Source organism: Polistes fuscatus, unplaced genomic scaffold (assembly GCF_010416935.1).
Source record: "Polistes fuscatus isolate 324 unplaced genomic scaffold, CU_Pfus_HIC Scaffold12, whole genome shotgun sequence".
Classification (NCBI taxonomy): Eukaryota; Metazoa; Arthropoda; class Insecta; order Hymenoptera; family Vespidae; genus Polistes; species Polistes fuscatus.
Window position 1 is genome coordinate 1,770,503 of NW_025113020.1, and position 114,392 is coordinate 1,884,894.

Consider the following 114,392-nt stretch of genomic DNA (forward strand, 5'->3'; position numbering starts at 1 on the left):
TACTTTACTGAATGCAAAGATGGTTTCGTTTAATCTGTAAAATTGGTTTCAGTGGAGTGTTTTTCGTGCTTGAAAGGGGGAAATCAGATGTTATTATAATTAAACAAACAGGAATAACTTGAGATTTCTATCTTTCTGCTCTCAGTAATACATCGACAGGTATATGCAATTAATTGCATTAAACCCATTCGTTACTGGCGACTAACATATAGAACGCTCATTTAAAGGCTCGCATATATAACCGATCGAACTATAGTGACTCACGGAAGTATCTTGATATATAATACTTTATTAATTATAATAAATATATAGTACAACACTTACTAACATATTATTAACATTTAACGTAAGTATGACACTCTAGATTATATAGGTATTGTTTCAAGCAAATCGAAAAACATATTTGCCCATAATTATGAAAGTGGTCTAAGTCATATATTTCTTGTTTCGAGATATTTAAAGGATTACATTTGAACATTAAATGAATTCCTTTATAATATTGAAATAACAGACACTATCTAATGGTTCATTTTTGACAATATCGTGAAAATTACATTGAATTAATTTAGTTTAAAATAATGTGGTGTGAAATAACAAATAAACTTATTTTTTTTTAATTTTGACTAGGACCACTTTCATAATTATGGGCACATATGTACAATAGTTATGTTTTAAAAATATTTTAAGAAATGTAATTTTTATATAGTATTTACGAAGATTTTTACTTTCAACAAGATAATGATCCTATACATACTACAGAAATTGTTAAGAAATAAATTATATACAATACAGTTCACACTTTGTCTTCTTTGTCTTTTGATCTTTGTCACTTTATCTTTTCCTTAGACTACTATAATTTACTTTGCCGAATATTTATCACAAAAACTAAAAGTAGGCCTATTTTGCTATTTGTGTTAATTACTGTAAATAGTTTTGAGTTGTTTTATATTACTGATTAAATGCTACTCGTTGTTAAGTTGTACTACTGCGAAAAAATTTGAATAGAAAGTTTTGTCGAGTCGTCACAATATTCTAGAATTTTTGAATATCTTATGAAACGATACTTCTATTTAGAATTAATATAAACATTCTATTATTAATATAAATTAATTATTATAAAGTTAATATAAATTAATTAATATAAATATTCTATTATAATAATATAATTATATATATAATATAAATATTTATTATATTATATATTATATAAATATTAGACTGTGCCAAATAAATCGACTATTTTTTTTTTCGGTCCCATATCAAAATTTCGTTGAGAATGACGAAAAAAAATTGTGTCAAAATTTGAGCCCTCTATCTTCATTTTTCAGTTAGCGCTCGCTAAAATAAGAATTTTCGCCAAAAAAGTTTTTTTTCACTTATTTTTTGGTTATAGACAATTCAATATACCAAATATTAAAAAACCCTTGGTATGGTTTTGTAGGAAATTAAATTCTCTACAAAGATGATTTTTTATCGAACTTAAAAAGTCAACAGCTTTTTTTTATAGCTGATTAAATTACATTTCGTTCTATAATTTTCATTTTTAATTATTGATGACACTTATTAAACTACTTCCTAACGAAAAGAACATACTAATGCAATTTTTCTAGGAATATTTATGATCTAAAAAAATAGTTTTTATGCCGTAATGAATGTAAATACTGTTGAGTAATTTATATTCTTTACTTTTAAAATAATGAATTACATGTCAATTCTATTTTTTTTTGTTTTTCACCTTATTGATTCACACACACAAAATTCGGTGAAATTTTTCTGTTTACAGTGAGAATTGCACAAACCTATGATTGTATAAAAAATCATTAGTATTTTAATAGAAATAGATAATTACTAAAAACGAAATATCTTAAAAAATTTTAATAAATTAAAAAAATGATATGCTAATCTTTATTATTGTCTTTATTCATATGTTTTACTAGTTTTAAAGAGCTTACATTTTTTAAATAAACATTAATATAATTATGATAGACACACTTTTAATCTTGTTATATATAAATGAAACTAATAAGATCTTTACTTGAATTATTATAAATCAGTTATGAGATTCGAGTAAACATATTACTCACATAAATTTCGTTTGTTACAATTGGGATATTTTTTGCGATGCTCAGCAACAACTTGTAATAAAAACTGTTTTTGTTCTTCATCACAAGTGAGACTATCATTATATTTATCAATTAACGCTACAGCTCTTTCGGCAATATCATTTACAACTTTTATCGATCGAACAATTTTTAAAGAAGCCTGGTACTCGTCATCGAATTCCCATTGATCTACAGGTAAATCAAGAAAACTTGTAGATAAACCGAACTTCTCGAATAAAACCATCGACTTTTGAGTAACAAAATCACTTATATCTTTTGAGCCGAATGATTTTAAATCTTCTTGTTTTGTGTCTATCATAATTATATTAATGTTTATTTAAAAATGTAAGCTCTTTAAAACTAGTAAAACATATGAATAAAGACAATAATAAAGATTAGCATATCATTTTTTTAATTTATTAAAATTTTTTAAGATATTTCGTTTTTAGTAATTATCTATTTCTATTAAAATACTAATGATTTTTTATACAATCATAGGTTTGTGCAATTCTCACTGTAAACAGAAAAATTTCACCGAATTTTGAATCAATAAGGTGAAAAACAAAAAAAAAATAGAATTGACATGTAATTCATTATTTTAAAAGTAAAGAATATAAATTACTCAACAGTATTTACATTCATTACGGCATAAAAACTATTTTTTTAGATCATAAATATTCCTAGAAAAATTGCATTAGTATGTTCTTTTCGTTAGGAAGTAGTTTAATAAGTGTTCATCAATAATTAAAAATGAAAATTATAGAACGAAATGTAATTTAATCAGCTATAAAAAAAAAGCTGTTGACTTTTTAAGTTCGATAAAAAATCATCTTTGTAGAGAATTTAATTTCCTACAAAACCATACCAAGGGTTTTTTAATATTTGGTATATTGAATTGTCTATAACCAAAAAATAAGTGAAAAAAAACTTTTTTTGGCGAAAATTCTTATTTTAGCGAGCGCTAACTGAAAAATGAAGATAGAGGGCTCAAATTTTGACACAATTTTTTTTTCGTCACTCTCAACGAAATTTTGATATGGGACCGAAAAAAAAAAAATAGTCGATTTATTTGGCACAGTCTAATAAATATTCTATTATTAATATAAACAAACAATTAATATAAAAATCAGGTTTCTGTGTCAACGAACTAATAATTTAGATATCTTTTTTGCTCCATCTGAATTTGAACAGGTAGATAGATCTTCAAAGATTTAGATTAGCTGTATGAATATGGTAATATACATTTTATAATTATTGTAGGATTCGTAAAAAAATTGGGCCGTTGAACTGACTGGACCGGGATTCGAACCCGGATCTTCCACATTCCGGGCGACTGCTCTTTAACCATTCAGCTATCCAAGCCCCACCGTCCAATCTCCTCACGAAAGCCTATTTAAGTGTTTGGCTTGGAGGCGCTCGCATCCCAAATTATGAAAATAAATTGCGATACATACTCGTAGTAATTTCAAATGTAATTCATTAATAATATTGTCTTTTATATTAAAAATAAATCAATGCAAATTATAAATTACTGATCATTTCATAGCGTTTCATTTCTCCCCTACAACTTGTTCAGAAGGTCCATCTATTGTAAGAGTGGAATGATTGCAAAACATTCTATCATTCGTAAAAAAATAAGCAAAAAGAGAAGACCGAGAATAGGCCATGATATGTATAACATTAATCTTCTTTCTTTCTCGCATTTAAATTCTACCTTGCCTCTCTTTTCCCGTCCTACTTACGCAACACAGTAACCAGAAAAAACCGTCTGTTCGACCTTTCTTTTTTACTCCTGTGCACGTGGAGAAGTTTCACTTCAAACATTTTATATTCATTTCAGAATTATTGATTTATAAAACTGCGCATTTACATTTGTTAGTTTTTCTCGTCGCAAAATAATGAATATTCCTTTTTAAACTACATAAACTGATAATTATGATAATAAACCATCGATCGATTGAATCATCTAACTATTTTTATTAAAAACGCAGCGGTTAGTCGGAGTACCAATTTTTAATCATTTTCACATTCGCACACGTATACAGTGTTTCAAGAAAGTATTTTAAAACTTACAAAAAATGGAATACTTTATTAATTATTTTAAATAATAATTAAGTTAAGAGTGTAAATTTGGTTTCCTTAGAAAATATGTAAATAACAATTAAATAAATACGAACTTAGATTTGTTCTCAATACTTATTTATGCTTTTGTTGGTTCTTCATTATGTATTATACAGTACCGTACTATATTTGAAGGCGCCGTAATTAATAATAATTTAAGAAAAATACGTACTGTATTTTATTTTTTACGGTATTTTAAATATAGTACAATTAAATTTTAAATACACAAATTATTATTTTAAAAAAGATTTAGGTGATAATAATGTATCAAAATAAACTTAATTAAATATTGTGGATTTAAATATTGTTTTACAACGATAATAAATTTTTTGTTCAAAAGTTAATTCTTCTTCTTCTTCATTCTTTAATTTAGGCAAGTTGCCTGTTTCGTAACGACGTTTTTCTGCCTATTGCACTGTTAAATTGTCGCACCATCGTTTTCGTGAGCGCCCCGCACTTCTGCGGCCAATCGGTGATTTATCCCGTGCAATTCTGCTGATTCTTGTTGTCCATTCTGCTAATAGACAGAGTGTCGTTTCTATGAGCCGCAAATTTTTGTTTACGTTGGGTAGGGAGCTAACCTGATCCAACAACCTTCCTCCTTTTCCCGGGCTTAGGACCGGCAACATGATCGCTGACCTTGATCCGTCCAGCGATCATGCAGGCGGAGTTCAAAAGTTAATGAAATGTTAATTTATTGATTATATAGCTTTTTTTCTTAATTTTTTGATCTCCTCATAATCCATCATGGTGGATTGTATTTTCAAATAAAATGCTGGAAATCCATTCTTCAAATCTCACAAAAATTTCTTACATACAGGGTGTCCTACATAACACTAGTCACGATTTTTCAAGTACTTGCGATAACCTGACAAAAGAATACTTTCAACAAAAGTTGATCTATTTTTGATTGATTATACATTGCGATAAAAAAAAGTTGGAAAAAAATTTTTTTTTAATGCTTTTTAAGGCTACCTTTATTTTTTTAAATGGCACTTTTAGTATTTTTTACTTTACAATATTATAACCCATATTAATACGAATTCAACGATATAATATACTAAGGCCTTTGGATGACCTAGAAAACTAAACTTGGTAAGAATTTTGACTTAGATGACATGCGTTGTCTCTCTTTCTCGCATTTAAATTCTATCTTGCCTCCCTTTTCCCGTTCTACTTACGTAACACAGTAACTAGAAAAAACCGTCTGTTCGACCTTTCATTTTTACTCCAGTGCACGTGGAGAAGTTTCACTTCAAACATTTTTTATTCATTTCAGAATTATTGATTTAAAAAACTGCGCATTTACGTTTGTTATTTTTCCTCATCGCAAGATAATGAATATTCCTTTTTAAATTACATACACTGGTAATCATATACTTAATACAAAGTATTATGTTTTCTAAACTTCGATCGATTGAATGATTTAACTATTTCCACATTCGCTCACATATACGGTGTTTCAAAAAGTATATTAAAGAGAGAACTTACAAGAAAATATTTTATTAATTATTTTAAGTAATAATTAATTTTAGAGTTTAAATTAGGATCTTTTGGAAAATTATGAAGAAAGAAAATTAAATAAACACAAACTTATAGTTGATTTCAATACCTATTTATACTTTTGTTGATTATCTATTCTACATTATACAAAATATTTCGCCATACTCGACCACCTAAAATATCTCATTTATTTCGTACGATAAAAAAAAATATCAGAGAAAAAAAATATTCTATTCGAAAGCGCCGAATTAGTGAAAGGCCGAATTTGTTGTCTCTTGTACATGAGAAGATGTTTTGCTTGTATGAGTTGCACGTTGATTTGCATTTGTTTCTTCATTTACCGTCCTTCGAGCGCGTACTGAAATGCCTGACAAACATTTCACAATTTTCTCCGTAAACGTAACCTGATCGTCAACATGTTATAAATCATTGGGTTCGTTTTTTTATAAGCTATAATAATATTCTAGTATATATATGTAGTCCCATTTAAGAAAAATACGATGACTTTGATATTTCGACATAAATGACCTTGGAAAAAAAATTCGGCCTTTCACTATATCGGAGCCTTCGAATAGAATATTTTTTCTTCCGATATTATTTTCTATCGTACGAAACAAATGGGATATTTTAGATGGTCAAGTTAGACGAAAGACCCAGTATAGTACGATATTTTATTTAAAAGCGCTGTAGTGTATGATTATTTAAGAGGAATTTCTACTGTATTTTATTTTTTTACGATATTTTTAATGTAGTAAGTAATAAAACTTTAAATACACAAATTAATCTTTTAAAAAAGATTTAGGTTATAATAAAGTATCAAAATTAATTTAATTAAATATTGTTGATTTAAATATTGTTTTACGACGAGTATAAGTTTTTTGTTTAAAAGTTAAGTTATCAAATAATTGAATTTTGACATTTATAGTTAAAAAAATGTTCATTTTATGATTTCGTAGCTTTTCTCTTAACTTTTCGATCTCTTCTTAATCCATCATGGTAGATTGTATTTTTAAATAAAATGCTTTAAATCTATTCTCCAAATCTCCAAAAAATTTCTTACATAAAATCAAGAATGATCTTCAAATGGTGTGCAACCTTTAATTCAGAATTTTGCACGTATAATCTCAAATTACGGAAATATTTTAAGTTAGATAACGTTTATTTGGTACACTCTATATATATATATTCATAGACGTATGATCATAGAGATTATACATATACATTCATAGACGGATGATTAACGATGTATCTCTCGATAAATCTTACTTTTTATCCACGTGTAGCGTAATAAGAGCGACGTAACGATTGCTTGGTCGAGTATATATATAAATTATCTTAACACTCTTCTCTCAAGCCTTCTCTGCTTCCCTTCTTTTTTCTATTACTAGTAATATTTCTATTTCTTTTGCATCCTGACTTAGTGTTTTTTCAATTCTTTCTTGACTCCTCGTTATTTCACATGTCTTCAATACGTGCATATGATCTTATTCTTCTTCTTTGCATAATCTTTTCTCCTCTTATTCCTTCCAATATTCTTTGCTTTTACATTCATTTCCGCATCTGAACCTTGCTACTATTTTCCTATCCTTCGTTGGCATATCCTTTTTCAAATACTCTGGTTCTTCCTCTTTTTTTATATATTTGTATACTGTCTTATACTTCGAGTTCTCTATCTTTTCTATTCTCTTTTCTTTGTTTTTTCTTTCCTTGTTCAATAGTATTTTTTCTCTCACCTCTTCTTTAAATTCCATACCTTTCATATATCTTGTTTCTTTTATTTTCTCTCATCTTATTATTTCGACTCTCATTTTTGATACCTTCCCTATTTTCTCTCTTTCTCTGTCTTTATCCCTTTCTCTTATACATTCTTTCACCAGTTTTATATCTAAATCCCTACTTTTCTCTTCGAATTTTAACGCTCTTCTTAACGCTTTTATTCTCATTTTTTCATATTTGCATTCTTCTTCCACTATATAATTTGGCGTGTTACTATCTAATCCTAAAATCCATTTCATATATCTTCTTTCTACACCTTCCAACCTTTCATCTTCCTCCCATCCCCATACTTCCGCTTCAAATAACGCTACGCTTTCCACTAACACTGTAAATAATTTCCTTCTTCTTCTGTAACTTTTCTTAAATATCCTTTCTTCTATGCTCCATGCATTTTTTGTATCAATTACTGCTTTTATTTTCCTCTCCTCCATGTGCCTATCATTTCTTCCATTCTTCTGTAGTATGTATCCTAAATATCTTATTTCATCCGCTTCTTCTAATCCTTTGTCCCCCCCCCAATTCTACTTTCTATCTTTTCTTTTTCTTTTTTCAAATACCAAAATTTTTCTTTTCGCCTAACTTAAAATCATTTTCTTACTTTCATGATACTTTTTAAATCTTCTTAACATTTCTTTCAACTCTTCTTCTCTGTCTGCTACTAGGACAATATCATCGGCATAAGATACACTCAATACCTTCTCATTCCCCATTCTGCACCCTCCTATTTGCCCTTTTTTCATCTCCTCCTCTAGGTCCGCCAGATATATTAGGTTGGGAAAAAAGAAATCCATTATTTCTACGTTAACTTTAAGACTTTCTTTAACGTAATTTGGATAGTCCGATTTGGGTCAAATGTGGACCGTTTTGTTTTATAATTTGTTGCCATTTTAAAGATAGTTTGCAAATACGAAGATAAACCTTTGAACATTTTTTATGTATTTTTCAATTCTCCACAACTTTTGTTTGAAACTTTTTTCGATTAAATGCCTAAATTCTAAGATAAGGCTATTTTTCCCTTTTTTTCCCTTTTTTACCCTTTATCTCAAAAATTTGGGATCCTATTGCAAAAACATTAGCACCAATCGATTCAGCGTCGTCGACTTACCCTTAGATCAAAGAATCAAGATGTTGGCTGAAATTCAGAAGTTGACCCCTAATTGATCACACTATTATATTTCTTAAATAATTCCAAACCCCACATATAAATATAAAAATAAATATAAATAAAAATAAATAAATAAAATGATAAATAAAAATAAAATATAAATATAAAGATAATATAATGTTTAGAGTCATGGTGGTTTTTTCGTTCAATATTATTCACCCTTAACGGAATTTTCGTGTACTTGTAAGTCTTGCCAGATTTGTATCGATTATGTAATACTGCAGAGACCGAAACAGATAGTGTTTGGAAGGAATTATTTATATGCTGTATACCGTTTTCGGGAGAAGTTTTAAGCCTTAACGCAAAGATATGTTCCTTATTCGCTTTTGCAACTTATGTTCCGGTATTGTCATGCTAAAAAGTTTACAAATAAATTTATTTGTAAATTGTAGCCTCTATGAATTATTCAAAACAGTCAAATGTATTCTACAATTTATTTACTAGAGTTGCAATATTGTTTATGTTATAATTTACTTTTAGCAGAATTCGTTTTTACTCTAACGGTAGTTTAACGTGCTTTTACAGTTGTACATTTTTTTGAATTTTTTTGATGAAGATTTTACTATACATGATGGTAAAAAAAGAATCCTATATTCTAACGAGTTTTAATACTTATCAGGAGGAGTACGAATTTTCCAGTAATCTTCTTGTTCCGACAAAGGACGGAACACAGCGAAAAAAACAAATACAAGGACATTTTAATTACTGTTGACAATTCTTTCAAATGTTTGAACTTGAAAAGGTGCAACCTTTTCTGGCAAAAAATGTAAAAGATAAATGATTTTATTAATGTCATTTTTTACAAGATTATTGTAGAACATAAGAAAATGTTTTTAATCAGCTTCCTCATTATACCATTTAGATTATTTATTCACAATTTATTCCGATCAATTGAAGCACTTGTAATCTATCAACTTAATTCATTATAACAAAAGAATATTTTCTTTTTATTGGTAATATTATATTCGTTATACCAATGAAACCATCAAAAATAATATAAACAACGAATAATAAATGAAATTCAAATGACTTTTGTAAATAATAAAGTGCAAATTTAATATTTCTTTTGGATGAGGTCTTTAGGTCGAAATTAAAAACCGAGTTTCTAAATTACAATATAAATTTCTTTCAAATAATTAACAAAATAATTTGAGGTATATACTCTGTTAACATTTAGGATTGTTTAAAATAAAATACATTCCTTTAACGTTTCTGCTATAACAAGTTTTATTACAAGAAATATTCTTTAATTGAAGAAACTATGAGACCTTGATATAAAAAACTAATCAGAATGGAAAACAATAATGTTACAAGAAGATTAATTGAATTAGATAAGATAAAAAATTTTATGACATCACAAATATTAATATTATTTATTCAAATCGAAGAGGCAGTTATTACTGGAAGGATGAATTATAAAAAAGAAACATCCTCTGATATGCAATCAAACAGTTGTTGTCTTTCGCTCGGAATTTTATAAGGATATGAATTCAACCGATATTCGTGTAATTTTTTAAGGGGTTATACGCAGTTGCGAGGCTCGAAAAAGACGTATTTTCATGAATTTTTTCTAGAAACAGTTTTTATTTCTCAAAAAAAATTGTTGGTAATTCAAATAGAGTGAACTTTTGAGAATACAATAGCGCGTCGATTCTGTAAAAATATTAATCTGCACTGCTCCTGTAGATGATTTCCTGAACGTCCTCTAAAAAAAGACGTTTGGCGGTGATCTCCATTTTGGCGGTTTGGATTATCCGAAATTAAAAAATATGGTGGATTCTTTTAAAGGATAGATTAATGCAGGTATTAAAACCAAGGAATAATAAAAATTTTGATTTTTGACAAAATGGCGTCTATTTGAAAAAAAGTTGTTGTTTTTGACTAAAATTTTCGCTCTAAATTGTTACAAAAAAATAGTAATAAATTTTTTTAAAAATTATTCCTTATACTTAATACCTGAGGAATATATCTGAGAAGATTGTGTAAAAATTTGAAACCGATCGGTTAAGCCGTTTTTGCAAAATCGAGATCACCGACTTTGAAAATACCGTTTTGAGAAAAACGCGTTTAAAGTTTCAAAGAGACGTTTACACATAGTTAAAAATTTTTGTTTGCAGCTTACATGAAGTGAAGAATATTTGTCGGATCGATTTGAAATTTTCAGAGAATATACTTAAATATATGTACATTCCGAAAATGCAAAAAAAAAAATCGATTTTTTGAAAATCCTAACTGCGTATAACCCCTTAATATGAGTATAAACTTGGTAATAATGCTGCAAAATTTGCACGCAATATAAACCAGGCGTTTGGGAAGAATACTTGTAAAGATCGAAAAGTGAATCGTTGGTTTGAAAAACTTCGGTTTCGTGAATTTTCCCTTCAAAACGAACCGCGTCTAAGACCCAAAACGTCCGTGAAAAATGATATTTAAAAACGAATTCGACTTTATCTACAAGGAAACTTCCTACCAGAATGAAAATTGATCATACAACGATATTGCGACACCTTTCTGAAATTGGCAAGATGAAAAAAATGGATAAGTGGATACCGCACTAACTAACCAAGCGAAATAAGCTTGATCGATTAAACGTATTCTCATCATTACTAACCCAATTTTTTCAAATGAATGAAAATATGAAATTTGGCCGCACCTATCTTATTCATCGGATCTTTCGCTAATTAACTTTCATTTTTTTAAACCTTTACAACAATTTTTACGTACTAAACAATCTAAAAATGAAAACAGTCTGAAAAAGTCCATATCAGAATTTATTAATTCTAAAGATCAGAATTTCTTTAAGACCGACATCTGTGCATTATAATCTCGTTGGGAAAATTATATTGAAGCGAATGGAGCATATTTTGATTAAATAAACAGCTTTTGAAAAAAGAGAAATATGCAGTTTTAAATATTCACTTAAAAATCCGACATTTCGTACGCACCAACCTAATATATCGAATGGAACTCGTCGTATGTTGGTTCCTTAAAAAAAGAAAGGAATAGGGTGGGGGAGGAGGAGCTCTGACACGATCATGTCGTATTTGATCTCCCCTTTTCGTGATCGTTTCGTTAAAGTATACAACTGGGACCGGTTTCTGTATCTTTAATAATCCTAAACGTAATTATAAATTTAAAATTCTAATTGTGACCTTCGTAGATTGTTCGGCTTCGAGTAACACAACTTGAAGTCGCGAAAAGGAATGTCGAAGTGTTCGTCAAATTTTCAAGAATAATATCTAATGGATGATTTATTGTTTCCCTATATGTTTTAAGAGTGAAATTCCTATTGGTAGTTCAATTTTATATTGAGAATAAGTATTATTCGGTTTTCGATAATAGCAATGAGTGTAATTGGTTAATCTTTTATCTGTACTACTTCTGCAATTGTTTCCATTGACTTTTATATTTACTAATAAAAGAGGTTTCTATTGTCTTTTATGCAAACTATTCAAATCATGTCTCTCGTAATTTGTTTTATTCTATTATACAAAAATTTCAGAGTGAAAACGTGTAGCGGGACGTCATATATTGAAGATAAATGAATTTTAAAATTAGTATAATACAATTATTACACGGACTCGAATTATTTTATTGTTGTTGATCGAAGCAGAGACGGAGGCCTTCTCTGCCAGCTACAAAGAAAGATAAGCATATTATTTTAATTCTTAATAATTAAGAATTATTATTATTATTATTATTATTATTATTATAATAATTATTATTAAGAATTATTATTAGTATTACCGTACTATCGTATCCTTGTTTCAGCTGATCAATCAAAAATATCAATTTTTCATAAATACATTTTTGTATAATCTTTTAACGACTTTCGATGCTTTTCTTATTTACTTGATAATTTTTAATTTCTAATTTTTATGAAATATGTAAAAGGCACTCAAAAAAACGAGTTCACGCGTTTATATTTTAAATGATTTTTATTTATCTTTTTCTTCAAAATCTTGTCAATGTTGTTCAAATATTTGGATGAAACATAGCAAAGCTGGCATTTTAATTTTTTATAGGTTACTAATGCAAAAACAAAATATCCAGAGTTATTTGTCGTTGGAGTAACTTCGTCAACAAAAACAATGGGAAGTATTTCAACAAGTAATTACATGCTTCAGATTGCCACTTCAAATAGTACTCGATAACGAACTGAAATATTTCTACATTAGTATTATTTTGTTAGTTCTCTTTCTATATTTCTATATAAGTTTTATTCAGTACTCCGGTACCGAAGCTATAACATTTAAAAAAAAAAATGATAGTGCGATATGAGTAAAAATAGTGTTATCACGTGCAAAATAATCAATTGATTCGTATATACGTTACCGATAAAGTGCAAAAATCGGTTATTGTGCAGATTATCTAGTTAACGGACAGATTAATTCAACTGATGATTATAAATAATATTTTGATTGTAGGAATTTGAAGTAGGATATGGGATAAATATCTGCAACTTTAAGATTATTAATTCTACATACATTCATTTTCATAGATTCAACTTTTGATTTTTTGACTATTTTAAATCATTCGAGGTATAATGATGAATAATATTATATATAACAAAATTGATAAAAAGATTTATTCAATATTTCAACAAGCGATATATGAAAATTTGATATAACTATGATCTCTCTCATGAGATTTGTGAATGTATTCAAAAAGCAGCGCACGACCAGAATTATTTGAATACAATTTCTTCAGTAATAAATCAAGTTTTTCTTTAGTCATTATCTAAAGTTCTAATTAACTACTAACATAAGCGCGATTTATAAATTTGATTGAAGATTATAAAAGATGATTACAAGATATGTTAATTACAAAAAATTCGAAACTAGACTAAAATAAACGGTTATCAACTTGCGTTTGTTTATTATCCTTTCAACGCAACCTCTCGTTTATAAATTTATGTCATTGTCATATTTAGAAACATTTCTTTTACAATTCGTCAGTATCTTGTAAAGTTCTTTAGTACCAGAATCGCAATTTCTGTCAACTAATAGACCTGAACAGGATTTCCCTATCGATCAGTCCCTAAATAAATTTCAAATTTAAATTATCTTTTCGTTAAGGAAAAAATTTAAATTAATAACTTAATTGTTTTAAATAACAATTACAATTTTTTGTATTCCTCTTTGGAACTTTTGATTAGAATAGCAAAATTTTATATTTTCGGTACAAGTATTATTTCCTGAAAGTATAACATCCAGATCTAAATCTTCGAACGATTTCAATAACGTGCAGAATTACTGTCTACAAATAGAAAAACAACTTTTTTCTTTCGCTACTTCTTCTATTAACCATTATTAACCTATTTTTTTTTAAGCAGTTAATTGGCTTTGAAATCGTCCATATAACAATTTCACACGTTTTTAATACTTTTTATCCATGCTAGATATATCATCATAATATTTTGATTAATTATCTATCATCACGTAATTTCAATGACTAAAAAATGCATTGATTTAAAATTTGACTATCCTGTATTATTTGTTTCTTGTCTGTCAGACTGTTGTTCATTTAATCCCTTATTTTGCCATAGTTTCTGCAATTCTGCGGCCTTTATTACCGCTTCATTGAAATGTAAGGAATTAGTAGGCATATTTTCTAAAGAAATACCTATGTCTTGATTGCATAATCCGCGTAAAAACTGTTTGATTAATTTTTTATTAAATGCGTCAAGGTAAAAACACTCAAAGTATAGTTTTTTTAAACTTACAGCATATTTTTCTATCGTTTCGTGTTCATATTGTACTCGATGCTCAAAACGATCTCTGGCTATTTGTATTTTATTTAGTAGTCCATAATGAGTAAGAAACTTAGATATTACATCTTGGTATGAATTATTGAAAGAGAACCGAGTAAGATCATCTTTCGTGATCTTTAAATTTTCTGGAGATTCCAACATTGAATATAAGAATTCACCCATTTTGTAATAAGGTACTCCAATATAATCTGCTACAGACTCAAATTTATTTATCCATGAATAAATAGGAACTTTCTCTGGATGAAATTTTTCTAGCATTAAACTAGCTTTAGATATATAAGGATCTATAGGAACATCATAGCTACACATTTTGAAAACAAATAGAAGGCTTTAATAACGGCACGTAAATAAGTAGTCCGTTAGAAATACTTTGTTTAAACTTTTGTTTCAATTTCACTAGTAAACACTGCACTGTTCGCAATATATGTTAAAAGAATTTTTTTTAATAACGTCAAAGTATTGTATTTTGTACAATATTTTTTGTATACTAATTAAAAATTATTTTTCTCAATGTCGTTATGGAGGTTAATAGTTTGTACAATAGAAGGATGAAGTCGACAAGAATAAAAATACAAAAGTTCTACTGATATTCACAGTGTCTAACGGACGCAGATCGAATTTGACTTCAAACTCAACTGTTAAACGAAATAAGGCTCGAGTGACACATGTTCAGCTTCTATTATGAATCCTTGCTCGAATAATATAACCGATGAATATAAATAATTTGTTGATTGAAAGGAATTTAAATTTCGACCTAAGTCAACGGTTTACGATTTTTTCTAGTTTATTATCCTGCAGAAAATATCAGGATTTTGTAAATACTAGAAATCTCCTCAATTGGAATTCTCTTAAAGCATTTAATGTAAATTTGCTCAAGAGCAAATCTGTTTCTACTTTAGACATAGAAAATATATAATCAATGCTCACAGCTATCTTAATCTTCACATAAATATACTAACTAAATTCTTTTTTTATTCAGAAAGATAAAACAACAACAATATTGTTCGGAAGAATAAATAACAATTACAGTTTTTATTTAACAAATATGTATAGTCAATAACCAATTTTTCAACTTCACATATAACACAGTACCTTAAACAGAGAAAATCAAAAACAAAAACTTGGACTTTTATAATAACATTATTAATTAATTTGTGACTGAAACAGAAGCATGTGGTTTAAAATAACCTATATTATAATTTTTCCTAATTAAGAAAACTTTTTGTGATCGTAGTGACAGGACAATCCGTCAAAAGATTCCCCTCATCGTCACACGGCTCGACATTATAAAATATAATTATGAGATCACTAACTATGTACCCATTTTGTCTTAAATATTTCCTGTTCGTAGCCCCTAGACAACGACAAACTCGACAACCGACGACAAGGAGAGGCTAATAAAATCAAAACTAGAAAATAAGAGCAAGCGATTCGTGAATCAGTGGTCAATGTTTTTTGCATCAGTCATGTAAGTTACCTCCTTCAGTCTTTGTTATCTCTATTTGATTGAAATTTCGCAATATATTGGGTAACCCAACGAAACCCGCCTGTCTATCTCAGTAGTTTAATTAAAAAATAATCAATACAAATCTCACAATAGTTTAAAGAAACTATTGAAAAACGTACCAGTAATAAAATAAAATATAAATGGAGTTTTATTACGTAATTGCAACTTAAAAATCTGGATGTATCACATATTTATCTTCCATAATTCTAGATGTATTTTTCTTACCCCAATCGATATAATAAAAACCTTAAAAACAGAAAGTTACCACCTAATAAACGAGCCATTTATATCTGAATGTATTGATAATTGCTTTCCTCTCCTCGATGTATGCACTTTAAACTTTTAAATGTATATATTTCGATTTTCAGAGATACAGATGACTCCCAGATGTAAAAAATAAACAAGGCAGACCTACGTGACAGCGTCCATGTCCAATCATTGCATTTTATTATACAAACACCCCATTGTAGAGATATTCGCCGAAGAAATATATTATAATTATATATATTATAATTTTAATTGCGATAAAAAAGAAGAAAGAATTGAAAAAAAAGACAAAAGATAGTTTTTATGATTTTTCTAATTCTTATACAAACTAATGTAAGATGTATATTATGTATATATGTATATATGTTATTTTTATATACTTATAAAAAAAATAATTCCCCCACAAAGAATCGAACGTTAAATACCCAGCGCGAGAAGCGAAGACGTTACTACTTACGCTAACGCACCACTTGATAATATCTCAATTTATTTCGTACAATTCTTAAGACTTCGAAGATGAATCAGAATGCATTACTATTTTCTTATAACATAATAAAAATAAATTAAAATTATGTCTACACAAAAAATAAATTCCACGTTTTTAGAATATCCTTTCCTGTATATCTTGAATTAATTTTATATGTAGATATAAAATTCTTCTTTTTCAAATATGTATTCAATTTGATAAACTAATAAATTTTTACGAGACAAAAGGTCAATAATTTAAAATTTTATAAAATACATAATTTAATAGGAAAAATATTTAAATTTTAAATTTCGTCTTAAAGAGAATACTTATTCAATTTGATATACAAATAAATTTTTGTGAGGCAAAGAATTTATATCAATTAATTATTCTAATTAATTTTATTGCGAGACACAAAATTAATTCATTATTTTTACTCTCAACTAAATAATAATAGTTTCTGTTAAAATGAATTATTTTTTTTTTAGTCATGGTTCATTATTTTTGACACTAAATAAAGAAACGGCGTGCTATAAGCATCAAGATTCGATTTAAAAATGCCGCGCTTATACGCCGATATATATAGATATACAAAACGCTCGACGCTCGATGGCCAAGACGTAAAATTCTTGCTACCGAAAGAAAAAATATAAAAAGAGAAATATCAGAACGCTCAACAATCGATTCTCATACTTAATAATACCATTAAAATATTCACAAATTTCTAAAAAAACAATATGTGAATATAAATTAATTTCTATTAAATAAATTGTAAATATCATATGTAGAATCGTATGCCATAAAATCATATGTTACACATTATTTTGCCTGTTTTAATATCTTATAAAGTAAATTACCTGTTTGCTCCATATTTTTTCATTTATTGTCAATAATATATATAAAAATATATTTATAATTTTATTATTAATTTTTTAGCATAAATTATAGCCATCAAAAAAACATGTTTTAACATATGATTTGATTGCAGTGCCTCATAGTGTTGCTTTCAAGAAGCTTAAAAACAGCTTTTTGAATCTGTCGCTAGGATATCTACATTACAGTATGTACTTGTTAGCCCACGTGTGTTTTATATATTGTTGTTTAGCCCACGTATGTTTATATATGATTAATATTGTTGTAATTACACTAATATATTCGTTAACATATAGTGAAAGAAAAACGCAACAAACAAAATGGTTGTGATAGGGAAGAAGAAAGTAAGAATTAATTTGTACATTTATGTAATTGACATTAAAAATATTTTAGGTTATAATGTTATCTTCTTAACAAAATAATATAACATATATAGTTTTAAATAATTTAAATAACATGTATTTTGCGTATTTTACAGTATCAATCAGGAGAAGGAGCACAGTTTATGACCAGAAAATCTGCATTGAAAAAATTGCAACTTTCTTTAAATGAATTTCGCAAACTATGTATATTGAAAGGAATTTATCCAAGGGAGCCTCGTAATCGTAAAAGAGCACAAAAAGGTGAAGCTGGAATAAAAACCTTGTATCATAAAAAGGATATTCAATTCTTAATGCACGAACCGATAATATGGAAATTAAGGGATTACAAAGTGAGTTAATATCTATCACTCTAATATTTTGTTTTGAAACATTATCTATGTATGTCTAATTTCTTCCTAGGTATTCAATAGAAAAGTTGGAAGGGCAAGGGCACTTAGAGATTTTGCTGAAATGAAAAGATATTTAAGTAATCATCCAACTTTGAAATTGGATCATATCGTCAAAGAACGCTATCCGACATTTGTAGACGCTTTGAGAGATTTAGATGATTGTTTAACTTTATGTTTCTTGTTCAGTACATTCCCATCATTAGCTCATATACCACGCGATCAATCAGCTCTGTGCAGAAGATTAACTATTGAATTTTTACATTTCGTCATAGCGGCTAAAGCCTTAAGAAAAGTTTTTATATCCATAAAAGGTTATTACTATCAAGCGGAAATCAAAGGCCAAATAATAAATTGGATCGTACCACATCATTTCTCTTTTGAACCGCAAGAGAAAAGAGAAGTTGATTTCAAAGTTATGTCCATATTTGTGGAATTTTATGTCGTAATGCTTGGATTTGTTAATTATAGACTTTATCATTCTCTTAATTTGTTTTATCCTCCACAATTTAATAATACTGGTAAGATGATTTTATTCATTTTCTTTCTATATTTTATTAAGCGAAAAGAAAAGAGGTAATGAATGATATTTTAATAAGTAATACATTTTTAGGCCAATGCGAAAAGAATCTTGTAGATGAGGAAGCGTTTGTATCGGAAAGAATAAGTGCATTGAATGTACCACTTAAGGCATTAGATCCTACCATACAAAGCATAGATGATGAAGAAATAGAAATAGATCAATTTTCTAAGGTAAAAGAATATAATTATTGAATAATATGCATCTTCGAAAATATGAATAAACGTTAGTAATTATTTGTCTAGGATGTTGATGCTCAACAATTGGAAGCAGCTAAATTAGAAGCTGATAAAATAAAAAAATTAAAGACGTTATTTAAAGGTTTGAAGTTCTTTTTGAACAGAGAAGTACCGAGAGAACCATTAGTTTTTGTTTTACGTTGCTTTGGCGGAGAAGTTTCTTGGGATAAGCTAATGTTCGTTGGTGCTACTTTTAATGAAAATGACGAAACAATCACACATCAGATTGTGGACAGACCTAGTATGGACAAACAATTCTTATCTAGGTAGTTAATTTATTTTTAAAGATATATAATTATAAATATATTTCTCATTGTACTTTTGTTTTCTGTCTAATTATTGCTGTGTGAATATTTTCTTTATTTTACTTATATAATTCGTTAAATAATATAGAAATTACGTACAACCACAATGGGTGTTCGATTCAGTGAATGCAAGAGAATTGTTGCCTATACAGAAGTATTTAATGGGTGCTGTTCTTCCACCACATTTGTCTCCATTTAATGAGAGTCGATTAGATCAAACATACATTCCACCAGAGGAACGCGCATTGATGAATCCTGAATATAAACTCAGAGATGGTAAATAATATAATTTTAAATTGATACAATATCTTTCAATATTAATAATTTAATTCAATAATGTGCAGTTGAAGATGAAGAATTATCTTCTGAGAATGAAGAAGATAAACAGGAAAATGAAACAGCAGACATGGAAGAAGGTAGCGAAGAAGAAGAAGAAGAAGAAGATGATGAAGAAGATAACGAAGAGGAAGATGATGATAAGGATGAAATTGAGGTATCAGATGAAGAAAAAGAAAAAGAAAAGAAACGCGAACGAATGCGAAAGGTGATTAAGCAACTGTTTTATATATTCAAATATGAATTATTTTTCCTTTTCTTATTGCTTATAATGTATTTTATAAATTTTAGAAAAAAGCGATGCAGGTGAAGGCCGGTGAAATAAGGAAGGAAGATCCTTACGAAAAGGAACGTCAAAATAAACAGGAATATCGGTTGAGAGAAAAAATGATTAAGAAGAAACATCGTAATTTGTACAAGAGCATGATGGAAGGTCGTAAAGAGAGAGCTAAAGAAATCTGGTTACTGCGAAAAAAGAGGCGAATTCACGACAATGCTGAGAAAGAAAAACATAAGGAAGCTCGTAAATTGCGAAAGCGCAATCTTATTGAATAAGTAGAAAAACCGAAGAGAGAGACGAAATAATTATAATTTTAATTGCGATAAAAAAGAAGAAAGAATTGAAAAAAAAGACAAAAGATAGTTTTTATGATTTTCCTAATTCTTATACAAACTAATGTAAGATGTATATATGTATATATGTATATATGTTATTTCCTAATTCTTATACAAACTAATGTAAGATGTATATTATGTATATATGTATATATGTTATTTTTATATACTTATAAAAAAAATAATTCCCCCACAAAGAATCGAACGTTAAATACCCAGCGCGAGAAGCGAAGACGTTACTACTTACGCTAACGCACCACTTGATAATATCTCAATTTATTTCGTACAATTCTTAAGACTTCGAAGATGAATCAGAATGCATTACTATTTTCTTATAACATAATAAAAATGAATTAAAATTATGTCTACACAAAAAATAAATTCCACGTTTTTAGAATATCCTTTCCTGTATATCTTGAATTAATTTTATATGTAGATATAAAATTCTTCTTTTTCAAATATGTATTCAATTTGATAAACTAATAAATTTTTACGAGACAAAAAGTCAGTAATTTAAAATTTTATAAAATACATAATTTAATAGGAAAAATATTTAAATTTTAAATTTCGTCTTAAAGAGAATACGTATTCAATTTGATATACAAATAAATTTTTGTGAGGCAAAGAATTTATATCAATTAATTATTCTAATTAATTTTATTGCGAGACACAAAATTAATTCATTATTTTTACTCTCAACTAAATAATAATAGTTTCTGTTAAAATGAATTATTTTTTTTTTAGTCATGGTTCATTATTTTTGACACTAAATAAAGAAACGGCGTGCTATAAGCATCAAGATTCGATTTAAAAATGCCGCGCTTATACGCCGATATATATAGATATACAAAACGCTCGACGCTCGATGGCCAAGACGTAAAATTCTTGCTACCGAAAGAAAAAATATAAAAAGAGAAATATCAGAACGCTCAACAATCGATTCTCATACTTAATAATACCATTAAAATATTCACAAATTTCTAAAAAAACAATATGTGAATATAAATTAATTTCTATTAAATAAATTGTAAATATCATATGTAGAATCGTATGCCATAAAATCATATGTTACACATTATTTTGCCTGTTTTAATATCTTATAAAGTAAATTACCTGTTTGCTCCATATTTTTTCATTTATTGTCAATATATATAAAAATATATTTATAATTTTATTATTAATTTTTTAGCATAAATTATAGCCATCAAAAAAACATGTTTTAACATATGATTTGATTGCAGTGCCTCATAGTGTTGCTTTCAAGAAGCTTAAAAACAGCTTTTTGAATCTGTCGCTAGGATATCTACATTACAGTATGTACTTGTTAGCCCACGTGTGTTTTATATATTGTTGTTTAGCCCACGTATGTTTATATATGATTAATATTGTTGTAATTACACTAATATATTCGTTAACATATAGTGAAAGAAAAACGCAACAAACAAAATGGTTGTGATAGGGAAGAAGAAAGTAAGAATTAATTTGTACATTTATGTAATTGACATTAAAAATATTTTAGGTTATAATGTTATCTTCTTAACAAAATAATATAACATATATAGTTTTAAATAATTTAAATAACATGTATTTTGCGTATTTTACAGTATCAATCAGGAGAAGGAGCACAGTTTATGACCAGAAAATCTGCATTGAAAAAATTGCAACTTTCTTTAAATGAATTTCGCAAACTATGTATATTGAAAGGAATTTATCCAAGGGAGCCTCGTAATCGTAAAAGAGCACAAAAAGGTGAAGCTGGAATAAAAACCTTGTATCATAAAAAGGATATTCAATTCTTAATGCACGAACCGATAATATGGAAATTAAGGGATTACAAAGTGAGTTAATATCTATCACTCTAATATTTTGTTTTGAAACATTATCTATGTATGTCTAATTTCTTCCTAGGTATTCAATAGAAAAGTTGGAAGGGCAAGGGCACTTAGAGATTTTGCTGAAATGAAAAGATATTTAAGTAATCATCCAACTTTGAAATTGGATCATATCGTCAAAGAACGCTATCCGACATTTGTAGACGCTTTGAGAGATTTAGATGATTGTTTAACTTTATGTTTCTTGTTCAGTACATTCCCATCATTAGCTCATATACCACGCGATCAATCAGCTCTGTGCAGAAGATTAACTATTGAATTTTTACATTTCGTCATAGCGGCTAAAGCCTTAAGAAAAGTTTTTATATCCATAAAAGGTTATTACTATCAAGCGGAAATCAAAGGCCAAATAGTAAATTGGATCGTACCACATCATTTCTCTTTTGAACCGCAAGAGAAAAGAGAAGTTGATTTCAAAGTTATGTCCATATTTGTGGAATTTTATGTCGTAATGCTTGGATTTGTTAATTATAGACTTTATCATTCACTTAATTTGTTTTATCCTCCACAATTTAATAATACTGGTAAGATGATCTTGATGATAATACTGGTAAGATGAAGTCTGTGCCACTTATATATAAGTAATCGTGGATAACTTCTACCACTTGCGAGAAACGATGATTGAAGCGTGGTCACCTAGCGTCTGATGCCGGAACTAGCGTGAGCGGCGTGCTACGCTGTGGCGAGGCAGGCGCGAGTTGCAACAATTACTGCCGAGTATAAGGAGATGTCTATCTTAAGGGGTTATACGCAGTTGCGAGGCTCGAAAAAGACGTATTTTCATGAATTATTTCTAGAAACAGTTTTTATTTCTCAAAAAAAATTGTTGGTAATTCAAATAGAGTGAACTTTTGAGAATACAATAGCGCGTCGATTCTGTAAAAATATTAATCTGCACTGCTCCTGTAGATGATTTCCTGAACGTCCTCTAAAAAAAGACGTTTGGCGGTGATCTCCATTTTGACGGTTTGGATTATCCGAAATTAAAAAATATGGTGGATTCTTTTAAAGGATAGATTAATGCAGGTATTAAAACCAAGGAATAATAAAAATTTTGATTTTTGACAAAATGGCGTCTATTTGAAAAAAAGTTGTTGTTTTCGACTAAAATTTTCGCTCTAAATTGTAAAAAAAAATAGTAATAATTTTTTTAAATCTTATTCCTCTCGCCAATACCCGAGGAATATATCTAAGAATATTGTGAAAAAATATAAATCAAATCGGTTGAGTTATTTCTGAGAAATCGAGATCACCGACTTTGAAAATACCGTTTTGAGAAAAACGCGTTTAAAGTTTCAAAGAGACGTTTACACATAGTTAAAAATTTTTGTTTGCAGCTCACATGAAGTGAAGAATATTTGTCGGATCGATTTGAAATTTTCAGAGAATATACTTAAATATATTTACATTCCGATAATGCAAAAAAAAAAAAAAATCGATTTTTTGAAAATCCTAACTGCGTATAACCCCTTAATGTACAATGTTTATTGAAATAAATAATTATTAATATAAATTGAGATAGAAAATTTCTTGTTTTGAAAGACTACAAAAAATTTTTCCCTTTACTTGGCGGGACTTGGATCAAGTCCAGAGCTCTGGGTTCAGAGACGTTAATAAAATGTATTATTTTAATCTGTTGAAATATTAAGTTTATTTTGTCAAATGAGAGAGTTAATAGTGTTTGTATATATAAAAAAAGCTGTTAGCAAAACTAAATAGTCTTTTGTTTAGGTACGATTTCGTTTTGTTCGTCAGGTGACACGCTTGAAATAATCAGCTGATGTGTGGTCGTACCGAAACCTCCCGAATATTCTCGATCTGGAAGTAATCTAGAATTTTTATGATTAGGAATTGTGGGGAAACTTCGATTAAGGGGAGAAATACGTGTAGAGGCTTCAAAAATTTAATTTTTTTTTTTTATAAATCGCTTGTAAAATTATTAAAAAATATAGTCATCAAATGTTAAGTCAGAAATCCAAGTCGTTCAAAAGTTATAAACAATTAAGTGAGCGCCCGTCGTTAAAATGTCGGAACGCGTGGCATGTAATACGGAACGGTCGAGCTTTTTTCTAACGCATTTTTCTCAAAACGATTTTTTTTGGATTTGTGTACACTCTAGTTTACAAAGTTTTTAACCAATCATTTTGAAATTTGGAATATAGTTTCTTTATATAATTACACTACATTTGAACCTGAATCATAAGCGATATCTTTGTTTAAAGTTTTTTTTTTATAATGAACAATATATGAAAAAATAGTAAAAAATCATGCTTTATGTTAACACCCCTCTAAAAAATACAAATTTTCATTTTTTCTAGGAAAATGAGGTTCAAATAGAAGATACACATATAAAAAAAGTAATTTTTCTTTGTAATTGATTTCTGATAAAAATTGTGGCTTCCACTTCCAATGCATCCACTTCGACCTGAAATGACGTCTACTGCTGACCGGATATTGGCCCGCACGATTGACCGGGCTGTGCCAACGTCTTCTGCTCCAAGTCCTGCGGCGAGCTAGTTTCCTTACTCTCCTGCTCCTCCTTGGGTGGGTTGGATGCTGTACTCCGGGTTTCTCTTCCATGGGGTATATGGATCAGGGTGTGATGCCTGCCATTGCAGATAGAACAGCAGACTTTAGACTGCCAGGAACGCACGGAATGTGCTCCGAAACAATTGAAACACACTCTCAAGTTCTTGATCGCTTGAATCCGTTCCGGGAGAGGCTTTGCCCTCTGAGACTATTACAATTCCACAGGGGATGCGAATCAGAACACAATCGACATGACGTAGAACTTCTGACTACCGCAGTCTTCGCACCCTCCGACTTCGCGTGGAAAACCTTGCGAGGATGGCCTGATTTCAAAGGAGGGGCCTCCCGTTTTTTCTCTCGTTTTTCCGACGATAACACGAAACTCCGCTTCCTGCCTTCGAGAAATTCAATCAACTCCGCAAGCGTGGGCATGAAGCAAGGCCCAGGAGCGGTTCTCGTTCCCGAATCTGAACCCGACGCTTGGTATAACCTCTCCCTCGAGACGAGTTCAGTATTCCATGCGTTGGCCGTGTCCGTATCCTACCGAGAAACCACCAGGACGTACAGAATGCTATCCCAATTCTCCACCGGCCAGCCCGCATTCTTCAAGGACCTAACAATGCCCTGTGTCCTGTCAATAAGTGACCGTAACTCTGCAGTCGACTCCCTCTTTAGACATGGAAAATCCACCAGCGTCAGGATTTTCTTTGACATGAGAAGTCTCGGATTATTGTATCGTGTCTGAAACGCCTTCCACGTACTGGCATAATTAGTCGAACTAGTTGACATGTTCCTTATCCACACCGCGGCCTCACCATCTAAGCACGATCTCAAGTATCTTAATTTCGTAGCATCATCGATTTGAGGCACGTCATGAACCATAGACTTAAAACTGTCAAAAAAGTTCTCCCAATCCTCCTCATCTCCCGAAAACTTGGGAAGAGACATCTTAGGGAGTTCCGCGCAACTTAAGTCCAACCCGGCCACCGTGGGGACAGAAGACTCCCCTGTGGGGGTGGGAGCCTCTGACTGCTGAAGTTGCCGACGCAACAACGCTAACGCGCAGAGAGCCTCCTCGTAGGCTCCATGGATGTTTCCTATCTCATCCTCCACTATATACGGATCGCTAGCGGCCTCAGGTCTAAGTATGATCTCCTCATGGGTCTGTCGCACCGCCTCAAGTATTCTATCTAGCGCGTCGGTTCTACGCTGGATCACGTTGTCATCAAGGGACAAATTTAAAATTTAAATATTATTTCTATTAAATTATGTATGTAGGAGTATTATTTATAACCCTACTTTTACACTTTCTTACTCTGATACTCTTTACTCTTTTCTTTGATATTCTTCACTCTTCACTCTTACACTCTGATACTCTCATACTCTTTATTCCTCTTACTCTGCGATTTCTCCGCTACCGCTGATTCTGATCTCTTTTACTCTTCTCTGCAACTCTTCTTCTACGACTCACTCTTTATTTATTACTCTTTACTCTTTACACTGATCCTCTGATCATCTCTTACCCCTCTTACACGACTCTCTCATCTTATATATTCTTCTCTTCTCGTATCCCCCCGCATCCACGCTAAATACACGCATGTACTCACACTCTCTCATTTCTTTCACACCATAACAATAAAGTACAACATTTCTTATAACTCTACCTAACCGAAAAACACCTTTACTTATACTCGAAATACTAACGTAAATATTTAACAACGATCGTTCTCGAACATCCATATATTAACGTTTCTTGCTTTGATATTTATTCCAATCTCACATGTATTTTAAAAAATTTTATATAACTGATTTTTTGTCTTGTAAAAATTTATTTGTGTATCAAATTGAATACTTACTTGAAAAAGAAGAATTTTATATCTACACATAAAATTAATTCAAGATATACAGAAAAGGATATTATAAAAACGTGGAATTTATTTTTTGTCTAGACATAATTTTAAAATAATAATTGTCAATGTTCTCTCTCATTATGCGCATAATTTAAATATTTCAATTAAAATTTAGTACATCATTTTAATTCCGTCAAAATTTTGTTTAGAAATATAAATTAAATTCTCAATTTAAATTCTCGTATTATAATTCGAGGCATTCAATCATATACATAATTTTAATTCGAGTATTAATTTTCCTTTGTCAATTTTATAAGATTATGTATAAATTGTTATTACTGTTGTTATTGTTACAATAATTTTTTCTTTTTTGTAGAATTTAATGAAGGCGGTGTAAATGGCAATTAATTTTGGTATTTCTGAAATTGTAAAGAAATTAAATGGTCTTATTTTTCCAAGTGTACTAAGTGATTGTTTTTTAAAATAAAAACTATGTTTCACTCAAGAATGGGTCGAACATTTAACAAAAATACCATGAGACGGACTCTTTATGAAACACTAATTCTATATATTTATCTACAACAATTCAAAAGGATATTCTATATTTATATCGATATCTTGCTCATTTTCGTGAAACACCTCGTAATTATAAGCCCTGGGGGGGTCGTCTATTTCTGCGGCAATATCGAAGAATTCATTTCTTGCCATATCTTCGACATCCTCGTCTCTTTCTTCTGCTCGAATCTCAGCTGAGTTCTCGACTGTGCTGGTGGAAAAATTGGAGGAGGATTGTCCTCCACAGTATTGGCACAGTTGAGTGCAAAGTAGACCAGTTTTTCGGCAGCTGCAACGTATAGCTTTGCTGTTTCCCGGACACGAACATTGTACCTAAAACATAAACATGTAGAGAAAATGATTAAGAATTTGCGTGCGCAAAGAATGTGTATATCATTTTTAATAAAATTCGTTCCGAATTCGCGAAACATTAGACCTTACAAATTCATTACAACATTTAGACTTTAAAAATTCGTGAATTTTTTAAAAAATCATTGAGTCGTGCAAATTTTTGCAAATTTTCAAATATCGTACTAATTTTTGTTTTCTTCTTCGAATCAAGTATAACAAAGGTAACGTTGGTGTTCAATTTAAAAGAGAAACGTTAGATGGTTAACATTTTACAAAATTATAAAATTTTTAATTTTCAAGAAATAACTAACTCGACTTGTTTCTCCATTCAATTATTTAGTCTATTCAAATTTTTTTAAGAACTTACCATTCTTAAGAAATTTTCAGGCGCTGAATCTTTACTATTCATGATAGGAATCATCATCGTGGTGGTTCGCTTCCAGCCCCAATCCCGCGCATCCAAATTGTTCCCCAACCACGATTGCACCTGATAAAATGTGCGTTTGACGTGTTCTCGCAGGACGGGTTGCGTTGGAGGTAAAGTCGCCAATCGAATTTCCACGGTGGTGTCCGTGGGCAGCGATGCAAATTTTTCGTATCGAGCATCACTGACCGACTGATTCGGATTTTTGAAGTTGTATAAATGTGCAATTATTTGTTCTGCACATTCACACAGACTCTCTACTGTACTCGTTACGTTGTAGAATATTTTTACAGCATTCTGCAGATTGTCATTCTTTTGCAGAATGGAGATGACGTTCTTCTTTTCTTTGCCGTACATGGCACTCGTCGTGTCACATCCTGCGAATGCGTGGGCAAATAAAATATACGACTTCAGATGTGCGTGGTCCTCTGTATAATACAAAGTATTTATTTTACCACCTGGCATAATATTGTAAAAAAACAGAGAATTGGAATTTGATAAACCTATCAATAAAATCAGCAGGTCGATGTCATTGCTGACAACTGCCACTTCGCGGCCCGTATTTTGCCTTAGCTCTATCGCTGTCCTTGTTATAAGCGCGTCCACATTTTCTTGAGCGAGTTTCACGTTGAAACCATGTGCACGTAAAAATACCACAAGCATCTGCACCAGTTTCATTTTGTTTTTCACATTCGACAAAAATTTTTTTTGGCTCAAAGTAAGGAATGTGCTTTCGTTGAACTCGATATCCGGTGCCATATTTTCTTCACGTCGGCGGTATCTCTCGTACGACTTTATTCCAGTATACTCGTCGGTGTATCCATCAAAGACGACCAAAGAATTTTCTCCGTATTTGTTGATGATGTGCCAATGGTACAATTCACAAATTTCTTGAAACGATGCTCCATTCGGCCAGCTGATATTGTGCAGAAGGAATCCGCCATCAATGACAAAGGTTATGTTTCGGATCGAAGTTTGTAATTGTAAAACGTACGGCTTAAATAGTTTGTTCAGTTCGGACTTCGATGTCTTCCTCATGAGACCAAACTCATCGAATAAAGATAAGGGATACGGTGAAAGTTCGTACTCTAATGCTTTACGTGTTTGTACCTCGTCACTGTGAAATATATGCGAAACACGTTGAAAGAGTAAAACAGGGTCGACCGTACTCGTATCAGTATTATTATTACAGCCATCTAAAGTTTCAACGTTGTGATCGGTATTGTCAAAGACATGTTGCACACAAACATCGTCTTCAAATACGAATTTCGGTGGATCAATGATGATCGATGCCTCGTACTGTTGCAATTGATAATATGACACGCAGAAGCCTAATTTATTAAGGATATCGATCATCACCTTTGATCCGTATTTGCGGTGAATGTAAATTCCGAGTGCCAGCTGCAGATGTGATGTGAAATCGGAACGTCGTATGAGAGCTAAAATAGAATGGGCTATTGCAGTTCGTTGCACGAAATGTCGGTCTTCATCGTCGTCGATATTTTCCGTTGAATTCGATACAACAAGTTGATCAATAAGTAAACGAAGAAGTGGAGGAATGTCTCTTTGAACTGAATTGAGAAATTTTCCAGCTGGCTGATAAGAATTGTTCTCGTAATCGTGATTCTCGATATCTTTTCGGACGATCTGTGCTGCAACGTTTACAATTGCTTCTCGCTGTTTAAAAGTGAGGGAATCCGGATCACGATACCAGTCTGCACATAACTTGGCTGCACTGAAGCATTTATAAAAGATCATTGTTTCACGGCCTTGGTGCTGATCGATGTAGATATCTTCTCCGAAAAATTCCGTCAATTTTGAAATAAAACATCTCTTGTAAAACATCTGCTGCCCTGAAGATACAGTAATTCATTCGCTGTGAATTTTCCTTTTTGCGAATTTTGTATGTATTCCGCAATGTATTGAAAATCAGACTCTATTTCTTCTAATCTTAAATTACGTTTCGGCGAGTAGGTTGGTATTTTCGCAAACAGCAAGTAACATTTAAGTGATATCGTGCGCCTACAGCAACTACAGAATCGACATCTTTCAATCGATGTTGCACATCAATGCTCATGTCATCGTCTCGCTGTTTAGCTATATTGAGAATCTTTTCTTTCATAAAGTCGTTCTGTATCACGGAGCCTTGTTTGCCCTTTGCTTTCCATGGACGTGCGCATATTAAGCACAAGTCACGGAAATTAAATTCATTTTCCGATTTAGAAAGATTCGCTGACGTACTAGGTGTTTCAGCAGAAGATGTCGATGAAGCTTTCAGTTTTTCTGCTCTTGCGGCTACACTTTTGATTGTCGCCCTTGAGTACCATTTGCGGCACGAGTCATGCAGGACATCCGAAGTACGATTGCACCAAATCTCCCATTTTTTATCGCGAAGTTCTTTGCTTTTCAAAATTAATGTCCTCAGACCCTTTTCTCTTACGGTGACGACTGGCAACGTAGCAGACTCCAGTGCTTCATCGCATATGTTGCATACCTTGTCCACATCCATGAACACGGCTTTTTAATAAAATAAAAATAAAATGAGATTTTATTATTTACATATATATATATATTTATTTTATTTTTATATATATTTTAATTAATTAATACTGTTCAACTGCGCTAAAAGACAAGTAACTGTGTTTCCAAGGGGACATTGCTCTGGGATAGCCACGGATTTTAAAGAGCTTTGGTATATTAGTAGTATACTTTTAGGGTGTTTTTGTGGTAAAGGGTTTTTTCAAAATGCCCAGCTAATTTGGAGAAAAAACGTTTTAAAGTTTTAATTTTTGTTGTATATATGTTTATAAAATTAAGATAATTATCTTAATTTTAACCGTCTATCAATTGGCGCGATAGCGTCAGTTCTTGCTTCTCGTGCCGCTAATTAGAGTTCCTTCATGGAGGAAGTTTTTTTTAATAATTTTTTTCTATCTCTTTTCAAATTTTTTTCATGTTTCTTAATTTTTTATTATAAAGAAGAAAGAGAAAATTATTTATTACAAAAAAATTAGAAACAATAAATTTTTTCACATCTCGCGCAATTAATAAAAGATGACTTTTTACACAAACAATGATTTATTTTAAAAGGTCTGTTGGAAATCAAACAAGATTAACGTTTAAAAATATTTATCTTTCATTTGGTTTTAATAATTTCGAAGCGTACCATGCATATCGAATCATTTTATGAAAAAATTTTGATGACAATTGATAATGGACTATTGAATGCTTTTACGATAACTATCACTCTGGAATTAGCGTTCAATAAATATTAATAAATGTACAAGAAATGTTAAAACTCATGGATATAAAAAAATTATACATGAAATTGTTAATGATTAGAATATATACGATTGTTATATTTGTTAATATATATTGAAAATTTATCTATTTTTATATACCTTTTAAAAAATAAAATGTTAACTAATAATTAAAGTAATTCAAGTAATCAATTTTCTTTTATTATTTGCGCAAGATGGTAATAAATTTAGTATTTTTAATTTTTTTGTAATAAATAATTTTCTCTTTCCTGTATATTTAAAAATTTTGAAATATTAAAAAAAAATTGAAAACAGATAGAAAAAAATTATTAAAAATAATTCCCACATAAAGGATCGAACACTAACTAGCGGCACGAGAAGCAAGAACGCTACTACTGACGTTAGCGCGCCATTTGATAAACGGTCGAAATTAACAGTCACTTCTGATTTTAATATAATGGTTTAGTGGAAAAGATGAGACAAAAGAATAAGAATTATATTAGAAATTGCGAACTTCTACTACAGGTTTCGAAGCCGCAATTTCTTATAGAATATTTAGTAATACTTAAAGTAGATACGCATAAGCGTACGCACAAATGATTAAATCTTCTTATCTCCTATTCCGAATCCTTTGTGATGACTAACTCGACTTGGTAGCGTGTATGTTCAGGAAGTAGAGGTTCTCAATAACGATGCCGAATATGCAGCTTCACTCAAACCAGGAATCAGGATTTCACACCTCACAGGAGGCACCAAAATGTATTTGTCAAAATTCCTACAACATGGAGTCCTCCGGCGATTTGGTTAAGCTAATTATGGGGAAGGTGAAAAGGTTAATTAAAATAAATAGAAAACACTTGGTTGAGCCAATAGAAGTGTAATGCTTAATTGGTTCGTCAGGGAAAAGCCTTGCAGAATAAAAACCCTGATTGATATTAGTCTACACCTTACTATCAGCGTTCGACCACGGGCAACGCACGTGGGATCGCCTTGTTCGAATATTCGGATTAAATAAGAAATAAGGTGTCTCACCGTTTATTACCGCCTCTGCGATGCGTTTCTTTCACACCTTTATACTCTTAAATCGTTATATATTTTAAATTGTTTTAAGAAAGTATAAAGTTAACGCGAATAAACGTTGCGAAATTATACTAATATATTAACTGTTTAACGTATCCTTAATGACTGACAGTTTAAATTTTATTGCTTTTAGATAAAAGTTGAGAGTGGGGTATATTCAGTGTCCTACATTTGTCCTTAGTAGAAACAATAATATATTTAATTATAAGTACCATAAACTGTTCATTGTATATTTTAAATTCGAACGTTAGTAAGTTCAAATTCTACATGATCCTTCTAATGGTATGACGAATCGTGTACTAGCAGCTAAATTAATCTAACGTACTCGTTTGTTTATCTTCGATCGCAAGTGCGTTGCGATAAGTTAATTCCAATTTCATATTTTCTAGCCGAACAATAAAACCGTTAATTTATAGATACCTGTTGCGACCTCGACTGTTTTCCTATAACGCTGTTTAAACTTTTTATACTATTTATATTTTTTGTTTCGTATATCGAGTGTTTGATGTAAGCAGGAGACTTACGACTGATAAGCGTTTGTGGTTATTACACCGTCTAATAATACCATCAATTCTATCGAGCCAATTAGGATTATCGATAATTAAAATTATATGAGTTTGCTTTAAACCCGAAAATATTATTTTTCATAAATAATATCACAAATTTGGATGAAATATCAAAATTAACATTCTACATTTATGTTTACAATAATATCACCTAAATACGTTACATTTTAGAAATATTTTAAAATCAATTCATACCAAATCCTTGTAATATCTCAAAAATCGGTTATTGTGCAGATTATCTAGTTAACGGACAGATTAATTCAACTGATGATTATAAATAATATTTTGATTATAGGAATTTGAAGTAGGATATGGGATAAATATCTGCAACTTTAAGATTATTAATTCTACGTACATTCATTTTCATAGATTCAACTTTTGATTTTTTGACTATTTTAAATCATTCGAGGTATAATGATGAATAATATTATATATAACAAAATTGATAAAAAGATTTATTCAATATTTCAACAAGCGATATATGAAAATTTGATATAACTATGATCTCTCTCATGAGATTTGTGAATGTATTCAAAAAGCAGCGCACGACCAGAATTATTTGAATACAATTTCTTCAGTAATAAATCAAGTTTTTCTTTAGTCATTATCTAAAGTTCTAATAAACTACTAACATAAGCGCGATTTATAAATTTGATTGAAGATTATAAAAGATGATTACAAGATATGTTAATTACAAAAAATTCGAAACTAGACTAAAATAAACGGTTATCAACTTGCGTTTGTTTATTATCTTTTCAACGCAACCTCTCGTTTATAAATTTATGTCATTGTCATATTTAGAAACATTTCTTTTACAATTCGTCAGTATCTTGTAAAGTATTTCTTTAGTACCAGAATCGCAATTTCTGTCAACTAATAGACCTGAACAGGATTTCCCTATCGATCAGTCCCTAAATAAATTTCAAATTTAAATTATCTTTTCGTTAAGGAAAAAATTTAAATTAATAACTTAATTGTTTTAAATAACAATTACAATTTTTTGTATTCCTCTTTGGAACTTTTGATTAGAATAGCAAAATTTTATATTTTCGGTACAAGTATTATTTCCTGAAAGTATAACATCCAGATCTAAATCTTCGAACGATTTCAATAACGTGCAGAATTATTGTCTACAAATAGAAAAACAACTTTTTTCCTTCTGTTCCGTCATTTATCGGAACAGTAGGGGGTAAGAGTATACAACGGAGGATTTGGATAAGATACACATTTACAAAGATGCTCGACCGGTGACTATGCAAAGAAATAAAGAATATTTGTTTAGGACCTTTGGGTTTTATTGCGTCGGCATCTATTCATAGAGTATAAAGAACAAACATAGCAATCGCCAGGGCATCTTATTTCGAATTCCTAGAAACGGTAACGCAGTATATTTGATCAGATGTCCCCACTCCAAGGTCGCATCGGAGCCCTTTGGTGGGATGTATCGTGGAGGGGGGGGGGAAGAGGGCAGTTACATTTTAGACCAAAAAGAGTTAGTCGTCCATACTCGTTAGGCGGAATCACATCCAAGTGATCCGAGCAGCATTCAATACATTACACAAATACAACTAGTCAGTAACCCGAGGTTATTGCTAGTACTAAGCATCAAAGTTAGCATAGATCAGTATACAAGGCCCAAGCACCATACTGATCTCTTGGAAACGAGTATTAATAAATATTCACATTTCATTACAAGTTGAAGTGTATTATTTGGATCAACTCCTTCCGTCCTTACAACGCGGAAGTGGAAAGAGACAGCAGTCTTTTTCCTAGCAAAGTGAGAAAGCGCGTGCACGAAAGCGTGCACAGTACGGGAGTGGGAACCAGCACTACCGTACAACTGTACATTTGGTTCTGCGAGTTGGATCAATCACATTAAATGGTCCTTCGAGCCGGATCAATCGTACATTAAATGGTCCTTCGAGCCGGATTGCTCTACGAAGGTCGCGAACGATCAGTAAGCAAGTTCGTGAATTCAATCAACGAGAGCAGCAATAGCATCAACGCCGAGGAAGAATAGGAAAACGCAGGAAGAGGCAATACACGGTATCCAGCCACGCAGCATCAACACGAGCATCTGCCGTCGGACGGTATCGTTATCGGTAACAGGTCAGTCTCTTTTCCTTCTTAGCCTATCCTTCTCCTTCATTTAATATTGCTACTATCTCGGTACAAACATGGCTGAGCAATTAAGAGATTTACACATTAAACGGGGTCAGATAAAGGCATATATGACTAGGGCAAAGAGTCATATTGATAAACTAGCACAAACGCGTAGTACACCCCGCCTCAGGTTTCGTCGCGATGAGATCTTGGTCAAATCGCGTGAATTCGAAGAAGTGCAAACCAAAATCGAACTAATTGATGATACATCCGATCACAGTGTGGAACGTGAATCTTTTGAAGACGCGCTTTTTACAATCATCGGCAACATCGACGAATTATTGGAAGATTGGTCGAATTCAGCGCATTCCGCGTCGACGAATGCACCTTCTCCGACGCAATCACAATTATCCGCGGGTTCTAACGGGCATATCAGGTTGCCGAAAATAGAATTACCACAATTCGGTGGATCGTACGAAGAGTGGTATTCTTTTCGCGATACTTTTAAGTCACTAATACATGAAAACTCGTCGTTATCGGCGATCCAAAAGTTCCATTATCTTCGCTCGTCACTAAAAGGCGAGGCGGCGGACATAACGCGGGCATTAACGATTTCGGACGTAAATTACGAAGAAGCGTGGAAATTGCTACAAAATAGGTACGACAACAAACGTAGGATAGTGCATACTCATATAAGGGGTATCATGGATATACCTAAGATTCAAAAGGAAAATAGCGTTGCGCTGCGCCAATTAGTTGACGCTGCGCCAATTAGTTGACGCTGCCTCAAGAAACACAAGGGCACTTAGTGCACTGCAAAGGCCGGTCAATCAGTCGGATGACTTACTGGTATGCACGGTGGTAGACAAGTTAGACGCGAAAACGAACGAAGAGTGGGAAAGCAAGCTTTCACCGTCGGAAGTGCCCACCTTCGCACAATTAATGGAATTCCTGACGCACCGGTGTCAGGTATTAGAAGCAATCGCAAAACCACCAATGCCGCTCGTGACGAATCACAACCGACCGAAACCGCGCCAGCATTGTCTTCGCAGGTAACTACAAGCATACTCGCGTGTCCGATATGCAAGGAAAGCCACCAGCTTTACAAATGCGAAAGGTTCAGGAAGATGCCAGTTAGGGATCGCGTCTCCGAGGCAAGGAAAAAAGGGTTATGCCTTAATTGCTTGCGGTCGACGAATCATTTTGCCATCGAATGCAATGCGAGTCGGTGTAAGGTGTGCAACCGGAAACATAACACCTTACTACATACCCAGTCAGAACCGTCGCAGGGTTCCACGGCCGTCGCTAACGAACGCGGCGAGTCAGACAGCGAAGCGGCGGTTGCAAACATAGGTCGCGGGTTAAAGGCAGCATCTCATCGAGAGGCGTTACTTTTAACAGCCAAGGTCAAGCTATTAGACGTAAATGGAAAACCAATAACCGTTCGGGCATTATTGGATTCGGGGTCCCAAGTAAACATAATAACGCGTAACTTAGCGCAGCGTCTAAGGTTGCAATCAAAGGAATTCCGAGCGCCGATCGCCGGAATTGGTCAAATGACGACACAACCGCTACATCAAATGGAGGTTGTGCTCAAGTCCAACTACAATAACTACCGGAGAAAAATAATTGTGTAATATTAAATTCAATTACAAAAAAATTACCAGCCGTATCTATGGACGGGAATAAACTTGCGATTCCCGGTAATATAAGGTTAGCGGACCCCGCGTTCTACGAAAGTGCGAATATCGACGTGTTATTGGGAATAGAGGTCTATCTAGAGATCTTATGTACGGGCCAAATAAAGGCAACGCGTTCGCATCCAACGTTGCAAAAACGCAGTTGGGATGGGTGGTAGGCGGCTGTTTGCGTGATGTAAAGGGCAGCCCCAAGGAGGTAGCATGTAACATCGCTACGCAAGTACAGGATGTTGACCAGTTGGTGTCGCGGTTTTGGGAACTGGATAACGTCGCGGATGTTCATCCGTTAACAGAGCAGGAACGGTACTGCGAAGAGCATTTCAAGAGAACGTACAGACGTGACGCGGACGGTCGATTCGTGGTGCGCCTCCCATCATAGAAGAAAGATATAAGTCTCCAGGATAATAGGACCGCGGCATTGAATCGGTTTTTCTCCCTAGAGCGCAAGTTAGCTAAAAATCCAACATTGCGAGATGCGTACTCAAGCTTTATAAAAGAATACAGGGATTTAGAGCACATGCGGACGTTACCAGAAGATAAAGCAACTCCGCTAAGTACTTACTACATACCACATCATGCAATTTTAAACGAGAAAAGTGCAACGACAAAGTTGCGTGTGGTATTTGACGCGTCGGCCAAGTCGAAGTCAGGCATATCGTTAAACGACGCATTGGCCATAGGACCAAATATACAGGATGATTTATTTTCGATAATAGCGAGGTTTAGAGCATACGCGTACGTGATAACAGCGGACATTCAGAAAATGTATAGACAGATCCGTGTCGACGAATCGCAGGTTAGCCTACAGAAGATATTCTGGCGTGATGATGTGCGAAACCCAGTGAGCACGTGTGAGCTCCTAACTCTAACGTACGGTACGGCGTCGGCGTCATTTTTGGCTACGCGGTGTCTAAAAGAGATAGCGGATTTAGAGGAGGGAAATCATCCGATAGGCGCGCAGGTCATACGACGCGATTTTTATGTGGACGACTTGCTGACCGGCGCAGATTCGATTGCGGAGGTTAGAGAAATACGCGATCAGGTAAACCAGGTATTAGCCAAAGCAGGGTTTAAATTGCATAAATGGGCGGCTAATTCGGGGAAAATATTACCGCACATTCCCGAAAAGGTCGATTCAAAGCAAATACTGAATCTAAATAAGGAAGGCGATATAAGGGCGTTGGGCGTCTTGTGGGATCCCAGCGATGATTCATTTCAGTATTCCGTTCCGATAGCGGCGCCAGTGCACCGAATCACGAAAAGGGTCATATTGGCATCGGTTGCTAAGGTATTCGATCCGTTGGGATTAATTGGGCCAGTCACTGTAACGGGGAAGGTTATCATACAAAGACTATGGCAAAGGGGCATACATTGGGATGAATCCATACCAATGGATTTAGAGACAGCATGGTTGCATTACGCGAAACAACTCCCAGTGCTAAATGACATAAGGGTCGAACGGAAAACTATTTGTAAAAACGCGAAGGAAATAGAGATGCACGGATTCGCGGACGCATCCGAAACGGCGTATGGGGCCTGCATCTATATAGTTTCGAAGGACGGGCGCGGAAACGGGAGCAGCAACTTATTGTGTGCGCGCTCGAGAGTAGCACCGTTAAAGGCGGTATCGCTACCGCGATTAGAGTTGTGCGCTACCGTATTGCTCGCGAGGATGATAAACAAGCTGACGACGAACATGCGCGTAGAATTCAGGAAAATATGTTGCTGGTCAGACTCCACCATTGCATTGGCATGGATAAGATCACCATCGCGAAATTGGACCACGTTTGTGGCCAATCGCGTGGCGGAAATTCAAGAGCGAATACCAAACTCGAAGTGGGGACATGTGTCTTCCGCCGAAAATCCAGCGGATTTCATATCGAGGGGGGTAACCCCAACAGAACTGTTAAGTCTGGATCTATGGTGGCACGGGCCAGGAATGGTCTTCGGGAACGCAACGGATACAGCGCCAGAAGTCCCACTCGAAGAATTACCAGAACGTCGAAATACGAGTGTCAGGTGCACGGTCGCGATGATAGGCCGCGACCAGAGGTCGCGAGAGTTTTGTGATCGTATATTCAATAAATATTCGCAATTCACCCGACTAGTGCGGGTCATAGCATACTGCGGCAGGTTTTGCAAAACGCGCGGCGTATAAACCAAGGACATCGGTCCGTTAACGGTGGCTGAAATCGCGCAAGCCAGGGAGCGTTTAATAAAGCTGTGTCAAGCGCAAGAGTTCGGCGAGGAAATAAGGGCAATAACAAAAAACCCAAGGATTATTGTACATGGTAGACTGGCGTGTCTTAAGCCGTTTCTGGATACCAACGGGATCATGCGTGTCGGGGGGAGGCTGCAACACGCGGACATAGCGTACGGCAATAAGTACCCAATTGTGCTACCAAGACGCACAAACTTACCGCGTTAATAATTCAGCACGAACATATAAAAAATTTCCATGCGGGCCCGCAACTAACACTCGCGGCGGTAAGAGAGAATTATTGGCCCATGGCAGGCAGAAGTACCGTCCGCGGAATAATTCGGATTTGCGTAGTTTGTTTTAAAAATGCGCCGATGAATTCGAGATATGTGATGGGTAATCTACCGGAATCACGGGTTACCCCCTCGCAACCATTCACAAACACCGGAATAGACTATTGCGGCCCTTTTTTGGTCAAAGAAGGGAGAAGACGGAATGCCAAATATGTAAAGGCATACGGTGCGATATTTGTATGCATGGCGACAAAGGCCGTGCACATAGAATTAGTAACAGACATGTCAACAGACTGTTTTATAGCGTGCCTGAAGCGATTTATGGCACGGCGGGGTAAGCCTGCCAATATATATTCGGACAATGGGACGAACTTCGTTGGGGCAAATCGGACGTTAGGAGAGTTAAGAACGCAGGTTTTCAATGATATAGCAAAGGCCAAAATTAGCGATCAACTAAGTATTGAGGGAGTGGCCTGGCATTACATTCCGCCAGGCGCTCCAAATTTCGGTGGCTTGTGGGAAGCGGCAGTGAAGGCTGCGAAATATCACCTGAGGCGCGTGGTAGGGAATGCTTCCTTAACGTTCGAAGAGTTAAGTACCATACTTACCCAAATAGAAGCAATATTGAACTCCCGCCCTCTATTACCTATATCCGCCGATTCTAGAGACCTAAACGCCCTTACTCCTGCACATTTCCTTATCAGAGACTTCCTGCTGTCGGTATCGGAACCGGACATAAGGGAGATAGCAATTAATAGACTATCACGGCTACAACTAATCGAGCAGCTGCGCCAGCATTTCTGGAAACGTTGGTCGAAGGAATATTTAAATCTACTCAACCAGAGGCCAGCGAGATCTATACGAACATGTGATCCACTACAGGAAGGCCACTTGGTTGTCATTCGAGATGACAATTTACCCCCACTACGATGGCTATTAGGCAGGGTGGAGCAGCTAATAGCAGGCGCAGACGGAATAGTGAGGACAGCAATGATTCGAACATCTAAGGGAACCATTAAGCGGGCTGCAACAAGGCTGTGTGTTCTGCCAATAGAGCAGCCGTAGGCGGTCATAAAAATTGTTGTATTTAAATATGTTCAATGTATCTTTAAGGTGGTGCTTGGAAGCTTTGATTAGTCTTAGAATATACTGTATATAAGGTTCACTACATTCCAATTGTATGTTGAAAGGCAGGCCTTTCAAGGGGGCCGGCATGTTCCGTCATTTATCGGAACAGTAGGGGGTAAGAGTATATAACGGAGGATTTGGATAAGATACACATTTACAAAGATGCTCGACCGGTGACTATGCAAAGAAATAAAGAATATTTGTTTAGGACCTTTGGGTTTTATTGCGTCGGCATCTATTCATAGAGTATAAAGAACAAACATAGCAATCGCCAGGGCATCTTATTTCGAATTCCTAGAAACGGTAACGCAGTATATTTGATCAGATGTCCCCACTCCAAGGTCGCATCGGAGCCCTTTGGTGGGATGTATCGTGGAGGGGGGGGGAAGAGGGCAGTTACATTTTAGACCAAAAAGAGTTAGTCGTCCATACTCGTTAGGCGGAATCACATCCAAGTGATCCGAGCAGCATTCAATACATTACACAAATACAACTAGTCAGTAACCCGAGGTTATTGCTAGTACTAAGCATCAAAGTTAGCATAGATCAGTATACAAGGCCCAAGCACCATACTGATCTCTTGGAAACGAGTATTAATAAATATTCACATTTCATTACAAGTTGAAGTGTATTATTTGGATCAACTCCTTCCGTCCTTACAACGCGGAAGTGGAAAGAGACAGCAGTCTTTTTCCTAGCAAAGTGAGAAAGCGCGTGCACGAAAGCGTGCACAGTACGGGAGTGGGAACCACCACTACCGTACAACTGTACATTTGGTTCTGCGAGTTGGATCAATCACATTAAATGGTCCTTCGAGCCGGATCAATCGTACACTTTCGCTACTTCTTCTATTAACCATTATTAACCTATTTTTTTTAAGCAGTTAATTGGCTTTGAAATCGTCCATATAACAATTTCACACGTTTTTAATACTTTTTATCCATGCTAGATATATCATCATAATATTTTGATTAATTATCTATCATCACGTAATTTCAATGACTAAAAAATGCATTGATTTAAAATTTGACTATCCTGTATTATTTGTTTCTTGTCTGTCAGACTGTTGTTCATTTAATCCCTTATTTTGCCATAGTTTCTGCAATTCTGCGGCCTTTATTACCGCTTCATTGAAATGTAAGGAATTAGTAGGCATATTTTCTAAAGAAATACCTATGTCTTGATTGCATAATCCGCATAAAAACTGTTTGATTAATTTTTTATTAAATGCGTCAAGGTAAAAACACTCAAAGTATAGTTTTTTTAAACTTACAGCATATTTTTCTATCGTTTCGTGTTCATATTGTACTCGATGCTCAAAACGATCTCTGGCTATTTGTATTTTATTTAGTAGTCCATAATGAGTAAGAAACTTAGATATTACATCTTGGTATGAATTATTGAAAGAGAACCGAGTAAGATCATTTTTCGTGATCTTTAAATTTTCTGGAAATTCCAACATTGAATATAAGAATTCACCCATTTTGTAATAAGGTACTCCAATATAATCTGCTACAGACTGAAATTTATTTATCCATGAATAAATAGGAACTTTCTCTGGATGAAATTTTTCTAGCATTAAACTAGCTTTAGATATATAAGGATCTATAGGAACATAATAGCTACACATTTTTAAAACAAATAGAAGGCTTTAATAACGGCACGTAAATAAGTAGTCCGTTAGAAATACTTTGTTTAAACTTTTGTTTCAATTTCACTAGTAAACACTGCACTGTTCGCAATATATGTTAAAAGAATTTTTTTTAATAACGTCAAAGTATTGTATTTTGTACAATATTTTTTGTATACTAATTAAAAATTATTTTTCTCAATGTCGTTATGGAGGTTAATAGTTTGTACAATAGAAGGATGAAGTCGACAAGAATAAAAATACAAAAGTTCTACTGATATTCACAGTGTCTAACGGACGCAGATCGAATTTGACTTCAAACTCAACTGTTAAACGAGGGAAGGCTCGAGTGACACATGTTCAGCTTCTATTATGAATCCTTGCTCGAATAATATAACCGATGAATATAAATAATTTGTTGATTGAAAGGAATTTAAATTTCGACCTAAGTCAACGGTTAACGATTTTTTCTAGTTTATTATCCTGCAGAAAATATCAGAATTTTGTAAATACTAGAAATTTCTTAAATGGACTTTCTTTAAAACATTTTGATGTACATTTGTTTATGACCAAATCTGTTTCTATTTTAGACACTTAAAATGCCTAATCAAAGCTTACTGCTATCTTAATCTTTACGTAAATACTGTTCGAACTTTTTATCTCTTGGTAAGGAATTCGTATTTCGCACCATAGGACTTCAATAGACTTCAATAGACGCAACGCTAACAGCGTGCGGGGGCATGCAAAGCAAGGGCAGGGCTATGTGCTTGAGCCTTGTACACGTGTGGGACACGTAGTTATTTGCGTTTTCCTTGCGTTTAGGACGGCAAGCTATTAACACTTTTCCTGATCGCTAGAATCTCAACAGCATACACACGTTCGACCTACCTCACAGCCGCAAATTCTACTAACAGATTCTAATAACAGATTTTAATAAGATACTAATAAGATTCTAATAACATTAATTACTGTTCATGTAATGATAATGACTGATCAATGCCATGTCAACCGAAAAATAAGCTATTGGTCGACGACAAAAAGCTAATTAATAAATTTTCGTTCGGTAAAGGTCGGTGACAAAAAAGCCTATTAATAGGTTAGCGGTCGGTAATGTGTTAAGGTTGATTGTACGTAAATACTGCCACTTTGGGTATAGTTTTGTCTGACAAGGGGATGGTCAGGTAGGCCCCCTCCGATTTTTTTCAAATTTTGCACACTTGTAGTACTCTATGAGAATATTCATTGTGCTTTTAACATAGTACTTCAAACAAAGATAATCTAGAATTAAGATTTTAAACTTTTGTAATAACATTATGAATTTTCTTTTATAGAAAATAGATTGAAACTCACTAGCATTCTCTTCTTTTAATCCCGACTAATTTAGTGTCCTATATGGACACATGTTGATTAAAACATTTTAAAACGCATTTTCATTGATTATAAAAAACTTCTTGTGATCGTATAGGGTTTCGTATTATTATGGCGTTCTTCGATTAATTAATTATCTTTATAAAATAGATTAATTCAAAACTACCAGTAATGGAATGACTGGAAAAAGTTTAATTTCCGACTTATTTATCTTTAGTTTCTAATTATCTGTGGTTTATAATCTTCCCATTTGCAGTTTCTTCGATACATATACTCATTCTTTATTTTACAATATCGCGTGGTTCTTTATGCTAGATTAAGTCATTGAACGATTGTTGACTTTTCACTTTCTTTCTTATTTCTTTTATTTCGTTATTAAATGTGTACAAGGGTATCTCATTTAAGGGGGGAAATACGTGTAAAACGATATTTTCATTATGATTTTCATGAATTTTTTTAACGTATTATTTTTTACTTTTTACTTTAAGATCTTATTTTTTTTACTTTTTCAATTATCAGTCAAATAAAAAACAATAATAGAAAGAATCAAGTGGTTTAAAATATTATTACAATTAAGAAAATGAATCGCAAAACATAATATAATAAAATTTGGCTTACTTATTAGTGCAATCTAAAGATTAATAATACTTTAAATTACATAGCAATTGTTTTCATGACTAACACATTTATTTGTGTTATATTTAGATTTGCAGTCACATTTTCTGAAACCCTGTCCAGTTACAAAGATTTATTTTATTGCTGTTTGATGTAAAGATATTTCTATATTTTCTCTCAAGAAGGAACATCTTCTTTCGTCAAAAATCTTTCTATACAAACAAACTTGTAAACTTTAATGCTACAGAAACCGTTTATGTACTCACTGCCTAAGGAAAACTTCATTCCGCACGTTAACGGAGCAAATCAATTAATCTGCAAAGTAGCTAGGTAAATTGCTCTACTAAAAGAATATAAAAAACATAGCATTGAAGACACTAAAAATAATTTAGTAACATATAAAAAAGTAATTATTTTATTTATTTTTTTAATTTCTTGCTGGCTTTTCTTATTAATAAGAAAATTAGAGATTTTTCAATACGTTTACCTTCCTTAATTTTTTTATTATTGTAGGATTAAATTTACTGACTTATGAAATATGAATACAAAAATAAGTTATGTCTCACTAATTATTGCAATTCTAGCAATAATGTGTATACAACTGACTATAATCTTCCAAAAACTTTCTAATATGCTCTCTAAAATCTTTTAATATACTTTCTCATCGCTCATTCATCTCACATTGCTCTCCAATCATCTAAACTCATTCGCTGATACATTCTTTTCTTTTCTTCCAAAATGAGCACTCAATATATATGCATATAATAATCTTATTCGAAACCACACCAAAATATAAACTTGATAATCGCTGCTTTGCTTAGCAACTACTCCCTCACAGGGTACATACTCAATAACATTCTTTTAAGAGACTGTCACTCTTTTCTTTTCCTTCCTTCAGACATAACTAATATTGTCAAACGCATACATACACACTAAACTCGCATCCCACATTATTTTCTGCTTTCCGTTGTCTCTCAATTTTTTGATCTTTTTTTTTTCTTATTTTTGACCTCTATAATATTTAACCATTCCTCAGCAGTGACTACAGAAGATAAATATTCTACAGCTATACATTTCTTTTAGGACGTTTTTTCTTTGGCCATAAAGTTAATTTATTAAATATTTCGTCGATTAATAAATGAAAATATCTGATGATTGATTAGTAAAGATATTATTAATTATCATTACAATTATTATCTAAATAGTTAGGAACTTTTTGAACATTAACATCACAATCTTCAACCACTTCATAATTCAAAAAATCTTTCTCAATCTGAAAAATATCGCTAACATTAGAATCACTGATTTTCATGATGAAATTTTGAGAAGAAGAATGACTAAAAGGATGTAGATCAGAATTAAAAGCTGAAGAGTTATCGTTACTTAGCAAAGTTATAGAAAAAAAAATTATTATTATTTAACAATAACCTAATTGCATCAATTCAAAATATCTCTTTAAATTATCCAGCTTTTTTTATTAAAAAGTTAAATCTATAACTTTAAAATTGAAATTAATATCTTATTTAAGAAAGCACCAATGATTAATAGAATATTATCTAATTAAAAAGTTATAAATTACAAAATAAACAGTAAATTGTTTAGTTTGCTTCTTATTTTACTTATAATTATTAGAAATTGATGCTTTTTACTCAGGAAACAAAAATTCTATATCATATATCTATAATTTACATCATATATCATATATCTATCTATAATCATAGGAACACGAAGGAAAATATGATATTATAGATACTAATGATGATACTTCAGCTTTTGATCTGATTTCATCTTCGACAATTGGCATGCATCATAAAATGATGCATATTTATCTTTAGTTTTCCAACCAATGTTTGCATTTTTTGCATTTTTAAAGTGTTGTAAAACTTCAATATTCATCCTTGACTCTAAATATTCACAATATGTTAATGTTTTGTTTTCTAATATCATTTTTTACCAATGTATCTAAATTATCAATCACACATTTTGTATAATTTACTGCATTCTCGTTTAACACTCAACCTACCGATACTTTATGTATAACTACTCCTACCATTAGCAATCAAATAGCTGTTTTAAAATTAAACATATATCTTAATATAAAATAAGATTTTTATCTATTGGTTAGTGAACAATATATTTTCTTTCATTTAGAAATGAATAATGTACATTTTATGAGATTTCACTGTATTTTTTACAAATTATCACATTTTTATAAATTACAGAACATGGTCATTTGACTGCGAGTGGTAGGTTTAGTGTTAATCAATACAAACCAGTTGTAGCAAAGCCATTTTTTATAGATACAACAAAATCATTTTTAGTAATAACCTTAGCGAACAATGAAGGTACATTACGCTTATGAATATCTATTCATTTTCAGTTTTACAAAGTCTCCAGTCTTTTGAAGTGGATTGAAGACAAAGTTTTGGTATCGTATTTAAATGAAGTTAAAGGCTACGCAAATTCTCCACATGTGTTTACAGTAAATAACATTGTTACATTTTCTTGTTCATTTCTTGTTACATCATAAACAGCTTTTCCCTTTTTTAGGTAAGACAATACCTCTACTCTACGTCAGATAGATAGCAACTTCATCCATTTGTTTACATCTTTTTCATTTTCTTTACATCTTCCCCTAAAGCGATGAAAATTCTCAACATTTTATTTTAGTCATTCATTGTCTTCTGTCTCTATTTTCCTCATTGGAATGAACTTCGTAATGTGAAACAGAGTCGATTCATTTTTTTTCTTTCCTGTGTTTATTTTATAGATTGTGTCTGATATATTTTCAATTATTTTTAGTGGTCCAATGTATATAATTTATCTAATATTTTCCTATTAAATCTGTTACCGTTTTCTATATATACTGTGTCTTCTACGTTGAATGTATATTGTACTCAGTTTTTATCAAATAGTTTTTTATTATAATTCTTTTTTTCCGTTTGTCTTAATTCTTCTGGTGCCGTAGTTATTATTGTGGCATTTAGTAAATATTTTGGTGAAAATCCAGTAACTGTGTGTTCTGTTTTGTTGTATTTATATACACATTCTCTTGCGATAGTTGTCCACGTTTCTTTTCCTTTCTTTCCGTTTATTATACATCTTATTTTATTTATTATCGTCTCATTAAGTCTTTCATTTAAGCCATTAGAGATGCTGTAAAAATCAATCAGTTACTGATCTGTGAGGATTAATCCGATATCATCTATATCTAGAACGTTTTTTACCTTTTTTGTTGGAGTATTTTTTTCTTTATCCTCTTCTTTTGCTTTAAACTAGCACTTTTCACTAGGGTGAAAACCTACACCTTTACCCAAATTCTCGCACATCTTACATGGTTTTTTTTCTTCAGATTTTTTGTTAAAGTCTATTATAGTCTTTGTTTCGAAAATTTTTCTTATATACTAAGTTCTCATGCTTTCTCAGCTCGTTAAACATCAATGCTATCAATGCTATAAGTGTTTTTATGTCTATATCTTAATTGAAATCTACTAAAAGTTTTTCCTTCTTGATGGCGTAATTAATTAATGAACCGTCTTTGTACTTAAATATTAAAGCGTAAGTCGCATTATTTCATCCATCATTTGCACAACTTTTTAAAAATCTATTCTTCCATTCTGACCATCCAGCAGTTACAGTTAATCTTAAAAGTGTTGAAGAGTACCAATACAAACCTGATTTATCTAAAAATAATTATAATACTTTCATTTTTTCTTCATCCTTACTTATTTCGAATCGGGAACATTCTTTCTCAAAGCTGTGGCATGTTTCTTACATTCTTTTCATCCACCTCCTTCAGATACTGCTCTCCAAACTGCAGGTTTCCATCTTCATCTATATATACATCTTATAATTATTTTGTTAGTGTAATCCACATTTTTTTTGTTTGGTGTCTTTTCTAGAGTGTATTAACTAATTTTGTATAATTTTCTATTTTCTTTAATTACCTATGGTGTTCTGCATATCTTACATTTTCCGGTAGTACATACTTCTTTCCATCCTCTGTGGTAATTGAGGTTATGGCAACTGTATTTGTCTTATCATATTTTGGTGAAGCTACCACCATGAATTCAAATTGTAGTTTTGCCATTGTGAACAAAATTGTAGTTTTGTAAGACAAATAATCTTAATTCCAATATTGTTGAGATTTTTCAGGAAAGTAAAACCCAATCGGTTGCTCTGTAACAGAGTTTTAAAAATTTATTTACAGACTAAATTATATATACAGTATTTACAATCTTACCTTTAACAGAGAAACGACAATTAAAGTTCATTTTCCGCCCGTTACACTTTTATTTACTCTTTTTTTATTCAACTCCTTATCTTTATTAATGCACTAAAAATCACACACGTGCTTTCTGTTCTCTCTGTTCGTATTTATATGTTCCTCTCTATTCATCAATCCATGTTGCCAAGTTTACTACTCAACCGCGATAGCGCGGCAAATTCAATTTTAAAGAAAGTACATTTTCTCTACATATATAATATTAAAGTATTTTTAAATTTATATGTAATGAATAATTCGAAAATATTAAGTTTAATAAATTAAATTAATCATTTACTTACTCAGAAATTATCTTTAACACTTGTGATAAGAATTACTTAAGAATTGAAATCCCTGGATATTTATTTTTATTTATTTTATGAGAGAAGTTATTCAAATGATTTGTATTCACACATCACATATAATTCTATAATATTTAATAATACTTATTGTATACTTACTATAGTAATAGTATTTTTTATATTCTTAATATATCAAAGTAAAATATTCTAAATTATTAATATTATTATTCACAATTGTTAGTATCCAAAACTGGCGCTTCTATCCTACATCGTAAAGTTTTTCCTTAACACGTTCGTCGCTCACCATGGTTCGGTTGAGTTTTTCGTGGGACCCAAATTCGACTGTCGGTGTACCAGAACGTAAACTAATCAATATAATTTATTAATCTTTATTATTAATTTTTATTAAGGATGAGAGATTTTAGTCAGTACAATCGGAGAAAAAAGTATGTCAAATTTTCACTGAACTAATATCTTTCAATATCTTTTAAAGTAAGGTATTTAAACAAAAATATTGTTTTCATCAGTTTTTGATATCAAATTTCTAATAAAGTCGAAATTCGTTTAATTTTAATTAATTTTTAAGTAAAATTTTTAATATCTGTTAGAATTACAAAAAAAATGTTGTCAGTGACTGTACCTTGAATTCAACTTTACATACAAAAAATACCATAATTTTTTATATTAGAAATCACTGACATGAGACAAATTATCTCAGCATACTTAAAAAAAAATTAGAAGACAGATTTGTATCTTAGAAAAAAATCATTAATTTATTTTTATTTAAATTAATTAAATAAAATAAGCGTGATTTCTATTCATTGAAACGTGACAATACCGCGACATTTTAATAGTAATAGTTGTAATATTCTCCAAATTCAGAGCTAAAAAGTATGCGTATCGCATTGTGCAATAACATAATTGTTTATTTACAATACTGATGCTGTTCGAGGTTAGTGTTTTATATTTTTTGAAAGAGAGTGCTTATTTTTAAATAAATTATAATATCATGCCAAAATCTGAAAAACAATATCGATGGAAAGGAAGAACTGTCAGTCAAAAAGTTTATACACAACGAGTAAAACAAATCGAACTTGGTCTCCAACTAAGAGAGCAATGTAAAAAACTTGATGAGTATGAAGCAAGTGGAAGTTCAAAAGAGCCAGTGAATGATAAAAATGAGGAAAAGAAAGCAGAATTACTTGAAGGATGTCGTATAGTTAATTTGAAATACTTGGGCAAACAATTGTGGTGTATTTCATGTAAGGAAGCGTTGTCTTTGGAGAACGTTGAATCAGAAAGACGCATAGGGCTAGCGTCAATTTTGATGGTTAAATGCCACAAGTGTTTAATTATAAATGAAATCTATACCGGAAAACAAAAATCTTCTATAGATAAACGGTCTCTACGTTACGATATTAATTATAAATCCGTCATTGGTAATAATTCTTTATTTATTCACTTTCCTTTGTATTAATTTATATCATGTAATAACTTGATTTTCTTATCTGAATCTTTCTCATTTGTAGGTGCATTACACAGTGGATTAGGTTGGACACATCTCCAAAAATTATTTGCGTGCATGGACATACCAAGCTTTGGGTTCAGAGCTTTCAAACAATATGGAAAAGAAGTCGGACTAGCAGGTGAAGATGTCGCAAAAGAAAGTTGTAGAAAAGCAGCCAAATTAGAAAAAGAAAAAACTATAGAGCAATCTCAAGCTGTAGAAAGTCAATTGTAAAAAAATCCTTCATCTTTTTTAGGAGCTTCCGAAGACTTGTCAGATTAATCTATAATTTTTTCAAAGTATTCTCATATCATTTTCAATATACCTACACACACAAAACATCCTTAATTTATATTTAGGATAAAATCTTAAAAAGTATATTATAAGGTGTATATTTTATATTTATATTTCAATGCTTATTCCATTAAATTCTTTTTAAAATTCCGATTCAAAATTTTATTGAAATTGGACAAGAAGAACGTTACCTACTGGATGACGAACGTGTTATGTATAATAATAAACTATTATTTATGTATATATATATATATATATTAAATCATGACTTTCATTTAATTTGTCTTTATATTTCATCAAATCAGTTTATTCGAAATCACGAGAAGACTGTGTTAAAGGAATTTTTAGCGTACATACAATTAATATCAACTTTCAATGAAGAAATGTAGGCTTTATTACTCGTAGATGTTAATTTAATACAATAGTTGCAGTTATTAATAAAATAAGTGACAAAGACTTGACAACTGCTATGTCAACCATGTACTTCGTTAAAGAAGTTGTAAAGAATCCGAATGAAGTGAAAACTTCATAACATGTCGGGACCACCAATTATCATGTTTAATGTCCAATTAAAACAGGGTTTTAAAAGTAATTTATAGTAATTTTATTTGTAACATAATTAAGATGAGTATACACACTATAAAGTAAAAATAAACTATAAAGTAAACAAAAACAAATATTAAAAACATATTTATATTAATAAAAAAAAAAATAATAAAACATAAAATATACTTATATTATACTAACAAATTAAAATTATACTTACATACAATATTTTATTGGTTATGATGGTATTCGTTAAAACATAAGAAACATAATTGAGGTGACCGTGGACACTCAGGACAATACGTTATGGTTTTTTGTAAATGTTTCCTTACTTCCTGGCGTTGTTGAGTTTGTCTTTGTTTTGCATAGCACCGAACGCACATTCTTCTTATAGATTTGCCCTGAGGATTTTTTCGAACTTGCAGCTGGTGAAATGCTTTTTCTATTGTATGAGGTCTTGCGTTTTCTGATTCCAACCACTCTCGAACTATAAGCTCTCGGAATTTTCTTATTTTTATTTTCTGGTTCGTTGCTTTTTGATAAACAATATGTGCATTCATTACAGAAATTCCTATTAGGAAGTGAATTGCTAGTTTCTGATACCATTTTATGCTCTTCCGAATTGTTGTTGCATATGATACCATTTGGTGGCTCCTATCAATGTCAGACTTTCCATTATTGTATGCTATTAGTGCTAAAGGTTTCATTTTTGGACGACTACTATTAAGAATGGAAGAATCCGCAATTGGTACCATAACAGGTGCATGTTTCGATGATAATATACAGACATCACGTAGATTTCTCCACTTCAGCACTACAATGCCATTATTATCTTCCCGTGATATCATTTCACCCCTTTTCAATCGGTGAAGCGTAACATCTTTTGGCATAAAATTCTTGTTGTGACGTACTGTTCCAACAACATGGGTTTTGAAATTTAACAACCTTATTGCTAATTCGTAGCTTACATAAAAATTATCAATAAACAAGGTACGTCCTTCATTTAATAATTTGTTTATGAGCTCGATGCAAACGTTTTCGGGTATGATCCCACAGGTTTGGTTGATCCCACAGATATCTCCTCCAGCATATATTTTAATGGACCACGTATAACCTTCCGCAGAACATAATTTAAATAGTCTTATTCCATATTTATGTGACTTTATCGGTATGTATTGCCTGTATATGAGCCTTCCCCTCCAAGGAACTAAAGTCTCATCAACTACAATTTCTGGGCCGGGTAAAAATATTTGTTGATAATTATCTGTAAGAATCTGTAGTAATAGTAACACTTTCCCAAGTCGATTATTTGGTTGTATGGCTTCGCTGTTTGCAAAACGTAAATTTGATAATAATAATTCGAATCGATTCTGAGACATTTTACTACGAGGAAATGGAAAATTATAAAGAGGATCTATTGACCAACATTTGGTTAGTGGTACTTGCACCAAGTCTATCCAAAGCAATAGTCCAAGAAATATTTTGATCTCTTCAGAATTTGTTGGTTTCCATCCGTTTTCTTGAGCATATTCGCTGTTTGCATTGTGAAAAAATTTTTTCTCTGCGTACCTGTTCGTTTCCATCACTATAAGATTTATCACTTGTTCATTCAGAAAAAGAGAAAGGACTTGACCCGCTGTAATACTGGGAGGTAGTTTCACAAGAAGTCCACTTTTCCCAGTGAATTCAAATAATTTTTGTTTTCCGGTAAACTCCATCCATTGGATATTATCAAATGGGTCAATATTATCAGTCTGTTCATTCTCTTCTTCTATAGTCAGGTTTTCTAATAATTCTTCAAAATCTTCAGTCTCATTGAAAAACTCATTTTCTGAGCTTGAATTTGATGCAATAATATTACTAAGTTTTCTGGGAAATTTGAACATTTCTTCTTCATCACTACTTGAATCATTTACACTTACACTTTCGTGCTGTCTAACAAACATTTTAGTGATCAAAAATAAAGATTTTCTAAAAATACTGCTAAACTGTACGAAGATTTTGGTATAAATGCAGTGAAATCTATTGTAGTGATCTTTCTTCAAAAAGCTTATCGCTTTTCCCACTTCAAGGCCTTTTATACTTTGTAAGAGCCTTCCGCAAAATTATTTAAATGACGCATTACATCTTATCGCTTTTTCAGCTTATTATGCTGTTTACAGTCCGAGTCTAAGATTTGGCCCTAGAAGAAACTCCAATGATTTGCACTGAGTATTCACCTTGTTAACCCTTTGTCCTACAACAACAAATAAGACTCATAGTAAGAAATTTTAAACATACGCTATAAGCACGAGCTTGACTCGTGGTATTTTGTTTGGACCAACCGTAAACAATACAAGTTAGACACATAGATATTTTCTTACTTTAGTTACATGCAATTCTACGTTACATTCACACATTTAGGTTATAATTCCCTGAAAGAATTATACAAAACTTATACCTATTATGTCAATAATAAGAAAATCTAATATTAATAATAGTAGTTTCTTGTTTATTGTTCAACTGATCAAATTAAATATTACTACCTATTTCTATCGTGTCTTTTAATGTTAGTCGAATTGATTTGATTGATGTAAAAGTAATTGTAACAATAATTGTAATAAAAATAATTGTACATAAAATAATTATAGTGCCGTGCTGTTCATTGAGGCTAAGTAGCGCGTGTACGTATTTATTGTAAGAAAACAGAGAACAATATAGAAATAAGAAAGAACTCTCACATTGAGATAAGGTTTATAAAATTCTAAAATACACTTTTATGTATGTGGCGTCTCAGCCAACTCCCGCTAGTATCGTCAGATAACAGCACGATCGACATAGAGGGCATCACGAGCGCCTGAGGAGGCGATATAACCACAAGAGAAGCGAGTGCCAGTTTCGCTCACGTGGTCGGTCTTCTTCTACTCTTTAGTCAGTTTTTTTCTTCTATTCTAGGTAGTCAGATCTTTAAAGTTTAACGCTTTGCCGCATAAACACGTGTTTAAGAGTCACATTTACAATTACTTTATATAATTTCTATTATTGTTGTCGAGCTGAATAAATATTTCTAGGCATTAATCACCAGTGGCGTCCTACTTATTGGCCGTAGCAATAGAAAACCTAAATGTATATGTGAAGGCATACGACGTGCTCTCTAGCGGAAACTAGATAAATCATTAATTTGTCCACTTTACGTACTTGCCCAGTATCTGTAGAATCTAACAACCAGTGATCAGCTTACTACATGTAAGTTACCATATTCCTGGAACAGTTGTAAGCGATTCGAAAGTTTTCGCCCATATTAAAAAATATATAAGTATCAATTTTATTATTAAATATTTTTAGCTCAGTCGACAAGAGGCAAACTGGTGACTTTTTATCAGGAAGTTAGCAAATTGGATATAAAGGTAATTTGACGATGCTGAGTCGATTCGTGTTAATATTTTTTCGCATTTTTCCGTGAAATCTCGAAAAATCGGATATCAGGTTTTTGAGAAAAAGGTTTGAGTAGGGTTAAGAACCGGATATCTCGAAATCTAGGCATTTAATCGAAAAAAGTATCAAACAAAAGTTGTAGAGAATTGAAAATACATACACAATTTTCTGAGGTACATCTTCGTATTTGCAAAAATAAGCTAAGAATATTGGAAAAAGGATGGTATAGCATAATTGTAAGAATGGAGACAAGTCCCGCCACTCCATCGGCCTTACACGTGCGCGGACTAGTGTGCGTGCAAGCGTCCTTGTGTACCAACAAACGAAGGGTCTTCCGTTATTCTCGGGCCTCTCGGTCGTGAATGCGAGTGCGAATGAGAAACAAAACCGGTTTTTCTCTTTTTTTATTTTCTCATGCGGTAGCAAGTATTTTTCGTTTTGGCCATCGAGTGTCGAGCATTCTGTATATCTATATATATCGGCGTATAAGCGCGGCGTTTTTAAATAAAAAATATTTTAAGTCAAAAATAGTGAACCTTGAATAAAAGAAAAACAATAATTCATTTTAACAGAAACTATTATTATTTTGTTGATAGTAAAAATAATGACTTAATTTTGTGTCTCGACACATCAAATTAACTAGTATAATTAATTGATATCAATATTTGGCCTTACAAAAATTTATATGTATATCAAATTGAATACATGTTCTTTTTAAGATGAAATTTAAGATTTAAATATTATTTCTATTAAATTATGTATTTTATAAACTTTTCAATTACTGATTTTTTGTCTTGTAAAAATTTACTTGTTTATCAAATTGAATACATATTTGAAAAACAAGAATTTTATATCTACACACATTAAATTAATTCAAGATATACAGGAAAGGATATTCTAAAAACGTGGAATTTATTTTTTGTCTAGACATAATTTTAATTCATTTTTATTATGTTGTAAGAAAACATTAATGCATTTGTTTTTAGCTTAAAAGTCATAAAAATTGCAGGAAAAAAATTGAATAGGCCACAAAATAATAGGAATTTAAATTCGGTAAATTTAAATTATACTACGACTGCGTGTACTATTTCAAAATCGAATTGAAATACCACAATTATAATAATTCAATTAATTGAAATAAATTAAAAATCACACAGAATTTGTATTGTGTCCACGCAAAATATTCATTGCCGATTTTCATGATGTGCATAATTTAAATATTTAAATTAAAATTAAGTACATCATTTTAATTCCGTCAAATTTTGTTCAGAAATTTAAATTGCATACATAATTTTAATTCTCACATTACAATTCGGGGCATTCAATTATGTACGTAATTTAAATTTGAGTATTAAAATTATTGAAAATATTCTAAATTTAAAGAAAACGTGACAGAGAGAGAGAGAGAGAGTCCTATGAGTCACTGAGATAAGTAAAGGTAGGGATATCTGTCTCTCGTACTCGCTGGAATTTGTTGTTTGTATAAAGGTATTAATGTAGGGGTGAGGGCGGCCCTTTTGTATGCATACTTGTATCGGTTTTCGAGTTTTTTTTCTTTATTGAACGATTGGACGTTTCGGAACAGACAATTTGTTTCAACGTTACATATTTCATTTTGCAAAAATCATCGTTTTTACACATTAAAAAAACGTTTAAACATTACAGATGACTGTGTAAATTTTGGATGCTGCTTCTACACACTTCGAACGTGTTTTTGTGAAGAATATATATCGAGGTAAGTTCAATATTTACATATTTTTTTCATATACAATTATAATAGTAGTCGAAAGAACTCGGACATATTAGGCTCGCTTAGAATTTCTATACATTTTCGGTTGTAAGGAATGAATTTTTCATTACAAAGTTTGCGCAAAGTTGAACGTTCTATGAGCCATGTTTTGTGATTCTTATTTTGGAAACATGGATATGAGTTTATGAGAAAGCGATATTTCTTTAACCCTTATGTTAATACCCAACTTTACCGACGCTGTTTAGTACCCGGGGTACCCGGATACCCGGGTACCTATTTACTGTAATCTTCAAATTCTTAATATTTCAGTTAAAGAAAAAGTGATTTAAAAATTTTTTTTTTAATTATACATTGCTATTGAGTATCTAAATAAGTTTAAGAAGTAAATGACATGACTATATGCCACGCACTCCGATACTTGAACAAAGTGTTCAGTATCAAATACGTTTTTCATATGAAAGTCCCCTCTCTTTTTTTAATAGGTATACGTCATGCACGCATTTTCTTTCTCTGTTCCTTACATCACACAGTCCTTATTCTCTAGAACTCACATAGACTCTACTTATCTCTTAGCCATACACATTTTTTCGCAGCGAGCATGCTTTCTTTCTTCGATACTTGATATCTTAAATAAACATCCTTCCCGATAAATTTCCTTCTTTCATCCTTCATTCTATCGTCGGTCGCCTACCTCATATACTCTTTGTCGTTTACTTCTTTTAATAAACACGTACACAACTAGCTATAGGCCAGTCAAAAAGGGCCAAACTTATCATTTTTATCAGTAAGTTCGAAAACTTGATCTAAGGGTAATTCGACGACGCTGAATCGGATTACACGTTTTTAAGAAAAAGGGTTAAAAAGGGTAACAGATGGCTTTATATTAGAATCTAGGCATTCAATCGAAAAAAGTTTCAAGCAAAAGTTGTAGACAATTAAAAAATACATAAAAAATGTTGTAAGGTTTATCTTCGTATCTACAAAAATAAGCGAGAAAAAGATGGTAAAAGATAATTGTAAGAGTGGAGGGCAGGTCTCGGCTCTCCGTCGGTTTTACATGCGAGCGTCCATGTGTACTAATAAAAAAACGAAAGATCTTCGACAATCTTCGTTTCTTCGATAATCGGATCTCTCGGCCTTGAATGCGAGTGCGAGTGAGAGAAGAAACCAATATCTCCCTTTTCTATTTGTTTAGGCGATAGCGAGTATTTCTTTTCCTGGCCTTCGATAGTTGAGCATTCTGTATACGAGTGCGAGTGAGACAAGAAACCGATATTTCTCTTTTTATATTTTTTCTTTCGGTAGCGAGAATTTTTCGTTTTGGCCATCGTGCGTCGAGCGTTTTGTATATCTATATATATCGGCGTATAAGCGCGGTGTTTTTAAATCGAATCTTGATGCTTATGGCACGCTGTTTCTTTATTTATTGTCAAAAATAATGAACTTTGAATAAAAGAAAAACAATAATTCATTTTAACAGAAACTATTATTATTTAGTCGAGAGTAAAAATAATGAATTAATTTTGTGTCTTGATACATAAAAATAATTAATATTTATTTATTTATTTCTTTATTTAATAACATTGTATTGACCCTAGAGCCTAAGCTCCCTAAAGGCCATTAATTAAAGTGTAGTACAATATATAAGTGAAACAAAACGGAAATTAAAATTATATAATTATTATTAGACTTTTCATTATAATAGTAGTAACGCACTGAAAGTAGATAAAAGTAAAAATAAAAAAAAATAGAAAGTAGAAAGTAAAAAAAAAATTGGTAAAAGTATACTGGTTTTATAATAGTAATATAGTAGTATTGGCTCAAAGCAACAAACATATGGTTAAAAACAAAACAAAAAAATTTTAAATTAAATGCAAATCATAAGCCACAAAACACGCTGAATGTCTCTATCAATGAAGTAAGTATAACATCTTAATCTAAATTCTTTATAGTCACTTACAAGGGGACCTTACACTTAGTCCGACACGGATTTTAACGAGCTTTGGTATATTAGTAGTATACTTTGAGGTTGTTACCGTGGTAAAGTATTTTGTCCTAACGCTCAACCATTTTTGAGAAAAAAGCTTTTGAAGTTTTGGTTTTTGTTGTATACATGTTTATATTATCTTAAATTCGACCGTCTTTCAAGCAGCGCGCTAGCGTATCTAGTAGCGTTCTCGCTTTTCGTACCGCTAGTTAGTGGTTCGATCCTTCATAGAGGAAGTTTTTTTTAATAATTTTTTTCTGTCTGTTTTCAAATTATTTTTTCATATTTTTTAATTTTTAAATATATACAGGAAAGAAAAAATTATTTATTATAAAAAAATTAGAAATAATAAATTTTTTCACATCTTGCGAAAATAATAAAGGAAAATTTTATCCTTGAATTACAGTTAACATTTTATTTTTTAACAGGTATATAAAAATAAATAAATCTTCAATATACTAACAAATATAACAATCGTATATATTTTAATCATTAATAATTTCATATATAATTTTTTTATATCCAGGAGTTTTAACATTTATTGTACATTTATTATTATTTATTAAACGCAGGTTCCAGAGTGATAGTTCTCGTAAAAGCATTCAAAACAATTAATTTTTTCACATCTCGCGCAATTAATAAAAGATGACTATTTACATGAACAACGATTTTTTAAAAGAATTGTTGAAAAACAAACTTGATTAACATTTAAAAATATTTCTCTTTCATTTGGTTTTAATAATTTCAAAGCGTACCATGCATATCGAATCATGTTATGAAAAATTTTTGATGACAATTGATGATGGACTATTGATTGTATCTTGATACAATCTTCACGAGAGATAAATCTTTATTTGTTTATTTTCATATACCTGTTAAAAAATAAAATGTTAATTATAATTCAAGAATTAAATTTTCCTTTATTATTATCGCAAATTTCCTTTATTATTATCGCTTTTTTGTACATGAAATGAGACAAGAAGATTTTGTATGAACAAAATTATTAGAAGACGCAATTTTTAAAAGGGTAAAGAATTCTAACGGAGAACCAATAAACTGGTTAAAAATATGTTGGATGGGTTTTGTCAAAAAATGAACCGTATAAAATTTTCTATAAGATATCAATGAATGAGAACAAGAATTTTAAAGTCCTGAATTTATTACCACGTCGGAGTAGACCAAAAAAGTTCGAAAATATTATATTGACACCACTGTACAAAAATATAAGACAAATTACAACCGCAATATTTAAGGATATAATTGACTTATTACGATATATACCACATCGGAACATCATGATTTCTTTAAATCCCTTTCATATTCACAAAATGTAGATGAGTAGAAAATTGTTTTGTAGTTTATGTTTGTAAAAAATGTTTTGAATCGCATAATTTATGTTTTTAAAGTGTTATAAAGGTATATAAAATAAACTGAGTATTGTTTTTCCTCAATTTGAAGCATCTTAAATTATGCTGAATGGACTTCGGTTCCTTCCAATTTTATAACAAATCTGGTTGTTAATTTTGAAAGTAGCCTAACTCCATTCTTGGTAAGAAAACGCATATTATTTACTTAATAATTGCCATTATTTTAATAGGAATTGTAAATTTAGCACCTTTAGATAAGCAGCATAACTCATTGGTATTCTGTACGTATATTTATAATTGCATTGAAACGCAAATCCTTAAATATCTCAATTTAAGTATAAATAGACTTAGGCCATTTTCAAAATAAACGGCTCATATATCGGCATATAAGCGCGGCGTTTTTAAATCGAATCTTGATACTTATGGCACGCCGTTTTTTTATTTATTGTCAAAAATAGTGAACCTTGAATAAAAGAAAAACAATATTTCATTTTAACAGAAACTATTATTATTTAGTCGAGGGTAAAAATAATGAATTAATTTTGTGTCTTGACATATAAAATTTATTAGTATAATTAATTGATATAATTTTTTTGTCTTTGAAAAATTTATTTGTGTATCAAATTGAATACATATTTGAAAAAAAAAGAATTTTATATCCACACATAAAATTAATTCAAGATATACAGGAAAGGATATTCTAAAAACGTGGAATTTATTTTTTGTCCAGATATAATTTTAATTCATTTTTATTATGTTATAAGAAAGCAGTAATGCATTTTATTCAGCTTTAAAGTCATAAAAACTGTACGAAAAACAATTAAATATTTGTTAAGTGGTGCGCTAGCGTAAGTAGTATCGTCTTCGCTTCTCGCGCCGGTTATTAACGTTCGATTCTTCGTGGGGGAATTATTTTTTTTTATAAGTTTTTCTATCCTTAACAAGAAGACGGTCAGTGAGTCCCAGCTCAGATTGTTTTCAAATTTTGCACACTTGTAGTACTCCATTAGAAAATTCATTCTTCTGAAAACTAGCCGTAGATAGAAAACGCGGATTGAAATTTCACATTGATACGTATTTTTTTGGCTGTAGTAGTGTCGTAGCTACAGTAGCAGCGCTGTGTGTGTTTTTCACATCGCCGATACCTAATCCAGTCAAAAAGAGCCAAACTTCTGAAATTTGGTGACCAGGGGAGAATTTGACCTAAGGGTAATTTTACGACGCTGAATCGAATGGTGCTAATTTTATTGCAATCTGATACAGGGTTTTCGAGAAAAAGGGTAAAAAAGGGTAAAAATGAGTAAAAAATGGCCTTATCTTAGAATCTAGGCATTTAATCGAAAAAAGTTTTAAACAAAAGTTGTAGAGAATTAAAATATACATAAAAAATGTTTTATGTTTATTATTTGCAAAAATAAGCGAGAAATATTGAAAAAAAGATGGTGAAAATAATTGTAAGAGTGGGGAAGCAAGTCCCGCCTCTCAGTCGGTTTTTGCAGGCAAGCGGGCTAGTGTGCGTGCGAGCGTCCGTGTGTACTAATCACAAACGAAGGATCTTTGGTAATCTTCGGTCTCTTGACCTTGAATGCAAGTGCGACTGAAAGGAGAAACCGATATTTCTTTCTTTTTATTTATCATGCGATAACGAGTATTATTGTCCTTGGCCATCGATTGTTGAGCGTTCTGATATTTCTCTTTTTATATTTTTTCTTTCGGTAGCAAGAATTTTACGTCTTGGCCATCGTGCGTCGAGCGTTTTGTATATCTATATATATCGGCGTATAAGCGCGGCATTTTTAAATCGAATCTTGATGCTTATGGCACGCCGTTTCTTTATTTATTGTCAAAAATAATGAACCTTGAGTAAAAAAAAGATAATTCATTTTAGCAGAAACTATTATTATTTAGTTGAGAGTAAAAATAATGAATTAATTTTGTGCCTCGCCATAAAATTAATTAGAATAATTAATTGATATAAATTCTTTGCCTCACAAAAATTTATTTGTATATCAAATTGAATACGTATTCTCTTTAAGACGAAATTTAAAATTTAAATATTTTTCCTATGTAATTATGTATTTTATAAAATTTTAAATTACTGATTTTTTGTCTCGTAAAAATTTATTAGTCTATCAAATTGAATACTTATTTGAAAAACAAAATTCTTATATCTACACATAAAATTAATTCAAGATATATAGGAAAGGATATTCTAAAAACATGGAATTTATTTTTTGGCTAAACATATATAATTTTAATTCATTTTTATTATTTTATAAGAAAACAGTAATGCATTCTTATTCATTTTCAGTCTTAAGAATTGTACGAAAAAAGTTGAATACTCGTTTAGTAGTGCGCTAGCATAAGTTGTATCGTCTTGGATTCTCGTGCCAGTTATTAACGTTCGATTATTCGTGGGAAAGTTATTTTTTTGATAAGTTTTTCTATCCTTAACAAGGAGACGGCCAGTGAGTCCCACCTCAGATTTTTTTCAAATTTTGCACTAACGATATAAATTTTATTAAGAAATCAATATTATTATATACGCGGGCAATAAAATTACTAATTATAAATTAAATAATATCCAATAAATAACAAAAATTAATTTTTAACGTGCCGAAACTAGACATTTTTTAGGATGATATTTACAGGATGAATTTTTAATTTAAGTAATAAATCTTCCTTTATTTGTGCTAGATGTAAACAAATTTATTGCTTTTAATTTTTTTGTAATAATTTTAATTTTGTTTTGTATGTAATTAGAAATTAGGAAATGTAAAAATAATTTATATAACCTAAGGATAGAAAAACTTATAAAAAAAATATTTCCCCCAAAAAGATTCGAACGTCAATAACCGGCACGAGAAGCACAAACAATACTACTTACACTAGCGAGCCACTTGACAAGTTTCCAATTTTTTTCTTACAATTTTTATGACTTTGAAGCTGAATAAAAATGCATTACCGTTTTCTTATAACATAATAAAAATGAATTAAAATTATGTCTAGACAAAAAATAAATTCCACGTTTTTAGAATATCCTTTCCTGTATATCTTGAATTAATTTTATATGTAGATATAAAATTCTTCTTTTTCAAATATGTATTCAATTTGATAGACTAATAAATTTTTAAGAGACAAAAAATTAGTAATTTAAAATTTTATAAAATACATAATTAAATAGGAAAAATATTTAAATTTTAAATTTCGTCTTAAAGAGAATACGTATTCAATTTGATATACAAATAAAATCTTGTTAAGGCAAAAAATTTAAATCAATTAATTATTCTAATTAATTTTATGGCGAGACATAAAATTAATTCATTATTTTTACTCTCAACTAAATAATAATAGTTTCTGTTAAAGTATATTATTGTTTTTCTTTCATTCAATGTTCATTATTTTTGACAATAATAAAAAAACGGCGTGCCATACACATCAAGATTCGATTTAAAAACGCCGCGCTTACACGCCGATATATATAGATATACAAAACGCTCGACGCTCGATGGCCAAATGAAATATGCTTGTTACCAAATGAAAAAATAGAAAGAGAGAAATATCGGTTTCTTGTCCCACTCGTACTCGCATTAAAGGCCGAGAGACCCGAAGATTGTCGAAGATTCTTCGTTTGTGAATTAGTACATTCGGACGCTTGCATGCACACTAGTTCGCTCGCGTGTAAAAGCCGACGGAGAGGCGGGACTTTGCGCCCCACTCTACAATTATTTTTTTTCATTATTTCTCACTTATTTTTGCAGATACGAAGATAACCCTTAGAACATTTTTTATGTATTTTTCAATTCTCTACAACTTTTGTTTGAAACTTTTTTCAATTAAATGCCTAGATTATAAGATAAGGCCATTTTTTACCCTTTTTTACCCTTTTTTTCGAGAACCCGGTATCAGATTGCAATAAAATTAGCACCATTCGATTCAGCGTCGTCAAATTACCCTTAGATCAAATGATCTATATTAGTACTATACTTTTAGGATGTTATCATGGTAAAGGGTTTTTTCAAAATGCCCAGCCTAATTTGAAGAAAAAGGTTTTAAAGTTTTGATTTTTGTTGTATATATGTTTATATTATCTTAATTTTAACCGTCTATCAGCTCTTGCTTCTCGTGCAGCTAATTAGAGTTCCTTCATGGAGGAAGGTTTTTTTAATAATTTTTTTCTATCTGTTTTCAAATTTTTTTTCATATTTCTTAATTTTTAAATATATACAGGAAAGAGAAAATTATTTATTACAGAAAAATTAGAAATAATACATTTTTTAAAATCTTGCGCAAATAATAAAAAAAAATTGATTACTTGAATTACTTTAATTATCAGTTAACATTTTATTTTTTAAAAGATATATAAAAATAGATAAATTTTCAATATATATTAACAAATATAACAATCGTATATATTCTAATCATTAACAATTTCATGTATAATTTTTTTATATCCATGAGTTTTAACATTTCTTGTACATTTATTAATATTTATTGAACGCTAATTCCAGAGTGATAGTTATCGTAAAAGCATTCAATAGTCCATTATCAATTGTCATCAAAATTTTTTCATAAAATGATTCGATATGCATGGTACGCTTCGAAATTATTAAAACCAAATGAAAGATAAATATTTTTAAACGTTAATCTTGTTTGATTTCCAACAGATCTTTTAAAATAAATCATTGTTTGTGTAAAAAGTCATCTTTTATTAATTGCGCGAGATGTGAAAAAATTTATTGTTTCTAATTTTTTTGTAATAAATAATTTTCTCTTTCTTCTTTATAATAAAAAATTAAGAAACATGAAAAAAATTTGAAAAGAGATAGAAAAAATTATTAAAAAAACTTCCTCCATGAAGGAACTCTAATTAGCGGCACGAGAAGCAAGAACTGACGCTATCGCGCCAATTGATAGACGGTTAAAATTAAGATAATTATCTTAATTTTATAAACATATATACAACAAAAATTAAAACTTTAAAACGTTTTTTCTCCAAATTAGCTGGGCATTTTGAAAAAACCCTTTACCACAAAAACACCCTAAAAGTATACTACTAATATACCAAAGCTCTTTAAAATCCGTGGCTATCCCAGAGCAATGTCCCCTTGGAAACACAGTTACTTGTCTTTTAGCGCAGTTAAACAGTATTAATTAATTAAAATATATAATATAAAAATAAATTAAAATATATATGTAAATAATAAAATCTCATTTTATTTTTATTTTATTAAAAAGCCGTGTTCATGGATGTGGACAAGGTATGCAACATATGCGATGAAGCACTGGAGTCTGCTACGTTGCCAGTCGTCACGTAAGAGAAAAGGGTCTGAGGACATTAATTTTGAAAAGCAAAGAACTTCGCGATAAAAAATGGGAGATTTGGTGCCATCTTACTTCGGATGTCCTGCATGACTCGTGCCGCAAATGGTACTTAAGGGCGACAATCAAAAGTGTAGCCGCAAGAGCAGAAAAACTGAAAGCTTCATCGACATCTTCTGCTGAAACACCTAGTACGTCAGCGAATCTTTCTAAATCGGAAAATGAATTCAATTTCCGTGACTTGTGCTTAATATGCGCACGTCCATGGAAACAAAAAAACAAGCCAGGCTCCGTGATACAGAACGACTTTATGAAGGAAAGGTTACTTAATATAGCTAAACAGCGAAACGATGAAATGGGCATCACTCTGCAAAATCGATTAAAAGATGTCAATTCTGTAGTTGCTGTAGGCGCACGATATCACAGAAAATGTTACTTGCTGTTTGCGAAAATACCAACCTCTCGCCGAAACGTAATTTAAGATTAGAAGAAATAGAGTCTGATTTTCAATACATTGCGGAATACATACAAAATTCGCAAAAAGGAAAATTCACAGCGAATGAATTACTGTATCTTCAGGGCAGCAGATGTTTTACAAGAGATGTTTTATTTCGAAAATTGAGGGAATTTTTCGGAGAAGATATCTACATCTTGCGGCATCAAGGCCGTGAAACTATGATCTTTTATAAATGCTTCAGTACAGCCAAGTTATGTGGAGACTGGTATCGTGATCCGGATTCCCTCACTTTCAAACAGCGAGAAGCAATTGTAAACGTTGCAGCACAGATCGTCCGAAAAGATATCGAGAATCACGATTACGATAACAATTCTTATCAGCCAGCTGGAAAATTTCTCAATTCAGTTCAACGAGACATTCCTCCACTTCTTCGTGTACTTATTGATCAACTTGTTATATCGGATTCACGGGAAAATATCGACGACGATGAAGACCGACATTTCGTGCAACGAAGTGCAATAGCCCATTCTATTTTAGCTCTCATACGACGTCCCGATTTCACATCACATCTGCAGCTGGCACTCGGAATTTACATTCACCGCAAATACGGATCAAAGGTGATGATCGATATCCTTAATAAATTAGGCTTCTGCGTGTCATATTATCAATTGCAACAGTACGAGGCATCGATCATCATGGATCCACCGAAATTCGTATTTGAAGACGATGTTTGTGTGCAACATGTCTTTGACAATACCGATCACAACGTTGAAACTTTAGATGGCTGTAATACGTATCACTGCTTAGGTGGAATAGCTATCTACACGCCGGAGAAAAGAATAAGCTATGAAGGTCGGACGAAAAAATTGAAAGGTGCCTCAAAAATATCATCTACGACGATAGCGTCACAGAGCATAGTGCAAACCATACCATGGACAGGCAATTCGGACGGATTGGAAAATATTAAATACGATGACACAACAAAACTCTTTTCCATAGATTCGCCTGTATTGCCAGCCGTATACTCGGCATATCTATGGGCAAAGCACTGCAACATAGAAAATGTACCGAGTTGGAGAGGTTTTATGGAGGTTTTAACGGCGAATAACACTTATGATGTTTCTAAAGTTGTTTGTCTGCCTTTCATAAATCGTCCTCCTTCCAATATGAGCACTATTAACACAGCTTTACACACCGCTCTAGTTGAGGCTCGTCGAATTAATCAGAAAACGTGTTTTGTAACATTCGACCAACCATTGTACTATAAAGCTCGTGCGATTGTTGCAGCATCACAGGATACGCTGAAAGACGTTGTGGTTCGCTTGGGTGGGTTCCACTTGCTTATGTCCTACTTAGGCTCAATCGGTCACATTATGAATGGCAGCGGACTTGAAGACATCTGGACAATAATATACACTCGAGCAGCAGTGAAGAAGGTGTTGATGGGGTATGCTTTTGCTCGTGCGATGCGTGCTCATATCTTGACATTTACCGCTTTGGGAGTAATGATGATCCGAGAAATCGAAGGTGAAATACGTAAACAATACGACAAAGACATTAAAGCTTTTTTCCAAAGATGGGATTCAGAACCTCCGACTATCGGCGATTGTCAAGCGAAAACTTCGATTACTTCGATGACTATGGACTTGATTGCACAATTGGCTATTTTAAAAAATCGAGGACCTACGGCACAACTATGGGTGCAATACTTTGAGTGCGTCGTAATTGCGTTGCAGTTTATGGAGGCCGAACGCTCAGGCAACTGGCAATTACACCTTCAAAGTATTCGTAAAATGTTACCTATTTTTCATGCTGCAGGCAAATTCAACTACGCTGAAAGTGTTCAAATATATCTTCAAGATATGGTCAACATAAAGCAGAAAATGACCGATGACGAATACCGAAAATTCACAACGGAGGGCAATTTTACGGTGAGGAGGTCTGACAAAGCTTGGTGCGGTATGTGGACGGACATGACGATTGAGCAAACTTTAAACAGGTTCTTCGGTACAGATCTGAAACATGGGAGAGGTGTTACACCTAGTGTCAACGCAAGATTCTTATCAGTGATGCCATCGTTGTTCTCAATTATTGAGTGCTTGGAAGACTTTTGTGGCATTGCATCATTAACAAGCGAACAACACGCCGATCTCGCCAACCATCGAATAAAACGAGATGATGACGAAATTAAGAAGTTCATATCTTGGTTTGAGAAACGCCGTCCTTTTGAACCTCGAACTACTTTGTGTTCCTTGTCAACGGGGATTGCCGGTGTGGTTACTACAGATTGTCATCTAGCATTCGAGAAAGGGAAAAAAGTATGGAATCCATGGTGGGAAAGAGTGTTGCTGAAGTATCATTATCTTCGGTAACAAGCAAAGTGAAAAATCTGACGGCAGCACGAATGCAGACTCATGATAACAATGATACGAGTACGGTCGACCCTGTTTTACTCTTTCAACGTGTTTCGCATATGTTTCACATGACGAGGTACAAACACGTAAAGCATTAGAGTACGAACTTTCACCGTATCCCTTATCTTTATTCGATGAGTTTGGTCTCATGAGGAAGACATCGAAGTCCGAACTGAACAAACTATTTAAGCCGTACGTTTTACAATTACAAACTTCGATCCGAAACATAACCTTTGTCATTGATGGTGGATTCCTTCTGCACAATATCAGCTGGCCGAATGGAGCATCGTTTCAAGAAATTTGTGAAATGTACCATTGGCACATCATCAACAAATACGGAGAAAATTCTTCGATCGTCTTTGATGGATACACCGACGAGTATACTGGAATAAAGTCGTACGAGAGATACTGCCGACGTGAAGAAAATATGGCACCGGATATCGAGTTCAACGAAAGCACATTCCTTACTTTGAGCCAAAAAAAATTTTTGTCGAATGTGAAAAACAAAATGAAACTGGTGCAGATGCTTGTGGTATATTTACGTGCACATGGTTTCAACGTGAAACTCGCTCAAGAAAATGTGGACGCGCTTATAACAAGGACAGCGATAGAGCTAAGGCAAAATACGGGCCGCGAAGTGGCAGTTGTCAGCAATGACACCGACCTGCTGATTTTATTGATAGGTTTATCAAATTCCAATCCTCTGTTTTTTTACAAGATTATGCCAGGTGGTAAAATAAATACTTTGTATTATACAGAGGACCACGCACATCTGAAGTCGTATATTTTATTTGCCCACGCATTCGCAGGATGTGACACGACGAGTGCCATGTACGGCAAAGAAAAGAAGAACGTCATCTCCATTCTGCAAAAGAATGACAATCTGCAGAATGCTGTAAAAATATTCTACAACGCTACTAGTACAGTAGAGAGTCTGTGTGAATGTGCAGAACAAATAATTGCACATTTATACAACTTCAAAAATCCGAATCAGTCGCTCAGTGATGCTCGATACGAAAAATTTGCATCGCTGCCCACGGACACCACCGTGGAAATTCGATTGGCGACTTTACCTCCAACGCAACCCGTCCTGCGAGAACACGTGAAACGCACATTTTATCAGGTGCAATCGTGGTTGGGGAACAAATTGGATGCACGGGATTGGGGCTGGAAGCAAACCACCACGATGATGATTCCTATCATGAATAGTAAAGATTCAGCGCCTGACAATTTGTTAAGAATGGTAAGTTCTCAAAAAAATTTGAATAGACTAAATAATGAATGGAGAAACAAGTCAAGTTAGTTATTTTTTGAAAATAAAAATTTTATAATTTTGTAAAATGTTAACCATCTAACGTTTCTCTTTTAAATTGAACACCAACGTTACCTTTGTTATACTTGATTCGAAGAAGAAAACAAAAATTAGTACGATATTTGGAAATTTACAAAAATTTGCACGACTCAATGATTTTTTAAAAAATTCACGAATTTTTAAAGTCTTAATGTTGTAATGAATTTGTAAGGTCTAATGTTTCGCGAATTCGGAACGAATTATATTAAAAAGCATATACGCATTCTTTGCGCACGCAAATTCTTAATCATTTTCTCTACATGTCTATGTTTCAGGTACAATGTTCGTGTCCGGGAAACAGCAAAGCTTCACGCTGCAGCTGCCAAAAAACTGGGCTACTTTGCACTCAACTGTGCAAATACTGTGGGGGACAATCCTGCTCCAACTTTTCCACTAGCACAGTCGAGAATTCAGCTGAAATTCGAGTAGAAGAAAGAGACGAGGATGTCGAAGATATGGCAAGAAATGAATTCTTCGATATTGCCGCAGAAATAGACGACCCACCCGAGGTTTATAATTACGAGGAGTTTCACGAAAATGAGCAAGATAACAATTTAAAAATACAATACACTTATGCATCGTTGTAGATAAATAAATAAATTTTTTGTTTCATAAAAACTCCGTCTCATATTATTTTCGTTATATGTTCGACCAATTCGTGAGTGGATCATAGTTTTCATTTTAAAAAAAAATCACTCTGTACACTTGGAAAAATGAAACCATTTAATTTTTTTACAATTTTAGAAATACCAAAATTCATTGCCATTTACACCGCCTTCATTATATTCTACAAAGAAGGAAACATTATTGTAACAATAACAACAGTAATAACAATTGATACATAAACTTCTAAAAGTGACGAAAGAAAATTAATACTCGAATTAAAGTTATGTATATGATTGAATGCCTCGAATTGTAATGCGAGAATTAAAATTAAGTATGTAATTTAAATTTCTAAACAAAATTTTGACGGAATTAAAATGATGTTCTAAATTTTAATTGAAATATTTAAATTATGCGCATAATGAGAGAGTACATTGACAATGATTATTTTCGGCGGACACAATACAAATTCTGTGTTATTTTTAATTTATTTCAATTAATTGAATTATTATAATTGTGGTATTTCAATTCGATTTTGATATAGTACGCGCAGTCGTCATATAATTTTAATTTATCCAATTTAAATTTCTATTATTTTGTGGCCTATTTAATTTTTTTCCTGCAATTTTTATGACTTTTAAGCTGAAAACAAATGCAATACTCTTTTCTTATAACATAATAAAAATGAATTAAAATTATGTGTAGACAGAAAATAAATTCCATGTTTTTAGAATATCTTTTCCTATATATCTTGAATTAATTTTATGTGTAGATATAAGATTTTTCTTTTTCAAATAAGTATTCAATTTGATACACTAATAAATTTTTACGAGACAAAAAATCAGTAATTTAAAATTTTATAAAATACATAATTTAATAGGAATAATATTTAAATTTTAAATTTCGTCTTAAAAAGAGTATGTATTTAATTTGATATACAACTAAATTTTTGTGAAACCTAACATTTATATCACTTAATTATACTAATTAATTTTATGGCGAGACACAAAATAATTCATTATTTTTACTTTCGATTAAATAATAATAATTCTGTTAAAATGAAATATTGTTTTTCTTTTATAGGCCAGTCAAAAAGGGCAAAACTTCTTTAATTTCACTTATCATTCCGAAAATTTGATTTAAGGGCGAATCGACAACGCTAAATCGAATGGTGCTAATTTTATTGCAATCTGATACCGGGTTCTTTAGAAAAAGGGGAAAAAAGTTTAAAAAATGGCCTTATCTTAGAATCTAGGCATTTAAACGAAAAAAGTTTCAAACAAAAGTTGTAGTAAATTAAAAAGTATATAAAAAATGTTTAATGGTTTATCTTTGTATCTGCAAAATTAAGCGAGAAAAGATGGTAAAAATAATTATAATTGTGTGGAAGCAAGTCTCGCCCCTCCGACAGATTTTATACGCAAACGGGCTAGTGTGCGTGCGAGCGTCCGTGTGTACTAATACACAAACAAAGGATCTTCGACAATCTTCGGGTCTCTCGGCCTTGAATGCGAGTGCGAGTGAGATGAGCAACCGATACTTCTCTCTTTCTATTTTTTCATTCGGTAGGGAGAATTTTTCGTCTTGGCCATCGAGTGTCGAGCATTCTGTATATCTATATATATTAGCGTATAAGCGCGGCGTTTTTAAATAAAAAATATTTTAAGTCAAAAATAGTGAACCTTGAATAAAAGATAAACAATAATTCATTTTAACAGAAACTATTAATATTTATATATAGTCTAGAGTAAAAATAATGAATTAATTTTGTGTCTCGCCATAAAATTAATTAGAATAATTAATTGATATATATTTTTTGCCTCACAAAAATTTATTTGTATATTTTTGTAGAATATAATGAAGGCAATGTTAGTCGCGAACGGTGTAAATAGCGATAAATTTTGATATTTCTGATATTGTAAATAAATTAAATGGTTTTATTTTTCCAAGTGTACTAAGTGATTTTTTTTTTAAATGAAAACTATGTTTCATTCAAGAATGAATCGAACATTTAACGAAAATAATATAAGACGGAGTTTTTATGAAACACAAAGTCTATTTATTTATCTACAACGATGTAAAAGTGTATTCGATTTTTATATCGTTTTCTTGCTTATTTTCGTGAAATTCTTCGTAGTTACAAACCGTTTTTAACCGTTTGAGTCCCAGACGGTATTGAAAAAACACTATCGAAGAATCCCAAACGGCGCGATCGCGCTTTCCCCATATATGTACGAAAATGCCCAAGCAGCGCGATAGCGCTTGTTTAATTTATGTCGACAATACGTAACGCACCGTCAGTTGTCCACAATGCTCGAAATGTGCTGGGTTTTCTCGACATAAAATCTGAACAGCGCGATCGCGCTGCTTGGGATTCAAACGGTTAAACCGAAAAAAAATCGTTTCTTCTTTGTAGGAAGACGAGTGTTTACTCAGTTAGTAAACACCACTTCGAAGGCTGGCGACCAATCGGTCCGTCGCATCGACACCTCTCAGCTAACATAGAACTTTGTTTGATAATTTTATGGTCTTCAAGAATGCACTATAAGGTCTCTTCTACGTCTTCGAATACGATGCTCGCGATTTAAAATAATATCGAAGACCTATGCCATATGATTCATTATTACAGTTGCGTAATGCCTCAATAATTAATATATTAACTAGATGAACTTGTTACTTTTATCTACTTTTTTTTACTTCCTACTTTCTTTTTTTTTCTCTTTACTTTTATCTACTTTCAGTGCGTTACTACTATTATAATGATAAGTTTAATAATAATTACACAATTTTAATTTCCGTTTTGTTTCATCTTTATTTTGTACTACACTGTAATTAATAGCCTTTAGGGAGCTTGGGCTCTAGCGTCAATAAAATATTATTAAATAAATAAATAAATAAATAAATAAATACCAATTAATTTTTTGTGTCGAGACATAAAATTAATTCATTACTTTTTACTCTCGACTAAATAATAATAGTTTCTGTTAAAATGAATTATTGTTTTTCTTTTATTCAAAGTTTACTATTTTTGACAATAAATAAAAAAACGGCGTGCCATAAGCATCAAGATTCGATTTAAAAACGCCGCGCTTATACTTCGATATATATAGAAATACAGAATGCTCGACACTCGGTGCCCAAAACGAAAAAACTCGCTAACGCATCGAAAATAGAAAGAGAGAAAAACAAGTTTCGTCTCTCACTCGCACTCGTATTCACGACTGAGAGGCCCGAGAATAACTGTAGACCCTTCGTTTGGTTTAGTACACACGGACGCTTGCACGCACACTAGCTCATTCACGTGTAAGACCGAAGGTGAGGCGGGGCTTGTCCCCACTCTTACCATCCTTTACCATCCTTTTTCCAATATTTCTTGCTTATTTGTGCAAATACGAAGATGGACCTCACAAAATTTTTTACGTATTTTTCAATTATCTACAACTTTTTTGATTGATACTTTTTTCGATTAAATGCCTAGATTTCGACATATCCGGTTCTTAACCCTACTAAAACCTTTTTCAAATTTACAAATTTCGGAACTTTCTGAGTTTAATTCTGAATTATTATTGTCCCCATTCAATCGACCTTTCCACCATCAAATACAACATGAAAATAGTAAGATATTCGTCCCTTCAATAATAGCTAAAAGTATAACGATTCATTTTCCTTCCACCCCGAGAAGAAACGACGCCTATTCTCCCCTCTCCCAGAAAAACCAACTAATGAAAACATGACGTCCGACGAAGAACCTGTTATGCGTGAGTTCCTCGATCTACCCCTCTCCACTCCTGAACTATCCCCACCATTATCACCCCAACCTTCCATCTAGCTACCCCTTCCTCTTCTAGTATCTCAGACCCAGACGAACTAGACCCATAGGCTATCCCTCGCCCTGTAGCTTTGAGTTCATTGTAAAAATTAATTGATTGCAGGGATTATTTGAAAAATAGAAAAGATAATTTAGTAATATTCATATCATACCAAGGTAAATCCTTTGATAAAGGTGCCTTGGAACTTCATAAAAATAAAATGCTGCCAGTATATGAAGACATCATGCCCGAAAGAGCTAAAGTACCAAACATTACACAAGAAACGAAACTAATATCACTACCATTAGATTATCCTCTAAAAAAGCAGAGTATAATTGAAGCACTGAAATCATGATTTGACGTAGTTACCGAATTAGGAATTAAATCCATAGGCATTTCTAAAACTAAAGTTATGGGTGATTTTCCTTGGATAACTATAAAAAAAAATCTTCGAGAAATATTTTCAAAAACAGATTCAGCCATAATTATTTGCAATTCATTATTTAAAACTCCTTTAACAAATGAAATAAATAGTTTATCACAGAAATATCACTTATCTACAACGGGCGATCATAAAGGTGTGAGCAAAACTTATTGTCGTATAGGAAACTATTACTTTTGGAAAAATATGAAAGGTGATATAAGAGATTTTATTAACAAATATAAAACTTGACAAATGAAGAAAATGACTCGAGTATATCGATGATACTCACTGACACTCCTGGACAAGCATTCGACAAAGTAGCTGTAGATATCATGGGAGCTCTTCCCATGACTCCTAAACGGAACCAATACGTACTAACTATTCAAGATTTTTTCACTGTCGCTATAGCGGACATTTTTTGCAAAGAGTTTATTTGTCTTTTTGGAGCCCCTCGTGCCATAATTACTGATCAAGAGAGAAATTTTTTATCAGCCGTATTTAAAATAATGGCGAAGGAATGGAATGTTGAAGAATTGACTACGACTATCACTCTCAGTCTAATGGGCCACTTGGAAGATCTCATCAAGTTTTAATAGAATATCTTAACATATATTAGGGGTTGCGGAATAAGTTCGTAGCATTTTTATATTTTCTTTAGTTTTACAACGATTTTTTTGCTGTTTGACGCAGTGTATAATATTCATTCGATAGAGCTCATTCTGCTCTACAAAACTATGCTAATCGTCTTTTTGAGTAATTTAATTTTTTATTATAATACTTTTGAGGCTTAGAGATGGAATATCCAAAAGATAAAAATCAACATTTTAGACACCTGTTCTTGTCCGCTTTTTATCGAGGCCAAAAAGCTGCTGAAGCAGCCCGGGACATTGGCAATGCATATGAAGAAGGTGTCATAAGCGAGTCTACATCACGGAAATCGTTTGCAAAGTTAAAAAATGGCGATTTTGTCGTCGACGACACGTCCCGCAGCGGAAGACTTTCTAAATTCGACGAAGATCGTCTCAAAACACTTTTGAAGGAAGACGGTCATCAAACAAGTCGTGAATTAGCTGAAAACATGAACTGCGATCATTAAACGAATCTCAATCATCTTCATTCAATAAGATCTGCCGAAAAATTGGGAGCCTTGGCGCCTCAAGTATTTAGTGAAAACAACAAAGAAAATCGCTCGAAAGGAATGCCATGGTTAACAAGGAGCTCTACATAGCCCAGTTACAGGCAACGCCTGGTTCCATGTTGCCCAAGTCGTCAAAGCCGCACTCCAATAGTTCGAATGGGAGGTCCTTCAGCATCCGCCGTATTCTTTGGACCTGTACCGACAGATTACTATATTTTCTGTTCCCTGTCGAACCATATGAAGGGCGTTACCTTCGACAATGAAGAGGACTTTAAAAACTGGTTCAACAACTTCTTCGATACCAGACCGGGCGATTTTTGGCGGAACGGCATCGACTGTGTAGTGGGCGGTGCCTGCGGTTGTTGATCGGTTTCCAGCGATGGTGACTAGTAGATGCGTGAGGGCGTCCCACATTGACACGATCATGTATATATAGCAGCCGAAAATGGATGCAAAGTGTATCCTCGAATGATCGTGTCAATTACTGTTTTTATAAGGTATACAGGCTCGGTGTGACGGCCGAAATTTCGACGTTTTATCATGCATTTTTTCAAATATGAAAATAAAGTGCGATCGTTTTGAAATGTTTGCATGTTTTCATTGGTGTCTTGAAGTGGGCAACACAAATTTTTTTTAAATTAATTTTACATTAATTTGTTAATAATTTTATATGTCCAAGTTGAGTCCTCGAAAAAAAGGTTAGTTGTTTCGGGAAAACACACAGCGTAGTCATCTGAAATAAAATATTAAAGAGATTATTCTTCTGTATCCTTTATTCTAATGAACTAACCTATAATATGCATATTTAAAAACAAAACAAAAAAAAAATAGCTGACTTGTGAAAAAAAGGTTTTCAAAATCGAATTTTTCTTTTGATAAATTGTTTAAAGAAATTAATTTATTATTAAAATATTGAATATTTCAAAGGGTACACATTTAGCTATTTGTGTCTTAAATAACGGGTTCAATTTGTAGCCAAGTCGGTTGAATAGTTTTCGATCAGTGCTTCCCAGAAGTTCTGAAAATGTGGTTTTGAGTAAAACGCGTTCAAAGTTTTGACAACAGATTTTTTATAACAAAAATTATACTTACATTAATCAGCTATGCCTGGTGCATAGAATAATTTTTCCGTTTCCTCAAAGTTATCATGTTCAGCAACTTTGATATCTCTTCATAAGATTCTGGCCTCTTTACAGTTACCTTCTGCAGTTTTCTCTGTCCTTAAAATTCGTGCATTGTCAACAACTAATTTTACAATTAACTGATAAGTTAATGTAAAAGATTACTGAATGCTACGGTTTGGCAATCACCAGAAACTGTGAATCTCTCGAATAAATGAAGAGAGCTGTTCTATTACATGATATCAACAGACGAAAACCGTCACCATTCTTACTGCCGAGATTCTTGGTGCAAGTATCAACATCTGAAAGCACAAAAGCAAGAGACCACTTTTACGTACCAGTAACGTTTGACGAAGAAACTATTAATCTTATAAAAACAGTTTATGAGACTTTAGAGTCTGAAGATTTGTTGAAAAGATGCTTGGGAAGGAATATCCAAAATAATAACGAAAGTTATAATCACTGTCTATGGAATTTCGCTCTCAATCATACTTTCACTGGAAAGCACGTTATGGAGTTCGGTCGAATGCGAAGCGTTGCCTAGTAACATAAATACTATAAATATGTATTTTTACGTGACTCGCGCTCCAGTGACAGCCTGTGAAAAACGTAAAAGTGCGTTGACTGTGTACAATGTGTTAAGATATATCCAATATGCACATTCCTATGTAAGACGGTTGAAACAATTAAATTTTAATTTTATCCATTTCTACACCGCGATAAAATTTTCGGACAAAAATTGTTCTATCGTAAAATTTGGCTTGGCGATTAAATTTTTAGCGCCATGTCCCATTGGGTTAGCAATTTTACGTCTTCATGATTACGAACGTTTTCTATTGTTTTACCAAATAATGCGTTGTTCATTAGTGAAAGAGATTTATTTTATGTATTTAATAATTTATTTAATATTTAATAGGATTTTATTTGATATAATGAGTTGAGATAGAATAAAATAGTAAGAATCTATAATCTAAATTATTAATTAATCAACACGTTTGTGTTATGTGTTACTTTAAACGTCGTAATTAACGAAGATATCGTCGTCCTTAGTTCTTCGTTGCCGTCTTCTTTCGTCGTTTTTCATCTTCTTTTAAACACAACTCTCGTCATACAAAATAATAAAATATCAAATGCTCTTCGCTGATTCTTTTTAAGGGGTAATACGCATAAGGGGTTATATTGCCAGTCTCAAAAAAGACGTCTTTTTATGAATTTTTTGTAGAAAAAGTTTTAACTTATCAATTATAAGTGATTGTAATTCAAATAGAGCCTATTTTTAAAAATACAATAGCGCGTCGATTCTGTAAAAATATTAATCTGCACTGCTCCTGTAGATGATTTCCTGAACGTCCTCTAAAAAAAGGCGTTTAGCGGTGTCCTCCATTTCAGTGGTTTGGATTATCTGATATCAACAAATATGGTGGATTCTTTTAAAGGACAGATAATTGCAGGTATTGAACGAAGGAATAAGAAAAATTTTGATTTTTGACAAAATGGCGTCCGTTTGGAAAAATGTTTCGTTTCTGACTGAAATTTTCGCTCTAAATTATTAAAAAAAAAAATAGTAATAAATTTTTTAAATCTTATTCCTTCGTTCAATACTTGAGGAATATATCTGAGGAGATTATGTTAAAATTTGAAACCGATCGGTTAAGCTGTTTTTGAGAAATCGTGGTCACCAATTTTGAAAACACCGTTTTGAGAAAAACACGTTAAAGTTTCAAAGAGACGTTTACACAAAGTTACAAATTTTTGTTTGCAGCTTACATGGAGTGAAGAATATTTGCCGGATCAAAAATCTATTCATTCTATTCGATTATTATCTATATCGATCTTATTATATATATTCTATATCCATTTCTGGCTCATTTTCGTGAAACTCATTGTAATTATAAACCTCGGAGTCTAGGCGCGTTACTTACTATTGAAAATACAGTTGAATTTCAGTCACCGGTGATTGTTTAAATTTCAACTGTTTTGGGTTTTCTTTCTGTATTGAATGGTTGGACGCTTTGAAGCAAAAAATTCTTTTCAACATTACGTATCTCGGTTTGCAAAAGTCTAGTGCTGTGTAAGTTTTGCATGCTTTTTCTACACACTTCGAATATTTTTTATTGAATAATATATGTAAAGGGAATATATTCTCTTTATACTTAGCGCGCAAAGTACGATCCACGCGCCTCTATGACGGTATATAAGGCAATGAAAAGTGATAACGTATTTAGTTTCCGAAAGCTCGTTAAAGATAATATTGTTTTATATTATATTGAGAATTATATTATATATATATATATATAGAGGTAAGTTTAATATTCACAAATTTTTTTAACCCCTTGGGTACGGATTTATTTGAGAAAATATTTGCATGTGGAACGAAAATTATTTTTGGTTCCTTAGAATTCTTAATCTATTCTTTCTAATCTATTCTAATTTTAAATTCTATAATTTATCGATATATTATATATATAAGAAAGAATAAAAAAAAATGTCAAAATATAGATATTATGCAATGCAAATATTATGGTTTCTTGGTTTGCTTGGTTGTCAAATGTACCTAAAAATGTAATTTTTGGTTTGACGTCTTAGACACGTCATCCGCTCCTAGGGAAAAAAAGTGAATGACGTGTCTCAGACGTCAAATGTACCCAAGAGGTTAATATACAATTATAATAGTACTGTTAATAATAATACTGTTATAAAAAGAATACAGGGCAAGGGAATACAAATACTTTTTGTGTAGCAGTACATTATTTATTTCCAACGAACTTTTCGAATCACACTTTTCGAACTTCCTTTGTCTCTCTATTTACCTGTAATGCCCTAACGTCTCTTTGTTTCCTCTTTGAAAAATTAACCGCTTTTCCCTCTCCTTACCTGTATTTGTTTATACTCACACGACATTGTTCGAGACGTCGCGTGCTTTAAATTCATAACAACAACTTTCTCATATAGTCTACACTAAGCACAGTTTGTGGTCTTTTAGCATTCGATCAGTAAACATTAAACATTAAAATATTCTCTTTCGAACATTTATACAGCCCAAATCAAGTATTAAAATAATTGTATCATAGTCGTCAAGACAAATAATAAAATAAATTGTTGACTAGTGAACTATTCATGGATGCGGACAAGGTATGCAACATATGCGATGAAGCATTGGAGTGTGCTACGTCGAAAGTCGTGACCGTTGGAGAAAAGGGTCTGAGGACATTAATTGCGAAAAGCAAAGAATTTGGCGATGGAAAATGGGAGGTTTGGAGCAGTCGTACCCCTGTTCTCGTGCATGAATCGTGCCGAAAATGGTACACAATAGCGACAATTAAAAGTTTGGCCGCAAGAGCAGCAAAACAGAAAGCTTCATCGACATCTTCTGCTGAAACACCTAGTACGTCAGCGAGGCCTTCTGAATCAGCGCCCACGGAAAATGAATTCAATTTCCGTGACTTGTGCTTAATATGCGCACGTCCATTGGATCAAAACCACAAGCCATGCTCCGTGATACAGAACGACTTTACGAAGGAAAGGTTACTCAATATAGCTAAACAGCGAAACGATGAAATGGGCATCACTATGCAAAATCGATTAAAAGATGTCAATTCTGTAGTTGCTGTAGGCGCACGATATCACAGAAAATGTTACAAGCAGTTTTCGATAATCCCAAAAAAAACGTCGAAGCGTAAGTTAAGATTAGAAAAAATAGAGTCTGATTTTCAATACATTGCGGAATACATAAAAAATTCGCAAAAAGGAAAATTCACAGCGAATGAATTACTCAATCTTCCGGGCAGCAGCTGTTTTACAAGATATGTTTTATTTCAAAAATTGACGGAATTTTTCGGAGAAGATATCTACATCGATCAGCACCAAGGCCGTGAAACAATGATCTTTTATAAATGCTTCAGTGCAGCCAAGTTATGTGCAGACTGGTATCGTGATCCGGATTCCCTCACTTTTAAACAGCGAGAAGCAATTGTAAACGTTGCAGCACAGATCGTCCGAAAAGATATCGAGAATCACGATTACGATAACAATTCTTATCAGCCAGCTGGAAAATTTCTCAATTCAGTTCAAAGAGACATTCCGCCACTTCTTCGTGTACTTATTGATCAATTTGTTGTATCCAATTCACGGGAAAATGTCGACGACGATAAAGACCGATATTTCGTGCAACGAAGTGCAGTAGCCCATTCTATTGTAGCTCTCATCCGACGTTCCGGTTTCACATCGCATCTACAGTTGGCACTCGGAATTTACATTTATCGCAAATGCGGATCAAAGTGGATAATCGATATCCTTAATAAATTAGGCTACTGCGTGTCATATTATCAATTGCAACAGTACGAGGCATCGATCATCATGGATCCACCGAAATTCGTATTTGAAGACGATGTTTATGTGCAACATGTCTTTGATACTAACGATCACAACGTTCAAACTTTAGATGGCTGTAATACGAATCACTGCTTAGGTGGAATAGCTATCTACACGCCGGAGAAAAAAATAAGCTATGAAGGTCGGACGAAAAAATTGAAAGGTGCCTCAAAAATATCATCTACGACGATAGCGTCACAGAGCCTAGTGCAAAACATACCATGGACAGGCAATTCGGACGGATTGGAAAATATTAAATACGATGACACAACAAAACTCTTTTCCATAGATTCGCCTATATTGCCAGCAGTATATTCGGCATATCTATGGGCAAAGCACTGCAACATTGAAAATATACCAAGTTGGAGAGGTTTTATGGAGGTTTTTACGGCGAATAACACTTATGATGCTTCCAAAGTTGTTTGTCTGCCTTTCATAAATTGTCCTCCTTCAAATATGAGCACTATCAACACAGCTTTACACACCGCTCTAGTTGGGGCTCGTCGAATTAATCAGAAAACGTGTTTCGTAACATTCGACCAACCATTGTACTATAAAGCTCGTGCGATTGTTGCAGCATCACAGGATACGCTGAAAGACGTTGTGGTTCGCTTGGGTGGGTTCCACTTGCTTATGTCCTACTTAGGCTCAATCGGTCACATTATGAATGGCAGCGGACTTGAAGACATCTGGGCATTAATATACACTCGAGCAGCAGTGAAGAGGGTGTTGATGGGGCATGCTTATGCTCGTGCGATGCGTGCTCATATCTTGACATTTACCGCTTTGGGAGTAATGATGATCCGAGAAATCGAAGGTGAAATACGTAAACAATACGACAAAGACATTAAAGCTTTTTTCCAAAGTTGGCGTACAGAACCTCCGACTATCGGCGATTGTCAAGCGAAAACTTCGATTACTTCGATGACTATGGACTTGATTGCACAATTGGCTATTTTAAAAAATCGAGGACCTACGGCACAACTATGGGTGCAATACTTTGAGTGCGTCGTAATTGCGTTGCAGTTTATGGAGGCCGAACGCTCAGGCAACTGGCAATTACACCTTCAAAGTATTCGTAAAATGTTACCTATTTTTCATGCTGCAGGCAAATTCAACTACGCTGAAAGTGTTCAAATATATCTTCAAGATATGGTCAACATAAAGCAGAAAATGACCGATGACGAATACCGAAAATTCACAACGGAGGGCAATTTTACGGTGAGGAGGTCTGACAAAACTTGGTGCGGTATGTGGACGGACATGACGATTGAGCAAACTTTAAACAGGTTCTTCGGTACAGATCTGAAACATGGGAAAGGTGTTACACCTAGTGTCAACGCAAGATTTTTATCAGTGATGCCATCATTGTTCTCAATTATTGAGTGCTTTGAAGATTTTTGTGGCATTGCATCATTAACAAGTGATCAACACGCCGATCTCGCACCCCCCCGAATAAAACGAGATGATGACGAAATTAAGAAGTTCATATCTTGGTTTAAGGAACGCCGTCCTTTTGAACCTCGAACTACTTTGTGTTCCTTGTCAACGGGGATTGCCGGTGTGGTTACTACAGATTGTCATCTAGCATTCGAGAAAGGGAAAAAAAGTATGGAATCCATGGTTGGAAAGAGTGTTGCTGAAGTATCATTATCTTCGGTAACAAGCAAAGTGAAAAATCTGACGGCAGCACAAATGCAGACTCATGATAACAATGATACGAGTACGGTCGACCCTGTTTTACTCTTTCAACGTGTTTCGCATATGTTTCACGGTGACGAGGTACAAACACGTAAAGCATTAGAGTACGAACTTTCACCGTATCCCTTATCTTTATTCGATGAGTTTGGTCTCATGAGGAAGACATCGAAGTCCGAACTGAACAAACTATTTAAGCCGTACGTTTTACAATTCCAAACTTCGATCCGAAACATAACCTTTGTCATTGATGGCGGATTCCTTCTGCACAATATCAGCTGGCCGAATGGAGCATCGTTTCAAGAAATTTGTGAAATGTACCATTGTCACATCATCAACAAATACGGAGAAAATTCTTCGATCGTCTTTGATGGATACACCGACGAGTATACTGGAATAAAGTCGTACGAGAGATACTGCCGACGTGAAGAAAATATGGCACCGGATATCGAGTTCAACGAAAGCACATTCCTTACTTTAAGCCAAAAAGAATTTTTGTCGAATGTGAAAAACAAAATGAAACTGGTGCAGATGCTTTCGGTATATTTACGTGCACATGGTTTCAACGTGAAACTCGCTCAAGAAAATGTGGACGCGCTTATAACATGGACAGCGATAGAGCTAAGGCAAAATACGGGCCGCGAAGTGGCAGTTGTCAGCAATGACACCGACCTGCTGATTTTATTGATAGGTTTATCAAATTCCAATCCTCTGTTTTTTTACAAGATTATGCCAGGTGGTAAAATAAATACTTTGTATTATACAGAGGACCACGCACATCTGAAGTCGTATATTTTATTTGCCCACGCATTCGCAGGATGTGACACGACGAGTGCCATGTACGGCAAAGAAAAGAAGAACGTCATCTCCATTCTGCAAAAGAATGACAATCTGCAGAATGCTGTAAAAATATTCTACAACGCTACTAGTACTGTAGAGAGTCTGTGTGAATGTGCAGAACAAATAATTGCACATTTATACAACTTCAAAAATCTGAATCAGTCGCTCAGTGATGCTCGATACGAAAAATTTGCATCGCTGCCCACGGACACCACCGTGGAAATTCGATTGGCGACTTTACCTCCAACGCAACCCGTCCTGCGAGAACACGTGAAACGCACATTTTATCAGGTGCAATCGTGGTTGGGGAACAAATTGGATGCACGGGATTGGGGCTGGAAGCAAACCACCACGATGATGATTCCTATCATGAATAGTAAAGATTCAGCGCCTGACAATTTGTTAAGAATGGTAAGTTCTCAAAAAAGTTTGAATAGACTAAATAATTGAATGGAGAAACAAGTCAAGTTAGTTATTTTTTGAAAATTAAAAATTTTATAATTTTGTAAAATGTTAACCATCTAACGTTTCTCTTTTAAATTGAACACCAACGTTACCTTTGTTATACTTGATTCGAAGAAGAAAACAAAAATTAGTACGATATTTGGAAATTTGCAAAAATTTGCACGACTCAATGATTTTTTTAAAAATTCACGAATTTTTAAAGTCTAAATGTTGTAATGAATTTGTAAGGTCTAATGTTTCGCGAATTCGGAACGAATTATATTAAAAAGCATATACGCATTCTTTGCGCACGCAAATTCTTAATCATTTTCTCTACATGTCTATGTTTCAGGTACAATGTTCGTGTCCGGGAAACAGCAAAGCTTCACGCTGCAGTTGCCGAAAAACTGGGCTACTTTGCACTCAACTGTGCAAATACTGTGGGGGACAATCCTGCTCCAACTTTTCCACTAGCACAGTCGAGAATTCAGCTGAAATTCGAGTAGAAGAAAGAGACGAGGATGTCGAAGATATGGCAAGAAATGAATTCTTCGATATTGCCGCAGAAATAGACGACCCACCCGAGGTTTATAATTACGAGGAGTTTCACGAAAATGAGCAAGATATCGATATAAATATATCTTTTACATCGTTGTAGATAAATATATCGATTTTGTGTTTCATAAAAACTTCTTCTTATGGTATTTTCGTTAAATGTTCAACCCATTCTTGAGTGAAACATAGTTTTCGTTGAAAAAAAATCACTTAGTACACTTGGAAAAATGAAACCATTTAATTTCTTTGCAATTTCAGAAATACAAAAATTCATTACCATCTACATCGCCTTCATTATATTCTACAAAAAAAAAAAAAATTATTGTGACAATAACAACAGTAATAACAATTTATACATAAACTTATAAAAGTGACGAAAGAAAATTAATACTCGAATTAAAATTATGTATATGATTGAATGCCTCGAATTGTAATGAGAGAATTTAAATTGAGAATTTAATTTATATTTCTAAACAAAATTTGACGGAATTAAAATGATGTACTAAATTTTAATTTAAATATTTAAATTATGCGCTTAATGAGAGAGAACATTGACAATGATTATTTTCTGCGGACACAATACAAATTCTGTGTGATTTTAAATTTATTTCAATTAATTGAAATATTAAATTTGTGGTATTTCAATTCGATTTTGATATAGTACGCGCAGTCGTCATATAATTTTAATTTATCCAATATAAATTCCTATTATTTTGTGGCCTATTTAATTTTTTTCCTGCAATTTTTATGACTTTTAAGCTGAATACAAATGCATTACTCTTTTCTTATAACATAATAAAAATGAATTAAAACTATGTTTAGACAAAAAATTAATTTCACGTTTTTAGAATATCCTTTCCTGTATATCTTGAATTAATTTTATGTGTAGATATAAAGTTCTTCTTTTTCAAATATGTATTCAATTTAATATACAAATAAATTTTTACAAGACAAAAAATCAGTAATTTAAAATTTTATAAAATATATAATTTAATAGAAATAATATTTAAATCTTAAATTTCATCTTAAAAAAAATACGTATTCAATTTGATATACATATAAATTTTTGTAAGGGCAAATATTGATATCAATTAATTATACTAGTTAATTTGATGTTTCGAGACACAAAATTAAGTCATTATTTTTACTATCAACAAAATAATAATAGTTTTTGTTAAAATGAATTATTGTTTTTCTTTTATTCAAAGTTTACTATTTTTGACAATAAATATAAAAACGGCGTGCCATAAGCATCAAGATTCGATTTAAAAACGCCGCGCTTATACTTCGATATATATAGAAATACAGAATGCTCGACACTCGGTGCCCAAAACGAAAAAACTCGCTAACGCATAGAAAATAGAAAGAGAGAAAAACAAGTTTCGTCTCTCACTCGCACTCGTATTCACGACTGAGAGGCCCGAGAATAACTGTAGACCCTTCGTTTGGTTAGTACACACGGACGCTTGCACGCACACTAGCCCATTCACGTGTAAGACCGAAGGTGAGGCGTGGCTTGTCCCCACTCTTACCATCCTTTACCATCCTTTTTCCAATATTTCTAGTTTATTTTTGCAAATACAAAGATGGACCTCACAATATTTTTTACGTATTTTTCAATTATCTATATATATACAACTTTTGATTGATACTTTTTTCGATTAAATGCCTAGATTTCGAGATATCCGGTTCTTAACCCTACTCAAACCTTTCTCAAATTTACATATTTGGGAACTTTCTGAGTTTAATTCTTAACCCTTCTTACCGGTTGTCTTTCGTATGACAGTCATTACTGTTGTGATGAGAGAAAATCTCACGCTATTGCGCAAGCGCCAAGACCGAAATTTCAAATTTGCGCAGGCGCAAAGAGCGAAATTTTAAACTTGATGAACTAATTCGAAGTGATATAATTCTATTATATTTTACTAGAGTATTTTATTTTTCTAAATAAAAATGATCATTTTGGGTAAATAAATAATAATCACAAAATTTTTTTATTATTCAATTAATTTATTGTATTAACACAAATTGAAAGAAACATATTCTCAACAGATTAGTAATGATTTTTTTGAAAACATTGGACATAAATTTTTTTTTTAATAAATAATAATAATTAACGTTTCTTAGTTTAAAATTACGCTAAATGTTATCAACAATCAGTAAACAAACTTTAGTCATAAGTAAATCACAATGTTTTGAGAATTGTAACATTTTAATTAAGCACTAAGTAATATATTTTCATAATTACGTATAGTTCTTTAGCTTAAATAACAAAGTTTAAGTCAACTTTAAAAAAAAATTCTAATGACATAAACAAACAAATAATTTTCTAAAGAAAACTGCGTTTCATAAATAGAAATTAAGTTGACAAAATTTTTTCTTCATAAATTATAATTAAATTATATTTGTCTACTAATAACCGTAATAATATCAGACTTTGTCTTTTAATTAAAGTTTAATTTCAACATTTTAAGTAAGAAAATAGGGTCAATGTTTTAAACATTGTTACATTTTAAGTACTTAGCAATATTCTTTGGTAATGACGCATCATTTTTTGGTAAAAGTGACCAGATTTATATAATATTGCATTTTTACCTAAAAACTAAATTACAAGTCATCCTTGGAAATCAGATTCAAATCACAATCAGTACAATATCTCACTGTATGTTGATTGCACAGTGGTGTATTGCAAGATGAGCAGCTTTTAGTTGTGTAACTATTAGCTCTGCGTGGACAATAACAGCACAAACGACGACTAGACACATGCGTTTGTTTTTCTGGTTTAATATTACCAATTTTTAAAATAGCAGATCGTAATTCTAACTTCAAATTAGGCAACTTACTACGAAGGACTAACTGTGGTTGCACTAGTTGAAAAAACAGTTGACGTAAAAATTCTCTTCGAACAATTTTCTTCCCCACATTTTCTTCGTAAATAATTCTTGAGTTTATCCCAGCAATGTTCAAGATTGCGTAAAATACAACCATTGGCCATCGACGCGTGTCATGAGCAACGTTGTAATCTCCTTGAAGCTGATCAACAACATCTACGCCAGCTTTTGTCTTATTATAAAAGGTGATAATCTCTGGCTTCATTTTTTCTCCAGTACTATTGTCAATGCTCGCTGAATTATGCATGGTGGAATACATCAAAACATTTTTTGATTTTTTTGGTATGTACGAAACTACCATGCTATTGTCAGTAAATACAAATTTACTGCTACATATACTCCGATTCTTAATTTCTAACAATTCTCGTGGGAGTTCACGCTTGTTGCGTCGAATCGTTCCAACAATAGTTGTTTTGTTTTTCAACAAATAATTAGCGAGAGGTACGGAGGTAAAATAGTTATCACATGTGATATTTCTTCCTGTATTAAGTATCGGAGCAGTTAGTCTTTTGACAACATCAATCGCAGAGTTAGATTTTACATGTGGACCTGGTAGCTGTTTACCACAGTAAATTTCCATGTTGTACGTGTAGAATCGTTTAGAGTCAGCCATGGAATAAATTTTTATTCCATATCGTGCAGGCTTATTCGCAATATATTGACGAAATTTACATCTACCACGGAAAGCTTGAAGCATCTCATCAATGGTCAAGTATTCACCTGGAGTATAATTTGCTGGCAACGCTCAATGAAACTATCTGAAAATTCTCGAATTGGTGCTAAATTGTCCACTTTTTTGCGTTCCTCGCGGTCATTGATATCATCAAATTTTAATACTGATAACAAAGTGCAGAATCGAGACATAGACATTACAGCACGATAACAATCAGGAGCCGTCCCATCAGTGGCCCAAAGCTCTTTCAAATTAACACGAGAATCTTTGTGAACACCAAGCATATATAACAATCCAATCATAGCATTAATTTCTACACAAGACGTTGTGGTTGAATATCAGTTTTATTTTTCTTCGACGAGCGTAGTTTTTCCAAAAAAATGTTGGTATGAGCAACAATTTGTTCAATAGTTTCAGCCGGTAAAAATAAATTCCAACAATCTTTTGGTGTTTTTGAATTTTTTGTCAGTTTTGTAGGTCCAGGCAAACCAGTGACAATATTATGTTTTTGAGTCCGAACCTTCGGATTAGGAGGATCACTGAACCACCGAGTACTTTTATCCTTGCCGAGAACATATTTGGTATTGACAGCTTTATTTTTTACTGACTTATTGTTATTCGTATCTGTATCTGTATCACTGTCATCATCGGAGTCTGCTGCTGATTGTTCTGTTTCAGAATTATGTTCACTGTGTTCTGACTCACCATCAGACATAATATCGAGATCAGAAAGATTTTCCTCTTCAGACAGTTCGTCGTCAGAATCAAAAGAGAATCGGCCCATGTTTCTTAGCTTTGCACCTGTCAAAAGAAAAAAATAAATTTTTTAATTTAATACATAAATTATATTAATAAATGTAAGAATAAAAGATAAAAAAAATTTTGATTTGATTTTTATGAAAAGCGAAAAAAACAATAAATTATATTTCTAAAGTGCTATAATTACATTTTTTGATATTTTTTGTACATTAAAATATTTAAACATCCTTATTATTTATAAAAAAATCATCAACACACGTTTGTAGGTTACATATGTTTACATGTCAAAGTAATCAATTAATTCATGTGAAAAAAATAAATTTTTAAATTTACTTACTTATTTAATGCTTAAAGAAGATTGTGTCACTTAAAATTAATTACAATTATAATTAATTATCACATTTTTATATTTTTAAAATATTAAAACAATAACAACAACAGCAGCATAAAAAACACGAAGTATTTATACACATATATATCTAATTTCAAAGATGGCGACTAAAAACTACGGAAATAACCGAAGTATAACGAAGCCATCCGAATAGTGTTTTTTTTTATCAACGACTTGACTGAAGTGATGAGAGAAATTCTCACAGCTATTAATAAATATTTTTATTTTATTTATACTTTTGAGTTTTTAATAAAGTTTTTTTGGTTATCCTGTAAAGCATAAAATTCTGTGAAGGTAAAAATATTTTCAAATGGTCATTCCATTTGAAATTAAAAAGAAAAAAAAGTTTTAAAATGAGCGTGAGAGATTCTCTCTACGCAACTGGTACGAAGGGTTAATTATTATTGTCCCCATTCAAACAACCACTCCACCATCAATCCGTAGTACTTATCACATAGAACATGAAAATAGTAAGATATTCGTCCCTTTAATAATAGCTCGAAGTATGACGATCCATTTTCCTCCCACCCCGAGAAGAAACGACGCCTATTCTCCCCTATCCCAGAAAAACCAACTAATGAGAACATGACGTCCGACGAAGAACCTGTTCTGCGTGAGTTCTCTCCACTCCTGAACTATCCCCACCATTATCACCCCAACCATCCATATATCTACCCCTTCCTCTTCTAGTATCTCAGACCCTGACGAACTAGACCCATAGGCTATCCCTCGCCCTGTAGCTTTGAGTTCATTGTAAAAATTAATTGATTGCAGGGATTATTTGAAAAATAGAAAAGATAATTTAGTAATATTCATATCATACCAAGGTAAATCCTTTGATAAAGGTGCCTTGGAACTTCATAAAAATAAAATGCTGCCAGTATATGAAGACATCATGCCCGAAAGAGCTAAAGTACCAAACATTACACAAGAAACGAAACTAATATCACTACCATTAGATTATCCTCTAAAAAAGCAGAGTATAATTGAAGCACTGAAATCATTATTTGACGTAGTTACCGAATTAGGAATTAAATCCATAAGCATTTCTAAAATTAAAGTTATGGGTGATTTTTCTTGGATAACTATAAAAAAAAATCTTCGAGAAATATTTTCAGAAAAAGATTCAGCTATAAATATTTGCAATTCATTATTTAAAACTTCTTTAACAAATGAAATAAATAGTTTACCACAGAAATATCATTTATCTACAACGGGCGATCATAAAGGTGTAAGCAAAACTTATTGTCGTATAGGAAACTATTACTTTTGGAAAAATATGAAAGATGATATAAGAGATTTTATTAACAAATGTAAAACTTGTCAAAAGAAGAAAATGACTCGAGTATATCGATGATACTCACTGACACTCCTGGACAAGCATTCGACAAAGTAGCTGTAGATATCATGGGACCTCTTCCCATGACCCGTAAACGGAACCAATACGTACTAACTATTCACGATTTTTTCACTGTCGCTATAGCGGACGTTTTTTACAAAGAGTTTATTTGTCTTTTTGGAGCCCCTCGTGCAATAATTACTGATCAAAAGAGAAATTTTTTATCAGCCGTATTTAAAATAATGGCGAAGGAATGGAATGTTTAAGAATTGACTAAGAATTGAAAGATCTCATCAAGTTTTAATAGAATATCTTAACATGTATTAGAGGTTGGGGAATAAGTTCGTAGCGTTTTTATATTTTCTTTAGTTTTACAACGATTTTTTTGCTGTTTGACACAGTGTATAATATTCATTCGATAGAGCTCATTCTGCTCTACAAAACTATGCTAATCGTCTTTTTGAGTAATTTAATTTTTTATTATAATACTTTTGAGGCTTAGAGATGGAATATCCAAAAGATAAAAATCAACATTTTAGACACCTGTTCTTGTCCGCTTTTTATCGATGCCAAAAAGATGCTGAAGCAGCCCGGGACATTTGCAACGCATATGAAGAAGGTGTCATAAGCGAGTCTACATCATGGAAATCGATTGCAAAGTTAAAAAATGGCGATTTTGTCGTCGACGGCAAGTCTTTCTAAATTCGACGAAGATCGTCTCAAAACACTTTTGAAGGAAGACGGTCACCAAACAAGTCGTGAATTAGCTGAAAACATGAACTGCGATCATTAAACGAATCTTAATCATCTTCATTCAATAAGATTTGCCGATAAATTGGTAGCCTGGGTGCCTCAAGTGTTTAGTGAAAACAACAAAGAAAATCGCTCGAAAGAAATGCCATGGTTAACAAGGAGTTCTATAAATTCCAGTTACACTGCGTGAAAGAGGTTATTCGACTGAAAAAACCCCATCGACAAAGGAAACCATACTCCTTTACGGCAACGCCTGGTTCTATGTTACACAAGTCGTCAAAGCCGCACTCCAATAGTTCGAATGGGAGGTCCTTCAGCATCCGCCGTATTCTTTGGACCTGTACCGACAGATTACCATGTTTTCTGTTCCCTGTCGAACCATATTAAGGGCGTTACCTTCGACAATGAAGAGGACTTTAAAAACTGGTTTAACAACTTCTTCGATACCAGACCGGGCGATTTTTGGCGGAACGGCATCGACTGTGTAGTGGGCGGTGCCTGCGGTTGTTGATCGGTTTCCAGCGATGGTGACTAGTAGATGTGTGAGGGCGTCCCACATTGACACGATCATGTATATATAGCAGCCGAAAATGGATGCAAAGTGTATCCTCGAATGATCGTGTCAATTACTGTTTTTATAAGGTATACAGGCTCGGTGTGACGGCCGAAATTTCGACGTTTTATCATGAATTTTTTCAAATATGAAAATAAAGTACGATCGTTTTGAAATGTTTGCATGTTTTCATTGGTGTCTTGAAGTGGGCAACACAAATTTTTTTTAAATTAATTTTACATTAATTTGTTAATAATTTTATATGTCCAAGTTGAGTCCTCGAAAAAAAGGTGAGTTGTTTCGGGAAAACACACAGCGTAGTCATCTGAAATAAAATATTAAAGAGATTATTGTTCTGTAGGCTTCATCCTAATGAACTAACTTATAATATGCATATTAAAAAAAAAAAAAAAATAGCGTACTTGTAAAGAAAAGGTTTTCAAAATAAAATTTTTCTTTTTATAAATTGTTTAAAACAATTAATTTATTATTAAAATATTGACTGTTTTAAAGGGTACACATTTTGCTATTTGTGTCTAAAATAACGGGTTAAATTTATATCCAAATCGGTTGACTATTTTTCAATCAGTGCTTCCCCATAATTTTGACCCAAATTTCCCGAATTTCACACCCAACACTCGTCGTACAAACAATAATATGTAAGGGAATAGTCCTCGCCGTCCCTTTTCGTCGCCTATTATGCTTAACATCCCCTCCATCGTCTCTTCATTTCCTAACATTTCTTCTAGAAACTTCCCGATTATTCCTGATCATGAATAAAGACTCTTCCTGCACTTTTGGATCGGGAAAGTTCGAGAGACTTTGATAAGGCCACACAAAGGCGACAAGCCCAGACGGTGTAACCTTACAGCTTAAACAAACACTCTAATCTAACGAAACGGTTTCTTTCTCTTTCGTCCAACGATACATTCTTTCACTCACCTATACTTATACCATCACACATATAACATAAAGAAAATATTTACTTGTTGATAATTATAAAGAAATCGTCTATTAATAATTCTAGAAACCTCCACACATGCACATTTCTCGAATTTCCCCAACCCCACAATATTAATAATGATTTGGAAAAGAGAAAAACTGTCAGAAACCACATCGTTATTAGTATCTCATGTGTAAATCTATTTATTCTTTATTTTTTAAGATATTACAAGGATTTGGTATGAATTGATTTTAAAATATTTCTAAAATGTAACGTATTTTGGTGATATTATTGTAAACATAAATGTAGAAAGTCAATTTTGATATTTCATCCAAATTTGTGATATTATTTATGAAAAACAATATTTTCGGGTTTAAAGCAAACTCATATAATTTTAATTAGCGATAATCCTAATTGGCTCGATAGAATTGATGGTATTATTAGACGGTGTAATAACCACAAACGCTTATCAGTCGTAAGTCTCCTGCTTACATCAAACACTCGATATACGAAACAAAAAATATAAATAGTATAAAAAGTTTAAACAGCGTTATAGGAAAACAGTCGAGGTCGCAACAGGTATCTATAAATTAACGGTTTTATTGTTCGGCTAGAAAATTTGAAATTGGAATTAACGTATCGCAACGCACTTGCGATCGAAGATAAACAAACGAGTACGTTAGATTAATTTAGCTGCTAGTACACGATTCGTCATACCGTTAGAAGGATCATGTAGATTTTGAACTTACTAACGTTCGAATTTAAAATATACAATGAAGTTTTGGAACTTATAATTAAATTATAAACAAGTTTATGGAACTTATAATTAAATATATTATTATTTCTACTAAAGACAAATGTAGGGCACTGAATATACTCCACTCTCAACTTTTATCTAAAAGCAATAAAATTTAAACTGTAAGTCATTAAGAATACTTTAAATAGTTAAGATATTAGTATAATTTCGCAACGTTTATTCGCGTTAACTTTATACTTTCTTAAAACAATTTAATATATATAACGATTTAAGAGTATAAAGGTGTGAAAGAAACGCATCGCAGAGGCGGTAATAAACGGTGAGACACCTTATTTCTTATTTAATCCGAATATTCGAACAAGGCGATCCCACGTGCGTTGCCCGTGGTCGAACGCTGATAGTAAGGTGTAGACTAATATCAATCAGAGTTTTTATGCTGCAAGGCTTTTCCCTGACAAGCCAATTAAGCATTGCACTTCTATTGGCTCAACCAAGTGTTTTTTATTTATTTTAATTAACCTTTTCACCTTCCTCATAATTAGCTTAACCAAATCGCCGGAGGACTCCATGTTGTAGGAATTTTGACAAATACATTTTGGTGCCTCCTGTGAGGTGTGAAATCCTGATTCCTGGTTTGAGTGAAGCTGCATATTCGGCATCGTTATTGAGAACCTCTACTTCCTGAACATACACGCTACCAAGTCGAGTTAGTCATCACAAAGGATTCGGAATAGGAGATAAGAAGATTTAATCATTTGTGCGTACGCTTATGCGTATCCACTTTAAGCATTACTAAATATTCTATAAGAAATTATGGCTTCGAAACCTGTAGAAATTCGCAATTTCTAATATAATTCTTATTCTTTATTCTCATCTTTCCCACTAAACCATTATATTAAAATCGGAAGCATCTTATTCGATTCCATTTCAAAATTTAAGCAAAGTAACGTATATTAGTAGAATTCGAAAACCGCTTTGTCCTCGGACAATGGGCGATAACATTTTCGGCAGCTACGTCGCTTAGCAACGGTACATTCCTGCAAAACATAAGACTAGGCTACAAAGCGACGTGACGTCAGCAGTGACGATAGATAAGGAAACCCGACATTTCGATAAACACTACATCCTCTATACCGGTTCATAACACAGGCTCGTAACCGCGTGATCGGAAACCCAACGCACTATAATAAAAATTTATATATCGAAATCTTCACACTCACCATAATTTAAATTAATCCGCTTTCGAGGAGTAAGATATTTAAAACCTGTAAACGATGGAACCAAAAGAACTTTGGAAAGAAAGAAGGTTGCGAAGGTCATTAAAAATGCAATTGACAATTCTAGAACAAGAAATTGCGGAGGAGAAATTAGATGCAATAACATTAATAGGTCGATTTAAAAAAATCACGAAACACTTAGACGCATACGAGCAGGCACAACTGGAGTGTGATGATGAGGATGTGGGGGAGGAAGAAGTCCGCGAATTAACACTGATATTACGCCGGTACCATGCAATAGAAGCGAGAACCCAACCAAATCCAACACCCGTGGCTAACATCGCGAGCGATATTAGCGTAACTACAGATGACACCAGTACAGTCGAACGACAGGTTAAATTTAGACGAATTGACGTACCGAAATTCGACGGAGATTTAGAAAAATGGCTCTCATTTAAGAATAGTTTTTTTAACCCCTTGCACTATTCGGAACCTCAGGAAACGCCAGGCCAAACGCGGCTGCCTCGATCATCGCGGTGAAAGGCGAGCGACGGAGCGCGCGTGCCGAAATTTGAAACCTATTTTCACGACCGAACGCAAGATGTCGAGTACGAGTCGGACTCGTGATATTCATGTTCGGCCTGAAATGTCGAGTACGAGTCAAGCTCGTGATATTCATGTTTGATCTGGAACTGAACAACGAGCCCGACTCGTGACATTCATGTTTGGCCTAAAATTTTCATCACGAGTCAGACTCGTCAAAATAGTGCAAGGGGTTAACCCTGATAGACGCGCGGACCGATTTGTCCGATTTAGAAAAACATACGTATCTCCGGGAATCATTGAGTGGCCACGCGTTCGAAACGATCGAATTATATCCGGCAGATGGATCGAATTACAAGATCGCGTGAGAGACATTATTGAAAAAGTATGATCGAAATCGCGTAATTTTGGTAAGAATCATCGACGTGGTTTTGGATCTGAAATACTCGGATACTACGGACAGGTCGGTAAAAGAGATACAAAAACTTATAAGTACTACGAAAGCACATTTCTATACGATTAACTCATTCAACGCGTCCCACGCCATACAAGTTCGCATCGTCGAGCGCCTTTTACCCCCTAACATTCGGAAGGAATGGGATCGACGACTCGATGCAGATAATTACTCGACCCTCGAGGAGCTTTACGAATTTTTGAACGAAATTGAATCAAGCAACATCGTATTAGCGAATTTTCCAGCGTCTACAAAAGACGAAATTTGCGAAAAACGTGAGTTTATCGCACCGACAGAACTACAGTCACATTCGGTGTAGCATCAATAACTTTTCTCGCCATCCGGATCATAAAACAGCTCGCGAAAGACGAAGGCGCCAATTACGCGTTCAGAGCCGAAATTGAGCCGTTCAGTGCACACATCGATTAACTCCACAAAACAAAAAGTCGAGAAAAGCGATGAAATAATGTACATTGTTTTTTTAAAATTCCTGTTATAATATAGACTCACATATATAATGTAGAATGCATAAATACAGATATAGCTTTCATTTAACGGTGTATAAAATTAACAAGAAAGAATAGCCAAAAAATAATCGTCAGTAATGTTACAGTTTTTATGTGACTGGTGGAGTTAATCAATTTGGCAACTGAAAAAAGCAGTAAAGTTAAATTCAATCTTTAAATTTTTAAGTTTTTTATTACAGAAAAAGTTAGTTATTATATATTTTTATTACAGCTTTTCTTTAAAAATGAATGTTGAAAGTTCTGTTATAATATATTATTTGCGATTAATTCATCAGGAATATTATAAATAATGTTTTCTTCATCAGCTGTATGTCAGGATTTGTCATTTCGATTTGTTATCAAGTTTTTATAGTAATCATGTTTAACAGGAGGAATGTATTTTAGCAAGTTCATCATGTCTCTCCATTTTTCCCTTGTCACAGTTCTACCTTTAGGATATAATAAAAGCTGATCTATATTTTTCAAACTTTGCGGTCTACCTAATACAGATTTTCTTAAATTAATGGCTTTAAATTCTGTATCTTTATTATAATCACATTTGAATTGTATGAGATGGGGTTTGGACCTTTCTTACCTTATCCAGCGCATTTTAAGCCAATTTACTGGAAACCCTGTGAAGGTTACTTTTCTGTTAATGATTGATTGTTCTAAAGATTTTGTTGAAAAAAAATCTTGGTGAGTCATTTGGATCAGATGAAATGGCGCTTTCTTTTTACATGTTTTGATTATATCGTACCAATCATCTGGTGAAAAAATGTTTTGATTTTTTTTCGCACGTGACTCAATAATGGCAAAATCTGAGTAATTGGGCAAATAGCTGTGCCCACTTACCAAAAATTTCATTTCAATTGACTCAGCTCTTATTTCCGTACTTTGAACAAGTTTCAATAAACTTAAGATAGTTTTAATATTTCTGTTTTTCCCGGTATATGAATCCGAATATGTTATTATTTTTTCAAAGTTTGTAGCGTCAAATTGACTATGTAAACTATAAAATGCCTTCATGGCAGTCTCTCTCTCATCCGAAAGAATTTTTTGGTTGCACTTTTGACGGCATTTGCATTTTATATCGACAAATGTTTTTGCAGGTATTAAATTTCCTCCCCTATTCCTATATGCCAAACCTTTTGTTTTGTTATGCTTTTGTAAATTTCGTGTCCATTTATCAGGATTACAACTTCTTTTCCTCCCAATCAATGTGTTTGTTGGGAAATTTGTACTGTTGCAATCAGATGAATCCGAGAAAAACGATAAACGTCTTCTTGAACCAGACTTTCTGTTGATAAATCATATTGAAGAACCATCACTGTTTTCCTCATCCACGTTGTTATTAGTCTCACTCATCTTGATTATAACGGTATAATATTTATTTCTTTAAAAACAATCTGGGAGTAATGATGAAAAGAAACCAAGAAAATATGTAGTCCGTGTAATATTGGTGAAGTATGTAGTAACATTCAGCGTGCGAGATCACTGTTATACTAACTGCCGTTTGCGTTGCGCTTCATTTTATCTGTTTGCCGATGCGATTTTATTACCAGTATTATTGAGAGGGGGAAGTATCTTCGGCTGTTTAAAAAAAAAGCATTGATGCATGGCAACAAAACTACGATTACATTAGAGTATGGAGTTGATCAAAATGGTTTTAATTTTATCAAAGATTATACACGGGATCGAGGGAGGCTCGATATTCGAAAAGAGTGAAATCATTTTGTAGTTACGTCTTAATAAGTTTATCCTTTATTTGGATTTAATTAAACGGAAGTTATAAGCTCCAGGTGAGGAGCAGATATGTAGGTAACTGGTTAAAAAATGTCTTCTTAAAAAACTGGAAGATCACATACACAGAACAAGGTTGATATTTAAACAGGAGAACTGATATTTTTAACAGAGCGAATGTTCGATCAAAATAAGAGATTATTTAATAACTAGATGATTATATGGTTGATTACACATTAACATTAGGTGGTTATATAAAACAAAAATAAAGAATTAAGTAGGGAAGAAATTCTTCTCTATTACGACGCAAAATATGACTGAACACAATTGATGTAATAAAACAAGATTACGAAATTCGGATTTAATAAACTGATTGCTTTTAATACTGACCAGCAACAAATGACTGATATAACTTTTAATTAATGGACAAGTATAAAGACTGTTGACTGAGAATTTTTGGAGAACCTTTCCGATTTATTAGTTGGCGTAGAATTGAACTAAAACTGAACTTAGAAGTTCCTCGGAGGGTGATTTGGGCATAGGTGGGAGTAACTCTCAAATCAATCCTCTCTACCCGATTTAGCTCCCCGTGCCACTAGCCTTGAAAAGGAATGTGCTGACAACTTTTGATAACTGCCCCGACAGTTCGGCGCCATTCTATCTTGTGTTCATAATTTATCAAAGAAAGTGTTCCTTACAGTTTGCTACAATTTTTAGGCTTAAGGCACGTACAGCGTTATCGGATTGTAAATTCTGCAGGATAGGTTCCTCGAGTTGAATGATAGTAATTACTATAAGCGGATAGTCAGTTTCTCAAATTGAGTGAAGGTAAATATAATAACCAGATACGGAGAAGCAGTTACACGAAGACGTAACAGTATACGAGGTCTGTTCAAAAAGTATCGCGAATTTTGAATTCCAGCGGGTTACGTATATTCGATTTTCAAATATTTTGTGGCGTTATGTTGGTACTCATGTCTTACACTTATGCTGACAAGTTCGGCCACTTTGAATGTTCAGTTAATTTTTGACAGCTATTTTGCTTGGACGTGTTTTAGCCCGTCTTCGATTTTTGCCTATTTTTCGGCTTTTGTACCGAACGCCCGAACCGATAACGCCCCTGCGCACACATCGGTGCTTGTGCGCGAATTTTTGGCCAAAAACAACACAATAATGATGCTGCAGCTACCGTATTCCCCAGATCTGGCCCCCTGTGACTTTTTTTTGTTCCCGAAACTGAAAAGGCTCATGAAAGGACGACGCTACGCTACGATTGGGGAGATAAAGGCAGCATCGAAAGAGGAGCTGAACAAGATCACTTCGAGAATTGGAAAAAACGTTGGCACAAGTGTATAATATCTGATGGTGATTACTTTGAAGTGGACAAATGGGGCTGTGGCATTATTATTGTGTTGTTTTTGGCCGAAAATACGCTCACAAGCAACGATGTGTGAGCAGAGGCATCATCATGGTGCAAAAGCCGAAAAATAGGCAAAAATCGAAGACGAGCAAAACACGTCCAAGAAAAATAGCTGTCAAAAATTAACTGAACATTCAAAGTGACCGAACTTGTCAGCATAAGTGAGGGACATAAGTACCAACAAAACGCCACACAAAAATTGAAAATCGAATATATGTAACCAGTGGAAATTCAAAATTCGCGGTACTTTTTGAACAGACCTCGTAATTCGTTTGATTGCTACGCGTTGGAATAATGAAGGGCAGATAGGAGTGAGGAATATAATTGAAGCACATCAGCAGATACTATAAATATTTGCTACGGAATAAATTCAAAACCATAGGCGCCCGAGCGTCATTAAATGAAGTATAAAACTATATTAACTGCTGCTACTGTGCACGAAGTAAATTCAGCCTCCGCCTATGCGACTTCTTAGAACGCCCGCGATAGTGATTAACACAGCAAAATGCATAGGAGAATAGGTGCGAAAAAACCCCCATCGGGGGGATAAATTCTAATTTATATAATAATTTATATATTCTAGTTTCACTTCGGCCCCGAGTCACTTAAGGTTTTAATCAATTATTATTCACAGTATCATCATTAACGTTAATTATTCCTGTTTTGCGTAAATTGAGTTGTCAGTTGTTAATTATATCATTATTCAATCTATCGTTCTTATTGTGTTGTCGTCTTGTCATTACTAATTATTCAAATATTAACAAGTATTACAAATCAGTGAGTGTAATACCACGTCAGCCACCGACCGGCTAAGGAATACTAATGTGAAAGACATAGCGACCGATTACTTTGAAAAACATTGTAATCCCGAGTGAAGCGTAAGCAACTAATTGAATCTAAGGCCACGTATTTGTTATCAATGTTGTAAATAAATAATTTGTTTATTAAACAATTTGAGAACGAAAGCTCCGGTGAACAACAATTTTCACGAACCACAAAAAATCCTCGACTTGTCCTCATTCATCAGTTTCTTCTTCGATCCTCCTACAATTTGCCATTCTTTATTGTCATTTAATCATTGGAAAAGACAAACCTGCCTGATTCTGGTTAAACTCGGTGAATGCAGAGTTTCTAAAACAGGCTTAGAAAACTAAATTTTAATATACTCGTCGTTTAGGACGTAACAATATACTCTAGTGAAATAAAAAAGAATAAAAAAGTTAATTGAATTAAACATAATTTACAGTAACGAAAATAAAAAATAATGAAGTAAAAAAAATGAAAGAAAAAAATTTCTCCCTGTCGAAGATTAGATAAGGTGACATCAGGGACACGACGACATCAGTTACTAAAGCAAAAAACATAAATAAAAATAAGAATTTTTGGAAAATTTCCCTTATTTGCGCAAATTGTTGACCATTAACAAATTTTCACGTGTTCAATGTATAGCATTCATGGAAGTGCAAAGTTTACAAGTGCGAAAAGTTTAAACAAAACCTGATAAGATTGCATACGGTGAAGCTGTTCTTGTATGAGTGAGATCCGCTTGAAACTTGAATTTGTCTCCTTACTAGAAAGAGTCCTGGCACTGTCGTATGTTACAAAACTTTCTTAATAGAAGTATGTTTCTAGCTATAATTTACTTTTTTATGTGATTTAATTATTGTATGTCACGATGACTCACTCAGAACTGATTAAAGCGTCACGTTTTGGTCACCCCTGGGTTAGACCGCTCGACAAAACGTGTGTCGATCTGCAGTCGATCGGAATTAGGTGATATTTTAAATAAACATACGTACAGTGTGGGAGAGAGCGAGTGAGATAGCTTAAAAGTACAACTGAGATAGAGAGTAGGATAGTATTGTATTTAAGGGGGGAAATACGTGTAAAACGATGTTTTCATTGTGATTTTCATGAATTTTTTTAACGTATTAAAAATTTATGTTATTTATTAATATTATAAAGTCATTTTACAGATATATTTATGAACATTTTCCGAAATTTTTAAAGATTTATCTTGAAAACTAGCGGAGATATCAGCTATCACAAATTGTAGGTTTCCATCCGACTGAGCAGTTTGTGTACATCTTGGAAGCCACAATTTTTATCAGAAATCAATTACAAAGAAAAATTACTTTTTTTTATCTGTGTATCTTCTATTTGAACCTCATTTCCCTAGAAAATATGAAAATTTGTATTTTTTAGGGTGGTGTTAACATAAAGCATGATTTTTTTTCTATTTTTTCATATATTTTTCATTATAAAAAAAATACTTTAAACAAAGATATCGCTTAGGATTCAGGTTCAAATAGAACGTAATTATATAAAGAAACTATATTCCAAATTTCAAAATGATTGGTTAAAAACTTTGTAAGCTAGAGTGTACACAAATCCGAAAAAAGTCGTTTTGAGAAAATCGCGTTTGAAAAAACTCGACCGTTCCGTATTACATGTCGCGCGTTCCGACATTTTAACGACGGACGCTCACTTAATCGCTTATAACTTTTGAACAACTTGGATTTGTGACTTAAAATTTTATGACTATATTTTTTAATAATTTTACAAGCGATTTATAAAAAAAAAAATTAAATTTTTTGAAGCCTCTACAAGTATTTCCCCCTTCAAGAGAGACTAGGGTGGTGGTTGATTAATATAAATAAGCAGATAGCAAGAGAGCGTTAGATTAAAGAAAAAGAAGAAGAAGTCGAAAAGAAAGAGAGTAAATCACACATACACACACACACACACAAAGAGCGAATAAAGAAAAAGTTTATTATTCAAGCAGCGAACATATCTTACTATATTATTATCATTTTTGTAGCTCATTTATTAAAATATATGTTATTTTAATAAAATTATAAGAATTTTTACCTTTCGTTCGTTAGATATACTTTCGGAAGACTAACAAGAAAAAGGGAATCTTATATAAGCATACATCCGTGCATTCGTCGTTCTGTTTATTTACTATTACTACACCTATTCATACCCACAGCATGTCGATGCGAGATTTAGAACTGTAATATTATCATGTATAACTCACAATTATATTGTATATAATTATACATATAATTATACATATAAATATAATATAAGTTGTATAATTATAACTTAACAAATATATTGTATATAACAAAAGAGATTTTGTACCGAAAGTTTCTTACCTTACGAGCAAATAAAGTTTTTTTATTTCTATTGACTCAAGAACCATGTGTTTTATTTTATTTAATTAATCCAGATATTACAGGTTCTCTCTCTTTCTTTCTCTTTCTCTCTCACTCTCTATAACTTATTCCAATTACCAGACCACTATATATGTTAGGAATTTGCGTTCATACAGACCTCGTTAGCTTTCTATAAAATTTCCGATGCGAGCTAATAGAGGAATCTAAAAAATATTAATTTTAAGAAATTGTATTTTATAAGCATCGTTCAATAAACATTACTTATAGTTATTGCTTGTTTCCTTTCGCAAAAAGTTTTACTAATGTGCAAGTTATTATATAAACCAGCTTCTTATTCTTAAATTTAAATTTTATTTTTGTATTTCTTATTTTTGAAAAAAAAAATAAATTAAATAAAACATACTGTACCTAAGGGAAAAGAAAAAAAGGAAAAATGTAAGTGTAAAAAAGGATATCTATGTAAGTTCTACCTCAACAAAAATTACTTGTAATTCTCATTGAGAATTGCTCGCATATTTCTGTAATATTAAATAAAAAAATACTATAAAATGAGAATAAACATAAGAACTTAATGTTTGACGTGATTTACATTATTGACAATAATTGAAAAAGAAATTTTGACAGTAAATTTAGCTATTTTTCGATAAATAAAATATTGTAATTATACAAATGATATTCACGTGTTCTGAAAATTAATTATATTTTCATGACGACAGTATATATATCGTAAACGAAAATAAAGTAACTTGTTAAGTGAATACATAGAAAAAACAATTTTGTGAAAGGAATTATATTAATAAATATCTTGATAAAATATTTGAATTAATTTAGGGAGGGGAGAGTCAAACGTTTCGTATTAATTTATTTCAAAATCATAAATAGTAAACACGATTTAACGACTTATTTCAAGAAGATAAACACTGAACATATTGAAAGCATATTGAGAAACTAGGAAACAAGAGGTACACAAAATCAGGACGATTCTTACTCAAGACGTTGAAGATAACAGGCAACGATTTTCTGACACGAATTAACAAAATGCCTAAAGTTAACATTTTTAAAAACTATTGGGAAAATAAATACCCTAATGATATGGATTTATTATATCCTTTGCTTTTGGGAATAATTATGCTCGTCATCAGATATATGTTTATAAGGTAAGACTTTTCATATTTAACAGAATTATCGTTTTACTTTTTTATTAATTTTCATAGGAAAGTCATTCGATATTAAACGTCTATGAATGAAAGTTTCGTATAACAATTGTTTCTATTTTCCTTCATTTTTGTGTGTATAATATAAATTTTATATTTATGATATATAATATATATATTTGTATATAGAATTAATGTAATGTGATAATAATTTCATTCCTTAATTTTATTAGATTCTCGTAGAGTATGGGATCTGGTTAATGTTGATTAATATAAACTTTTTGTTTGTTTGAAAGAGAAGGATTTTATTTTAATTTCTTTTTAACACACATAACATTAGTCAAAAATCATCTTACAATAACTTAACCAAATAAGATATAGGCTGTGATTGATTAATACTTACTCGCGTATAGAAAACGGTCAGAATAACGACGATCAAATCATTTTCAATTGTTATTCAAATGTGATTTACTCTTGAACGTAGTTTCGAATAGAAAATATTTTTAACGAAATTTTCGTTCGACTGTCTCAAATATAAACATCTATTGGTTTGTATTAATATACGATTTCGGTTCAGTATTTAGAATTTATGACTAATACTTTTAATTTAATGTGGGAACGAGTACCAGAATTTTAAATAAAATAAGCATACGTGAAGAATTTGACTGTAGGGCCTTAGAAGGCTGAATTATTAGACGAATCCCTTAAAAAATAGTTCATGATTAATCTTCGAGTATTTGTCCGGTTAACAAAATTTTTTACAAATTTTATTCTATTGTTATACAGATTTGTTTTTGAACCTATGGGCAAAAGTTATGGTGTACAAGGTGAACTACATACTGTTTAACGAAATGAAATACTAGAGAACGCTTATGCTAGTGGAAAAATTAATTATAAAACGGTAGATTTTTCTTATTAAAATAAAATTTTATATTTAATGTAGCGATATATTTTTATTATAAAATAATTTTATTTTTAAGATAGTAAAATTATCTAAACAGCTACACTGGTCTAAAAACGTAGTAAAACAGTGGTTCAAACTTAAGGGTTCTGAAGAGGAACTACCTGATTTAAGACATTTCTGTGACAACTGGTAAAATATATTAAGAGTGAAATATTTTTCATAATCCACACTCATATTTCATTAATCATATTACAAGTACTCCTCTTTGCTATTCTATCCATAGTTACAACTTTTCCTGCTAAAAAATTATAAAATCTATTACTTCTTTTTTCCTTTTCCATTTCATTATTCATACAAATTATTAATAGTTAAAATAAATAAGTCTCCTTAAAGATTTCTATTTTTACAATATTTAATTTTCAATTTAAATTTTAGTTGGAGAGGTTTCTATGCTACATGTACATTCACATGTGGCATTTTTATTTTTTGGAATAAGCCATGGTTATGGGATATGAAAGAATGCTACTATGATTATCCTTTTCACGAAGTAACTAATTACATGTGGTGGTTTTATATTTTAAATATGGCATATTACTGGAGTAGAATTATTATCCATTATTTTAGTACATACAAAGAAAACTTTATGTAATTTTTTTTTCATAATATGGTCCTCCTTGCTTATTTACATTTAGCATGGTATGTAAATTTAGTCAGACTTGGCATATTAATTATGATCGGAATGGTTTATAGTGAAATGACTATGACGACTCCATGAATTCCCGGTACGCCTGGACAAGCCTTGAATTTCGCGCAAATCTTCGATGTAAGGCCGAGAGAGAGTTAAGGGCTATCCGCTTCATCTCCGTTGCGACCAAAGGAAGCCCTGCCTTCAGTGGTAGCTTCACCACGTACCGACCTCACCCATCTCTCCGATGCGTCTCCTGAAAGATATTCTCACAACTCTCATCTTCCGGCTTCAACCTTCTCGGTTCAGCCGACACTTCCTCCATCTCCCAAAACCGCTGCAGCATTTGGTTCGTCTCGTCCTGAAGTGAACAGTGTAACACCAGCGATGGAGAGTCATTCGCAGTTTTCTCCGCCCGCCGTGCAACCCCTCCATCCACCGGTCCGGAGATGATCCATCATAACGCAGTATCCTGTGTGACAAGTCGTGACGACGAGGATTTCCTCAGCTCAGGCCGAAGGAGTTGACCATAGACATCGGCCCCCAAAATCAAGTCGATTCGCCTCGAGAAAACAAACTCCGGATCAGCCAGCACAAGATCCGTAAGAAACTCCCCTACTGAACTGAAATCGAAACTGACAGAAGGAAGCAGCGAAGTTAACTTGGGGAGCACCAATGCATCCACTTCGACCTGAAATGAAACGTCTACAGCCAAACGGATTTTGTCCCGCACGATGGACCGGGCTGTGCCGACGTCTTCTGCTCCAAGTCCTGCGGCGAGCCAGCCCCCTCACTCTCCTGCTTCACCTTAGGTGGTTCGGGCGCTATACTCCAGGTTTCACTTCCACGGGACGTATGGATCAGAGTGTGATGAGGACCATTGCAGACAGCGCAGCGCACCGTAGATAAGCAGGAACGCAAGGGATGTCCTCCGAAACAATTATAGCACGCTCTCAAATTCCTAACCACTTGAATCCGCTGCGGGACAGACCTGGCCTTGAACCGATCACACTTCCACAGAGGATGCAAACCAGAGCAGAATCGACACGGCGCAGGATCTTTAACTACCGTAGTGGGCGCACCCTCCGACTTCGCGTGAAAAACCTTGCGAGGAGGACCCGATTTCGGCGGAGGTGCCGTCCGTTTCTTCCCTCGTGTTTCCCCCGATAACCCGAAACTCCGCGCCCGGCCTTCTAGGAATTCGACCAGTTCATCAAACGTGGGCATGAAGCAAGACCTAGGAGCAGCCCCCGTTCTCCTCTCCAAACCCGACGCCCGGTAGATCCTCTCCCTCGAGACCACTTCGGCATTCCACGCGTTGGCCGTGTCCGGATCCAATCGCGAACTTAACATGATTAACAGAATGGTATCCCAATAATCGACCGCCCAGCCCGCGTTCCTCAAAGAACTAACAATGCCCTGCATTCTATCAAGAAGTGCCCGCAACTCTGCAGTTGACTCCTTCTTTAGACACGGAAGATTCATCATCATCAGGACCTTCTTAAATAGAAAACGCCTCGGATTATAGTACCGTGTCTGCAACGCCTCCCACGTGCTGGCATAATTAGAGTTCCTAGTCGATACGTTCCTGATCCACACCGCGGCCTCACCCTCCAAACAAGATTTAACTGTAACTTAAAAATACTATATATTACTATATATACTATTATACTATATATTCTATTGAATAATATATTAATATTATTTTTTATATAAAATATATAATATATTAAATTAATAATAATTTAATAAATATTGTAATATAATTTCTAACATTATAAATTATAGTATAATATTTAATTATAATTTAATATAAATATATTATACTAATAATAATATTAATATAATAGATAATAAGATTAAAACGGAGAAATTTCCGAATATTCCTTTTAAAAAATGTTTCTTTTCTGTAGGGTGAGATTTTAAAATAATCCTTTAATTACGAGCTCCTTTCATTTGTAAAAATAATAGCTGCAAATTACTACAAATAGTAATAAAAAATTTCAAACGTTTAATTATAAAACTATGAAAATGAAAATAAAATAAAATCGGATGTACCACGTGTGTGCTCGAAAAATTAATTTTTGGTTATTTAAACATTATGAAATAATAGAAGTCCAGGTTTTCGAAAAATTAATTTTCCTTTTGTACTTTCTGTACATATTCGAACGTAACATTATACTTTTCAATATTGGTTGAAAAGCACAATTAATAGTAAATTTTTTCTCAAAGGACAACTATAAATAAGAACAAATGTAATCATTGTTTGTTATTATTTTATTTTTATTTCATAGTTTTCGAAAGAAATGTAATTGAATTCTTTAAATGAACAGTGAAACCTTATCTCATGATTTAAAAAGTTTTGCTTGGAACATAAAACGAAGGAAATACATTTTTCTTTTATATTCGGATTTACAAGAGTGCAACATAGGTACGATAACTATTATTTTTAGTGAAAAACACAATTGGTTAATTTTATTGATAGACATTATTAAATTACGGTCTCTTTAAAAGCGAATAATGCAATAAATATTTTTCTCATTTTAACATGTGTAATTTTTTCCTGGCAACAAGTACGACTGAATTATGTTTTTAAAAATTTGCATAATTAACAAATGCAGTTGCTTTTAGAGGGAAAAAAGCAACGAGTTTTTCACCAACGCGATATTAGAAATATTAAGTGAAACGAGTAAAAAGTAAAAGATCCTGCAAGTAATATTGCTTTTATTGAGTTTAAATTGTATATTAAAGATTTATTTAACCAAATGTCTAACAATTATCTTGCCCAATTGTTCGATATTTAGCTTTTATCAAGGTTTTTGTTTTATCGATTTGTTATTTTATTAATTTTCTTTTTACATGAACCTAATACGTATATATTTGTATAATTTATTGAATAGCTGTTAATAAATGCATTGTCATTTTTGACAAATTAAAACAATTTTTTATAAAACTGTCCCCAATTATTTTTTTTTTAAAAAGAAAATAACATCGGATTCGTAAAAAACGATCTTGACAACCCTCAAATACTAATTTTCCACAAAATAAAAAAACATGTTTGTATGTGTATGTTCCTACACTCATGAAATGCTTTTTACTTTCGTACTGTGCACACATACGTTCATGTGTTTTCTCACCCTACCTGGTATAAAAATTTTATCGACTACCAGGCTGCAAGGGCTGAAGGAGTTAATATAGAAAATGTACGGTTTAATTACAAATATTACTATTCAATACATATTCTGATATCTAGTTACAATGCAGATCAGTATGATGTGTGATTCCTATTAGGATTTAAGTATTTTGCTTTCTGGCTTTCTTACTAAATTATGACAACTGACTATATAACAACTTATATACTAACTGAGAATTATATCAACTAACTATGTCAATTGACTTGTACATCTTCCGTTACATGTGCATTGTTTCCTCATCAAAAGCTATCCAGCGAACTTGTATTAAGGTAATGCAAAATAATGGCTGTTTCCAAATAAGGAATCCGTTTTTGAAATGGCCATTATTTTTGGACTAACATAATAGAAGAAATAGTATAGAAAATTTCCTTCTTTTAAAATTCTTAAAAATAGAAATAGTTTCCCGAATGTTATTGCTATATAAATACAGAGAAAACCATTGACGGTGTTTTCGAAGGGATTCTTAGACTATTATAAATGGAGCAAATATAATTTATCTTTTTACTTCCTTTCTTGGAAAATTAACACTTAGTATTTTTATAGCTGATCCGTGATAAAAGTGTCATCACCATTTTGAATTATTAGGTCGAGTCATAATTAACTTCCGTTTCTTTATCAGATATATATTTTACTCTCATTAAATAAAAAAATTACAATTATTTATTCCGTTTACACCACCGTTATCTGTAAGCTTCTCCCATATTCCTGGCAGTTTATAAATTCCTTCCTTGTAAAATGTTGCTTGTTTGGACTGGAAGAAGTTTTCTACAGCCTGCGTGATTTGCTCTTCAGAATTAAAAGTTTTTCCATTCAAAAAATTTTGTAGGGAACAGAAAAGGTGGTAGTCTCTCGGGGCAAGATCCGGGGAGTAAGGAGGATGTTGTAAAACAAACGATCCATGCTCGAGAATTTTGTCTTGAGTCACCTCTGCTAAATGTGGTCGCGCATTGTCGTGCAGAAGGATGACATTTTTTCGATTGACGATTCCCTAATTTCTCTAGGTGGCGGATAACGGTTGATTGCGATGTATTCAACCTTTCTGCTATACATCTTGTCGATTGACGTGGATTTTGCTCCAATACTCCATAATTGAAAGGTTGTCGTCGAAGTCGGAAGAACGTTCTGCCCTCGGTTCGTCTTTTAAAGTCATATCTCCAGAACGGAATTTTACGAACCAATTTCTAACTGCCCGATCAGTTATCAATCCTTCACCATACACCCTGCATATTTTTTTGGCTGTCGCCTTAGCACTATAGCCTTGTTTAAATTCTGAAAGCATCACATGACGAATATGTACTTTTTGGCTCTCCATTTCAGAGGATAAATAGCAGTTTATTTTAACGTGTATCATACGAAGTTGTTGACAAAAGACTAACGGAAACCTCGTGTAACTATTGAAATCAAAAACTCATTGTATTGGTAAATTATAACGGGTAAATTCGATTAACAGATTCTACATAGCTGCGTCGGAAGTTACTTATGACTCGACCTTATATTCGGGAGCAGTAGATCTTTAGAATGACCTTTATATCGTATTTTTTCTTGAAGCAACCATGCACATTTTTGGACAGTGCGCGGAATTCAAGAGAATACCGACTGTCGTGCAGTTAAATGAACTGTCTTCAGTTCGGATGACTTTGACACAGTTGAAGTCCCTCTGTCATTGTTGTAAGGGTCACCATGAAGCGTTTTTTATCAGCACGTCTAGTGATGAAGCCAAGAAAACTTTTCCGGAAACGTATCATTGTCATCACAAGCTTCAATGATATACCAGTGTCACAAGATTACAAGCCGGTCATTTTATCCTCCTTGTCTGCCACTGTTTTATCCTCGGCAATGCTGCGCATTATGATTTTTCTCGTATGTTAAAATAGATTTGCGTTTTTGGGATGTATTTAAGGAACCAGATTATAGAAAAACTTATTTTGTATTAAATATGATGAAATCTTCGTATATTAACATTATTCGAACGTATGAATGTAACATTTTTATTTTTCTATCATCTGAATATATTCTCTGAATGAATGTTATTATCACAGAAAGTATTTCAATCTAATATTTTGTCTTTATTACATAATAGATCAGTACCAAAGATAAAATCAGGGTTCTTTTTCTTCGATGTTTTTTCGAAGTATATTATAGAAAGTGTTGCTATATAAAAACGGAACGAAAGTTATAAATCGACCAGCATGTTTTTCGATACCGTTCAAGCCATAAGTGTCGTACCTGAAAATGCTGAGAAGATATCATAGTACATTCTTGAAATCCATAAAACTAGCAAAATAACAGACTTATCAACCAAGAGGATATTCAAGAGGTTTCGGTGTGACGAAACATGCGGACGACAGACCCTTCAAGTGGTGTTAATTTACTAAGCAAACACATGCATTCCTATTTTGAGAGAAGATTATTCCCAGAGCAAGTGGCTAGCAGACAAAACATATTTTCTTCTTTTTATTAGGATTTTGTCCGGTAATAATATTATACCTTTTTTTCTTATTGCTATTTCTAGGATCGATTTATTGTTTTTACCGAGTGTAGGTGTTTGCAAGCCTCACCCTCTGAACCCTCTTTTCTTTATCTGGACTTGAGATCAGTTCTAAATGTTAACTAGGCGGAGAGTCTTGACGTCAATGGCACATCGATTTTTTCAAGCAGTTCACCCATCACTAATCGTACTCAGCGCTGCTTGACTTAATGATCGAGCAGGAACTAGTGCTGCAACCGCGCCATGGCCGTGGACGACATATTTTACCAAAGTCCAAATTTCGTCCAGTCAATCTCTAATACCAGATATACATTGAAGAGAGTGTTGCGTATCCTACGCAAGCGAGTGAGTGAGAATCACCTGGATGTGTCGAGACGTATCGACGCGTGCCGAGATATAGCGACAAAGAAACATCTTAGTTACGGTGTAACAAAGGAGCGCAGCGAGCTTCTTGCAGGGCGCCTTCGTTCTTCTAGCACGCGTTCTCCCACCATTTCTATTAGGCCAATCATATGCATCGACAGCTACGTTATCTAACTTTTCGGTAATTGGTCCGCGCGTTGCATCGTCTTTTTCTATAAAAGCCGCGTGCTTTCACAATTAAATGCTATTCTACCACGAGACCTGCGAGCGGTCACATCCAAGAGTTCTACACTCTTTCGCTACTATTACATCAGTGGAACAAAGGAACAAAGGAAGAAGGCACGTGGTCAGAATTATATTCTGCTTTTGGAATAATATCATCGATAGCTGCCGATAGGCAAGTCAGCGACACATCATCATCAACTGTATTTCAACCAGGGTTTTTATACCGAAAGGCTTTTCCCTGCAACGAACCCAATAAATCGTACTTATTAGTACTGACTGGGCTCAAAAAATATATTTTAATTTATTTTCACCTACCCTCATTCCTCATAGATAAACGATTCCCAAAATCCACCTATAGGTGCATTTTCGACGACAAGAAAACCACCGGAGTACCGATACAAGGCGTCGGTCGTTCAACATGGAGACTAACTAAGTTTGGCACGGGTCCATATGGCGTCACTCAGGTAGCAATGTTAGAAAATTTAGACCAATTTTAAAAGCATTTTAGCAAGGCTGTTATTTGGATATTTTATTTTTTACTATTATTATTATTGAAGAAGAAATAATGGTAGACACTTATGGCGGTTTTGAGGTTAATTCATAAACTTTTGAAAGTGCCAAAAAATGTCAAATTTCAGATGTTTTTTGACAAATCTAAAATTTTAATATCGTTTATTATAGTATAAGAAGCCTACAGTTATTACGGCAGATATTTTTTCCGGTAATAACATCACAACAGACAGCGAAACCTTAGCCCGAGCTTACGTATGTATATCAATATTCTATTTTATTTTAATTGATTCTTTATCTTTTCCAGAAATTTAAATATTAAAATAGGTGTCACAGGAAATTTAGACGGGTTAAAAATTCTTCTTGAACGTTATTTTTGAACTAGTTGGACGTTTCGTCCCTTTATTGGGACTTCATCTGCAACTGAAATTTATTATGACTTATAAATATATATAAAAAATTACAAGAAATTAAAAGAAGTTATTTTTATATCTTGATCGTTATCGTTCACGAGTCTATATAGATTTTTGTCCTCGAATACATACATTTATTATTATAAACTGCACTTAACATTTATAAGACTTTATCCTAAGAACCGTTAAGCTACAACATCTAATCAAACGAGAAACAAGACTCGTATAAATAACTCGACTAATATAAATAAGCAAATAGCGAGAGAGCGTTAGATTAAAGAAAAAGAAGAAGAACTCGAAAAGAAAGAGAGTAAAACACACACACAAAGAGCGAATAAAGAAGAAGTTAATTATTCAAGCAGCGAACATATCTTACTATATTATTATCATTTTCGTTGCTTATTTATTAGAATATATTTTATTTTAATAAAATTATAAGAATTTTTACCTTTCGTTCGTTAGATATACTTTCGGAAGACTAACAAGAAAAAGGGAATCCTACATAAGCATACATCCGAGCATTCGCTCTGTTTATTTACGATTAGTACACCTACTAACACATAAAGGATATCGATGCGAGGTTTAGAACTGTAATATTATCATGTATAACTCACAATTATATTGTATATAATTATACATATAATTATACATATAAATATAATATAAGTTGTATAATTATAACTTAACAAATATATTGTATAACAAAAGAGATTTTGTACCGAAAGTTTCTTACCTTACGAGCAAATAAAGTTTTTTTATTTCTATTGACTCAAGAACCGTGTGTTTTATTTTATTTAATTAATCCAGATATTACAGATTCTCTCTCTTTCTCTCTCACTCTCTATAGCTTATTCCAATTACTAGAGCACTATATATATTGGAGGAATTTGCGTTCATACAGACCTCGTTAGCTTTCTATAAAATTTCCGATGCGAGCTAATAGAGGAATCTAAAAAATATTAATTTTAAGAAATTGTATTTTATAAGCATCGTTCAATAAACATTACTTATAGTTATTGCTTGTTTCCTTTCGCAAAAAGTTTTACTAATATGCAAGGTATTATATAAACCAGTATTTTTTTCTTTAATTTTTAATTTCATTTTTTTATTTCTTATTCTTGAAAAAAAAAATAAATTATATAAAACATACTGTACCTAAGGGAAAAGAAAAAAAGGAAAAATGTAAGTGTAAAAAAGGATATCCATGTAAGTTCTACCTCAACAAAAATTACTTGTAATTCTCATTGAGAACTGTTCACATATTTCTGTAATATTAAATAAAGAAATACTATAAAGTGAGAATAAACGTAAGAATTTAATGTGTAACGTGATTTACATTATTGACATAAATTGAAAAAGAATTTTTAACAATAAATTTAATTATTTTTTGATAAATATAATATTGTATAATATAAAAATGATATTTACGTGTTAAGAAGATTAATTATATTTCCTTGCCGGCTGTATATATATCGAAAACAAAAATAAAGCAATTCGTTCAGTAAATACATATAAAAAAAACAATTCCGTTAAAAGAATTATATTTATATAAATATCTTGATTAAATAATTTAACTAATCTAGGAAGGGGAAGCCGAACGTTTCGTATTAATCTATTTTAAAATCATAAATAATAAACACGATTTAACGACCTATCTAAAAAAGATAAACACTGAACATATTGAAAGCATATTAAGAAACAAAGAAACAAGAAGTACTCAAAATCAGGACGATTGTTACTTAAGACGTAGAAGATAACAGGCAACGATTTTCTGACACGAACAAACAAAATGGCGAAACACGAAATTGCTGGAGATTATTTGAAATATAAATTGAATAGCTTAGAGCATTTATTTCTCGCTATAACTTTTGGAATATTTATGCTCCACTTTAGAGATCTTTGTAAAAGGTAAGACTTTTCATATTTAACAGAATTATCGTTTTATTTATTTATTAATTTTGATAGGAAAGTAATTCGATGTGAAACGTTAACGAAATGAAGTGTCGTATAACAATTGTTTCTATTTTTCTTCGTTTGTGAATAATTTAAGTTAAAGTGATAATAATTTATTTCGTTAATTATATTAGATTCTCGTAGAGTATGTTATCAGGCCAATGTTGAATAATACAAACTTTTTTTTTGTTTTCTTTTTTTTCAATTGTTTTTCAATTGTTATTCAAATTTGATTTACTCTTAAACGAAGTTTCGAATGAAAATATTTTTAACGAAATTTTCGTTCGACTTTTTCACATAGAAACATTATCTATTTGTTCGTATTAATAGAAAATTTTAGTTCTCCTATTTAAAATTTATTACTGATACTTTTAATTTTATTTGGGAACGAGCACCAGTATTTCGAATAAAATAAGCATGTGTGAGAAATTTGACTGTAGAGTCTTAGATAGCTGAATAGTTA

At 32.6% G+C, this 114,392-nt stretch overlaps 8 protein-coding genes and 1 long non-coding RNA gene across 20 annotated transcripts; 6 read left to right on the top strand and 3 right to left on the bottom strand.

The window, feature by feature from the left end:
- Positions 1–17,722: 17,722 nt before the first annotated feature.
- On the top strand, positions 17,723–20,395 carry LOC122526666 (pescadillo homolog). 3 transcript variants are annotated; one of them, XM_043650185.1, is made up of 9 exons: positions 17,723–17,740; positions 17,850–17,897; positions 18,032–18,265; positions 18,336–18,843; positions 18,936–19,075; positions 19,148–19,407; positions 19,535–19,722; positions 19,791–19,990; positions 20,074–20,395. In XM_043650185.1, exons 2-9 carry the CDS (start codon positions 17,874–17,876, stop codon positions 20,335–20,337), a joined length of 1,818 nt encoding a protein of 605 aa, XP_043506120.1. In that variant the 5' UTR covers positions 17,723–17,740; positions 17,850–17,873; the 3' UTR covers positions 20,338–20,395. The 3 variants fall into 3 exon arrangements, with proteins under 3 accessions (XP_043506120.1, XP_043506119.1, XP_043506121.1); XM_043650184.1 differs by lacking the exon at positions 17,723–17,740 and having other exon boundaries at positions 17,747–17,897; XM_043650186.1 differs by lacking the exon at positions 17,723–17,740 and having other exon boundaries at positions 17,747–17,897; positions 19,797–19,990.
- A 1,321-nt stretch (positions 20,396–21,716) lies between these two features.
- On the top strand, positions 21,717–23,903 carry LOC122513574 (pescadillo homolog). The gene is made up of 4 exons (XM_043629984.1): positions 21,717–21,867; positions 22,002–22,235; positions 22,306–22,839; positions 23,832–23,903. The coding sequence occupies exons 1-4, from the start codon at positions 21,844–21,846 to the stop codon at positions 23,901–23,903; spliced, it is 864 nt and encodes a 287-aa protein (XP_043485919.1). The 5' UTR covers positions 21,717–21,843.
- An 11,955-nt stretch (positions 23,904–35,858) lies between these two features.
- On the top strand, positions 35,859–38,777 carry LOC122513575. Its single transcript, XM_043629986.1, has 4 exons — positions 35,859–36,593; positions 36,721–37,057; positions 37,148–38,234; positions 38,351–38,777. The coding sequence occupies exons 1-4, from the start codon at positions 35,859–35,861 to the stop codon at positions 38,775–38,777; spliced, it is 2,586 nt and encodes an 861-aa protein (XP_043485921.1).
- Positions 38,778–46,551: 7,774 nt separating this feature from the next.
- On the bottom strand, positions 46,552–48,423 carry LOC122526729. Of its 3 annotated transcripts, none has more exons than XR_006306177.1 (5): positions 48,185–48,414; positions 47,889–48,120; positions 47,717–47,775; positions 47,169–47,624; positions 46,552–47,097 (listed from the first exon to the last, which is right to left on the bottom strand). It is a non-coding gene; the product is annotated as an uncharacterized LOC122526729 (long non-coding RNA). The 3 variants fall into 3 exon arrangements; XR_006306176.1 differs by having other exon boundaries at positions 47,169–47,584; positions 47,667–47,775; XR_006306175.1 differs by having other exon boundaries at positions 47,169–47,775; positions 48,185–48,423.
- A 316-nt stretch (positions 48,424–48,739) lies between these two features.
- On the top strand, positions 48,740–50,900 carry LOC122526693. 3 transcript variants are annotated; one of them, XM_043650238.1, is made up of 3 exons: positions 48,740–48,953; positions 49,390–49,946; positions 50,037–50,900. In XM_043650238.1, exons 2-3 carry the CDS (start codon positions 49,517–49,519, stop codon positions 50,246–50,248), a joined length of 642 nt encoding a protein of 213 aa, XP_043506173.1. In that variant the 5' UTR covers positions 48,740–48,953; positions 49,390–49,516; the 3' UTR covers positions 50,249–50,900. The 3 variants fall into 3 exon arrangements, with proteins under 3 accessions (XP_043506173.1, XP_043506174.1, XP_043506171.1); XM_043650239.1 differs by having other exon boundaries at positions 48,740–48,867; XM_043650236.1 differs by lacking the exon at positions 48,740–48,953 and having other exon boundaries at positions 49,072–49,946.
- On the bottom strand, positions 50,679–53,656 carry LOC122526673 (piggyBac transposable element-derived protein 4-like). 5 transcript variants are annotated; one of them, XM_043650200.1, is made up of 4 exons: positions 53,380–53,568; positions 52,277–53,090; positions 51,075–52,180; positions 50,679–50,945 (listed from the first exon to the last, which is right to left on the bottom strand). In XM_043650200.1, exons 2-3 carry the CDS (start codon positions 52,798–52,800, stop codon positions 51,085–51,087), a joined length of 1,620 nt encoding a protein of 539 aa, XP_043506135.1. In that variant the 5' UTR covers positions 52,801–53,090; positions 53,380–53,568; the 3' UTR covers positions 50,679–50,945; positions 51,075–51,084. The 5 variants fall into 5 exon arrangements, with proteins under 5 accessions (XP_043506135.1, XP_043506132.1, XP_043506133.1 ...); XM_043650197.1 differs by adding an exon at positions 53,179–53,268 and having other exon boundaries at positions 51,075–53,090; XM_043650198.1 differs by lacking the exon at positions 53,380–53,568 and adding an exon at positions 53,575–53,656 and having other exon boundaries at positions 51,075–53,090.
- Positions 53,657–53,718: 62 nt separating this feature from the next.
- On the top strand, positions 53,719–84,027 carry LOC122526662. 2 transcript variants are annotated; one of them, XM_043650180.1, is made up of 6 exons: positions 53,719–53,788; positions 53,905–54,079; positions 54,179–54,240; positions 55,934–56,003; positions 79,119–83,331; positions 83,717–84,027. In XM_043650180.1, the coding sequence occupies exons 5-6, from the start codon at positions 79,129–79,131 to the stop codon at positions 84,020–84,022; spliced, it is 4,509 nt and encodes a 1,502-aa protein (XP_043506115.1). In that variant the 5' UTR covers positions 53,719–53,788; positions 53,905–54,079; positions 54,179–54,240; positions 55,934–56,003; positions 79,119–79,128; the 3' UTR covers positions 84,023–84,027. The 2 variants fall into 2 exon arrangements, 1 of the variants encoding a protein (XP_043506115.1); XR_006306138.1 differs by lacking the exons at positions 53,719–53,788; positions 79,119–83,331; positions 83,717–84,027 and adding an exon at positions 64,611–64,696 and having other exon boundaries at positions 53,933–54,079.
- Positions 67,642–69,710, top strand: LOC122526681. Its single transcript, XM_043650220.1, has 2 exons — positions 67,642–68,808; positions 69,192–69,710. The coding sequence occupies exons 1-2, from the start codon at positions 67,714–67,716 to the stop codon at positions 69,501–69,503; spliced, it is 1,407 nt and encodes a 468-aa protein (XP_043506155.1). The 5' UTR covers positions 67,642–67,713; the 3' UTR covers positions 69,504–69,710.
- A 3,524-nt stretch (positions 84,028–87,551) lies between the features above and the next one.
- Positions 87,552–88,619, bottom strand: LOC122526695. The gene is made up of 2 exons (XM_043650245.1): positions 88,580–88,619; positions 87,552–88,284 (listed from the first exon to the last, which is right to left on the bottom strand). Exon 2 carries the CDS (start codon positions 88,265–88,267, stop codon positions 87,797–87,799), a length of 471 nt encoding a protein of 156 aa, XP_043506180.1. The 5' UTR covers positions 88,268–88,284; positions 88,580–88,619; the 3' UTR covers positions 87,552–87,796.
- Positions 88,620–114,392: the final 25,773 nt, after the last annotated feature.

Excerpts from the sequence above, each read along its gene's own strand:
- LOC122526666 (XM_043650185.1), top strand. The coding sequence starts at position 17,874 with ATGGTTGTGATAGGGAAGAAGAAA. Across the intron at positions 18,266-18,335 it reads GGAAATTAAGGGATTACAAA|GTATTCAATAGAAAAGTTGG; the intron begins GTGAGTTAATAT and ends ATTTCTTCCTAG. Across the intron at positions 19,076-19,147 it reads AAATAGATCAATTTTCTAAG|GATGTTGATGCTCAACAATT; the intron begins GTAAAAGAATAT and ends TTATTTGTCTAG.
- LOC122513574 (XM_043629984.1), top strand. The coding sequence starts at position 21,844 with ATGGTTGTGATAGGGAAGAAGAAA. Across the intron at positions 21,868-22,001 it reads TTGTGATAGGGAAGAAGAAA|TATCAATCAGGAGAAGGAGC; the intron begins GTAAGAATTAAT and ends CGTATTTTACAG. Across the intron at positions 22,840-23,831 it reads TGATCTTGATGATAATACTG|ACTACAAAAAATTTTTCCCT; the intron begins GTAAGATGAAGT and ends TTGTTTTGAAAG.
- LOC122526662 (XM_043650180.1), top strand. The coding sequence starts at position 79,129 with ATGGATGCGGACAAGGTATGCAACATATGCGATGAAGCATTGGAGTGT. Across the intron at positions 83,332-83,716 it reads CTGACAATTTGTTAAGAATG|GTACAATGTTCGTGTCCGGG; the intron begins GTAAGTTCTCAA and ends TCTATGTTTCAG.
- LOC122526681 (XM_043650220.1), top strand. The coding sequence starts at position 67,714 with ATGAGGAAGACATCGAAGTCCGAACTGAACAAACTATTTAAGCCGTAC. Across the intron at positions 68,809-69,191 it reads CTGACAATTTGTTAAGAATG|GTACAATGTTCGTGTCCGGG; the intron begins GTAAGTTCTCAA and ends TCTATGTTTCAG.
- LOC122526673 (XM_043650198.1), bottom strand. The coding sequence starts at position 52,800 with ATGTTTGTTAGACAGCACGAAAGTGTAAGTGTAAATGATTCAAGTAGT.
- LOC122526693 (XM_043650238.1), top strand. The coding sequence starts at position 49,517 with ATGCCAAAATCTGAAAAACAATATCGATGGAAAGGAAGAACTGTCAGT. Across the intron at positions 49,947-50,036 it reads TAATTATAAATCCGTCATTG|GTGCATTACACAGTGGATTA; the intron begins GTAATAATTCTT and ends TCTCATTTGTAG.
- LOC122513575 (XM_043629986.1), top strand. The coding sequence starts at position 35,859 with ATGCACGGTGGTAGACAAGTTAGACGCGAAAACGAACGAAGAGTGGGA. Across the intron at positions 36,594-36,720 it reads AACCGCTACATCAAATGGAG|GTTAGCGGACCCCGCGTTCT; the intron begins GTTGTGCTCAAG and ends CGGTAATATAAG. Across the intron at positions 38,235-38,350 it reads GCGGACGCATCCGAAACGGC|AGTTGTGCGCTACCGTATTG; the intron begins GTATGGGGCCTG and ends TACCGCGATTAG.
- LOC122526695 (XM_043650245.1), bottom strand. The coding sequence starts at position 88,267 with ATGGGCCGATTCTCTTTTGATTCTGACGACGAACTGTCTGAAGAGGAA.